Raw genomic sequence first — 142958 nt, 5'->3', positions numbered from 1 at the left:
TACTGAGAGCTCTCCATGGACCAGGCACTACCACTGTATTCCCTCAGGGGGCCGGCAGGCTGCACACCATGATATTTCAAGAAATGTTTGTTCCCTGGTGGTCTAGTGGTTAGGATTCGGCGCTCTCTCAATAAATGTTTGTTGACTGGACCTAATGGCACCCCTGCCTTCCGGAGCTTATGCTACCCTGAGAATCAAGTCCACAACTAACTCTGATTCTGCTAAGTCTGTGATGGGGACTGAGTCTGTGCTTGCCAAGCAGGTGGGCGGAAGAGAAACACGGAAGGACTCGGCTTTCATGAGTACCTACAGTGAGCCAGGAGCCTTCCACACCCTGGCTCTTTTTAGCTCCTAGCAGTCCTATGAGGAAGATGTGTTTTTTTCCCCATTTTATGACTGAGGAACTGGGCCCGGAGGCCCCGGCAAGGGAAGGAAATCTGAGTGCATCTCTGCCCTACCACTAGCTCCACTTTGGGGATCAAATATGTGGTGCCTTTTCTAGTTTAATTGTAAATCCCTCCTCCAGCAAATCCTACATTCCACCAAACACAGCCCCCACTTCAAGGCTGAATTTTTTTTTCTTAATAAATTTATTTATTTATTTTGGCTGCGTTGGGTCTTCGTTGCTGCGCGCGGGCTTTCTCTAGTCGCGGCGGGCAGGGGCTACCCTTCGTTGCGGTGCGCAGGCTTCTCATCGCGGTGTTTCTCTTGTTGCGGAGCACGGGCTCTAGGTGCGCGGGCTTCAGTAGTTGTGGCACGCGAGCTCAGTAGTTGTGGCTCGCGGGCTCTAGAGCGCAGGCTCAGTAGTTGTGGCGCATAGGCTTAGCTGCTCCGCGGCATGTGGGATCTTCCCAGACCAGGGCTCGAACCCGTGTCCCGTGCACTGGCAGGTGGATTCTTAACCACCGCGCCACCAGGGAAGTCACCTTGGTCGCTCCCCCCTGCACCCACCCCCCCCACATAACCTAAAACCAGAACACACACAGTGGGAAAGCAATGCATGCAGCTGAACCAGATTTACAACCAAGGGTGATATGAAAAATATTTGCCAGCCGGCAGAGCATGGACACCGACCAGTCAGAAAGGTAAGAACCAACAGGGCATCATCTCTGTCTGTCATTTCCAAAGAACTTCAAGCTTTTGCTCAGCCCCTCCTGACCTGATCTCTACTTCAGAATGAGAAAGAGGCTGAGAGGCGGTCAGCCTCTGGGGAGGCTCGGAGCGGGGGGCCTGGCTGTGAACTTGGGGAGACCAGGTCCAATGAGGCTGCACCTGATGCCTCCTTCTCTTGTCTTCTCTGCCCTAGATCAGCCCTGTCCAGGCCATAGGAGCATCTGGGAAGGGAGGAGGAGAATCTGGGAATCAAATAATCAGAGCGGACATGTAACATGCTCTGGGGGCTGAAACTTGACATGCACCATCTCATTTAATCCAAACCACCGTCTCGGGGGGGGGCACCATGCTTATCCCCATTTTGCAGATGGGAAAGTGAGGCTCAAGAAGATGAGATGATTACCCCCAAGACTTCCCAGCTCATATGGCCAGGGGAGGAATTCAAGCAGTGGGACACCCAGGACTCACGGCCATCAAGATGGCCCACTCCCCCTCCCTGGCTTTGGAGTGGACCAAGAGGGAGCCTGGGCGTAGGTGACAGGTGGAGCCCTTTTGGACAGGAGGAATTTTGGAGCTGGGGTGCCAGGCCTGCGCCATTCCCCCCAATAGTCTCACTTGCGGGAGCTGAGCCTGCAAGAACCATTTGGAAAAGAGGCTCCTCTGCACTGGCAGGGCGTCCTGTGCCAGCTCCTCTGTGAGCCCGGCTTTGCCACCAGCATGGCGAGGCAGTCTGCGACACCAAGGAGGCATCATTGAACTCTTAGCTTTTATCTATAAAATAAATAATATTTACATCACAGGCTCATTGGCAGGACGTGACACGGCACTTGCCTGTTCTGTAGCAGGCAATCACACTAGTCGCCTCGTTCCTCTGGCTCCTGCCCTGTACATGGGCACCAGGCTGGGCATGGAGGGGGTGGGAGGATGGGTGGGCTTCTGCCACAGCTGAGGTCTCCTCTTTAGCTCACCTGGCCCATTAGGGCAGGAGTCTTGGCCAAGCACACTGCGAGGTCCATCGGCCAGAAGTTGGGCCAAGTAAGTAGCAGCCTGGACCACACCACAGCCAGCCTAGGGTGCTTGCCCTTGGGGATTGCAATGCAGTGCTCCTCAGCCCCCTCCCACACACACCCCTCGCCCCCCCCAGCCGTGACTGGCACACCCAGGATGAGGGCCGAGACAACGACAATAAGGCCACGTCCTCTGTGCGATTCTGTGGGGCTCACTGCACACCTTAGCTCTCATTTCACAAGCTGAGTATTTTCAGGGCCATTTCACAGAGAGGACAACTGAGGTCCAGAGAGGCTAACTACTTTGTCCCAAGTTGTACACCGGGCGGTGGCCAAGCTGAGGCCCAGCCCCAGAGGTGCGGCTCCCCTCGCTGCCCCTCTCATGCTGATGCATGAGTGACAGCGCTCGGCGCCCGCAGACACAGCTCCGCAGTCACGGGACAAAGTCTGGGCATCAGGGCACTGGCCAGGAGGGCAGTGCTGGGTCAGCATGGAAAGAGGAGAAATGGAGGGCTTCCGGAGAGAGGAGGACGACCAACTCCCAGGCCTTAAAGGTCCCCCGGAAAGACCCCAGCTTCACGGGAGCCCCTGCCCTGGGAACTCCTCATCCAGGGCCCCAAGCAGGAGTCCCTCCCAGGCTTTGGGTCCCAAGTTACCTGATCAGAGTGACACCCGCTTCGGTGCCGCCTTCCGTGGGAGGGCAGGAGGGAGTCAGGAACGCCCAACTTAACCAACTCCGTGTGCCCGGGGGCCTGGGCCTGTGCAGAGTGGGCACCAGAGAGTGTGCCCCCCATGCCCCGCCCCCACCCCCTGCCTGTCTGCGGAGTGAACGGGGAGAGACGAGGGAAGGGGGACAAGGTGAGGGGGCAGGAGGCAGCCACAGAGAAAAAGAATTGAGAGCCCAGCTTTTAAGTTTCTTCTTGGGGGCCCCGAAACTTGATCTGAGGGTCGGGGTGCCACCCCATGCTCCCACTCTCCGATTTCACAGCCTCCGGGCCATTTTCTGTCCCTGGGATCTTGCAGCCTCTGTCAGGTGAGGAGAGAGGAAGGAAGGCTGGCTGGAAATGAGGCTGTTTTCCTACCTCTGGAGCCTCCTCCCTCTTTGATCTCGGCGGGAGGAGAAAGGCAAAGTCAGCAGAATCCACCCCACTCACCCACCTGGGGCCCAGACACCCCTTCCCCGCCCCACTGTTACCAAGCTGGAAAGCACCGGAAAAATCGTGGCAAGGATGCCGTTCGCTGGGAGGCAGTAAAAGTCAGCTCCCAGACCAGGGCCAAGCATAGGCAATCTCCAAAACTGCTTCTTCCCCGAGGCTGCGCTTGGGTGGGTAGGGGGTAGGGCGGGGGCAGAAGGGAACTGATCGTTCAGCAGAACCTCGTGGTGGGAGTCACTACCCCCATTTTACAGATGGAAACACTAAGGCTCCAAGAGATTGCAGCTGAGGAACACTGTGCTTGGGATCTGAGCTTAAACTTGTATTCCTTCCAAGTCTGCCAACCCAGCTGGGGGTGGGTGCAAGGTGTTCTGTGTCACTACTTTCCAAGTTACCCTACTGCTTGTTCTGGGCCACCTAGGAGGACCGCTCTTTGCCCAGGAGGCCTGAGTGGATCTGCTGGACCACCTCTGAGATTTCCTGGAGAGTCCAGGAAAGAGTCCCATCTCAGTTCTTGTGAGAGCTCTCACCCAAAGTGACTCTCTTCACCGCAGGGAATTCAACGCCCATGGGCTGAACAGAACTTCACGGGTCAGCCCCTCCCAGGCTTTGTCACATGGGAGAGAACTCAGGGCCCATGGTCACTGACAGGTGGCTGCAAAGTGACCATCCATGAGTGTATCATCAGTCCTGACGATACACTCCGTGAAGGACGGGCAAGATGAAAAGTGCCAGGAAATGGATGCCAGATTCAGGAGACCTGGCTGGTAAACGGCTGTCTTTGCAGCCATGCAAGGGATTCATGCTGGCTTTTGGGGAGGTGTGATTGGAGTTCGGGGCTGGAGAAGTTCTCCCTGGAGGCTTCCTACCAGCTCCAGGCCCCATCACAACCCTTTCAGACCTGTCTCTCTGAGGAACTGGGGAGATAGGAGGCTTCATATCACCTGTATCCTCATTGAGAAGGTATCCTTCACACTAACCCAAGTTAGCTGGAACTCCTGATGAATTTACATATCTGTGTGTTTGCTCTTGGTTGGGTCTCCAGCCCAGTCTGCCGTGGAAGCTCACAAACGATTCTACCTGTATGTTTGTGAGCCCCCTACCTACAGACCCAACCTGGGGAAAACACAAAATCCTTTCTGCCAACAGTCTGCCTCTCTGGGGGCAGAGATCATCCTCTAGCCACAGAGCTCCATTAGCGGACAGTTGCAGCCAGACCCCAGGTAGGAAGGGGCCTGAGCCGGAAGCCAGGGAGGGGAGAGGCGGACAGGGGGTGGCGGCCTGATCCACCCCAGCTGTTCAAACATCCAGGCCCCCTTCCCTCTTCCTTCCAGAGTCCTCGGTCAGCACTCAGACCTGGCTCACGGCCACCCTGGGTCCCTGCAGTAAACACCTTGCAGAGATTTCCTCCCACAGATATGAGGCTTCTCTCTAAACCTCGGAGGCCAGAAGGCCATGAGCTCTGGGGGATCCACCAGGGCTGGGTGGCCGCCCCAGAGAAGAGAACAAAGGACCCTGCTGAGCTCAGCGGTGGGCACAGGAAAGAGCGGGGGAGGAGGTAAGTGACCACAGGCCTTGGCTGCACCCAGGTCTCCTTGCCTTGTGCCCCTTCACCCGTGTGACATCCACGTGACACACAGGTCCCACCATTAGCAACGTATCCATTCCAGCGCATGGAATTCCTCTCCAGCCACCCTTTGCTACAGCCAACACCAGCCCCTGTGTGTCTCTCTCCCCGTGTTCCCACCTCTAGCCATTGGCCACACTGTCCTCTCCTTCTGTCTCTTCTCTGAGTATCTAAATTCTGTCTACTTTCAAGGCCCCTGATAAAGTGCTTCCAGGTAGAAAGCATCTCTCTCCATCCTCTGGCCTCACGGTGCCTTGACTTTTGTGACACTGGTCATTTTCTGCCGTATATGATAGCTATTTGGGTAAAGGTCACGTCTGCCTTCCTGCAGCTCTTGAGGCCAAGTGTGAGCTGAGTCCTGCCATGTGGTGCCCAAAGGGTGCTTAATCCAGTGCCTTGGACGCAAGCAAGAGGAACTGACATTTACTAATCTAGTAACTTTGCCCTTGCTAGTACTTCTTACTTATCTCAGTAATCCCCACACAAACATGGCGAGGCAGGCACTGCCGTCCACATTTTACAGATGTGGTAACTCTCATAAACACTGTTGTTTTTTATTATTTACATTTTCCAGTAGTATTGGGACATACAAGCAGGATGGATTCTTTTCTGTGTTGATTTTGTATCTGGCAGCCTTGCTAAGTTCTCTTGCTAAGCCTAATACTACATCCATGAATTCTTTTGGGTTGTCCATGAAAAAAATCACTTCATTTGCAAGTAGTTATTATTATTTTTTCTTTCCAATATTTATATCCTTTAATCTTAAAAAACTTAACTTTATCTTATCTGTCTTACCATGCTGCCTGGGACTTCCAATACAATACTGACCAGAAGCAGCATTAGTAGGCAACTTTGTCTTACGTCTGATTTTAAAGGGAATGTTTTCAATCACTCCTCATGCTTTATGATGTTTGCACTAGGGTTTCTGTAGATACTACTTATTGGGCTAAAGAAATATTTCTTCTCTTTCTAGGTTTCTAAGAGTTTTTGTCATGAGGAGATATTGAAATTTATTGAAATTTTTCCGCATCTGTTGAGATTATTATATAGCATCTGTCCTTTGACTTGTCTGATGTGGTAAATTACATTAATCTATTTTCCAAAGTCAAACCAACTTTGCATTCCTGGGGTAAATTGACCATGTCAGGATGTGTTTTCATTTTTATTCATTAGAATATTCAGTTTGCTAACATCCAGAGCTTTATCTCTATGTTCACAAGTGAAGTAGTTTCCTTTTCCATCATGTTGTGTCTGGCTCTGGTATCAAGGTTTAACTTGTCTTATAAAAATGAGCTGGGGATTACCTTCATTTTTCTGACCTCTGGAATATTTTGTGTAAGATTAGAATTATCTGAAACTTGACTGTTTGGTAGAACTTGCCTATAAAGCTGCGTGAGCCTGGTGTTTTCCATTTGGAAAGTCTGGAACTTCAGATTCCATTTCTTCTGTGGTTCTAGAACTATTTAGATGGCGGGGGGCGGGGGGTGGCATATGCACAATTTTCGAGACACTATTTTACCTTGTATTTCTTCTGGTTCCAATTTTTAAAGTTTTATTTTTCTAAGAATTCATTCATGTCACATAATTTTAAAAATGTATTTAAAGAAAGTTCATAATATCTTCTGATAATTTTGGCAGTTTAATTGAGCTATAACTGACATGAATTAACTTTACATATACAAAGCATAAAATCTGATGAGTTTTGACAGAGGTATACACTTGTGAAACCATCACTGCTTTCAAGATAGTGAACACATCTCTTATCACCCCAAAATTTCCTCATGCCCCTTGGTAATTCCTTCCTGCCCCCTCCCCGACCTTCCATCCAGGTAACTACTGATCTGCCTTATGTCACTATACATTTGTTTTCATTTCCTAGAATTTTATAAAATAGAATCATACAATACATACTCTATTTTGTTTGACTTCTTCACTCACTAGAATTATTTTGAGGTCTCCCTAAATTGCTATGTATATCAATAGTTCATTCATTTTTATTACTCAGGAATATTCCACTGTATGGATATATCACAATTTGTTTATCCTTTTCCCTTTCAATGGACATGTGGGTTGTTTCTAATTTTGGTGACTAGAAATAAAGCTGCCATGAACATTGGTGTACAAATCTCTGAATGAAACACATGATGGAGCTGGAATGGCTGGGATGTATGGTTGGTATATGTTTAACTTTTCAGCAAACTGCCAAACTGTTTTCCAAAGTGGTTGTACCATTTTACATTCCCATCAGCAGTGTGTGAGTTCTTAACATATCCTCACTGACACTTGGTATGGTCAGTCTTTTTCATTTTAGACATTATAATAGTGTACATTGATATCTCATTGTGGTTTTAATTTGCATTTCTCTGTTTGGCTAATGATGTGGAGCACATTTTCATGTGCTTATTTGACATCTGTATTGTATATCTTCCTTGGCAAAGTATCTGTTCAAATTTTTTGCTCATTTCTGTTTTTTATTTGTTGACTTTTAAAAGTTCATTATGTATCCTGGACTTGACTTTTCATTCTGTTAACAAAGTCATTTGAAGAGCGAAAGTTCTTATTTTTGAGGAAGTCTAGTTTCTCCATTTTTTCTTTAATGGCTCAAGGTCACAAAGATCTTCTCTTACATCTTCTTTCAGAAGTTTTATAACTTTAGATTTTACATTTAGGCCTATTATTTATCTTGAGTTCATTTTTGTATATTGTGTGAGGTATGGATCAAAGTTAATTTTTAAAATACAGACATCCAATTGTTCAGCACCATGTCTTGACAAGACTACTGTTATTACTTTGCTAAATTAACACTTGTTAAGTAGAGCACAGGGCATGGGATGGTGAGTCTCAGTTCAACATGAGACCACAAAAGACATCAAAATAGAGAAATATATTACTCACAGGTCCAGAGGAAGCACATGGCATACCTCAAGGGGCCACAGGGGGAGGTCAAGGCATAGTGCAGACAGAGAGAGTGATAGGACCTAGGGCAACAACACTTTATTAGGATCCGTGGGTGGAGTGCTTTGGGGTTCCCCAGCCAATCCCAATCCTAAAGCCAGATTGGTGAATTCAAACCAAAAGAGCAAGTTTTTGGTAAACTCTATGGGGTCTCATCTAAGGGGTGCAAAAGGGGAAGGCCTGGGATGTGGGGGAGACTTGATCACAAGGGCTTTTTGTCATATCAGAACTTATACTTGCTTCTGACTCTTCAAGCTTCTATCTAGGTCATGCACTTGCATGAGGAAGCTGGTATTATTTTAAGGCCGCTGCAGGCCACTTGGCCAAACAAAACAGATGTCGTGGCTTCAATACATGGAATAGCCTAGCTAATCTCTCAAAAACTATCTTTTCTCCACTGAATTACCTTTGTACCTTTGTCCAAAATCATTTAATCGTATACACATGAGTCTAGTTACAGACTGTTAGTTCCATCAAACTATTTGTCTATTTTTGATGCTAGTACCACACTGTTTTGATTACTATAGCTTTATACTAAGTCCTGAAGTGAGGTGGTATAAGTCTTCCAACTCTGTTCTTCTTTATCAAAATTGTTTTAGCTGATTCTAGGTCCTTCACGTGGCCAAATGAATTTTAGAATGAGTTTGTCAGTGTCTGAATCTGTAGATTGATCTGAGGAGAATTGACATATTAACAGCACTGAGCCTTCCAATCCATGAGCACAGTATGTCTCTCCATTTTTTTTAGCCTTCTTTAACCTCTCTCAGCAATGTTTGGTAGTTTTCAGCATACGGGTTTTTCACATCTTTCCTCAGATTTATCTCTAAGTTTTTCATATTTTTGATATGATTATAAGTGATATTTTTTGCTTCATTTTCCTATTGTGACCAGTATATTGAAATACAATTAATTTTTGTATATTGATCTTACATCCCATCACCTTTATCAATTCACTTATTAGTTATTGCAATATTTTTGCTATTCCAGGGGATTAGTTGCATAGATCATCATGTCACTTGAAAATAAAGGCAGTTTTACTTCTTCCTTTCAAATCAGAATCCCTTTTATTTCTTTTTCTTGCCACATGCACTGGCCAGAACCTCCAGTACAATGTTGAATTGAAGTGGTGACAGGGGACATCCTTGCCTTCTTCCTGATCTTGGGGGAAAAACACTCAGTCTTTCATCATTAAGTATGATGTTAGTTGTAGGGTTTTATAGTTACCCTTTTTTATGTTGAGGAAGTTCCCTTCTATTTTATTCTATTGCTGAGAGTTTTTATAAGGAATGGATATTGGATTTGACAAGTGCTTTTATTTCTTCCATTCAGATGATCAAATGGCTTTTCTTTTTTTAGTCCCTTAATAGGGTGATTTATATTGATTGATTTTTGAATGTTAAGCCAACCTTACATTTTTGTAATAAAACCACACTTGGTTGTGATGCATTATCAATTTAATGGCTATTATTAAAAAGTCAGGTAATAATAAGTGTTGGAGAGGATGTGGAGAAATTGGAACCCTGACACTTTGCTAACGTGGTGCAGCCATTTTGGAAAAATCTGTAAGTTCCTCAAAAGGTCAAACATAGAGTTTTACCATATGACCCAGCAATTCCAGTCCAAGAAAACAGATGTCTACACAAAAGCTTATACATGAATGTTCAAGGCATCTTCATTCATAATAGCCAAAAAGTAGAAACAACCCAAATGTCCTTTGGCTGATGAATGGCTGGGTAAAATGTCTATCAGACAATGGGATATTATTTGTCAACAAAAAGGAAGGAAGTACTGAGATATGCTACAACCTGGGTGAACCTTAGAAAGATTATGCTAAGTGAAAGAAGCCAGTCACGAAGCAGCACATAGTGTGTGATTCCATTTATGTGAAATGTCCAGAACAGGGAAATCTATAGAGACAGAAAGTTGAACGTAGTGGCTACGTAGGGCTGGGGATTTCGAGAGAAATGGGGAGTGACTGCTAATGGGCATGGGGTATTTTTCAGGGGTGATGAAAATGTTCTAAAATTGATGGTTGCACAACCCTGTGAACATACTAAAAACCACTGAATTGCAAACTTTAAATCAGTGAATTGTGTGGTATATGAATTATGCCTTAATAAAGCTACTATTTAAAAGAAGAAAGGCAGAAGCATACAAGCAAACATAGGCTCAAAGATTAAAAAATAACTAGCTTAGAGCTGGAATTTAACTTTTAATTGAGTCTAAAATTTTGTCTTTTAATGAGAACATTTACTCCATTTGTATTGATTGTGATTACTGTTTAATGGGTTTATTCCCACCATTTTATTTTGTGCTTTTATTTGCACAGCTTTTCCTGTTTCTTTTCTTTTATGCTTCACTTTGAATTAAATAGGTTTGGCCCTCACTGAAGAACACATTAACAGGAGAAAAACAAACAGGAGGGACAAAAAGTAATGTTATCCGCCAATGCCCCCAGATCCAGCCCCCAGAAAAGTCAATCTGGTTTTTATGTGTTTTGTTTTTTTGTTTAATTTGTTTTCCTATTTCTTTATTTTATTTATTTCTTTATTTATTTGGCTGCATTGGGTCTTCATTGCTGAGCGTGGGCTTTCTCTAGTTGCAGCAAGTGGGGGCTATTCTTTGCTGCAGTGCGCGGGCTTCCCACTGCGGTGGCTTCCCTTGTTGTGGAGCAGGGGCTCTAGGTGCACAGGCTCAGTAGTTGTGGTGCACGGGCTTAGTTGCTCCGCGGCATGTGGGATCTTCCCAGACCAGGGCATGAACCCGTGTCCCCTGCACTGGCAGGCAGAGTCTTAACCACTGCGCCATCAGGGAAGCCCCAGTCAATCTGTTCTGAGGTGAGCTTTATCTTCTCTATGGCACTCTGCCCGTAGGGCCAGCTGCTCTGTGATCTGCTTATATGCCCAGTAATAACACGAGGTCCAGATTTCCATGCATATTGAGTTCCATTCCCTCCCCACTAGTTCAACAGTTTTATTTTCTTTATCAATTGTTACCTTTAATATTTTCACATTCTTACGTAGCATAACAAAGCTAAGTTCTACCTCGTTATATTAGACTCCCTTCAATTAGACATCATTTGCTTTGTATGATACAGTCATTGGGTTTAGAATTTAACCACACATTTACCATCATCTTTACTCACCATTCTTTCTTGCATCTCAGTCCTTTCAACTCTGAGATATTTTCTTTTCTGCCTAGAGTACATTTTTTAAAAACTGCTTCATTGAGCTACAATTCATATACCATATAATTCATTCATTTAAATTGTACAATTCAATGATTTTTTAACATATTCACAGAGTTGTGTAAACACCACCACAGTCAACTGTTGAACACTTTCATCACCCCAGTAGGAAACTCCGTAACCTTAACCATTTGTAGTCATTCCACATTTCCCCCCAAATCCCCCAGCCCTAGGAAACAACTAAACTATTTTCTATTTCTGTAGATTTGCCTATTCTGACATTTCACATAAATGGAATCATACAGTACATGTTTTTTTTTTGTGACTGGCTTCTTTCACTTAGCATAATCTTTTCAAATTTATCACGTTGTAGCATGTATTAGTACTTCATTCCTTTTTATTGCCAAATAATGTTCCATTGTATGACTATACCACATTTTATTTATCTATTCATCAGCCAGAGGACATACGGGTTGTTTCCACTTTTTTATTGAGTTGTTTCCAATAATGCTGCTATGAACATTTGTGTATAATTTTTTTGTGTGGATGTATGTTTTCATTTCTCTTGGGTATATATCTAGGAGTGGAATTGCTGGCTCATATGGTAACTCCATGTTTAATATTTTGAGGAATTGCCAAATTGTTTTCCCAAGTGACTACACCATTTTACATTCCCATCAGCAATGTATGAGGGTTCTAATTTCCCCCAGTCCTCACCAATGCTTGACATTTTCTTTCCTTCTGCGTATAAAGTGGTATCTCATTGTAGTTTTGGATTGCAGTTCTGTGATGACATTACATTAAGCATGTACTTCTGTTTTCATGCACTTGTTGGCCATTTGTATGTATTCTTTGGAGAAATGTCTATTTAACTCTTGTGCCTATGTTTCACCTGGGTTATTTGTCAGGTTATTTGTTTTTTTACTATTTAGTTGTAAAAGTTCTTTATATATTCTAGTTAGTTCTTTATCAGATATATGATTTGCAAATATATTCTCCCATTCTCTGTTTGTCTTTTCATTTTCTTGTTGGTGTCCTTTGAAACATGAAAGTTTTAAATTTTGATTAAGTCTAATTTATCTATTTTTTCTTTTGTTGCTTGTGCTTTTGGTATTGTATCCAAGAAGGATCTAAGATTTACATCAAGGTCACTAATATTTACACCTATGTTTTCTTCTAAGAGTTTTATAGTTTTAGCTCTTACATTTTGGTTTATGATCTATTCTAAGTTAGTTTTCATGTGTGATGTAAAGAAGGGTCCAACTTCATTATTTTGTACAGGGATATCCAGTTGTCCTCGTACCATTTGTTGAAAAGACTATTCTTTCCCCATGGAATTGTCTTGGCACACTTTGCCATAAATATACTAGTTTATTCTTGGATTCTCAGTTCTGTTCCATTGATCTCTATGTCTATCCTTATGCCAGTACCACACTGTCTTGATTACTACAGCTTTGTAATAGGTTTTAAATTCAGGAAATGTGAGTCCTCCACTTTGTTCTTTTTCAAGTTTTAGCTATTCTTGATCTCTTGAATTTCCATGTGAATTTTAGGATCAGCTCAGCATTTTTTTTTTTTTTTTTTTTTGGAAACAGCCAGCTGGGATTTTGAAAGAGGTTGCCTTGAACTTGTAAATTAATTTGCAGTGTATTGCCATCTCAACAATACTAAATCTCCCAATCCATGAACAGGAGATCGCTTCCCATTTACATTGTTCTTCTTGATTTATTTCACTAGTGTCCAGCAGGTGAAAGCTGGCATTGATATTGATTTACATCCCAGATTTCCTGAATCGAAAATCATTTTTGGCCTCTGCTAGTTTTTGTTTTATAATATTTTATCTGGCTTGTTTTAGTTGATGTATTTAGGAGGGAATGTCAGAGTAGCTCACTCTTCATATGACTTGAAGAGCCCAAGCATTTTACATATATAAACTCACTTAATATTCTTAACAACCCTGTATATAGGTACTATTATTATCTCCTTTTACAGAAAAGAAAACTGAGGTGTAGGGAAGTTAATTAATGTGTCGACCATTGCACAGCTAGCAGTGCGGAAACGGAGATTTTAGCCCAGGGACTCTGGCTCCAGATCCATGCACTCAGCCACTGTGTTCCAGCTGCCTCTAAGTGCAAGGGAGGACGAAACCAGTGGCAGCATCCAGACGGAAAAGCTCAAATGGAAATTACTTGAGTCATCCTGAAGCTCACCTATACTGGCTGCCATTAGGTGACATGTTCTTTGGTAATAGCCACAATTAAACCCTCAATCCAAACTTCTCAATGATCCAGAGTTGATCAGGTTCATGGACGCTGATTCACACCTACCACCTCCCAAAGGATGATATATAAATCAGAATGCCAGCTGGTAACGTACATAATCACAACTGCCTGTGTGTCACCTTCCCACTAGGAAAGCCAAGGCTCCAGACGTTAGCATGGGGAAAGGGGAGCTAGATGTGTGATTTGAGTGTGCACTAGTTCCCAAAGTATACTCTGAAAGTCACCCCTTCTACAAGATTAGTGTTATGGATGTCAGAGGAGTTTGACAAATACCAAAGGAGAAGGGAAAAAGGTAAAGCCATTTTTTTTACTGAAGTATAGGTGATTTACAATGTTGTGCTGTTTTTTAATACCAGAGCTCATTCGTTCATTCATTTACCACTCAAAAATATTAACTGAGCATCTACTGTATGCCTGGCTCTGTACTAGACACTGGGGACACAGCGAAGAAGAGCAAAGCAGACAGAAATCCTTGCCGTCATGAAGCTGCCAGTCTAGCGAAGTACAGACGACAAACCTATATGCTAAACGATCCATAGCACAGTGTCAGGTGGTGTTTTGTGCTATGAAGGAAAACGAAGCTGGGTGAGGACAGCAGAGCATAACGTGGGGTGGGGGACTATCTAATTAGGGTGGCCAGGGAAGGCATCCGAAGAGGGGACATGAGCTGAACCCTGAGTGAACGGAGGAACTTTATCTTCAGTTTATATTTGTCTCCATCGTGTGAGCTTTTTACTGTAACCATGTGTTATTTTTATAACAGAAACTTAAAGTGTTCACCATGAAAAGCTAAGGTGAGGTTGGGTAGATGGGGGGAGATGGGGAAGGTTTTTTGCCTTGCTTGCCGAATTTACTCAACCACATACCCTCACTACCATTATTTTACTGGTGGTGGTGGTGGCGGTGGCATGTGTGGGTGTGTATCTGATGAAGCACCTTGCAGGACTAGCATCCTGGGGGACACAGCTGAGAGGTGCTGGCTGGTTGGCACCTGCTGGGGCAGCCTGGGGGATCTCCTCCCTGGAGAACTCCAGGGGCAGCCAGAGGATGCGACGTGGGAGAGCGATCTCCCAGCGGGAGGGACGGGGAGGCTCTCCCCTCTCCCTGCCAAGCCAGCCGCCCTCTGCATTCGAATTCTGGGTCCCAGGTGGCAGGGGGTGGGGATTAAGAGCCTCACTGTGTTTCAAGGTCATTCCTGAATAAAACCTCCATCCAGGTATTTGCTCGGGAGTCACAATCCCCTTGATGGGAAGGATGAAGAGCCAGTGCTGGTATTGTAGCCTTGGCTCCCATTGAGGAGCAGGAGCTCCTGCAACCAGAGCGGGTCCGGTGCCGGGAATTTGCACACGTGGCCGTGCCTCACACTGGGGACGGCTGCTGTGGTGCCAGGAGGTGGGTGTTGAAAGCATGGGTGGGAGGTCCTTGTCCCCCAGATGGCCATGACAGCAAAGGACCAGACATTTAACTTTGAAATGGACCTTGCGGACTTAGGAATAAACATCCCACTGGCAACCAAGATGGCCCAAAGTTCCCTTTCCCCCGGGCAGGACCTTGATGGACATGACCTCATTTAAGCCTCACAATCTTCCTGCGAGGCAAGTCTGATGACTATCCCCGTTTTAGAGATGAGGCTTAAGGAGATAAAGTTACTTGTCCAGGGCCGCCCAGCTGGTGAGTGTAGGAGCCTGAGTGTGTATTTGTATCTGATGGCTCTGCCTTCAGGACCATGACTGCTCCAGCCAGACAGAGAAGCCTCCAGCTCAGAGGGGAGACAAGGCAGCCTGAGCACGCTGAGCCCAGGGCTGAGGACCCAGGGGACAGCTCCCTCCCCCACCTACCCAGGATGTGTTATACTCTCAGGGGCAGCCAAGGGTGAAGGGTAAGCTGGCTGGGGTGGGGTGGGACTCGGGAGGGTGACGTCACCGCCCTCTCAGTAATGCTTTGGCAGACCTGAAGCTCCCACCTTGGGAGGGAGGGGGGAGGAGGGACAGCACTGGGGCCAGCGGCCAAGAGGCTGTCAAGCTGGTGATCGGGAATGGGGACCCTGCCATGAGCACCCAGGACCAGGCCTCCTGGGCAGGGGGTCTCCGGGAAAGGAGAATTCCCAGAGTCTTGGGAGGGGACTCCAGAAGGGAGTGTCCACATCGGATTGAGTGTGGAGTGATGGTCTGTCTGTCTGGCAAGGCTGGCAGCCAGACATCCCCTGATCGATGCTCTACTATCTGATGGCCTGACCATTTCATTCTCTGCACTGTGTGATGGGCTATCTGATTTATGTGACTGACACTTGAAGATGGCGGCAGGGATGGGCTGAATCTCTGTCTACTTTTATGAAGCCTTGGGCTAGCCTCTCACAGGTGCCAGATGCCATCCTTTCTGAGTGCTCAGGGTCAGGTGGAATGCAGGGAGGAAGTTAACATCCAAGGGTGGCCAGGAGCCAGAGGAACGGAGGTGAATCCGACAAAGGGCCTGCCCACAAGCAGTTCGCATTCTGGGAGGGGAGACAAATTCATACCCATGAGGACAGAAGCAAGTGAGCACTTGGGACAAGCTGGACTCATGGGGCGGACGTGGGAAGCAGCTTTACTCTTGTCTCCTGATGTCTCTTTACAATCTCTTCATGGGAGCAAGTTCTTCCCCCATGCCTGGACGAAAACTCAGGCAGTTCCTCTAGTTTTCTGTCTTCCGTTAGGGGACAAAAATTCTTAGGTCACTTTAAGTTGCAAACATGAAGTCAAGCGAACAATTCAAAGCATCTGGTCCCAGGTAAGAGTCACACCTTTGAACTTGGTTTAGATTTAATACTCCTGCCCTTGCTGTCCCCCGCTGTCTGCGAGCTGGAGAGGGGCGTTAGACCCTCCTTCACCCCTGCATGGGCCCTTGCTCCTCTGCCCTCTTCCCTCATCTTGTTTTTGAGTTTCAGAGGCTGCCAGAGCCTAGAGAGGAAGAGGCAGAAGTCGAGGGAAGGAAAGGTTTTATTTCACTGGTCCCTTTCTGAGCTGGATTCTGCTCATGGGGCCCTGCAGAGGGTAGGACTGACTCTGAGGGTCCTCAGGCCCTGTTTCCACCTCTCACGACGTGGGCATGTGCCTTCTCCATGTGGCAGCTCCCCAGTCAACCTCAGGCTCTCCAGGGCCACACAGACTCTCTGTTTATTGTTTCTCGAATTTACTAGACCACATAATGGTGATGATGATGATGATGATGATGGTGGTGATGTTCCGTGTCTTGTAAAACACCTCAGCAGACCAGGCCCGTGTGTGGACCACAGAAAACACACGTGTGTCCTGGACAAGCTCTGGGGTCCTGGGCCATTCTGCTCATCCCTAGCAGGTAGCAGCCGTTTTCTGGCCCTTTTAGATTCCCCTGGTGGGAGCCAACTACGTCTGGGCCACTATGTGCCAACCTACTGGAGACACACGTGACCATCTTCGTATGGTCCCCTGGGAAGCCTCTCACCATGCCAGAAGGAAGGGTGAGTAGTTCCACCTCTCCCCGCTTCACAGGGGTCGGAAATTCAAGCACCCCCAGATCTCCCTCTAAAGAAGTCCTTTTGACAAAATCTCTCTCCTCCTCTCTAGCCACCTGACCCATTTACACCCTCAACATGGCACGTCGAAAACCTGTTTTCTGCCCAAGTTCCTGTTCATCATGACCCCTTATCTGTTCCCAGTCATGCCCCTCCTCCAGGTTCCCAAGCTTGTAAATGTTCCTTCATCATATTCAGTTGCCCAAGCTGGAACCTGGGAACCTTCTCTGACCCTTCCTCTCTAACCCCAATCGGCCCCCTTGCTCTGGGGACTCACCCATCTTGGAGTGACCAAGGCTTCCCGTTTGCCTGGGACTTTCCAGGTTTTAGCATTGACAATCCCACATCCCAGAGAATCCCTCAGTCCCAGGCAGACCAGGATGGTTGGTCACCCTCTTCCATCTCCCCTGCTCCAAATGGTCCAGACTGCCGACACCTCTTATTCGGACTACTGGTCTCCCTGACCCTAATCAAGCCCTTCCAACCTGCTTTCCACACAGCAACCAGAGTTATTCTTCAAGGTACAAATGGGATCATGGCTCCCTCCTCTGACACCCTCCCAAATCCTCAATCACTTGGTCCTCACTCACCTCTCCTCCCTCCTCTCTCTCCTCTCCCTAGCTCTGTACCTTCTGCCCCAACCGTGGGGCCTGGAAATTTCCATCGCTAAGAAGAGACTCAAGTGATCGTTAAATCAGGCAAGTATGGGGCACTACTCAAAGGATCGTTGCCTGAGTTCTTTTCTGCATCACCCTATTTCATTCTGGCATGGAAATTACATTATATCCATTCATTCAACAAATATGCATCAAATGCCTGTCTGTGCCAGGCATTGTGTTCCAAGCTGGGGGCACGGCAAAGAACAAGCCAGAAGCCCCCTGCCCTCCAAGAACTTAGAGTTCAACAGAAGATACAAACTTTAACCAGCAATTCCAATTTACTGTCACCAGAGCTCCAATGGGGAAACAGTGCCCGTATCCGGCACTGAGAGTCTGCTCCTTGTTGGGCAGCAGTTCTATGCCTGCACATGTGCTAACTCACTCAGTCCTTCCAGCAACCCTTTGAGGTGGGACTATTATTAAGCTCATTTTTCAGAGGAAGAAACAGAAGGTTAACCCACTCACTGAGGGTCACACAGCTCGGGAGGGCAGGGTCTGGATTTGAACCCGTGGCCCATGTGTGGGCAGCCAGGAGGCCGTGCTATCTAGCCTTGGGAGGAGAGGGCCGTGGGCGAGCAGAGCAAGGCCACCAATGTCATTAGGGGGTGTGGTCAGGGAAGCTCCCTGAAGGCTGACCTGAAGGAGGAGCAGGGCTCGACAGGAGACCAGAGGGAGATTGTTTCAGGCGAAGCGGACTCGTTTCTGAGCGCGCTAGCACAACAGAGGAATTCAGGGCGCTCAGGGAGTACAGGGTCAGCAACAGTCCAGAGCACCAGGCAAGTAAGCATGGGAGGGCCACCTGCCCAGCAGCTGATGAATCTGGCAGGGTGTCCACGCATTTGCAAATGGTACCTCCCCCAGAAGGGAGGCCAGCGGCCATGAGGCCGAGCCCCTGTGCTGGAAATTGGGGTGGCTCAGTTCAAATGCCCTGTGGCCACCCATTTGCCAGCTGTGTGACTCTGGGCAAGCTACTTAACCTCGTCAAGCCTCCTCAGTTTTCTCACCCGTAAATGGGGAGGATGCTAAGAATTTTTCGGTCTTAGGGTTGTTTGGAAAAATAACTAAGATACTGTGCGTGAAGTTCTGAGCACTTGCTAAACATTGGTTTTAGCTTCTGTGTGTATGTGGCTCTGAGCGCTCTCTGTCCAGTTTAAAGATGAAGAGATGGAGGACCAGAGAGACAGAGTGACTTGTCGACGGTCTCTCAGCCAGTGGGGGCCCCTAGTGCAGGGATCTTCCTGGCACCCAAGTTGAGCCAGGGGAAGAGAGCCACGTGTAGTTGTGGGGTATGAAGTCCCCGCCATCGCCGAGAAGACCCTCAGGGCTCCTAGCCTAGTATCTCTGTACCCTTCCTGCTCCTGCAGACACACCTGGGCCACGCGAAGGCTCCTTGCAGCTAGACTCTGATCGACCAGGGCAGCTAGGTGAGGCCTGCTGCCAGCCTGGAGGAGACAGCCTTGGTGGGAACAGGGTTCTGGCAAACTTTGAAGGCCTACGGCTAAGCCCCCAGCCTGGGAGTGTAATCACCCTGGGAGGAGGAGACAGCCTGGACCGTCCCTGAATTCCCTGTTTGTAAACAGTTCAGCCAGGAGGAACAGGGCACTGTGCCCGGTGCCTGGTGCTGGAAGATGGCTGCGGTCCAGCAGCTAAGCAGAGGGGAGGGGCTGGTGGGCGGGGGATGAAGGAGGGCTGGGATTTGTCAGCTGTGGACACAGGGGAGCAAGATGGAGGCTGTGGTTGTCTCTCCACCCCACCAGCACATGCTCCCTCCTTCCTGGCCTGCTACCGCTCACAGGGTTACCTGGGCCTGAGCATTGTGGCAGGGTGCCTGGCAGCTCTTGGAGTTAGGGAACATTTTCCAGCACCCCACTATGCTTTCTTTCTTGTCTCAGCCTCCCAGTCCCCTATCTGCCATACTCAGAGCCCAGGGTAAATTTCAAAAAAGTCTTTTTTAAAAAAGCCACAGCTATGGTGATAGAGTAAGAAGAGGACCATCCTGAACTCAGCCAAATCTGGAATAAAATCATGTCTCAGCCACTTACTAGTTAGGTGGCCTCAGGGTGGCCACTTTACTTCTCTGGAACCTCAGCTTTCCCATCTGTAAAGTGGGGATGACCTTAACTACCCCAGTGTTGCTGTAAGGATTACATATACTAAGTGAGGGCCTGCCACACAATAGGGGTCCAGGAAATGTCATGAGAAAAAGAATGCTATGGAAATAGGCACATGACAGACCCTCAATAAATATTTTCTGATTAAATAGGAGGTTGAATAAAAAAGAAATAAATGACCCCAACATCTGTACCTTTGTCTTTCTAAAACACATGGGAATTAGAGGTATTGGCTGGGGTGAGAGAGGAGCAGGGTGAGACATGGCATAATTCTGGGGGAATGGAAGGCTGAGAACATTCTTAATGATGTCAGCTCCTGTGTGCAGAATACATTATGGTCTCAAGGGCTACTGGCTTGCTCTGACACTGAGGTTCATCTAGGAAGGAGATTCAGAACAGAACTGAGTCCATGAAAACAGACTTTAGGTTCCAATCTTGCTTCTGCCACCGGCCGTTCAGGCAGGCTTGGATGAGGCCCATGTCTTCCCCGAGTCTCAGTTTTCTTGTCTGTAAAGCAAATATCTGAATACCAATGCTCAGAGTTGCTAGGAGGATTAAATGAGGTGATCTATGTCGGGAGCTTGGTACTGGGCCTGGTGTACAGTAGGCTCAACAAATGGTAGCCATCATTATTATTACCTAAGCTCATCACTGTATCAGTTAGCTATTGCCGTGTAATAACTACCCCCAAATTTAGGGGCCTAAAATAACCACCATTTAGTTAGCTCACGATTCTGTTTAGCACATTAACAATTTAGGTGGGCTCAGCTGGGTGATTCTTTGGCTCTCCTCTTGCGTCTGTGGCTGGCCAGAGGTGAGCTGGGCAGCTCTGCTTCCAAGGGGATGCTGGCTACCAGCTGGGGTTATGAGGTGACTGAGAGGATGCTTCTCATCCTCCAGCAGGCCAACCTGGGCTTCTTCACTGGGCAGTGGCAGGGTTTTGAGAGAGAGAGAGTGGCAGTGTACAAAACTTCTTGAGGCTTGGGCTCAGATCTGGCCTGCTGTCCCTTCCCCAACATCCCATTCACCATAGCAATTCTCAAGGCCAGTCAAGATTCGGGGGCAGGGCAGGGGGGGAGCTAGCTGCACGGTGATGGTGCAAAGGGCATTGACACAGGAAGGGGGAGAGCGTGACCATTTCTGGAAACAACTGACCACACAGTGCAGCCTATGAGGGGACCTCTGGGACAGGAACCAGGTCTCTTGATTCGCAGCGCAGTGACCCCACCTCAGCTACCTGCTCTGCCCTGCGACACCAGCAGCAAAGTCTGGTGCTTTCTCAGATGGCTCCACTGCTCCATGCCCCAGCCCCGGCCAGAGCCAGGTTGCCACCTTCAAATGCCTGCACCCTTAGGAGGTGGAGCCCAGGCTCTGCACAGGGCCAGCCGCATGCATCCCATTCATGGAGTCACGGGAACCTGATGACCTGCATCCCCCATGGAAACTCTACGGAGTCCCTGTCCCCTCAGTCCTCAGGGGAAGGAAATATACACAGCACACCTGGACATGCATGTGTCCTCTGTCCCTCCCCACAGGGCAGCCCCAGCTGTATGCTAAATAAACTCATTGAACTTATCTCTGACGAGGTGTTTTAGACCATCGTAAGCTACAGATAGCTCCTCCTGCCCACGTTGCCAGGACAGGAGGGCATGTCAGTTCCCCTTGGGGGTAGGTGGTACCTGGTTCTCATTTGCATTCACATTTTGATTGGTTCCTGTGCATCCTCTCGGGTCGGCCAGCCTCCTGGTAGAGTGGCAGCCCTGCAGTGCTCCAGGCAATGAGGATGTCAGGTCAGACGGGCAGTCTGGGGACAGGCTTCTTCCATCCTCTGTGCATTTACTGGCAGGCAGAGACAGTGTCTTGGTCATATGTCCCCGATAGGGGGCACATTTTCCAGTTTATGTTTGTATTTATGGCCTGTGCCCCACCCTAGACTGTAAGCTCCACCATATCAGGGATGATGGCGAACCCCGATTCCTTCCACAGAGCCTAGCACATAGTGGGTGCCCAACAGTTATTGCACAGATGGATGGATGAAAAGTTGGATTTAATTGCATTGAGCCTCCTCACAGAAGGCTTACCTCCTCTACTCTTTTTCTGAACCAGGGGTCTTTATTCCCATTGGCCTTGAGGCCTAGTAGAAAGAGCCATGAACACAGAGCCACAGGCCTGGGGGCCAATCCCAGCTCCTCAGCTTACCGTGTGACCGTGGACACAAGGTGGTCACGTGCAGTGGTACTGGTTGTCCACTGCCACCTCCAGGGGGAGCCATTTATTTAGACTACAATGTGAATGACTCCTCCTGGGTTCGTGCAGTGGGGCAGGCCTGCAGCAAGCGACTTAGGTTTTCCACGTCTCAGTTTCCACAACCATAGGGCGCGTCTACTGTGCTGGGGTGTGAAGGGTAAAGGTTGACACTGAGTACATGGCGGCTGCTGTGACGGTGATGTTGACTGGGAAGGAAGCAGGTGCCAGGGAGATGCGCCTGGTCCGCACACCTGCTGGCTGCCCGCCCTCTCTCCTCTTGCCTCCCCGCCTGCCCCGTCAAGTCACGCCTTGTCCTGCAGAGTTGGCCCAGCTCTTACTCCCAGCTCCGCCGCCGGCCGGGGTCCTGTTCACAGCATCCTTCTCACCCTCGCCCTCCCGACCTCCTCTCTGCGGCTTCCCGGGTGAGCCTGGCCCTGTCCTCTCATCCTAGCAGACCCCAGGACAGGGACACCTCCGGGCCCCCAAGACCCTGAGTCCCCCAGGGACCATCACCAAGAGGGCCGCTGTCCCCCTGGAAGCCCCAGAGTGGGCTCACCCAGGTGTGTGATGCAGGGCAGAGGCCAGACTGCTCCACTCCTGTCAGCTGCCATCAGCCCCTTCCCGCCCCCGCTCCCCCCGAACCCCGGAGGCTGCTGGGGCCTCTCCAGCTCCCACCTTGCATCCTTCCCTCGCGCCAGCCCCTCTGTACTTGCAGCTGTTCCTGCCGATGCCCCTACGCCCCCAGCATCCTGCAGGAAGCCCACTCTTGTTCCCAGAGGGCGCTGCTTGAGGCATCCGAGGTAACGTTAGTGAGCGAGCAGGGAGCTTGGCTCTGGGCCTGACGTTCCCCCAGCCCAGAAGGCAGGTGCTGGGGAAGTGACTTCAGAGGGGGCAGCTGGGGTGGGGGGCGCTCATAGCTCGCTGCCCTCTACCAGCCCCTCCTACCCGCTGCACCTTCCCCAGAAGCTGGGAGGCTCCGCCCCACCGGGCAGGGGTCTGGACACAGATTCCTTCCTGCTGGCAGCACCTCTTGGACCAACCAGCAGTTCCTGGGCCGGAGGCTGCAACCTGCCCGTTCCGGTCCAAGGAGGCCCACCCCAAGGGGATGAGGAATCCCACTGAGGCCAAGGACAGTCATGGGAATAGGCGGCACGGGAAGTAGCTCATTATGTACCTTACATCATTTGATTCCCACAATAACCCTGGGAGTTAGGAATTAGAGTCCCCATTTCACAGATGAGACTAAGAGAGGTGAAATCACTGGGCCCATCACCCCCCAAGACCAGGAGGTGTTTTGCTTTTATTTGGTTTCGGCTGGAAAGGGGGCTGCCAGGCGAATGGCTGACTCCTGTGAAGTGTGACTGGAGCGGAGGGGGCTGAGTGATGAGCCTTCCACCCCCTTTCCTGTTTGTTCCACTCGCTGTTCATTATTCTACTTCCTTCCACAGGATGCCAGAGGCCTTGGATGGGCCCCAGGGGTCCCAAGCAACACTCAGCAGGGACCGTGCTGTCAGCAGCTGGCGGTTGTGTGCATGCACATGTAGGTGTGTGCAGGTGAGTGTACAAGACTCCCTACATTCACCAGAACACAAGTGCCATGTAGGTGTCTTCACAGCCGTGTTCTCAAGAGCCTAGAACAGTGCCTGGCACGTAGCAGGTGGCCATTAAGTATTCATGGCATGAATAAATGAATGAATGAATGAGCCTTAGCCCACAGGTTCCAAAGACCCCGGGGAGCAGCGGGATATTCTCCCTGAGGCAGTGTGGTAACTTAGGTCTCTGTCCCTCTGCAGGGGAAGGAGGTGGTGGCAGTCCTGGCCCACAAGAAGGGCTGGTTGCTGGCCACTCCAGTGTCACGGTGACCCCCTTCACTGCTTCTTGGCCTGGGGGACTTGCTCACCTGGAAGACCCCAGGGCAGGGCCTGGAGGAGGCTCTGCCCTGAAACAGGCAGGATTGGGGTCGGCGGTGGGTTGCTCTGCCTGTCCTGGAATGTTCCAGGCTGGCAGACATTTGGCCTTTCCTGCCTACCACTGGCTGGCCACCCACAGCTTAGTCTGAGCAGAGAAGAGCTGGGAGTCTTCCCAGCCGGGAATGGACTGAGCTCAGGGGGTTTCAGGGCCCCTGTGTGTGTGTGTGTGTGTGTGTGTGTGTGTGTGTGTGTGCGCACGCACGCGCACACAGGGGTGACGTCCAGCAGTACTCACCCATACAGCCATGCCAGTTATTAAAACACTGAAATAGTTCTCTACTGGTGGATGACAATCCCCCCGGGCCAGCCCCTAGGTGGCCCTGCACCGCCCACCAATCCACACAGAAGGACCCTATTCCAGCTCAAGTCGGGCTTCCATTCCCATTGGTCAGTGTCCCTGCCACACAGCTCCAGCCTCCTGGACACTTCCTGGGCACTGCCATTGGCTCCCCCAAAACCCAGAGAGCAAGCTGGCGCCCACCTAGGCCTCCTGCCTGGCCCCAGGGGCTCAGCAGCCAGGCACCGTGGAACCCTTGGCCAGTCCTCAGAATGGCATGTGCCCTGGCCTGGACCTTGGTGGGAGAGACAGCGGCCCGGGGGTGGCCCCGCCCCACAGAAGGCTTGGCAGCAGCTCAGCTGGCCCGGCCGCCAGGGAGGGAGTTCAGAGGCTGGAAGCCCTAGGCCGCTGTGGACACGTGACCAGCTCTCGGGGCCAGCTGGGAATTAGAGAAGCCGGTCCACAGCACCTCCCTGCGGAATTTCACGGGCCTGGGGCAGAAGCGGGTGGAGAAACTCGGTCCTCCCAGGAGGTAGGAGTGAGCGGCCAGCAGGCTCAGGGCGATGGTGACCAGGTTTCACAACACAACCCTGGGGTCATGCCAGGAAATCTGGGGCAGAGGGAGGCTGTGGAGGCAGGAGGAGGTCCTTAGAGTCCGCTCCATGCTGTTCCAGGCCTGGTTCTGGCACTTTCCAGCTGCCAGGCCAGCACGTGCCTCAGGAGGTGGGCATGCCAGAGGAAGCCGGCTGCGGGATTTAGCCCACCCCCTAATCACTTATGACATCTTCTCTGTCTTCTCTAAAATATTTTCGGGCACAGTTTTGAACCCACTCCTACTCTCTGTGGCACAGGGCCCGTGAGGAGAGGCCAGGTAGAACCTTCTATACTCCCCCATCCCTCCCCTTCACCCACTCGAGAGGGAGGTAGCCAAGGTCCCATTTAGGTCAGAGGTCAGCAGGTGGCCGGGACAGGAGTTACCTCAGGTCTCGCTTACCCCCCACCTTCTTGAGACTCCCCGCCTCAGCCCGAGCCCCAGGCATCGGGGCCTGACCCGCCCAGATGTCACGCTGTGTTCTCAGCCAGCTAACATCTGCTGTGGCTCTTTGGGGAAGGGGCTCTGGGCTTCCTGGACCATCCTGGCTCCCCCATTCTTCCACCCAGGACGAGGAGGGTGGAGGAGAGTTGTGCATGGGGAAGAAAGGGGCCCGAGGTTTCCTTGTGCCCATCTGATTGCGAGCCCCACCCTGGTGTCGTCCCCAACTCCTGGGTCCTGATGGATCCTGAGAAAGCGCCCGGGCAGAGACCCCTGTCTGCAACACCCAACACCCTCACACCTACTTTTCCAGGTGTCCCACTAGGGGCCCCAGCCACAGGCGTCACTGAAGGGCAGGGAAGCGCTGCCGTCTGGCCACCTAGACTCTCCCGCCACTGCCTACAGGGACCCGGGCTCCTTAGCGCCCACCTCCTGCAGCCCCTCACTGTGCGTTTGCCATCAACAGGTTGTGCAAATCAAATAAACTTGTGTTTATTTCACCCAAGTCCATACTTCTTCATAAATTTATTTTTCTCTAAGTTTTTATATTTTATTAGATGTATTTCCTTTGTGGAATGAGGCAGATCATAAATAAGCTGGAACAGCTTCACTCAGAGCCCTCAGCCCTCTTGAGCTTGGTAAGAGCTCCAGGGAGAGTCCCTGACTGCGGTGAACAGCCCCTTGGAGTTTAAGGTTTTTTCAGCCCAGGGCTGTGCCCGGCACCTCCCACAGGCCAGAAAGCGGGTTTGCCCTGGATTTTAGCCGCAGAAAGCCTCTTGCAAGAAGTTAATTGGGTTCAGATCAAGAATTAGACTGTCTCTAAGGTGTACCCCCTCCCTCCTTCCTGTATAGACAAGAGCTATCTTTCCCAGGTCCACCCTCCAGCCCATCTCTCTTTGGGGAGCATCTGTAGCTACATCTTTTCAGAGCCTGAGAAACTAAAGCAACTTGATTCAGGAATTACCTTGGAGGGCTGCTAAAGATGCAGTTTCCTTCTCCCCAGCCCAGATCTGTTGAGCCCTGGAATCTGCACTTTCACCAACCCACCCGACTGAGAGACCCACAGGCCTGGAGCTGGTGAGGCACCTGGAGTGACCTGGCAACAACTCTGGGTTCCACCAGCTCCAAGGCTGGGGCAGCAGCGCCACCTGGTGGGTCCCGCTGAAACACCTCCACCACACTTCTCGCCCCACTTCAGGGAGACAAGTCCCCCACTGGCCCCTTCCTCTGCCTCCAGGGCCCCGGAGAAGTCGGAGATGGCAGAACAAGTGCCACCCTAGACTGGCCGTTCTGCCAGCCTTCCTTACCCACCACACATCCCCCCTCCCCACCCCAGGAAACCCTCCATCATACGTCCTAAAGCCGCCGTGATAGCAGAGCATCTGAACACCTCCTCTGGGCTTCGTGATGCCGGGCAGGGGGTGTGCTGGGGCTCACCCCTGTGCACAAGTAAGAGCTTCCTTTAAAGTCTCATCTTGCATCTTTAAAAACCTCCTGAATTCTGCACATCTTACTCCATCACATTTCTTTAATATGAAAATGTTTCCTTCCTTTGTGAAAAACAGATGCTCTAGAAAGAGGCGGAGTTTATTCTGTGGCTTCACTGATCCACCCCCGCGGCCAGCCCAGGGGCACCTGTACCCTGGTCTCGGAGGCCGGAACCTAGGGGTACCATCTACACCTGTTTGAACACACAAATCAAACCCCAGCCACGCCGGCAGCCAGGCAAATGGACAAGAGCCAGGCGTCACACTTCTCATGGTCCCAGCTTGAACAGGGGACCAGAGATGCCCCAAAAGGGCCCCCGGCCCTGGAGACAGCAGTGAGGCGCCCACAACTCTCTCCTGCAGACCCAGCCACTCTGTTAACATTACCTCTGCCCTTTGGTCCTCCCCCAACCCAGGGAAGCAGCATCCCCACCATGGCAGGCTGGATTGTTACAAATCCTCTTTAATAATCAGTCATCTCTGTTTTACAGAACTGTACACAGGGCCCCTCCCCACTCCCCTACAAGGCACAGCCTTACCCACCCATTCCCCGGGGGACAGAGGACAGGAAAAAGCATCCTCTAGCTTCTCTGGACAGCTCAGGGTCCTGGAGAATGCAGGGCCAGCTCTGCGCCACACCCGGAGGGTTCACCCCTCTGATTCCCTAAGCGGCCCAGGGCCAGTCCAGACCCTCTGGCCCAGGCAGCCCCGCTCCAGCCCAGCTCACCTAGGCACTGCTCCCACAGCACGGCCCAGACTGATCTGAGCTACCTGGGTGGGGCTGGCTCAGGCTGGGGAAGGGGTGCTGCTCCTCATGTCAGCTAAAGCCTCCCTCTCCCGCTACCTCAACGAAACTGTGAAAAGCGAGGACAGAAGCATCGCAGTGGAAACAAAGTTGACCCACGCAGTGGGCAGTCACCTGACAGCCCAGGGTGCCTTATCCACCCCACCCCCAAGTTTTTAATACACTTTCTCCCGTACAATGTACACAGCCCCCGAGGCAGGTAGAAGCCCAGCCCACCTGTGCAGGGAGCATTTTCTCAGAGTTGCTAAGACAACCCTGGTGGACAGTGAGTGGAGGAGCCACAGAAGAGCTGGGGCTTAAGGCTGGCGGCAGAGAAGCAAAGGAGAGGGGTCCAGGCCCCAGGACGCCCCCCACTTCCAGCCAGCACAGGACGGACAAGGGGTCTTGGCAGTGAGGTGGGAGGCAGGCCTGGAGGGGGAGCCAGTGAGACCCCTAGGAGCCCTGAGGTTGGGGGACAGGCAGGGAGGTGGGGACAGCGGCCGCTTCAGTACTTGGGGACCTTGCTGTAGTCTTCGGAATGGACGTGCCGGCACAAGAATATGGAGAGGAGCATCCCCAGGAGCTGTTGAGGGAGAGGGCGAGAGTCAGAGTCAGGCAGGGCTGCCCAGGTCCCCAGAGGCCCCAGAGCAGCATCCCGCTGTCCAGGTCAACACACGGGACTTGACCTGGATGAAGCTGATCCTCAACTAGAGCCTCGGGACCAGCCTGTGGTTCAGGCGGCAGAGGGGCCGGCGAGGGGCAGTGGTCAGGCCAGGCTAGCCGCAGGGCCTCTAGAAGCTGATGCGCCTCAACCCGCCCCTCCCCGCACCGGGCGTCTGCGGAGCAGGGACGATCTGGGAGGGCAGCATGGGGAGGGTTGGAGGGGATGGGACCCAGACCTCGATGACAGCAATGCCCACACACACGCCAAGGATGATGCCCAGGTTCTCCTGCAGCCAGGCCTGCACCTTCTCCATGCAGCCCTACAAGTGGACAACACAGCCACGTCACCCCACGATGGGCCGCTTCACCCCATCACTCAGAATCACCAGGAGGGGCCACCCCCAGCCTGGAGGGCCGGCGGAGAGGGGTCTGGGTGTTCCTTGAATGGATACATTGATGAAAACATAGATGAAGGTGCAAATGACAAGCAAACAAATGAATCAAAGGCAGGTACAGCTCAGTGAAGAAAGGTCGATGGAGCAACAGCCCCGGCGAGCCGGGGGGACTGAGGGTCTGAACCCACTGCGCCCCGAGCCCAGCCCTACCCGAAGGCCATGCACGCACCTCCTTGTACACAGGCCAGTCATCGGGGTTGTTGCTGCTCTGGGTCCCATTGCCAACGGGGGCCTCGCAGAAGCCCGTCTGCGGCAAAAGGCTGTTGTTGTCCTCCTTGCTCTTGTTCTCGCAGGAACAGGGGTAGGTGATGTTGATGCGACTCATGAGCTCGGCGTTTTCTGTCCAGTTGTAGAAGCTGACCCAGCCGCAGCACTGCACCTGGGCAGAGAAGGGGACAGGCTGTTCGAGCCCATCGCCCACTCAACTGGGGTCTCCCCGGACAGGAGCTCAGATCTGCCCCTTCTAGCTCCCCCCGACCCCGGTCTCAGCCAAACCACCAGGATTAGAGTTTAGGTTTCACTTTGGCATTTGTGAGCCACAAGGAATTTAAAGGGGCTCTCAGGATATACCGTAAACTATGAAAACAGTAGGAAACAAAATCAGCAAAAATATAAAGCAGAGCAGGAGGGATGGTCAAGTTGAAAGAAGATGGTCAGGGTATACGGGACGTGAGGAGGGCAGATGGCATACGGCTAAGAGTTTGGGGGCTGGAGTCAGGCTACCGGGTTCAAAGCCCATTTCTGCCACCTACCAGCTACTCAACTCTGATCAAAGTGCTGACCTCAACTTCCCCATCTGCAAAATGGAGGGAACAAAGGTTCCTAACTCTGTCTGTTATAAGGACTAAATGAGACGAGGCAAGCAAGGCATCCAGCCCAGGTTGGAGAGCACAGTAATTGCCCAGGTAAGGCCAGTTCCACTTTTAGGCTCTGAGAACATGCTGGAGCTGAGGTTTGGCTCTGAGCCTCCTGGTTGCCAGAGTGAAAGGGGAGACGCAGTACATCTGCCTTTTTAGAGGAGAAAATGCTCAGAAAGCCTTTCTGGGCTCCATGGGGCTCATGAAGAGGACCCCGAGAGGCTTCAGATCACATGTGGGCTTGAATTCCCGACAGGACTGGGACCTGAGGGATTAAGCCTGTGCCGGGAAATGCCCAGGAAGGCAGAGCAGAGTCGGGGGAGGGCACTTTCAATTTCTGGCCCTGCCCTGTGCACAGGCAAGCCGCTGCACTTCTCTGAGCCCCGGTTTCCTCACCGGAGAATGGGGTGATGACAGCCACTCTGCTAGGGCCCCCGGGAGGCTGAAGGGCTAGCATGGGAGAGCTGTGTGCCACCTTGCCCAGCACGAGGTCACTTCCCCACCTGCTTCCTTCCTATCTCGGCTGGGAAGTCCCTGACCAGCAGCCCGGTGGCCAGCAGGGGGCGTGCCAGGCACGCTCAGGCGTTCTCCGGCTCCAGACAGTTTCTAGTCTAGGATTTACTTTTTATGTTGCAGGTTCCTGGCTGCCTCCTCTCCAGCAAGAAAGGCTGGCACCTCAAACCTCTGAGGGGCACCCACAGGCCCTCCCACACCCGATCCAAATGAGGCAGCTCTCCTTGGTCCTTCGACTGTACCAGGCAGAGCCCCGCTCGCCAGGACCCCCCCGCACTGACGCCCCCGGTGCCCCAGTGGTTGTGCCTGATGATTAAACATCACCACCCACATGCCACATGGTAAGTGCCTCGGGCTTTATAAGCTCATCTCACGTGAGCATGGGTCAACAGTCCCATTTTATACATGAGGAAACTGAGGCTCAGAGAAGGCCTGGCCAGGAAGTAGCTGAGTTTTGTATTTCAGCCCTGGGAGCCTGACTCACCGTCTGTTTTCTTACCACCATCCCAAGCAGCATCTGACAGACATCAAATCACCTACAGGCCCTGCGTATTGCAGGAATCCCCAAGTCAGTCCACCACCTCCCATGACGGGGTGCTCATCACCTCCCCGGGGACCCGCCTCTGCCCCCAGGCTCCTTGAAGGGTGACACCTGTTCATCCTGGGACATCCCGCTCCCTCTAATCTTAGCAAAGGGTCTCAGCCACTGCAGATCAAACCAAAGGTGGCACGAAAAAAGTCTTCCTGTGCGCCTGGAGCCCTCCAGATGACACAGGCCCCCTGTGTCACCAAAACTCTGTGAAGCACGCAGGCCAGAAAGTGTCACCCTCCCTTCTTCACAGCTCAGATGATGGACATGCCCATGTTGCCGGGACAGAGACCCATCTATAGTCTCCACGCTCTCCTGGTGTCAGGCTTTCTGGTGCTGTCCTGTCCCCGCCCCTCACATCCCACAGGCCTCCCCAAAGGCAGCCGGCAGGCAGTGCCGGCAGGTCCTAAGTGATTGTTGTGTGCAGGGCCCTCTTGTGACAGAGGGGGAGGCTGCAGCCTGGAGAGGGCGGCTCCTGGCCAAGGGCACACAACATCTGCGACCACCAAAGGGGGGCAGTCAGGATCCCATCACTGAGGGCGCTTTGTGTGTGTGCTGATTGGTTCATCATCGAGGCAGGCTGGGAACCCAGTCAGTCAGTCAGTCAGTCAGTCAGTCAGTCAGTCGTCAGTTGTTTCATCCATCAGTCTGTCATTCATTCATTTAGATAATCAGTCAGTCATTCTGTCAGCCGGTTTGTCAGTCATTCTGTCAGTCAGTCTGCTTGTTGGTCAGCCAGCCAATCAGTCATTCTGTTAGTCAGTCATTCTATCAACCAGTCAGTCTGTTATTTTGTCAGTCAGTCAGTCAGTAAGTCAGTCAGTCAATCAGTCAGTCAGTCTCTCTCTTTTGCTTTAATTGAGGTGGAATACACACACACACCAAAGTGTACAAATTCAGCTTGATGAACTTTTCCACCCATATTGGCATAACCACCACCTGGATCAAGATTTGAATAGAACATTCCTTTCACCCCTGAAGGTTCCCACGGCTCCTCTCCAAAGGCAGCCTCCACTCAGACCTGCGTCAGCATCTCAGCTCTGGCACCCAGCTTCTTAACCTCCACGGGGAGCTGCCAGCACGCCCCAGTCCAGCTTGAGAGGAGAGGGTCGAGGGCTACCCCTGCTTCTGGCCACATGGGGAGTACTGTGAGCCCTGGAGCAGCCTCCAGGGTCCGGGGCCCCTGGGCGAGGAACTGCTGGGGGTGGCAGGAAGCGGCACTGCTCAGGAACCTGCCCCCAACAGATACACACTGACACTCAAACCGCTAACATCTTCTGTCTGTCAGGCACACCCAGGCCCACAGATGACCAGCCACAGACACACAGACGCACAGAGGCCAGTCTGCCATGTCCCCTCACCTGAGCTTGCACGTAGTCCCAGGCCTCCTGAAGGCTGTCCTCGTGACCATCCGTGTAGTTCTGGATGAGCTTGGTCACGATGCTGCCCATCTCCTGCTTCAGCTGCAGAGGGGAGAGTGAGGACCGAGGTCAGATTCCCTGAAACCCGCACCCCAGCTCTGGTCACAAGCGCTTAAGCTGCCTCTCCCCCACTCCCCCCAAACACTGGGGACACGCTCACAGCTCAAAAGCGTTTCGTCACCCATTCCAACCAACTTCCACTTTCCTGGTACTTCCTGGGTACCTCCTCCCCCAGTCACCATGCTAAGCCTAGTGTGGTCAGGGTCAACCACTCCCACCTGACCGTCTCCTCAGCACTCAGCAGCACATGACCCTTTAGATGGGAATCTGTCCACGTCACTGCTAAAACCCATCCAGGGGCCTCTCACCACGCTCTGGAGAAACACCACCGTCTTCTCAACAGCCCACAAGGCCCTACACCATCTGGCCCTGCTCTTCCCAGACCTCGTTTCCTCTGCTCGTCCTCCCTCTATTTCAGTTACACAGGTCTTGCTGTCTTTGTGCGAGGCATACTCCTGCCTCAGGGCCTTTGCACTTGCTGTCCCCTCCGCCTAGGATGCTCTTTCCCCAGATATGAATGTAGCTCACTCTTCCACTTTCTTTAGAGCTCTACTCAAATGGCACCTCCTCAGAAAGGCCTTCCTGGACCACCCAGAAAATGTCAGCCCTTCTCTATCTCCTCCAAGACCCTCCTTATCCTACAAGGGGAAGCATGATATATTTTTCTTCATAGTCTCGTCATTACCTGCTCCTCTGTTTCCAGGATTTATGGTCTCTCTCCCCCACTGGAACATCAGCTCTGTGGGGGCAGGGACTGGGTCTGACCCAGACTGACCAGAGTAAGTGTGTGGCGAGCACGGATAAGGAACGCGTGCGTAACCCCGCCACCTGCCCCGCACCAGGGCCCCACAAAGTTCGCCTGTGCTGGGACTCCAGGGACCCCATGGAGGAAGAGAGAAGCACCTGCTTTCCACTAACCCCACAGAGAAAACAGTCATTTACAGTGAAGGCAGGCGAGGGGTGCAGGGATCAAAGGGCTTCGGCCCCCAAGGCCTCTTACTGGGGCTCTGAATAGAGGATCTCACCACGGCAGCTTTTCAGGAACAAGTCAGCTGTGCAAGGGAGGCAAACCTGAAACCACCCTAAGAGCTGCGGACACGCTTCCCTCGGCCTAGAGGCTGGGCCCCACCTGCCGACTTTGCCCAGGGGCCTCCCCAGGTGCCCCAGCAGGGATAGGCTGGTCGTGGTCACCTGCTGTCCCTGCAGAACCCCGGGGCGAGGTGCCCGAGAGGGGTAGGGCCACCGAGGGGACAGCCCTGCAGCTGGTCCTCTGCTGCTGAGAAAGAGGAATTGGGGAGATGGGACGGGTGCCTCCAGGCGGGGGCCTTCAGAGCCTGGCTCAGAAGTCCGTGAACGGGGCTTCCACCAGCTCCTCACGAATGCAGCACTCAGAGAACCCACATCCTCCAGACCGACCTTGGAGCTGTGGGCCTGGCTCCCCACCCCCACTCCCTTCACCAACCCTGTGAGACCAGCCCCACCCTTTGGAACTGCTCTCTGCCCCTCTCCCTTTCCATAAAACTCTTAGCGAAGCATCAATACTTCTTTGATATCACTCACACGGAGCTCTACAATTTGCAAAGCTTGCCTGTCAGTAACTAATCACAACAGCAGTAGCAGCTAACTTTGATCAAATGCTTACTATTACCAGCACCATGCTAAGGACTTTTAATGCAGTATTTCACTTGAATCCTCTGAGCAGACCTATGGTCTAGGTACTGACCTCGTTCCCTCATTATGGAGATGCAGAAAACGAGGCCCAGAGAGGTTAATTAACTTGCCCAAGGACTCACAGCCAACATGTGAAGAGCTGGGGTTTGGACCCAGGCTTGTCTGATTCCGGAACTCAAGTTTTTACCCATTAAGCTCTATTGGCATTTAAACCACATGGCCGTACCTTGCAGCAGGTCAGAGCAGTTTTAAGGAGGGCCCAGAGAAGCTCTGTGGTTTGCCCATGTCACACAGCGGGGGCTGTCTGCCTGCATAATCTCAGTCTTTTTGCCCCGACTGTCTCTGCTCCACCTCCACTCCCCGGTGAGCAGATGATCCCTGAGCAGATGATCCCTGAGGCGTGGAAAGGAGGGGTTCCCCAGAGGCATGTGCATAGACAGCCATCTCCCCACATCCTCCCACCCACCCTCCCCCACCGACCTGGGCTCTATTTATACCCGGCATGGTTGCCACAGCAGCACAGACTTCCCTGTTTCAGGCCCCAGAAATGAGAAGGTCATGGAAGCTGGGTGGTTTCCACTGAGGCTGGGTGGTTTCCATGGAAACACCACATCCATCCTCCAGCCCAGAATGGGGCTGAGAGACACAACTGGGCCACGATGGGGACCATGGCTGCAGGGGCTGGTTCAGCTTGGAGCTGAAGCAAATGCCCAAGAGGCGGTGTCAGGAGCCCAGGGAAGTTACCCTGGCAACCAGGCCATTCCAGAAACAAGAAGGAGCAGGGAGGGAGAGTGAGAAGGCACTCACGATCTCACTTCATCCCTGCGGCGGCCTCTCTGTGGTTTCTGCCTGCCCCACAGCTACTCTCCCTTCTTGAAACAGCAGTTCCCTTGCTTAGCAGTAAGCACCCCTCAATCCCTCCATGTGGCTGGGAAGCCCTGCCCCCTTGCTGCCATGGGCAAAGACCCAGGCTGCCACTTAGTGCCTTACACACCCTGACCACAGCAAGCGGTCCAGGGATGGGCATGTGACCCGAGGTCACATACATGGGCCCTCTATTTCTGCTAATCTGGTGGGATGAGGACCTGAGCTGTTGGTGGCCACCCCAAGAGCCACTGGGGATAGTTGACCTGAGGAGGGACCCAACGGAAGAGAGCAGAGCCGAGGATGGAGAGGGACAGTCTTGGTGGCAGCCTTTAGAAACCTGGATCCAGCTGAGCCTGCAGCCAGATCTGGCCAGATCTGGGTTACTTTCACATGTAATAAAGAGTCTTGCCCAGGAATGGCCACATAATTTACAGCCCAGTGCAAAATGAAACTGCAGGACTCCTTATTTCAAAGTGATTACGAATTTCAAGACATCAAACCAAGCACAGGACCTTTCTAAGTGTGGGACACTGTGTGGCTGCTCAGGGTACACACCCAGGAAGCCAGTCCTGGTCCTGCCCAATACCATCCTCCCCACTTCCCAGAAGAGAAAACCAAGGCTCAGACAGTGAGAACAACTTCCCAAGATTAGACAGCCGGAAAGCAGATGAGATATGACCATAACCTGCCATATGCAGCTCTGGAACCCTGAGATTCTAATCATAGCAAGCCACCCACCATCTCCACCTGGCCTGAGATCCTGCCATCCTCTGGCATGACTCTCTTCCCCCCCAACCCCATGCTGTGCTTTTATGTCACCTTGTAGTGTGACTTTTCGCAGAGAGGTAGAATTAGAAGACACCTTTGAGTCCAACATATCATCCAAATGTAAGAGTCCTCCCCATACTTTTCCAGGCTCTGCTTAAATGCTCCCTGTGATGGGGAACTCAGTACCACACAAAATAGCACATTGCAGGTTGGGGAGGCTCTTGATACAAGCAATTCATTTTAAGTTGAGCCTAAATGACTTCTACCCATTAGTTTTTATCCTCCCTCTCCCTCCCAAGTCCCAGCTGGGACCACAGAAAACAAATCAAATTGTTCTCTCCCAGGACAAACATCATTCAGATATTTGAGACTCAACCACGTCTCCCTTTACCCCCTCCTCCCCAAGGTAAGTCTCCAGGCTCCTTTGATGGCTCTTTGGGATGGTGTTCAGCCCTCTCTCCATGCTCTAATGTGTCAAATTGCCTCTTACAATGAGGTGCCCCCGTGCAATGTAAGGGACCCACACCTTCCTGTCCCCTCCTCGGTTTCCCACAGAAGGTGTTGCCAATGCTTTGAGGCTTCATCCTGGGATCCTGGCAAGAAATGAGGGCCCTTTGCCGTGGTGAATGTGGAGGGGTGGCATGTTTACTTTTAGTGACCATCCAAGTCTTTTCTGAGAGTCCGGCTGCAATCTACATAACCAGCTACCCCAGATTTCAGCAGGAGGACCACGTCGTGTGCTCCCTGCCCCGCCCCCATAGGCTCCCTGAGGGTGGGGCCTGAGTCAGGTGTGGGAGCCAGGCACGCAGGTGCTTGAGAGTCTCTGCCCATTGCTCTCCACGTTCCTTTCCAGAAGGACAGCCTGGACTCCTTCTTCCCCCTTCCCATAAGGGAAGAGAAAGATCACCATCGCCTCCCCCTGTCCTGGCTCCAGCTGCCTCCCTATGGCAGTAGAAACCCACGCTAGTGGATCAGGAAGTTTCCATCGCAGGGAAACAGACATCTCAGATGTCTCACAGAGCGGCGCTGTCCTCAAGGAACACGTTTTACCACCTGTGCGCTCAGTCCTATGCGCATGGCTATTTGGCTACTTTGGGCTTCTTAGGTGGGAGAGGGAAGGAGGAGGGAGGGAATCACAGTTCTCCTGGCTGGCCACCCTCTCTGGGGAGCACACAGCAGTCCGGCCCAGCCAAGGTCACCACCCCCAACCCCCGGCTCCCACCCAGACTCTGCGAGCCCCTTCCCTCCACGCTCTCAGCCCTCAGACCTTCTGCACAAGCCCCTGATATAACCTTTCAGAGCCTCAGCGGTCTCACACGTGCAGGTCAGCAGTGCAGCCTGCGTCACCAAACCCAGCTCCCAGCACATGCTGGGAAACAGTTACAAGTTCACCTCCTTCCTCACTGACCTCCCACCCTTCACTGCCTGGAGAGAACAAGTCAGAATCTCAGAGTGTCAGAGCTGGGAATGGCCCAAGAGGTCACCTGAGGCTCAGAGAGGCTGGGTAACATGTCCAAGGTCACACAGCAAATAGCGGCAGAGCTCCCCCCCCCCCCAACCAAGAACACAGGGCCCTGAATCCCAGACCTGTCCTTTTCCCACTAAACGGGGGCTAGATAATGATCAGATGAGGAAACAGCCAGAGGAATCTTAACTCCACACCTAAATCCTGGTTCCCACAGCCCTTGCTAATACAAACATTAATACTGGTGACAACAGGAACAGCTGCCATTTACTGGGCCCTTACTAGGCATTAGCGAAGTTAGTAATGGTGACAGTAATAATAAACTCTTGCAACGATGCCAGCAAACATCTGCTCTGCACCAGGCGGACACTATGCCCTTCCCATCTGTCAATGCTCTCCATCCTTGCCACCACGCTATCAGGTGGCCTTTGGAGCCGGTGGGCTCTGGCACTGAGAAACGTTCAGATTTTAGGAAGGGCTGGGAGCTATGTGTCACACCCCCACAATCTCTCCCATTCATATTTCCCAAGGGGCACGTAAAGGGGGTAAACCATGGCCATCAACAAGCTCATTTCCATTCAGGTTCCATTTTGCCACCAAATGAGTTGCAAATGGTATTTTTGTTTTTCAAACTGTTTTTTGGACTTTGGAATCGCAGATAAGTGAGAGCAGACCTGTAGGATTACTGCCATTTGACAAAGGAGGAAACTGAGGCACAGAGAGGCTGAGTAACTTGCCGAGGGTGTCAGAGCAGGGCTCCAGCATGGGCAGTTTGGTTCTGGGGTCCAGGCGCTGGGCCACCACTCTATATTTTCTACAAGCCTTGCAGTCTGGGTTCCCTGCAACCCTGGCAGGGGTGGGGGCCAGCCAGGCCTATTCTCCTCCATTGACAGACACAGAACCCACGGCTTGGAAGGCCTGTGCTTTGCCCAAGGCACCCAGCCTCCCCTGTTGCTGCCCTGGGAACAGTGGCTGCTGGGAGGAAGGACAGATGGTCGCCCTGGAGACCACTTCAGGGAGAGCCCAGAGGCTCAGTCCCTCCCACCCGCCCAGGAGGCCTGGAGAGAGAAGGAAGATTGGACCCATCGCCTTCCAGAAAGCCTTTTTCCTTTAGGCTCACACAAGTCCCACCTCCCCAACTGGGCCTCATCTGCAGGAATAAACACCACCAGGGCATGTTTAGTCTTCCACTGGGATTTACAATGCGCGAGGAAAGAAAAAATAAATCATTCATTCCAACTCGGGTGATCGAGTGGCGCCAGAACTTCCCCAGCAAAGCCAGGAAATTTCCCCCTGCTTTCCAGAAAAGGAGGTGGGCCAAGGTGAGGCCAGCTGGGACTGGGGGCGGGAGGTGTGAGGTGTGGAGCCTGGGGGTTGCGGGGAAGCAGAGGAGGGGACGGTGAGGTACCACGACAGACACAGCCTGGACTGGAGTCAGGAGAGTTGATTCTCCAAACAAGCCCTGCTCTGGGGCGGGGGGGGCGCCTCTAAGGCATGGCTCTCTGTCAGCAGCCAGGCAGATTATACCAGCTCGAGGGGAGGAGCATAGAGTAGAGGAAGGCGTGGGCCTTGGGTCGGAGGGATGGAGATGGAAACCTCTGCTCTGATGCATCTGAGCTGTGTGTGACCATGGCCCAAAGTCACTGTTTCTCTGGGCCTCAGTTTCTTAAACTTGAAAATGCTCTCAAAACTAAAACATGCATCAAGTGACTAGCTCAGCTCCTGGGACACGGTTGGTGCTCATAGATGGGCACCGTCTTTATTACTGTGAGATGGGGAAACACAGGGGTGAAAAGGTGGACTGCCTGACACCACTGCCATGTTGACCAGCTTCTGATTCACAGGAACCTGCTCACTGGGGCCCACTTCTTAACCACTCTCTTTGTAATGTACCACTGACTGGGTCCCAGAGAAGCCCCAGGTGCCACAGGGTGGAAATGAAGACCTAATCCCATAGTCCTTGCACTGGAAAAGTAGTTTCCCTTCCCTAAACACTGGCTTTCTGTCTGGCACCAAGCGAACTTCCTTTCACCTACTAAACTGCTATTTCCCCTTTTGCCTTGGCTGCCAGGAAGCTCAGTGTTCAAGTTAGCTCTCAGCTGCTGTGAGTATGTTGTCCCCTAGCTTCAGGAACAATGGCCTTCTTCTGTCTCAGTGTGCATTCTGATCTTTCTGAGACTGATTTTAGTTGCTCTATGCCTATGTTGGAAGCCAGCTCCAATTCTCCTGGGAAACAGGCTGGGTGGATTATAAATAAGTAAAGCAGATTCAGGTAGGAACCACTACAATGAAAATTTCACCAGCATGAACACAGAAGCCAGGCTGCCAGGGTTCAAATCCTGGCTTTGCCACTTACTAGCTGTGTGACCTTTGGCCCAGTGACTTAACCTCTCTGTGCCTCAGCTTCCACATCTGAAAATGAGGGTATTCATACCCGTGACCTCAAAGGCTTGCTGTGAGGAACGAATAATTAAATGCAGTATACGCAAAGCATTTAGTGCCAGGCTTGTTCTAAATTCTTTTAAGTATTAGTTGTTGATGTTGCTGTAACGTTTTCTCAGCTTCCTTCCAAGAGAGATCTGTGGCAACTTGACCTTCAAGTGGTAAAATGTAGGAGATCACCTGGCCGCTGGTTCTGCCAGCCCAGTCAGTAGACAAGAACTGTAGCCCTGGAGGAAGGCAGGGTCCCAGCCTCAGCTGAGCCATGGGTGAACTCCGACTGGGCTCTCACCTGGCCGGGCCACTGACCACTGTGTGCCCTCACCCCTCACCTGCAGGATGAGGAGGTGAGGCTCAGGGAAAGAAGGAACGTAAAGGGGCTAACACTGCGCCCAGTATCTGGTGTGTGCCGAATAGGGATTAGGGATGAAGGGTTATCGTCACTACTACTGATGCTGTCGTTGTTATTCATCTCTCCGGGCAGCTGCTTCTCTGCCCGTCAACATAACACTTACACGGCAGAGCTGCTGGGAGGACGAGACAATGTGCGTAAAGCTTCTAGAAAATACCATGTGCACGGAGTAGGTGCTCCACAATGATAACTGTGACAGCCACAGTCGACTGGCAGGCCCAATAGCCATCGCCAGCTCCCTTCTCTCTTATGTCTCTGTCTTTAGAGCCTGAAGGCTGGATACTCATTTTCTCAGCCTCCCTTGAAGCTAGGGGTGTCTTAATAACCCAGACTGGGGGAGACTGTTGGGAGGCTTGCTTTTCTGATAAAAGGGGTGGCCATGGCTGGCACTACCCCACTCCCTTTCTTCAGGCCACAGCAGCACAGATGTTGTACCTGGTGCTGTGGCAGCCATCTCGTGGCCATGAGGTGAGTGGCAAGATGAAGGAAAGCCGTCGCAATAAGTATGCTGTACAGACAGCCAGAACCAGGGCCTCTGAGCTTCCAAACCTGACTTCTGGTTAAGTCAACAACAAATGTCCTTAGAGTTGAAGCCCCAGTATGTCTGATTTTTTACTCCTCAACGCTGAGTGTCTTCCCTCTGACACGGGAATAATGTTTTCATTGACGGCCTCCTCCCTGGGCCTCATCTGTAGATGAGGTGCCAAGAACTGTGCTAAGTGTTTTGCTGAGATAAAGATCATCTCACTGAATCATCACAGAAACCCCGAGAGTTAAATTTACTAATGTCCCCAGTTTACAGAAGATGAAACAGGCACAGAGAGGAAAGCAGCTTGCCCACGGCCACACAGCTAGAAAGTGGTGGGATCGAGCCAAGATTTGGGCCCAGCAGCGACTCCACCGACCTGTACTGTCCTCTCCTCTAATATTCTGCCATGTGACCACAGGGAGCTGGAGGCCTGGGAGGCTGACCTGGCACCTATGGGTTTCCGGTTCTTTTTTTTTTCGGCTGCAACGCATGGCTTGCGAGGTCCTAGTTCCCTGACCAGGGATTGAACCCGCACCCTTGGCCGTGAAAGTGTGGAGTCCTAACCACTGCACCGCCAGGAAATTCCCCACCTATGGGTTTCTCTGTGACAACTAAGAGGCCTCTTGTCCAGCCCCCAACCCCAGGCCAACCCTGCCCCCAACCCGGTGTGGCTGGTCCAGCCCAGGTCAGGGGGTGGGGACGAGGGGGTGCTTACCTTGCCCATGTTGAAGTAGAATAAGACCCCAGCAGTCACCTGGGCGATGAGGATCAGGAGGAGGAAGGCAAAGTACTGGGAACACAGAGCAGGCACAGAGTCAGCTGGGGGCTCCCACCAAGTCCCACGCGCCTCAGACGCCCTCACCCAGGCTGGGCCGGGGCAGTACTCAGGCCCCTCTGGGCGGGATGAGGCGGGCTGGGCGAGTGGTGGTGGAGGACCATACTCACCATCCCCAGCAGGCAGCGGACCTCATTGACAGCACCAATGCAGCCCAGGAAGCCCATGAGCATGGTGAAGCCCCCCACGCCGATGAAGACATAGGCCCCCGCCTTGAGCGAGGTGGACGAGGTCTCTGCGGGTGGACAAGGGCATCCGATTCAGCCTGCCTATCTCGCCCTTATTAAGTACAAAACCGGGGCAGGGCTGCTACCAAATCCCTGCCTTGGGGTCAGGGCACCGGGGTTAGCCATCCAGCCGGAAGCCTACTCCTTCACCAGCTTTGGAAGCCGCCTCCCCTAGATGTGCGCCCCACCCCCATCTATCCTATCCCCACCTCCCACCCGTCCCCGCTTTAGTTTTTCTCCTTAGCACTTACCAGGATTGAAAAGAATCTCGTTCTACTGGCCTATCTTGCTCATTGTCTGCTGCCTCCACAAGCCTGTGAGCTGCACGAAGGCAGGGACTCTGGTCCCTGCTGAAGCCCCTGCCCCCAGAACTGTGTCTGGCACAGCAAAGTGCTGTATGAATAACTGTTGAATTAACGAACCACAGTCTGGCAGGCTCCGCTGAGGCCACAGACGCTGAGGGCCTGCCTTCCTCCTTGTCCGTGAACAAATGCCGGCCTCCCTTGCCCACTCCCTATGCCTCAGGGGCTTCACATGTGCCGTCTCCCCTCTGCCAGAACTCTACCCGGTAGGGACCAGCACGGCCATCTCACAGATGAGAAAACTGAGGCTGAGAGAGGCACACCAGCACGGGCCAGAGCTGGGATTTGGAGATAGGCAAACCCCCAGCGCCACACTCTTTGCACTGAAGCACCGGGCACGTGTACTGGCACAGGCGTGACACTCATTCATGTGTTCAGCCCCCAAAGATTTACCAGGGGCCCACCGTATGCCAGGCGCTGTGCCGCCTGCTGGGGGTACAGCCGTCAGCCTGCCGAGGGCCCCACGCCATGAAGCTGGTGGGGTGAGGAGTGGATCTTCTGGTTGTGTGAAGGGTCGGGAAGCTACTGAAGCCGGCTGAGGTCAAGGACATGGGCAGGGAGGGGCCGGGGTGGTTGGGGAAGGCTGGTCTGAGCAGGTGACATGATCGCTCAGGTGAAAATGAAGAAGTCAGCCGAGTGAAGATCTGAGGAAAAGCATTCCAGGCAGTGGGAACAGCAGGTGCAAAGGCCTGAGGAAGGAGTAAGCGCGGCATGTTTGAAAAATAAAAAAAAGGTGAGAAAGAATGGATCAGTGTGAGTGAGAGAGGAGTCTGACAGGCGACACGCCTGAGGTGGAGAGACAGGGGCCTAAAGGCAATGACAGAGCCCCCGGGTAGGTGGAGGTCAGAAGTTTCGTCGGGCGAAACTTGACCAGCATTTCCCGAGAATCCCAATCGATCACACAGGGAGAAGCTCATGTCCTTCTCCAGCTCCCCGGTGTGGGATGTGTGGGGTCCCCTCTACCCTGAGGCTGTGACACGCTAGGAGGACCAGGGTGGACACGCCCCCTGGCAGGCAGGGCACTGTGGGCTCTCTCCCGACAGCCCAGGCACTCCCAGGAGGCTGGCGCGGCACTCTCAGGGTGTGGGGTGTTTCCAGAAAGGTGCAGAACATCCCGGAGAGCCTCAGCAGATCAGGAGGACATCTCAGGGATGCAGACTCCCGGGTCTGTCGGAGCCAGGCAGACTTTCCAGGAGACGGTCTGGAATCTGCATGTTGAATGTGCTTCCCTGATGACTCGGGCACAGCCAGGGCTGCCACAGTTGCCCGTCAATAGGCTGACTGACCACCATTTCCTGGGGGCACCTCAGAGGGGCTGAGATCCCCACCTCGACCACGGAGGGGGCGTTAGGGCCCGTAAGGAATAACGACAAAGTTGGAGTGTGGGTGGGTAGGAGAGTGTGATCCAGCTCCATCCACTGCCTGGGCACAGACAGAATGTTCTGGAGCTCAGGAAAAGCCCTGGCCAGACCACTCCACTCTCAGGCACCAGGGCAGGGAGGCCCCCGCTCAGGTCCTCACAGGAGCCCCCAGGAGCCGGACAGAGGCCCCGAGGGGGTGAGTGAGGGGGCTTCCTTTTTACTCCAGGCCCTCACCACCGTGGCTCTCAGCCATCAACAACAGCAGGGGAAGGCCATCAAAATTTGCTTTTCTTAAACTTCCTGGGTTTGGGTTCCAACAAGCCCTCCCAGCAAATACTCCCCCCATCAAAAAGCAAGTGGCACTGCCTGGAAATGCACTGTGTGCCAGCCCTGAAAAAGGCCCTTTATCCAAACCATCCTGCTGAATTTCTGCCGTGGCCCAATGAGGGTGGATCTGCACCCTGATCTGTCTGTAAGGGCCCAGAGGCCCAGAGCAGGCAAGAGGCCGCAGATGGGGCCCTAGGGGCAAGGCTGGAGGCTGAGACCCCCACTCGGGTCCTTCTCTTGGGAGGCCAGCCAAGCTGCGGTGTGGCGTCTCTCTTTTCTCAGAAAATTTCATCAATACCAGTCCCTGGCCTCCTGGGTCTCAGGCTGGCCCTGATCTGAGCAACCTGACTTAGGAAGGAGTGGGGTAGCCCACCCACTGTGTACCAAGACCAGCATCTTCCTGGTTTTATCGGGCCTCGGAGGTACCAGCGAGGTGGGGAGGAAGTGGCCCAAACTGAAAGTGACTGAGGAGCACGAGAAGAGGGTGTCACTTCATCCCAGCTTTGCTGCTAACAGGCTCTGACCCCGGGCAAGCCATTTTCTGGGCCTCTGTTTTTGGCTCCGTGAAATAAAACTAATTCCTACTTCTTAAAGATGTCCTAAGGTTCAGATGGTATTATAAACTAATTTAACAATCACTTATGTAGGGTTTACTACTTACTAGAAACTGTTCTAAACTCTCTTCACATATTAACTCGCCTCATTTCTCACGATAGCCTTATGCCATACTGTCTATTACTGTCTGCATTTCACAGATGAGGAGACATGGAGGGTCGAGTAACTTGCCCAGGATCACACAGCCAGTAGAGAGCAGAGCCAGGATGGGAACCGTGGCTGCCCAGGTCCACGGTTTGCGCTCTTAACCACTGTGCTTGCTTCCGCTCGTTACGGTGTGCACGCGTGGCGTGCTGCAGAGCCCTGTGGTACGGGGGACGGGGGCTCAGGAGCCACGCCCCCTGGTTCACGTCCCAGCTCCCTCACCCTCTAGCTGTGTGTGTCCCCTTGGACAAGTTCCTCCCCTTCCCTTCCATTTCCTCCATTGTAAAATGGGGTTAGTAATGCCTAGCCCCATGGACTCAGGGAGAGGATTCAGTTGGTAAGGGAAGAGCCGTGTCACGCAGGCCTGGCACACAATAGGCCCTGGGTTCCCAGTTCTGACCCTCACTTGCTGTGTGACTCTTAGCAAGTCTTTTTCCTCCCCTTCTCTGAGCCTCAGTTTACCCAAGGGTGTAGTGACCGGGCTAGCAGATTGGGGTTTTGGAACTCTGGCTGCCCGGGGAACCCCTGGGAAGATTCTTAAAAACCTCAGTGCTGATCTGGAGTCAGATCCCTTAGGGTGGGGCGAGGCCTTGGTATTTGTAAAAGCACTCGGGTGCATCCCGGGGGCCTCCAAAGCTTGGCCAGCTTGAGATTCTCAGCCCCGAACAGGGAGGAGCAGCAGGAGGTCCCCGGAGCCCCAGTCCGGGTGCAGAGGGCAAAAATGCAGTGGGTGGGCTGGGCCTTGAGACTTTGCTCCGAGATGCAATGCCCGCTGGGTGTGGGCCACAGCCCAGGAAGCGGGAGCCTGGGCCGAGCAGGGCCAAGGAGGATGTGTCACGTGGGGGGAGGGCGTGGGGCTGGAAACCTAAACCTTAGCCCCAGAATGGGGAGCAGGCCGTGCCCACCACCCTCCCGCCCCCCCCACCCCGCCCCGAGCAGGAGTCAGGACTGACAGCCCCAGACGGCAACGGAAGTGGCTGGAGGGCGGATCATCCTTGCTTCCCTTCGTGTGTGAGGGGAGGCCTAGCCCCCAGGGCCCCTCCATCACCCATCCTAGCCTGGTTCCGTTTCATTCAAATCAAGCAGCTGTCACCGGCCAGAGTCCAAACCTGCTGCCTCAGGCAGGGCAGCTGCTGGGAGGGGAAGTGAGCCAAGGTCGCACTTGCTGAGGGGAGTGGCATCTCTGTGCTCTGCCCTGCTTCCCTCCCTCCTCAGGACGTGTCCACTGGAGGCTAGCGCAGCAAGCCTGGCAGCCTTCCTGGAGGTGACTGTGAGTAGATCAGAACGGCCTCTCATCATCATCATCGGGCTTCTTTTCCTCCAGCTTCAAGAGTGAGACAAGGGGCTTCCCCTACCATGTGCAGCATTTAGGACCAAAGCTCTGGGGGTTCGAGTCCCACACCTATCACTCAGAGGCTGGGTGAACTTGAGCGAGGGACATTACTTCTCTGAGCCTCATTTCTTCATTTGTAAGGCAGGAAGTTCCTACTGCACAGGGCTGTTGTGAGATTAAGACAGTTTATCTACGCCAAATGCTTGGCCCCATGCCTGGCACATCATGACCACAAACGATAGACACTGGGCCCGGCACCTCCTCGTCAGCACACTTGCCTGACCCACCTGGTTGGTGCCAGGCACACAGTAGGCGCTTCACGCATACTTGACGATCTGCCATTCCTGGCCCTTTTTCTGAACTAGGAAGGGGAGGGGCTGTTGGCCATGTTTTGCTGAGCAGGCAAATGGAAGAACTGAGGATGTAAGAGGCTTTCTCAGGTCAGGGCAGAGGGAGGGGGCCAGGATGGAGAACAAGCCTCTCTCATCCCCCACCCAGTGTTCTCCAGACAACAGCAGCTTTGTTTGGGGAGGGAGAGAAAATTCCTTCTGGAAACCCCTGCAGAGAGGCCCAAGGCGGAGCGGTCAGCATGCAGGACCTAAGCAAGGCCCTGAGGGCAGCTAGAAAAGGGACCGGTGTTGAGGTTCAAGTACTCGTGGGAGCAGCCCTGCCTGCTGCCCCGGCCCCCTTTCAGAGGCAGCTGGGGCAGGCGGCGCAGAGGGGTCCTTACGCAGGACAGAGATGAAACTGCTCCTGTCGGCCAGGATCCACACCCCGAAGCCCAGGATCACCGCCCCCAGGACCTGGAAGGAGAAAGGGGCAGTTAGTGGGGGGCCGCTCCCAGCTGCCCCTGCAGCCTGGCCTGGGGGACACAGGGGAGCTGCCTCCATCCCTGTCCAGCCCAGGGATGTCAGGGTGGCCTCAGGCCCCGCACCTCAAGTCCAGCCAATTCCAGCAACCCAGACAGCAGGGCCACGAGTGCGGAGGCCCTCTTGCCTCCCCTCTCCCCTACCCTATGCCCACGCGTGGTCAACCTGAGCATACCGGCTCTGGGGGTGCAGCCTCCTGCCAGGGGTACCCTCCTACTTACCTTCTGGCCCTGCCCCAGCCTGGGGGCTGGGAGCTTCCCCAACAAGCCAGGCTCAGGGTGGGGAAACCCTCAAGGGACATGACCGTCAGAGCCCAACCCTTCTTCCAGATCTCTCGGCTCCAAGGCCATCTTCCGCAGGAGGCTTCCTGACCCCCAGGCAGACTAAGGGGCCTCTACTGTGTGGCAACCTCCGTGGGACCCTTCTTTAGTAGCCTTTCTTTAATAGCCTTTCCGTCTGGGTTTAACTCTGCTGCCTGTCTCTCTGGCTAGACTGTGAGCTCCCTGAGGGCAGGGCTGGGTTGCATGCAGCTCTGTGGGCCTGGGCACACCACGTGCTGAGGGCCCCGTGGATGAGTGAGTTCATGAACCAAACTGTGTAAAGGCAGGATTAGAAAAGCAAATGAATGGTGGTGGGGACGGGGTGGGGTGGCTGGCATAGGCCCAGGTATTCCCTGCCTCTCTTCCCTCCACCAGGGGGCAGACCCACAACTGGAGCCCACCTCCCCCAGCCAGGATCAGCCCAGCAAGATCCCATTAAGCCAGCCAAGGCTGGGGAAGGGCCTGCAGTCTGGGCAAAAGCACAGATTCCCTTGAGGGGATGGAGGTGGGGAAGCTTGCATCACCCCATAAGTTTGGCCTTTCCCTGGGGCCTGGCCTGGGTCTACCTGGGGGTAACCCACCTTCAGGGTCCCAGCATGTCACCACCCACCTTTACTACCAGCCCTGGGTCCCTGCCTCAGCCATCATCCCGTAAGCTCAGGTGCAAGCGCAGCAGCTACTGATAAAGCCCTCAGCCTGGGATGAGCCGCTCGGTCCCAGGGGTTTATCAGCCTTGCTCTATAGATCTTAAAAACCAGAGCTGGGATGCTGGGTAAGGTGAATGGGGCATTTGCCTCACATGTGAAAATTCAGGGGACACCAAAAACACTCAGGAACCAAGATAAATGAGTTTATAGCAATCATTTTTAAGAAATGAAAATTAATGGGGAAAAAAAATCCATCATGATGAACAAAATATCAAGCTTTTACATAAAGACAGGCTTGGTGTTCCTGATTTTTCCTTTTGAAAAGGAGCGGGGCCCCGATGTGATGCAGTGCCGTGCTGTTTCTGATCCCAAAGTGTGAGTGCCTCACTCGCCTCACCCTGGCCCAGGTTCCTTAAAGACGACAGCAGCTGACGACAAGGAAGAGGAAGGCACGAGGACCTCCCCGCATTTGTCCCCAGCAACTCACTTGTCCTCTCCTCTCTCCTTGTCAGATGGGCCCTGTTATTGTCCTCACTTGACAGATGGGGAAACTGAGGTCCTAACCTCACCCGAGGTCACCCAATTCACTCATCAGGGGCTCCAAGTCAGGTCTGACTATACAGCTACGCCAGATGGTGGCACATCAGCTGCAGGGATACTTCGGGTCTGTCCCGGGCCTTAGCCTAGAAAGCCAGTCCCTGGGGAGAGGAAGTGCCCACCCACATGTGGGGGCACCTCAGACCACACAGCTTGCTGGGAGGAAGGTGGGCTTTACAGGACCTGGCAGTTAGGTTCCCAAAGACTCCTGAACCCCTGCTCACCCCAGCCTCACACCTCACAGCACAGCTGGCCCGTGGTCTGCCCCTGCCACCTCAGACCCACGTGGCGGAGCCCCTGTCTGCTCACCTCCTGCGCTCACGGGGCAGGGCTGCAGGGAGAACAGTCCTCCCAAGTAGAGAATTCAAGACAGGGCAGAAAATTCCCTCCGGGCAAATATAATCCCAAAGAGAGTAAAATCCCAGACTGCCCGGCCAAGCTCTTCGGCTCGCCTCCTGGAACCCAGGGAGCGAAGTACCTGGCGCTGCCATTTCAGCTCCCCTGCACGTCTGATGACTGTGGCCTGAGCACCAGGTACGGCTGGATCAGCGCCAGGCCAAGGGTCAGCCAGAAACGAGGCCAGGGCAGAGGGCCGACCAGACTCGGGGAGGAACCCCGAAACCCCCTTTCTCTGTGAACCACGACTGGGGCCGCGGGACACACCCCACATTAACACCGCCCCCCAGACCCACCAGAATCTCCCGACAGGAGCCAGGAGTCTCACAGCCAGCGTCCTACCCCCAGAACGGCCACGGCAGCCATGGCCTCAGAGTCTCCTAGGATCTGAGAAAAGCTGACAACAGGGCAATTTTCTGGGGAGTTTGGGGTCCGGAGGGAGTGAAGGCGAGGATGTACATGTGTACCCGAGCGCATGCATGAGCACACACGGCAACCAGAGTGATTCTGCCAGACCACGAGTTCAATCATGTAACCGCCTCCCACTGTGCATGAAACAAAGACCCAGATCCTTCCTGGAAGGGCTACGCGGCCCAAGCCCCGGAGAGGCACGGTCTGGCCCACTCCCCCTGTGCTGGACTTCCGCTCCTGCCGCTGGGACCCCGCTCTCCCCAGCCTCACGCATAACTCCAGGCAGCTCTTGCTGACCACCCTGACAAGGTCAAGTGCCTTATTATCTGCTCTCTCTTAGGGGCCATATCCTTCATTCCCAGGACCTCCTACAACTGCAATTTTATCATCCATTTGAGTAAGCATTTGATCGAAGCCCATCACCCCCCAGAACATAAGCCCTGTGAGTGAAGAAGTCACGGCTCTTCTGCTGGTGAATGTCTAGCTGGCACCCAGGACGGGGTCTGAATACACAGGGGTGTCAAATACACATTTGGTGGATAAGTATTTGTGAATGAACACACACACACACACACATACACACACACACACACACACACACACACACACACAGTCTCCTCTCACTCTCTCCTTTCCCTCTCACCCTCCTGTAATAAAAGCTTCCCCTCTCCCCCACTACATCCCCTCCACCACCATCATGATAGGCCCCGTCCTGGGCCCCAGCACACAGGGAGTGAACACCTGCCCCCCAGGGCCCTGGAGTGGCTGGGAGGAGGCCAAGCGAGACCAGTCCCCAGAGCTCGGGTCCAAGGGAAGCTCTTCTAGGCTCCGGCTCCATAGGGGAGACTGGGAGAGGAAGGGACACCTTGGCCCCAAACCATCAACCCCTCTCCCTTTCTCCATGAAGTCTCTACCTCCCTCCCTCTCACTGCATGGGAGGAGAGGGGGTGTCTGTGCCCTTGAACCCCAAGCCCTGCCACCTCCTAGGCTATAGCCCAGACTCCTCCCTCCAGTCCCTAGAGCCCCAGGGACAGAACCACAGGGCTCCCACGCTCCCCACCCCACCCTGGCCAGCTGGCCCTTAAAGCTGGACTTCAGCCTGGGAGCCAAGTGCCTGCCAGGAAAGGCATGCCTGTGTGGGCAGCCGCTTTTCTCCAGAAGCCTGGCCCAGCTGGGAGGGACCTGACCTCCAAGCTGGGAAACCCAGGTGCCCAGGCCCGGCTGCCGTCAGTGGAGGGCCAGAGCTGCAGTGGGGCCCCAGCGCCGTCCTTGAGGGGGGAGCTGGGGCCGGAGCCAAGGTGGACGACCAGTAGGGCAAGCAACAACAGGGCTGTCCACGTGCATGTGCGTGTGTGTGTTTGTGTGTGTGTGTGCACGTGGGTGTACTTGTGTGTGCCAGGAACATACTTGTAAGTATCCATGTGTTGGGTTAAAGTTATGAGGGGGAGTTTAGATTCTTTATTTTCCAAACTTTCTATAATCCTATGTAACTTGTAATGTAAAACTTTTTTTTTTCTACGAGAAACTCATGTCTGTTGTAGAAAATTTGGAAACTGCACAGAAGCAAAAAGAATAAAACCCAAATTCCCAGGAATCCCAACACTAACATTCGGAGGTATTTTCTTCTCCTCTCAAAAATATTCATGTATGTGTACATTTTTAAAAATAAAATTGAATCATAATAAATATCCTATTAAAAAATCTGATGTTTTTAACAGTATAGGGTGAACCAACACCATGAGAGGCCACAGTCCCCAGCAGCACTCCTTTGAAGGTCTCTCCAGGCCACTCTCCCCACAGCCCCACCCCCATCACACACACTCACACACATGCACACTCATACACTCACACACACACTCGCTCACACCCCCACACCCATATACACTCACACATACACACACACACACTCACACATAACCTCACATATACTCACACACATATATCTCACACACACACACACACGCACACACACACACACTCATTCCATCATCTTGGCAACTCCAAGGCAGGAGTCTGCCTTGCCAAACCAGAGAGGAAAATTGGGGCCCCAGGAAAAGCAGCTCCAGATGTGCACAGAGCTTATAGCTGGGCGGCCCCGGGGCTCATGACCTGGTGAGGCCTGCCAGGATGGGTCTGGGGAAGGGCCACTGTGTCCTCACCCTGGCCCAGAGCCCAGCCTCCTCTTGCCCACCCTCTCGGAGCTCGAGGGACACCCCCCACTGTGTAGGCGGGAGTGTGATGGGGGCAGTTGAGACCCAGACCTGTAACAGGCAAATTCTTCAGAGCCAGCGGAGGAGGATGGGGAGTCGGGATAGGATGAGAAAGATCCCAGAGGCTCCCCCTACAACTTCCTGATGAGGAGTCAGGGGATGCCCCGGGGGTTCTCCTCTCCCCACGCCCACCTCCACCTCCGGCCCTGATAGCCCGGGTGCTGCGGCCTCGGCGCTCCAGGAGGGGGGAAGGCTGGGGGAGCCATCCAGTGCTTTGCCATCCAGCCAGCTGGGAACGCTGGGAATCTCCTCACCACTCCCACCTGCTTCCATGTCCAACAGTCTGGCCTCAGCCCCTTGACCCCAGCCACACCCCACCATCATCCCCAGGCTGGAGGGTCTTGGACTGGGACGTGCCCTGGAGGAGCATCTCTTTTGGAGGCATCTGGGTAGCATGGGTCATACTTACAAAGAAGAGCAAGTTGAAGAGGAAGAGGAAGTACTTGGTGACTTTGATACAGGCTGACCCCATCATGCTGGTCCAGGAGCTCCCTGGGGAGAAGGCAGGTTGGTCAGAGCAGGGCGGGACCTGGCTGGGGGCTGGGGGGAGGAGAGGGAATCGATGCTGGTGGGTACCCCAGACCCACCGGCCCCAAAGCATCCCAGCTCACCCTCCCAACAACCTCATGAGGTAGGTACTAAGGTCAGGTCCTGTTTCAGGGGACCTGATCTAAGCCCAGAGAGCTTAGATGACTGACCCAAAGCCATGCAGCAGGGTGTGGGTGGTAGGTGGCAGCTGGGGTCCGGGTCAGCCACTCCACCAGGGCTCAGCCTAGAGGAAAATTATGGAGGAGACCCTCAGGCTCCCTGAGGCCAGAAAACCCAGGAATGGCCACGGCCCTCAGGTCCCACGGGGCTAAGGGAGCCAGCACAGGCAGCTGGGGCCGAGACAGCTGGACTGGGGCAGCTGTGTGGGCAGAGCTGGGCTGGGGGGTGGGGAGAAGCAGGCCACTGAGTAGAGGGAACGGAGGGCCCAAGGCATGGGCTTTATCCCTTCTTCCTCCTGCAAGGGTGAACGGCAGTCCTAAGCCTTGTGACTCTCCCCTGTCCACACGGAGGTCCCCTCACCCTTCTCGTATCATTTTTGCCAAGTGGGAGCCCAGCTTCGACTTTATACCTCCAGTGACCGGGGTAGGGGAGTTAAGGGGGAGATTGGGGCACAGCATGAAGCAAAGCCTCCAACGAAGGAAAAGACTGCCTGGATAAGAGCACCCCGTCACAAGTGGCATGGAAGCAACATCTGACCGAAGACTTATGGGGGATTCAAGTGCTACGTGGGGAGATGAGACTGAACACTCATCCAGGCTCCAGGGTCCAAGGCCTGGGTCTGAGAAATGCGGGGACAGCAGTGACTCAGAACCAGGGAAGTCCGGCCTCGGCAACTCCACCTGGGGCTTCCCCCAGGCCCAGAGAGGGAGAAAACAAGGGCTTCCCCCCCGCCCCCCCGGGTCAGAAGATCCAGCGATCTGAGATCCTGAACCCAGGCCTGGCCCCAGGAAGGCCTGCTGGGGATGGTCCACAAGAAGGAGAGCTATTGTTTCCTCTCTCCCCTCCCAGCACAGCGCCTGACAACCACAGGCTCTTTGTAAACTGGCGTGGAGCGAAACAGCAAGAGAGGAAAGAGTCTCTCACCAAAGGAGGCCTGTTTTTCTTTCCTATCAGGGACCTGCTTGAGCCTCTCAGCCCCAAGCAGCTTATAGATAAATCATCATCTCCCCAGAAGAACTCCACCACAGCATTTGAGCGGGGTGCCCCAGGAGCGGGACGCTGGCTGCATTCTTGTGAAATTGGAGAAGTGTTGAAACAGTCCTTTGGCAACTGATGTCCGCCAGCAGCGTTGCACAGGCAAGGGAGTGTCTCCACTCTGCGGCCCCCACATCCTCCGCTCAGGCTGGGTGTCCAGAGCAGCCTTGCCGGGTGGCGGGTGCTCAGAAAGGGGCAGTTCTTAGGCAACAGTGAACACCTGGCCTCCCCATCAACAGCATCTGCTCTGGACAGCCACTGGCACGTGTCATCCCTTTAATCCTCATGACCTGCCCAGAAGGTGAGGAAGGTCTTCCTGTCCTGGGGAGCATGGGATGGGGGGACAGCCTCAGAGAGAGATGAGGTAACGTGCCCGAGAAACATAGCTCGTTAGGCAGTGGTAACTCCCGAGGTCAAGATCTGTGAAGGGCTGCCTTCCGGGGAGTGGCCACGGCTGTATAAAGGGGTCTCTGGGGATGGCTGGGATTCCATTGTCCGAGTAGGTGGTGAGCACCAAGGTCACTGCTCAAAGGAGCTCTGGTTTGTGGGCAAGGAGGCAGAGGCTGCTGGGCTGGTATCTCCCGATTCTCCGGGCAACCCCGCTGGCCTCTTGTCACTCACACAAATTGTACTAGGCGTAGGGCAAAGAAAGCCCTTCAGCATCCTACAAGCAAACTAAAGCTCAGAGGGGTGAAGGAGCTTGCCCAAGGTCACAGGTACATGGACCAGCAAGGACAGACCCAGTCCTCCTGGCCCCTTAGGCCGCCTCCTCCTCTCCAGGAGGCAGCTGGGTGGGTTCAGACACTAACACAGGGGCCAGGCAGCCCCATGACTGGCAGGTGGGTTGGCCAATCAGGGCAGGCCCAGAGACTACCTGGGAATCACCTGAGGGAAGAGAAGGGGCTGAGAATCAGAGCCTGGGGTGGGTGGCTCCAGGGCCTGTTTGCCAAGATGCAGGATACAAAGTGTTTCTGCCCCGCAAGTGTTGACATTCTCCGCTCACAGCAACAGGGAGCAGGAGATGAACATGTTCTCCATACTGGGCAGAAGATGGGCAGTTCCACGAAGGGCTGGGAGTCAGCTCAGTCTGGGGACGACGTATCCAGGTTGCCCCATGATGGGGGCTGGCATCAACCTCAGGGAGCCCATAACCACCACCAAGCCCCGAGGAGACCCCAAAGTCGGATTCAGAGGGCCTGGGGTTACGCTCTAGCTCCACCCGCCCACCCTGAGAGGCCTCAACCTCAGTCTCCTCATCCACAACAATAAGAATAAGGGTTGGTGTAGGGCAGGGATTAGCCAGTTGGGGCCTGTGGATCAAATCCAACCCACCGCCTCTATTCTGTACGGCTTGCAAGCTAAGAACAGATTTTTCATTTTTAAATAGTTGGGAAAAAATAAAAAGACTATTTTGTAACACGGAAAATAAATAAATAAGTTAAGTTGTATTGGCACCCAACTGTATTGTCCACAGCTGCTGTCACAGGCAACAGCAGAGTGGGCCGGTTATGACAAGAGACCACTGCCCCGCAAAGCCTAAAACATTTACTGCCTGGCCCTTTATGGAAGAAGTTTGCCAGCCCCTGGGGCAGGGGATCAGATGGTACACACACAAGTGTCTGTAAAAGGTGGCGAGGATCAGGACTTCCATTAGCTCGGGATCTTGGGGGAGAACGAGCTGGGTGGCAGGAATCGAACAGTCAGGAAAGAGAAGACACAGGATCCCTAGACAAGGGTTCGAATCCTAGCTCTGCCGACGCACAGCCGCAGAGCAAGCACTCACAGGGCCTCGTTTCCCAACTGAACCCTGTGTTATAAAGAAAAGTGAGATCACCGCCTGGCACAGTCAGGGCTGGATGAGCTGGAGCTGGGTAAGCGTCTTTATCGGCACTTGTGGAAGGAGTGAAGGGTGAGTGTTTCACTTGCTCATGAAATTAAACAAAGAGAGAGTCTCCCAATATTGTGCTTTACAGAAATACTAGAAGGTCTGCCCATGCTTTCCTGTGAGGATGTCTGGACAGCCACAAAACAAGGGAATGAGATGCAAGCACATCTTATTTGGAAAGTTCTGGAACAGTCACTGACAGCTCTGTGAGCAGTAGGAAGGAGGTGCTGATTTTATGTTATACTCTATAGCAGGTAAACTGACCATTTCTAAGCAACTCCAATTTAAATTGACCAAATATATAATTTTATGCCAAATCAGTTTATACAATGAAATTATTATACTACTAATATTTTGCTAACTCCTGCTCATCCTTTAATACACACCTCAGACATCCACCTCCTCCAGGACACCTCCTACTCCAGCCACCCTTGTCACCACCATCAGGGCCACACGCTCCCCACCAGCACACATGCTGGTTAGGAGCCCTCCCCCTCTGCTTCCTTCCAATGGCACTGGATACTAGAGCAGTTCCTGCGATGGGCTCTGGCATCAAACTGCCTGGGTTTGAGTGATGTTCTATCACATCCTAGCTGTGTGACCTTGGACAAGTGACTTAACCTCTCTGAACCTCAACTAACTCATCTGTGAGAAGAGGAAAATAAAACCTTTCTGGCAGATTTGCCCAGAAATTAGATTAGATAATGTGGGTAAAATGCCTGGCATGAAGTAGGTTTTCAATAAATGGAGGTTACTATTATAACTCATGATGCTGCACAGTAATTTTCTACTTACTTGCCCATCTCCCCCGTGGACTGTGATAGCTTGAGGGGAAAGACTATGTATTATTTACGAGGTCAAAGTAGGCTCCCAACAAATTTGCTGAATGAAAGACTAGATGAATGGATGGAGGAAGGGAGGGAGGGAGAGAAGGAGGGATGAGTACATGGATGAAGGGATAGATGGGTGATGAAGGGATGGGTGGATGGAGGGAGGGATGAGTGGACGGATGGTTGGGTGGAGAGATGGAGAGGTGAAGGGGAGGGGAAGGAACTTCCACATAGAACACCAGGACTTTCAAGTGCTCAGTCACCCAAAGGGAGTCTGAGATCCACTGCCCCTAAATCAGCTGAGACTCTCTTTTCAGCCTTCTGTCTTCACCCAAGGGGTGGGGTGGGGGATGTGTAGGCTGAGCACTCTGAGCCACCTCTGCGTGCCAGGACCCCCAAGCACGGCTCCCTCGCCTTCCCCGGAGCCCCTGGGGAAGAACCCCTTCTTTAAGAGAACCTCTTGTCTGTGTTGGGGCTCTGTGAGTTCACCCCTGCAGAGTAGGAGGTTGGTTTATCCTTCACTTGAGGTTGGGGGAGGAGCCCTCCAGCCTGACCCCAGAACCTGGGTGTCCCTGAATAGCCTTGGGGAAACCAAGTGGTGCGGTGGTGCAGCCCCTCTAGAGCCAGAGTCCAGAGGTTCGTGCTCGGCGCCTGCTCTGATGGGACGTGCTGTTTGAGACCCAGCACAGGTGACTGTCCCCGGACTGTCCCCGGACCTCCCCGCCCCCCGCCCCGGACCTGCCTCCTCAACGGTCAAACAGCAGGCTGGGACCAGAGCAGCAGCATTTTCCAGAGTAGTTCTTCAGAACACAAGTCCTAGAAGACATGCCCTTAAGAACAAGAGTCTTTGCTGTCACCAAGTTTGTGGAGCGCCAATTCTCCCCGGGAGTCACTGTACATTAGGCGCTTAGTGTCTCCAAGACACCTGGCAGTAAACACTGCTGACTTAAAACCATCTTTCACTCAACAGCCTAACATCACGTGGAATACATATTAGGCTCTTGAGGGTCCCTTGGGGGCCAGGGCTCCTGGACTCCACGCGCTGCAGGATTCAGAGGAGGCGAGGAGATGCACGGCCCTTCGACCCACCAGCTGGCTCAGACCCAGCACCTAAGAGCCATGCTCGGGTCTCTTCCTCATTCCCCTCATCCCACAGCCCAGATGCGTCTCCTCCAATCCACCACCTCTCCCGGCCCCATGCCTCACCTCCCCCCTGGGCCAGTGCAGCTCCCTGATTGGTCACAGGCTCCACTCCTGCCCTTGCCAAGCTGTTATGCACACTGCAGGGAGGGCTCTTTGAAAAATGCAAACTAGATCTTGGCACTCCCTTGCCTGCAACCCTCCAATGGTGATGTAGCTGACACTTTGCTATAAAATCCAGACTCTTATGTGGCCAGCGGGGCCCTGCCCCTCCTCGGTCCTCAGCACCTCCGTCCTCCCCATCCCACCTTCATCCCTAAGGCCGCTCTTTCTTGTTGTTCTGTACACCAGGCCCCTGCCCACCTGAGCGCCTTTGCCCTCACGGTTCCTCTGCCAGGAACACTCTTCCCCCAAAGCCCCTGGCTGGCTCCTTCCCTTCCTGTAAGTAGACTGAGCTACTCCTCCCGGAGGCCCTACCCGAACAACTGATCTATACAGCAGGCCTCAACTCTAGCTGCGCGTTAGAACCAAAATATGCCCATGCACAGCCGCCTGTCCTTGCCCTAGGCAAGTCATCAGACTCCTGGGTATGGGTGGCTTCCCTGACGACCCTAAGGAGGAACAGCTTTGACACCTGGGCCTGTCACATGACCCTGCTCATTGCAGTCATCCTACTGGTCCCCTGGGGTATCCGGAGCCCCCATTAGAATATGGTTCCTTCAGGGGAGGGGCTGCGTCTGCCTCATTTGCCCCGTACCCCAGAGCCTAGGACAGTGCCTAGCACGTGGTAACCCCTGGATGTGTATTTGCAGGAAGAAGGAACAGAAAGGGGAGTCTGGGGAGGTCAGGAAAGGTTTCTTAGAGGAGGTAAGAAAAAACAACTTTGATCCTGCAACTGGAGGTTTCTGGGCCTTAAAACTGACATCACTGGCTTGTGGGGAGGGGGTTGCTTCCTCCCAGGACTGGATTTTAATCACCTCTGGGTCAGAAAAGCCTGATAGAAGCCATGAACGCTCTCTCTATAAAGATGCATGAAGACAGGCAGGTACATGCTTTCATCCGGTTTCAGGGGGTCACTAACCCTGGAAAGCCAGGACTTACTTTCCCCATCTCCCAGTTGCTTTAGAGCAGTGGCCCCCAGCCTTGGCCATACATTAGAATTATCCGGAGAGCTCTAAACTGTGCTGGTGCCTGCCCCGCCAATCCCCTCCCCCAAGCCCCTGAGATCCTGATTTAATTGGCCTGGGGTGCAGCCTGGGCATTGGGGTTTTTTTTTAAGCTTCCCAGGGGATTCTCATGTATTGAGACCCAGCATGGCCTGGTCCCTCGGCTCTGAGTGGGAGGCAGGAAGGCCTGGGGTCCCTGGTGCAGCAGGTCCTGGCCGGGGAGAATCTCACATGAAGCTTCCTGTACCTCTGCTCCATCCTCCACTTCCGGAAGGCACATTTCTGGCATCATTCACCAGAGAGCAATATCCCGCTGTGCAGAAGACTTTTGAGATCATTGCATTTCTCAGAGGGGCCAGAGAAAGCAGGAGACCACAGGTCACAGAGCAAAATCAGGGTTGCGCACACAGTGGAGGACCTGCAGATTCCTGGTCCAGGCTTTTCTCTTTCCATCTGCTGTCCTGCCCCAGCTCACCGGGCCTTCCGCATAGAGATTTAAGGAGAACTGGACTCAGAGTCACACAGCAGCCCTTGGTTCCCACCCCTGGATCTGCTACATATGGGCCACGTAACCTACAGAGCTGCCTCCTTATCAGTGAATGGGGAGACTAAACCCACCCACCCCTCACAGGTGTGAAGGTGAACTGTAATCAGGCTAGCACATAGTAGGGCTCGATCCATGCTGGCACCCTGGCCCCCTCCTCCCACTCTCTCTGCCTGAAGATGCCAAATCTGCCACATCTTACCAGCTGTGCGGCTTTGGGCAATCAATTCACCCCTCTGCCTCAACTTTCCCACCGGTAAAATGGACTTAATAATGGGCTATGGTGAGGCTTACATGAGTTAGTATCCATAAAATGCCTGGCACCTAGTAAGTGTCAAGTAAAAGCCACCAATTATGATGATGATGATTATTATCCGGAAGTTGCTGATTTCCTGACCAACAGTCTGAAGCCCTCTGGGGGCCTAGATCCAGCCTCCAGATACATGCCTAGCCTGAAGGCTTCTGTGCCAGAGAGTAACTACTGCTGCTCTCAGGCAAGGGGGGTGGGGTGAAACAGGGCAGGGCTGGGCCACCTAAGGAAGGAGGCCTCTGCCCTCCACAAGGGCGGGGCCTCTGTCCCTGAGCCTCTGGGCTGTGCCTCAGGGGCCTGCCTGAGACCTGGACGTCCAGCCAGTTTGGTGAGTCAGACAACTGATCCGTGGGAGCTCAGTCAGCTTGGATAGAAAGTGGAGTGAGAAAGCCTGGCCTGGCTGTCTACTCTGGAAACCTGCCTGTCAGCAGACACTCCACCTGCAAGCTGGTTCTTGGCCACCCAGCTCTGCAGTTCTCTGGACTTTGTCCCGATTGCCCATGAAAAGAGACTGGTCACAGGTGGCTGTGTTTGTTTTCATGTGAGACAGGTGATGTGTTTCCTGAAACCCATGCTGACTCCAGGGGCTGGCTTTTTGACCTCCCTACTACCTTATTTTTCAATCTTGGGTCTTACCTTTTCCCCTTGTTGTTAAAACAGAAAAATAAAAATAAAAAGCTGTTACCCGGGACTTCCCTGGTGGCACAGTGGTTAAGAATCTGCCTGCCAATGCAAGGGACATGGGTTCGAGTCCTGGTCCGGGAAGATCCCACATGCCACGGAGCAACTAAGCCCGTGCGCCACAACTACTAAGCCTGCGTGCCACAACTACTGAAGCCTGTGCACCTAGGGCCCGTGCTCCGCAACAAGAGAAGCCACCGCGATAAGAAGCCCATGCACCACAACGAAGAGTAGCCCCTGCTCGCCGCAACTAGAGAAAGCCCGCGCGTGCAGCAATGAAAGACCCAACGCAACCAAACATAAAAAAAAAAAAAAAAAAAAGCTCTTACCCTGGCAACCAGAAAATCAGGAGGCCATAAAGCATGATTAGGATCTCACATTTCCTTCAAGACTTAGGTTTGAATCCCAGCTCTGCTTCCTCTTGTGTGACCTTAAGCAAGGGAGTTACTGAATCTCCCTGAGGCCAACGTCTCATCTCTAACATGGGGATACTAGCAGGAACCCCTGTCTCGTAGGGTTGTTGGAGGACTGAGATGGGGCGAATAAAGAGCTCTGGGGGCACTGTCAGCTGCTCACAACGCAAGTGAGCAAACCCCACCACCACCAACACCATGGCGTGGGACAAACACATCCAGATCAGACCTCCCCAGGAATCCCAGGATTTTAGAGCCCAAGGCCTCCTGTTTGTCTTACAGATGCCGAACCCAAGGAGCAATGAAGGACAGCCCCGTCACATGATCCCATGTGCCGGTGTGACAGGCTCCTGTTCTCCTGAGGACCTTAACAGCCTGAAGCTGGGACTGACCCCTGACATTTGGGGGAAGGAGGCCAGGGGTAGCAGAGGAATGCAGGCCACCAGCCACCCTGGCCAGACTATGGCAGTAGAGTGACAGCACTTTTTCATTTGTATAATGCCATTCCCACGGTCTCTCATTTAATCTCTGTAACAACCCCCTGAGATATTACTACCCTATTTAGCAGATGAAGAAACTGAGACTCAGGTTCAGTGACTTGCCTAAGGTCACACAAGTAAGTGGCTAAGCCCTGATTGAACTTTAGGTCTGACCTGAGACGAGAGCTCCTTTCTCTTCACCTGCTGCCAAAATGAATGAGGTCAATGGTGGAGCCCACCCGCCTCACCCTGCCACACCTCAGTCTGCTTGCCTCACACCCCATCTTACCCCAGCTCTGAGGCCTGACTCTTGGCTTCCGTCAGGAAGGAAAAGATCAGCCCCACCAATCTTGGCCACACTGTTCCTTCACTGGCTGCTGAGGCCAACAGATGTGGTCCTTCCTTGCTTTTCTCTGAAACCCAAGCAATGAGACCAGAGGGCTTTCAGCATAGAGAAGGGGCCACTCTGACAGAGGGTGCAGTTTTGGGGAGAGCAGACACTTTGAAACTTGCAGCTTCCCCACTTGGCCCAATGCAGCCAAAGATTCGAGCTGAGGTTGAGCCATAGTCTCTGACCTCTCCCTCTCCATGGCTCCCTTTCCTATTTTTTGCAGGCTGCTTGGTCCCCATGCAAACCCTGCTCCCTCCCAATCCCAGGTTCTAAGGCTTGCACACTCAGATTCACAGTGCTAGAAAAGCCTTTGACATCACCTACTTCAGTCTCCATTTATACGATGAAGAGACTGAGGCCCAGAGAGGACCACGAATCCCCACCCTTCTGGGGAGTGTATTTGTACAGGGCAAGGAGGGGACTGGTTAGAGACATCAGTACTTTCCAACATGTTTCACATCATGATACATGTAGAGAAGTACACATATTTGTTCAGCACCCTGATGTGGACAGACAACACTGAGCCTGGTCTGAGGTGACCCGCCCAGAGTTCTGTTCCCGGGGCTGAGGAGATAACCAGCCATTCGGGCACATCAGTTGGGAAGCCCTAAGTTAGAGGGATATTTAGGACTACATGAGAGGCTGCCCAGGAGCCCCACAGTCTAGGGGCCCTAACAAGAAGACCCAGATTGCCAGGTGGGCTCTCAGGGGTCAACTACCTTCTGAGGACCCCTCCCCAGCCCCGTGGTGGGAGGGAGAATAATGAACCAGTTCATAGTATGCACTTTGAATTGAGAGAGACCTAAATTCTAATCCCATTTCACAGAGCTGTGTAACCTTTGGCAAGCTGCCTACCCCCCTGAGCCTCAGTGTCCTTATCTGTAAAATGGGGATATCAAGGCTTGTCCAGGAAGATGGTGGAATCAGCTTGCCAAACCCTAGAAAGCAAGCATGACAGAGGCAGGAGTCTCTGGGAAGAGGTCGTGTTAGGCAAAGAGTCCCTTCCTTACATGGCAGGAGGAGGGTATGCATAAAGACTCTCCCTTAAGATGTGGGACACACAAAGATTCCTACAAACTGACCCTGGAAAGTTATCGACACCCAAGAACTTGAAATAGATGTCAGGCAGAGGGAGGACTGATGAAATGAATGTTAACGAAAGCATCCCCATGTGAGCGGTGCTTCACAGATCTTATCTTATTTAACCCCACATCCCCCTGCCATGTGGAGAGCATGGCTTCATCATCTCTGTTTTTTGTTTGTTTGTTTGTTTGTTTGTTTTTTTAACATCTTTATTGAAGTATAATTGCTTTATCATCTCTGTTTTACAAGCAGGGTGTCTGGGGCTCAGGAAGGTGGTGGCACTTGCTCCAGTCACATGGAGGACAGTGGCCGAGCTGAACTTTGTCCTCCAGACCCTCTGACTCTGGAGTCCAATGTCCTACCTGCTTTGTGATACTGCTCCTTACTGCCAAGCCTTCTCACGTGGGGTCACCCAGCATCAAAGCCCATAGAATCAGAGTACCCAGGAGTGGGGCCAGGTGTCTGCAGGTGTAACAAGCACACAGGGGTTGTGGAACTCTTACCCTACACCAGCCAGCTATGGCAGCGGTGGGTGCAGAGGGCCAGGCTGAACCACCAGGATGTGAGTGAACCCAGGCCTAACGCTCAGAGGCGACCTCAAGGGGGCAGCAAGCCTCCCCCCAGAACCGCTCATGGGTCAGAAGGCCTGAGGGGCTGCCCTCCCAGAGGGCTCCCAAGAGGCCATCTCTGCTCAGTTTCCGTCCTCAATCAATGCAGTTCTTTGACCCCCAACTCTGGCTGGGCCCGGAGCTGGACATAGGAAGTGGATGGATGAAACCCACCCCTGCCCTCAGGGAGTGCTCAGTCCGGAGAAGGCAGAGACAGGAAAGTAAGCAATTACACACCAGCATCATCATAAAGCAGCACGGTGATTCTACCCCGCCTCCAGCTCTTCCTCTGTGGGACAGGATGGGCTCTTTAGAACACAGCCCTCAGTATTGATAACAACAAAAGCTAATGTTTTTGCAGTTACTATTTGCCAGAGATTGTGCTAAGCGCTTCACATGGCTTACTTTATCCTTGCAATGACCCTATGAGGTAAGCACTGCTTTTAACCCCATTTCACAGTTGAAGAAACTGAGACTCAGGGTGAAGGGATTTGCCCATGGTTACACAGACCACAGGGCTGGGAGCTGAACCCCAAAACCTGACCCAGAGCCCCTGAGCATTACTGTCATGCTGCACTGCCTGCAGAAATGAAGTTATAAACAATAGGTAATTAAAATAACCTCACCAAGGCCCAACCTACATTAACTGGGTTTCACAGCCCAGCCTCCGGACCCAGCCAACTGAAGACACTCTGGGGAAGCACTAGGCATCAGGGACCAGCTCACACACCCATCCCAGGGCCTGGACAGCTGGGCGCAGGTGGCTAAGAAAGGGTTACCCTCTGGGTTAGGGCGGCGGAGATGGAGGCTGGGAGCTGGGTGTGGGGAGGCTGGGAGCTGGGTGTGGGCCCTCGGCAGGGTGGCAGGGTGATTAGGGAGAAGGAGGGGGGCTCTAATCAGGGACCTCACATGGCAGCAGTCACAGCACACACCCTCCAGACCCTGGGCTCAGGAAGGAAGAGATGGGGCCACTGAGATGCCACCTCCTCCAAGCAGCCTTCCCGGAGCATTCTCCTACACAGACGCTCATGGAGCACTATATGGCAGCCCCAATCATCTTGGCATGAGTAGTTAGGGTGGGCATCGGACGGATGTGGGTTCAAACCCTGGCTCTGTCTACCCATCACTGTCACTTAACTTTTCTGAGCCTCAGTTCCCTCATCTGTAAAATGGGCTAATACTTCCTACTTCCCAAGCTGTAGTTCTCAGCACCTTCCTAGGCTTAAGAGCTATTTTGGCTTTGGGGATATTTGATGAGAGAGAGACAGAGACAGAGAGGGAGGTGAGTGAGACACAGTAAAGGCAAAGTGCTGCACACACAGGTAGACACAGGTACGTTTTCTCTCATGGGTCCTGGGGGGAAAACACAGAAAAGATGCAGAGTGAGGAGGGCAAGGGCAGGTCTGTAACTCCAAGAATTTGGAGGTGCAGGGTAGGGGGTAGAGGGGGGTCTTCCACCTGAGACCCAGCTAGAGGCTGCTCGGCCAGGGGAGGAGGGGGCAGTGCAGGGCCTCTGGGCCCTCCCCGCTCTGTCCTTCAGTCCCTCCGCCTCACCAGTCTCTTCCCCTCTGTATCTGTCCCTCTCTCTGCTGGTGGCTTCCTCCAGCCTTCCCCTCTGCCCGTCTCTCCCTGTTTCTGAGACCAGCTCTCAGGTCTCTCCCTCTCACGTCCTGAGGGCCTCAGACCATCCAGAGCGTCCAGGGCACTCACTCCAGACACAGGGCCCGGACTCCAGCACAGCCAGCCCTCCCCGTGGCGGGCACCTGGCTCCAGGAAGGGGTGGCCCGGGGGCCCCACTTCCACAGTCAGCTGCAGGGGTCCAGGCCCTCCGGGGCTGGGAGGAAGGGCTGCACCTCCCACATGGCAGGTAGAGCCCAAGCCCCCAGTTCCCAGGCAGGGCGGCGGCCATTTAACCCACCCAGACACCTGGCAGTTGGGGCAGGAAAGCGGCTCACAGAGGAGACCAGCACAGCCTGTCAGGGATCCCCGTCCAGGGCTCCCTGGGCCTCTTGGGTCCTCGGGGATTGCTAGGGAGCAGGGCTGGGACGGCTCCAGCTCCCCTAGACTGGGCTCAGCCAGGGTGGCCTTGGGCCTCAACACCTGCTACACCCTCCAGAGATGCTCTGGCTTCAGAGGCATGGGAGACTGATGGGGGCATTGGTTGTGGGGCAGGTAAAAAGAGAGGCAGGGGAGAGTGAGAGGTGCAGAGGCAGAGATGAGGGGAGAGAGGCAGAGAATGGCAGGCAGAGATGAGGGGAGAGAGGCAGAGGCGGAGATGAGGGGAGAGAGGCAGAGGCAGAGATGAGGGGAGAGAGGCAGAGAATGGCAGGCGGAGATGAGGGGAGAGAGGCAGAGGCAGAGATGAGGGGAGAGAGGCAGAGGCAGAGATGAGGGGAGAGAGGCAGAGAATGGCAGGCGGAGATGAGGGGAGAGAGGCAGAGAATGGCAGGCGGAGATGAGGGGAGAGAGGCAGAGAATGGCAGGCGGAGGTGAGGGGAGAGAGGCAGAGAATGGCAGGCGGAGGTGAGGGGAGAGAGGCAGAGAATGGCAGGCAGAGAAGGACAGACAGATCCCAGGTGGAGGGAGCCTCCCGTGCAGACAGGGCTCCAGCCCACAGACCTCAGGCCCTCTCTCTGGTCTCCACGGGAAGCCCCGGGGGGGGCCTGAAGCAAAAGCTCACCTGGCGTGCAGGCCTTGCTGGCCCAGGCAGGACCCCATCCTGGGAGCCAGCCCAGCTCCACCCCGCAGCCCGCCCTGGGTGCTCACCACCCTCCCGCCCCAAGTCTTCCAACAATGGCCCATCCCCTCCCCAGACCATTCTTCTTAGCCTTGGCCTCCCCCAGATGCTGGGAATGCCAAGCGGTGCCCGGACAAACACACCCACCCACACACACGCACACACACACCCCTCTGGAGACTCCTGAGCAGGCTGGGTCTTTATCACCAGAAAGGTGCTGGAGCCACTCCCAGGCCCTAAGGGAGCTGAGGCAGGGCGAGGGACTTGACCTCAGCCCGCAGCGCCTAAGCCACAAGGAGCACCCAGGTCCCAAACAGCCCCATGGAATCCCCCCAACTCAAGCCCTGGGGAGGAAAGAGCAAAGCCCAGCCAGGTCCTCACTAACTCATTCCTCTCCCGTAAACCTCAGCTTCCCCCCCTCAGCAATGGGGATAGTCCCTATGCCAGCCCCAGAAGCAGGGATACTGCCCCCGCCACCCTGGAGACCTAGGACTCCGCCACCCTCGCCTCCTCTCAGCCCACTTCCCACTCCCAACTCCAGGGGCACGCCTACAGCAAAATTCAGCCAAGAATACAAGCACCCACTGAGGCCTGGGGTACGGGGCTGGGTAGAGAGGTCGTGAGTGCCCACTGTGGGCTTTGAAAAGTCCTTTCCCCTCTCTGGGATGACAACAATTCACTCCTACCTTATAGGGAGGAGACAGGCTTGAGGAATCAGAATGCTCTAGCACAATAAAGGGAAGTTCCAGGCCACAGAGAGTTGGGAGAAGGAGTGTGTGCAGACAGACAGACAGAAATGGAAAGGAAAGGGGCTTGGTGCTACCGGAAGGGGTCTGTGTCCCCAGTGAGCCCCAGGGGCCAGGGGTGGGGTTCCGAGAGTTCTCAGCACAGGGACCTTGAGTCAGGCAGGGCTTCAGGCCTGGGCCGGCTCCCTGCGCTGCACAGGAAGAAACGAGCCCAGACGGATGGTGACCCCGCACGCCAGGCCCAGAGCCAAGAGCACAGCAGCCTGGTGAGCCTCCAGGTGGCCAGAGGGAAAGGGGGCTGTCTGTGTCGCAGCAGGAAAGCGGACATGGAAATGAACTGACTGGCCGGACTCCAGGCTCCTGGGAGGGAGCACGCAGCACTTCAGGTCACCTGGATTCCCACCCCTACTCCTCCAGCTCTCCCAGGAAGCCCTGTGTGACCCTGAGAACACAGGTCAGAGGCGTATGCCCCCCCCCCCCCCCACAGACCTGGAAACTGAGGCCCAGGAGGTACTGTGCCCAGGGTCACAACGTGAGGCTGGCAGAGCCTGTTTGGAGCTAATTCTGTCCCTCTGCCCAATCCTTCCCCTGTTATCTGCCTAGAATACCTCCCAGCTAGAGAAGATAGAGTTCAGGCCTGACACCAATGCCCAACCAGACACGCATCCCAGGGGGTTGGGTGGGTGGAGGAGGAATGAAACCCAAGCTGACTGCAGGCAAGGGGAGGGATCTGCACTTCCCGAGCACCTCAAACCCACGAGATGTCAGCGGCAGGTGTTTTGCATATTGCATCTCACGCCAGCCTCACAGTGGCCGGTGAGGAAGATAGCTTTCTTATTTTTATGAAGAAGCCAGTGGTCAGAGAAGAGAAGTGGCTTGCTCAGGGTGGGGGAAAAGTATGAGTCACAGGTCTGAGGCTGACCCTGAGGGACTCAGCTGTCCCCAGCCCATGCAGACCCAGCGCCCTGAGCCCCGCCAGCCTGACAGACCCCCCAGGGCTTGGGCCCAAAGGAACCACAGTCCCTGCTCTCATGGCCACCCTGGTGAGTTATCTAACCCTGCTAGCCAGTTTACCCGTTGGACAGAACCCAAGACAGTTGAGTTGGCTTGGTCACAGGGAAGAAGGCGGCTAGAACTGGGTCTGGAGGGACAAGGAAGACGCAGATCAGGAGATAAGGGAAGAAGGCGGCTAGAACTGGGTCTGGAGGGACAAGGAAGACGCAGATCAGGAGATAAGGGAAGAGCTGAGGGCATTCAGGCAGAACCACAGGGCAGGGGCACCGAGGCCTGAGAGTCTGGAAAATTCTGTATTGTGTATCAGGAGGGCAGGCACAGTCCTCAGAGCAACCAGGAGCGGAGGTGGGAGGGGGACCTTGGCCAGAACCCCCTTCCCACCAGGGACCTCAGATGTCTGGGTCTGGGCAGGAACCGGTAACAGGGGCAGCCTGGACCACCCTATCTTCCTTCCCCACGGTTTCTGGCCCAGAGTGAGGATCTCCGGCCAGCCTTTCCTGGAGTCCTGGGCCCCTGGCACCCAAGAGCCACCACCCCACCTAAGAGCCCTGGGATCCCCAATCCTGAGCTGAGAATAGAAAGGAGCCCAGAGTTCTCCCTCCTTACTTAGGATGCAGCTTGGGGTGATGGACCAGGCTCAGGATGGGGAGCAAAGACAGCACAGGTTCAAGTCCTGGCTCTATCCCCTCCTTAGCTGTAGGATCCTGGGCATCTCACTCACAGCCTCTGTCGTGATCTGTAAAATGGGCTCAGTAATAATACCCTCCCTGCCTATTTCATAAGGTGCTGGGAGGCTTGCAGGAGTAAGTACGTGAGAAAATGTCCACTGCTAAAAGCTATAAAGCATAAGGTATCATTATGAGGTGAATGAAGCATGATTTGAACGGGGTCTCCTGGTGGCTGGGCCAGGGTCCTCCCACTGCAAGACCCTGAGTCCCAGGGGAGCCCTGCCCCTCGGGCTGACGCTCTTTGCATGGATGGTGGTGGAGCACAGGCTGAGTCTCCCACGTCCCAGCTCCTTCCATCCAGGATCCGCTGCCATGCCAGACCAGGGGGCCCAGCCTTGGAGATTGGAACTGAAAGCCCAGCTCTGCCTCCTTCAGCTGTGACGTTGGGCAAGTCATTTCAGCCCTGGGAGCCTCAGTTCCCTCATCTGTAAATGGGGGCTGATGATAACCTCTGCTGGGGGGAGGGTGCTGCTGGCAGGATGACCTGACGTCACTGCTGCAAAGTGCCCAGGGCCGGGCCTGGCACACATCAGATGCTCAACAGGTGAGGGTTCTCTCCCCTCCCTCTGCTGTGCCCGCCACACAGCGCCCAGGCTCAACCAGAGAAAGTTTCTAGCCTCCCGGAAAAGTGGCCCAGAACAATAAGTGGGAACATATACTGGCTGGAGAACACTGGATCTCGGAAGAAGATCACGTTGCTGAATGGTTAGTGAGGGTAAAAAGTAGAGGAAGACCCTGGCTCAGAGATCATGGGGAACCTGCCTTCCCAGCCCCCTCACTTGGAGTCCCCCAGGGCAGGCACAGGGGTCAGGGAAGGCACCTCTGCTCCTGCAGCACACCTGCATGAGGTAAGCCCAGAGAGTGCGTGTGTGTGTGTTGGGGTGGGGGTGGGGGAGTGAGATTCAGGAGGAGCAGGGAGAGGTGACAAGGCCAGGGGTCCTGTATTAGTGCTCCTGCCGGCTTTCAGAGCATCCTTGGATCTATGAGATCGCCTGTCAGAGCCTCAGTTTTCCTTTCTGTAAAATGGGGATGGTGGTAATCATCTTATCCTCTTGCACATGGCTATATAGCAGTGCATACCGGAGAAGGGGTGATGAAGTGGGGATAGGGGGAAGGTGAGTTCAGATCTCACACGAGCCTTTATTAAACAAGGCAAGGTTCCTACTGGCAGCAGCCCCAGGAGCTGAAATTCACTACACAGCCTCCCCTGCCCCAATCCACTACTCCATTGGTTCTCAAAGTGCGGTCCCACACCCAGAGCAGCGGCATCTCCTGGGAACATGTTAGCAACACACATTCCTAGGCTGCACCACAGACCAATGGAACCAGAAACTCTGGGGGTATGATCTGTGCTTTAACAAACCCTCCAGGAGACTCTGATGTATATCAGGGTTTGAGAACCACTGCGCCAGCCCATGACCCCCCAGCCCTACTCCAGAGAAACCTCCTCCTACCGACTCATCTCACTTTCCCTGGCTCCCAGAAGGCTGCTGGGGAGGAAGGAGTCACCATGGAGAGAGATCATTAAAGAGTAAAGATCCCATAATTAGTTAATGACACCTCAGGCTCCCGGAGAGGAGGAGGGTCCAAAGTCAGACTACAATGGAGGAGGAAAAGCTCCTCCATATCTGTCCTTCTCTTTCTGTCTGACTCCTGTGCACCCACACACGCCCCAAGAGCCTGCCCCCCTCCCTCCGTGAGCTTGCTAACCAGCACCGAGGGACAGACAGTGCCTCTCGCCCCAGGAGAGCTGGAGCTACATGTGCGGGTACACGCTGGTGCGTATCAGGGAAAGGGCTTTTCCCCAAGAATCTGGTCCTTGGACCTTGAGTTTAAAAACCATCTGACGAGACAGCCACTTTGAAGAATTCAGTCCGTGAAGATCATTAAAGTTGAAAACAAAACAGACGTATGGACCAGGTGGTCATTATAGCAATGTGGGTACTAATGAAAAATTCTAAACAGCCTAAGTGTGCAACAGCAGGGGAATGCTTAACTGGGTCAAGGCAGATCCACGTGGTATGACACTAGGGAGCCGGGAAACACGCTGTGGAAGAATATTGAATAACGTGGAAAAATCCTCCCTCTACAATGTTAACCTAAAAGTGGCAGCACAGGAAGTGGTTCATAGGGTATGATCCCAATCGTGTGTGTGTGTGTGTGTGTTTGTGTGAACACCAAACTGTTCACAGGACATCTCTGAGCGGTTATTTCCTCCTTTGCATCTGTTCTTCACCCTCCAACTTTTCCCACAAAACTATTTCTTCAATGGGCCTTTTTTTAAAGGGCCCATTCGTTCAGGTAGAGATGAAGGCTTTTTTAAAAAGTTGACAGAAATGCATTGGGATTGACATACACACACTACAATATATAAAATAGATAACTCATAGGAACCTACTGTATTGCACAGGGAACAGTGCTCAGTACTCTGTAATGACCAAAATGGGGAAAGAATCTAAAAAAGAGTGGGTATATGTATAACTGATTCACTTTGCTGTACATCAGAAACTAACACAACATTGTAAATCAACTATGCTCCAATAAAAATTAGTAAAATAAACAACAACAAAAAGTTGACAGAAATGTCTCTTTGCTACATCAGAATCACTGGCCTGAGGGTGGGGCAGGGCGCTACAAGGGAGGTCTGGTTACCCTCCCCCACACCCAGAGAGCCATCATACTCTACATGGTCCCCAAGTGGTCCCCAACGCATGATCAGGACCGACAAGTAGAAGGGAGAGTGGGTTTGTTCAAATTCTACACAATATTTTTAAAGAGTCAGATATGTCCAGACATGAAAGGTAGTGAGCTCTCCAAGCCTTGAGGTGTGCGAGCAAAGGCTGGATGTCGTCCATGGGATCGGATCGAGTAGGTAGGTTGACTCAGTGAACTATAATGCTGCCCACAAGACTACGATCTTGTGCATCTAGTCACAAGCCCCCAACTTTGCCCTCATACTAAGCCAAAAGCACCCAGGTTGAGGCTGGGCTCAGACAGTCTTATAAAGGACCAGGCCCATAGAGGTCTAAGGCCCTCCTGACCCCCAGATCTCTAAACAGCCCTGAAAAGCTCCTTCACTCCGGACCGGGGACCTCGGTCTTTGGGGAGGAGGATTCTGTCATTTCCTCAAAGGGGTGGAAGGCACAGCCTTGATTCATCACTATCACCCTCATCATCCTCTGGCTTGTATGGAAGCAGTATTACGTGCTGGGCCCACCACTAAGCATTTTACCCAGAGCCGTTATCTCATTTAACCCTCATCGAAATTGGTGAGAGAGGGGATCAGAGGGGCATTTGAGAGCCCCTGAATGACACAGCCTCCTGCCGCAGTTACTCCTCTGCTGTGAGTTCAGAGAGGTCAGAGGGTCAGGGAGGTGACTTGCCTACGTGACCGTCAGTGACCCAGGGCCTAGCTAGCCACCCACTCATTTGCAGTGGGATCTCAGACAAATCAATCATCCCCTACCCCCACTGAGTTTCTATTTCCTTTATAAATGAGGACGTCTCATCATGTCCCGTTGCAACAACATTCTAATATTCCGTATCCTAAGACAGTGGGTGGGAGAGTAATTTTCCAACTTCAGTAGTAGAATTACTCATTGCTATCATTATTGTTAGCAACGTCAAATTAACATTGAGTGTTTGCCTACCAGGCATCATTGGAAGCGCCCTGTAGTTACGAGGAGGAGGAGGAACACATATTCCTCTCTCCACTTGTTTCCCTGAGGAGGGACCTCTACGGGGAGAACACCTCAGGCCTCGCTCCACCCACTTCTTCACTTCAGGCCAGGACCCCAGCAGTGGGTTATCTGATTGGTTCATCTGGGAGACGTACTGGGCACGCTCAGCGGCTGCCCGCAGGCAGTGTTCATTCTGGGCTGCTCCTCCGCATAATACCAGCCCCTGCAGGGAGGCTGGCTCCTGCTCAGAGTTGCCTGTGACCGGACCGTAACTCTGCCAGTTCCAGGGCAGATGGTTAGCCAGCCCTCTGGGGACCGGATCTAAAGCCACGTTCTCGGGGCTTCCTTTGGAGCTCCATCTTTGTCAACTGTTCTTTTCACTTGGTTCCAAATTCAGAAGAAGAGGGCTTCCCTCGCAACTTAAACAAGTGTGAAGCTCCTTTAACCTTCACAGCACCCCTCTGAATTATGTATTATTATTATCCCCATTTTACACGTGAAGAAAGTAAGCCCGTCGGCGTCAAGGATTGTTGAAAAGCTTTCTAAACATCAGGCAGCACTTGGGGTGTGTCCACCACGATGGAAGCTAGATTATGCTCCCATTCAGAATCTGACTCTTGTCTCCCTCCAAAGACACTCCCTCAGTCTTGTGAGGCTTGACAAATTGACACATTCACTTCAAACCAACACCCCACCCCCTTTTGAAATAAATATGATTTATTAACAACAATAACTTCAATATGATCCCAAGTTCATATAATGCATTTTTGTTTAAATATATATAGTATGTTTTTTGATAGCTTTATTGTAAAAGTGTGTTCTTTCTTTCTTTCTTGAGCATAAAAATAATATGGGCTTACTGCAGAAGATTCAGAAAATGGGGAAAAGTAAAAAAAAAAAAAGTCTGTAATTTGATCTAGATAATCCCATTATGTGTTTATTTAAATGTTTCACCTACTTTTTAGCCTTGTTGAGTGCCATTGCAGGGGGCTGCCCTGTCGTTCTGTGTCTGCAGTACCTCTGTGACAGTGTGGGAACCTGCCCACCTACTGTGGCTGTCTCAGGGCAGGAGAACAGGCTGGGCACCCAGAAGTCCTTTCCCTGAATAAAACTCTGCAACTCCGCACTGTGATATCACATGTGCTTGTCTTACAAAAGCCAAGTGCAGCAAATGCAGGATAATCGCGTTTTGCAGCCCAAAAAGGGCTGCAACTTGCCCAAGGTCACATGGCAAGTAAAGGATGAGCTGGGCTCAGAACCCAGGTCTCCAAATTCCCAGACTCAAGCCATTCACCAAAGACTGCCCCCAAAGACTTAAATCCTGCTTCCTATTAATAATAGCAACACTATCCAAAACATCTGGTACATATAAAGCACTCACTATGTGCCAGGCACGTCTCACAAATGCTTCACATACATTCATTTGTATCATTTTCAAACGACCCTATGAAATAAGTATTATAACCAACTCCAGTTTAGATGCTGAAACTGATGCACAGAGGGGTTAAGACACTTGCCTAAGGCCTCACCCAGCAGGTAAAGAGCAGAGGCAGAAATGATCATCCTTGGGGTTTGATTCCAGAATCCACGACATTGCCTATGGTTCGTCCTCCACTCTCCTGGGCCAGGGCCAGCTGGACCCCAGGCAGGCTTCTGGAGCATTTCTGCCTGAGGAGTAAGCAAACTGGCCTAGGGGGTCACCCCCCTGGAGCAGCTCACTCTGCAACTTCACAGTGGAGCCAGGAGCCGAACCCAGGCTTCCTAATGCCCAGCTTCCGGCACTTTGTCCACTTTTCTGCATGGGTCCTATAAGCCTAGGTCCAGAATCTTCAGGAACTCCCACCCCAGATCACCTCTTGACACAGCAGGGAAAGTCAGGGGTGGGGCCCAAAGAAAGGCAGAAACTCCCACTTCCAGGAAAGAAGCCAGAGGGGAGAGTGGCGGGGCCTCCCAGAGCTGCCCACCTGGTGGTCTCCAGGGATAATGTCAGGGGTGGGCCTCCTGGAGGGCATCTTCCCACCCCCCAGCCCTGCGCCCACGCCTCACGGGGCAGGAGCACCTTCCACAAATAACTGCTGACTTAACGTACCTTTTCTGGCTGAGTCAGGGTTCATAAGGGCCAGAGTGGCTCCCACAAGGCTGGGGCTGGAGGAAGTTGGGCTCTTCCCCTCTCAGGAGGGGAAAGGCTGGGCCTCAGGAGGGAAGCCGGAGCCCGGGCTGAAGAAATCCCAGGCCAGCCACACCATTCCCACCTCCGCGGACCCTGGCTGCAGGCACAGGATGGGCAGGCCTGAAGGGCGAGGCAGGGGCATCCAGACCCTGCTTCCCGGCTCCGCCTTTGCCAAAAGGAGCCACCGAGGATCTGGCTCTGAACTGGGTCCTACTGGGCCACCCTGAGGAGAATCACTTATTCATTCAACTATCATTTCCTGAGTGCCCGCTGTGGGCCAGGCCTTGTACCAGGAGTCAGGACACAGAGATGGATGGGGCAGTCCCTGGCTGGGAGGGTTCACAGAGATACTCCATATGCCACCAAACAGCAGCAAAGAGGCAAGTACTCAGTGTAGGCAAGCGCAGAGGAAAGAGGGGAAGGGAAAGGAGGGGTTTTGGAGAAAGTCTGCCATTGACGTTCAGACCTACTTCCCCTCAGGAAGCTCAGTCACGGCGGGGAGACCCAGCCACCCCCAGGAAGAGCACCACGCAGGTGGAAATGACTGGTGTCTTGGAGCACGTACACACACGCTGGAGAGGCACAGAGGGCCCATACGGAAGGCTGGTGCTCTGGGGAATGTCTCTGGGGGCCTGAGAAGCAGCCTAGTATAAGCCTTGAAGACTGGCCAGATGCAGAAAATAAGGACAGCAGCAGCTCTCATTCATGGAGGACACACCATATGTAGGTAGAAAATTGCTAAGCGCTTCACATGCACTTTTTTGTTTTATCCTCACGTCACCCTATAAAGTAGTTACCATTATTATCCCCAATTTACAGATTCAGAAACTGAGGCCCAGAAAGGGTCAAATAGCTAGGAATGGCCAGGGCCAAGATTTTGCTCCAAGTCCAACTCTTCACCACCATGCTGTACCATCTCCCTAATCTGTGGACAGGCAGAAGGTAGACAAAGGTGCTTCAGGTGAGGGGTAGGCAAGGTTAGGAGGTGGAATTGTCCAGTTCCACTCTGTACTGAGACCCTGTGTTGTATGTGTGTGTGTGTATGTGTGGTGTGTGTGCACTCACATGTGCCCTACTTTACAAACGACAGAGTCCAGGTTACAGAACCCCCTGAGAGCCAAGTAAAGAATAGGCCATTAGCAGAGGAGGGAAGGAAAGCCCAGAGAGGAGAAGGAACTCGTGAAAGGTCACACAGCCTGTAAACAGAAGAGCTGGAACTAACTCTAAGAACCAGAAGACAGGCCTCTTCCCTCCCCTCAGCTGCTTCTCCATGTCAGCACAGAGTGAATCAGCTGCTGACAGGAAAACCACGGTGTAGGGGGAACCCCAGGGGTGAGTCAGGAACCAGACAGCCCCCAGACACCAGCGGGGCCGTCACAGAGGCCCTGGGCCTGTGGCTGGCCTCCTCACAGGCAGCATCAGGGGGCGAAGGGAAGAGGGAAGCAAGCGTAGCATGAAGCTCGGCCAATGTTTACCTCTAGGCTTCCCTCCTGTCTCCTCAGATCCAGGCTTAGAGGAGGGGAAGCCAGTGGGCAGGGCAGTTCCTGCTGAGATTAAACCAGACCCCCAACCCCGGCCCTGGCCTGTCACACACAGGGGCCCAGGCTCTTCCCTCTCGCCTGCCTCTCACAGAGCCAACTCCTGACTGTTTGATTCTTCCATGAAATCATAACCGCCCCCTGAGCTTCCCGTGGGGTGGAGGAAGTGGGTTTAAAGATTTGGAGCAGGGGGTCAAGGCTGAGCCAAAACCAGGGGGTGCCAGCTGGCCCCAGATGCTCTAAATCGAAAGGAATGCTCGGGGCTTGGGGCTGCTCTGCCCTGGGCCAGGAGGGGCTGTCTGGTCCTCAGGGTGAACAGGGGCTGCGTCCCCAGGGTTGGAGGGTAAGAAAAGGGGGTGAGGAGCTTCCAGGAAGTGGTTCAAAAGTCTGAGGCCACAAGAGAGAGGGGACTGCCCCACATTGCAGAAACTTCAGAGGAGCCCTGGAGGAACCAAAAATCCACCCCCTGCCGCATGTGGGAAATTTGTGCCCCCTCTGGCTAACCTCTCACCCTGGCCTTCCCTGGGCTGGGACTAGGAGGGGAGAGCTGCAGGCACTTCTTTCCAGCCGCCCTGCTCTCCCGCCCCCCCAGCCCCTGCTGACTGGCTCAAGTTCCCTCCACTCGGCCCAGAGGCCTCCCCTTCATGGGCAAACACAGAGCCTTCTTGGGCGTCTCCCTCTCTATCACTCTGTAGCACTTGTCACCCTCCCCAGTGCCTTTACCCACCCAATCCAGCCACCTTCCTGAGCACCTGCTATGCACCAGGATCTAGGCTCCATGGGAGATCAAAAGAAACAAAGGTCACCCACTGGGGCACTTGCTCCCTCCCTGACAACAGTGCCTTTCCTATCCCCCAGCTGCAGACATCCCCAAAGCCCCCCAGTCCCCTCCTTCCCCATCATCACAGCCATCGGTTCGTTATCCCTTGACCACTGGGTCTTGCACCCAGCGCATCTGGCAAGACTGTCTTTCCAAAAGCGCCACCCTGACTATGTCACTCCCCTGCTCAAAAACCTTCAGCGGCCCTCACTTTCTACAAATCAAATCCAAACATCTCACCTTGGCATTCAAGGTCCTCCACAAGCTGATCCAACTTACCATTCCCCCTTCGCATCCCTGCACAGTCCTAGCTCTTCAGCCAGACTGATCAATCTAGCAGTTTCCTAAAAATCCCCTGAACCCTCTGGTTCCCTTTCCCATCGGATCTGAACCCTGATCTTGGTGGTTGTAAAAGTACCGAAGCTGTGCTCACAGTGTCTGCTATATAGTATGTGGGCTACTTTCAAAAAAGGTTGAAAAAAAAAAAAATCCCCTGAACACACTGACCTCCTTGCCTTCCCCTAGGCATCCTCCTCTTCCCAAAACACTATATTTGCTGTGGCTACTGAAACCTTTGCAATCCTTAAGGCCCACCCAAAACTCCACTTCCTCCATGAAGCTTTCCTGAAGATCCCTCTGACCCTTCATCTATCTCCTATCAGAGTCCCGTTGTCTAAGTTCCTCACCAGACGGTAAGCAACTAAGGATGGGGTCAGTGTGTCATCGTCCGTCATTTATCACGTGGGGTAGAGGAGTGGTAGGAGGACTTTCCAGTAGATGTTTACTAAGCACTGTTTGAAATGAACATCTCCTCCTTGCCCCCCGCACAGGCAACACCTACTGACCCCTCTCCCTCCCCACCAGACCAAACTCTAACCTTAAGCCATTCAAATGCTTGGAGAGGGGAGTCTGGGGCCCCAAGATGATCCAAGCCCAACCAGGACTTGGGATCCCAGGCAGAAAGCCCTGTTCAAGTCTCACCACCTCCCTTTCTCCCGTGTCTCACCTCCCCTGAGCACCATCCTCCCACACGTACACACGCTGTTTCCTCCACATAGCACAGCCCTCAGTCAAACTCTGTCCCATAGTGCTTTCCAGCTGGTTCCACAGTGTAGGGCTCATCTCCCCAGGAGAGGCAGGGAGCCATCCACCTTCAGTGCCCAACCCTGATCAAACAGATAAAAGGTGCCCACACTGCCCCTCACCTCCACCCCGAGCCAAGCATCCAATGGAAGAGCCGGATTCTGGCCACCAGAGCAGTACAAACCCATGAGATCTCATCTGGCCTTGAGCTCTGGGTGTGAGTTATCCTCTCCAGCAGAGGCATGGTGGGGATGGGGACCTCACTGTCAGCAACTCAGAATGAGGGTAGAACCCAGAGGCTAGCTCACCTCTGTATCACCTAGCTCCAGCTAATATATAGTAGGTGCTAAGTAAACATTTGGGGGTTTATTTAACTGGACACCTAACAACTGCAAGCAATATTACTGAAAACTCAGCTACTCTTTGGTCCAGATGACACATTCCCCAACCCCAAAATGGACAAAGTGATGCTGGTGGCAGGTGGCAAGTTTTGGCTCTCACAAGGTCAAGAGGAGCTGCAGCCAGCCCTCCAAAAACAGTCTCATTCCCAGGCAGGAAGCCAGTCTATCACCTGCCCATCCACATCAGAGCAGCTGTCATACAATGAGGCCTCACTGGGTGCCTGGTGCCTTGCTAAGCACTATATACACATTATTCTATTAAGTCCTCACTACTACCATTGAGTACCATCACTACCCCCATTTAACAGATGAGGAAACTGAAGCTTGAAGTGGGAGTGGAATCCAAAGTTGGTCCCAAGTCCTCGACCACTGAACTAGGCTGCCCAACTATGGCCCTGGCACAGAGCACCTACCGCCACCAGGGACAGAAACGTCCAGCCCAAGGAAGGAACCCTGGGCATGCAGCAAGAGCCCCGGCTCTGGGCTTGACTCTGGCCCAATGTTTGCGGGGTTTTCCCTTGTCTTCCCCACTCACCCGGATAAGAACTTGTCCCCTAGTTTCCGCCAGGGGCCTCCCAAGCCAGCTCACTTGGAAAAGCCCTGGGAGGGGGATAAATGCCCTGCTGAGTTTCCCACCCCAAGTCTTACTGGGCTCTCAGAGTTGGGGGGAAGGGGAGGCTGAAACCTCCCTGACTTGGGCATCCATCCCAAGCCCCCGGCTCTGCCCCCGGTTCCCAGGCCTGTGGGTTCAAGTCCCACGCGAGGAACTAGTGTGACCTTTAAAGCAATTCGCTTCACCCTCGCAGAGAGTTCGCTTTGCTCAGTGTCACTCTGCAGGGAGACAAACTGTAGTCTGGGCGACGCAATCCGAACACCTGTTGAGTCCGCTCTCACCTGCCAGCCTCACCTTCCGGGGTTTCAGTGAGAAAGGGCAATAAGAACACGGAGTCCACCTAGTTCAACCTCTTCCTTTTACTGGAACCCGAGAGGTCCAGGGCAGGGTGGGGGGACGCGCCCGGGATCACACAGCCAGAGCACGGCGGAGCCGGAGAACTGGGGGTCAGGACTTGGGAACTTAAGCTCCTTCTCACCCACCAGCTGCCTTCGTGGCCCGACCTGTCACTTGTTGCGAGAAAGCTGCCCAAGCGGGCTCTGGAAGTGGGGACGAAAACTAACTTTGCTCGTGGTTGCCGGCAAGCCTCCCCCCACCCCCCCTTCTCACCTGCTGGCTCTGCCTTTTGCTCGGCGCTGCAAGCCTGGCGTCTCCCGCTCGCGCCCCACTCAGCGTCCGACTGCGCAGCCCTGGATTCAGTAGCTCGACCGTCCCCCTCTCGGCAGTCGTCGGGGAACGCAATGTCCTCGGCCAGGCCCCGCCCCGGAGGCCCCGCCCCCCAGACACGCCCCCTCGGCCTCCTGACTTAGGCCCGCCAGCCCCACCCCCAGGCCCTGCAGGAATGTTGACTGGCTTCCAGCCGGATCGGGCTCTGTCCGCTACGGCCTCCCTCCTCTAACCGGCCAGCCCCGCCCCCCCCCCCTCTAACCGGCCAGCCCCGCCCCGGGTCCTGCGGGGGATGGAGCTACGCCCCTCGCCCCGCCCCGCTACAGCCCAACTTCACCCTGTGGATGGGGCCCCTCCCTGGGCCTGCCTCCTCGGCCGGGTCCTCTGCGCCCCTCCAGGCCCCGGGCCCTGCCCGGATAAAGCCTTGTCTGGGTGGGCATGAGCCTCAGCCCTGCCGGGTGGGAAACCTCACTCTCAGCGCTTTCTAGCGGTCCCTCCCCTCCTCGGCCTTCCTCAGCCTTCCCACGCTCCTCCCGCGCCGCTGGCCACCTCCCTAGGCCCTCCCACCACCCCCGCCTCCGACTCCCTCTCCTCCGGGCTTATCCCCGCCCCCGGCCCTCCTAGCATGAGGCCTCTCCCCAGGAACGCCCCTTCCTCGCTTCACCTCCTCCCTAATCTTGCCCTGCCCTACCCTGGCAACCCTACCCGAGGCAGGCAGGCCTCCGGATACCCACGCTGGCATTCCGGGGCGGGTGTATCCGGGTGCAACCGGGGAACGGCGTGGGAGCGGTTTGCGTTCCAAGTCCGGGCCTCTACCAGGAGGTGGCTTGGGCCCAGGCACTTTTTGAAAATACTAACAGCTACCACTGATTGAACTTTCGCCAGGGACCAGGCTGTGTGCCAAGCTCTGGCTTGGAAAAGTACTTTAAAAGTACTGGCCGTTGAATTTGCACAACTCTATCCAGATGTTGCGCCCATTTTACCAATGAGCAACCTGAGGCTTAGAGAAGGGAAGTCACGGCCTCTGAGTCTCACAAGGGTGGTGAGCAGGACCCAGTCCCAGGCCGTGAATCACAAGGCTTGATGCTGCACCAGCTTGCCTGGACTGGCCCCTGGAGGAGTAGCCCGGACCAGCCGTCTGCTGAGGCAGTGCTAGCAGGCTGCCAGAGGTAAGGGAGGAGGCGTGGGTTGATGAGCTGGTGGGCAGGAGGGGCTGCTGGTCCATCCCTGAGAAGCTGGCTTTCTCCCTTGAGAAGAAGTGGCTCAGAATTAAGATGGGCCGCAAAAGATCTCCGGATGGCTGTGGTACCCCCACCTGCATCCCAGCCCTCCATACACCCAGACCCCAGGGACCAGCCTCAGGTCCCTGCGTTATGACCAGAGCCATTGAGCTGTGCAGCTGACAAAGCTCTTTCATTCCCATTATCTCACTGGCATCTCACAAGGACATCATTGTGGGGAAGGTATGATTATGCCGGTTTTGCATGGGTGGAGTAGGGTGGGGAGCTGGATCCCCGCCCAGCAAGGTGGTTCCCAAAGCACGGTCCTTGGACCAGCAGCATCTGGAAACTTGTTAGGAATGTGTGTTTGGGGGCCCCATCCCAGATCTACTGAGTAAGAAACTCTGGGGGATGAGCCTAGCAGTTTGCTTTAACAAGGCTTCATGGTGATTCTGAATCACACTTCAGTTTGACAACCACTGTTTAGCATAAAGGTGAAGAAGTCAGGGTGCTCTGAGAATCACACAGACCAGGTAGCCTCCTGGGAGCCTTGTGACCCAAGGCAAGGCAAGGAAGGTACTTAACCTCTCTAGACTGAGCCCTTCAAAGGGATATCATGATAATAAAAATAATACCAATCTTGAGGGTGGCTGTTGAGGATTAAATGTGGTAGCGCTCGTGAAGTGTTTGTCCGCTCTTGGACACCGTGCATGCTCAATAAATAAATGTTTTCTTTCCAGTAAAAAGTCTCTTTCATAGAATCTCCACATCAAGCCGGAGGAGCTTGGGGATGGGGCTGGGGAGTTCTTTAAGCCCAGAAGTGTCCCATACTGTTGTCCTTCCCACAGAAGGACACCATCTTTCCTGCAAGGGGCCAAGAGCCTAAAAAGCTCTGGACGGCGTTGATGCTACTGTTCCAGGGACCATACTTCGGGAACCACAGTGCTATTCTGTCTTGGCCTGGACTCCAGCTCCCCACCCTAACCAATCCATGCAAAATGGGCATAAAATACCTTCCTCTCCTACCTTGCTCCGGATCCCCTCCCCTCAAGCTGGGGGTGTTGGTGATGGTGATTGGCAGGTGGCAAAACAGCTGGATTCCATCAGCACCCCCCCCCCTTCCCCCAGGCAGGCATTAGATCACATGAGTCCCATCTGCCACCCCTTCCTGTCTCTGTCACTCCAGATTAGAGATGGAGGCAGCTGGGGCAACATGCAGGGCAGTCTACAGGCAGCTTCTGGAATCTCTGCCAGACTCTCCCACCATCCTCTGCAGCCCATAGAAGAGGGTGTCCTATAGGAGTCACAGCCTGGGGCACTGGTCCTGTTCCACAGAGCTACTCTGACATGTTGATAGCGAAAACTGAGGCCCACGTATATATCTAAACATTTAACAGACTGTAAAATAAAATATGTCTATTCTCCTGCCTTGAGAAATATTCTTTATAATGACCGAGAAGGCCATGTTGAAATTTAGAATTCTTGTACTCTTTGTAATTCTATGCAGGGACATGGTGGGTGTAGGGGTGAGTCAGCCGTGACCCCAGTCTTCAGCACACCCACCCTAATTCTCTTCCTAGCACCATCTGTGTCCTGTGTCACAAGTAGCCTAGGACTCAGGCCTGTGAACACCCCAGCCCACATGCCCAAACTCTGTCCACACACCTTGCCTATAGCTACCACTCAAGTCACACCTCTAGGGGTGCACACGGGGGCATGTTGTACCCTCAGACGGATGGACCTGGAGAAGTCGCTTGTGTAAGCGCTAAAACTGGGCTTGGGCCATTTAGGCAGAGATTTCTAGGTTTTTAGATACCTGAAGCATGATGGAGGAGGAAGGTGGGGTGCAGGCTTTGGGTGGACACAGGTGGCTTTCCTGCCAGGTCCGTGGGTGGCACTGCCATTCAGCTTTGTCTTCCCAGCACCCAGCATAATGCTGGGCACACAATGGGAGCTTAAGGGACAGTCAATGAATAGATGTGTGTCTCAGTTATTTACTGAAATGTCAAATTGGGTTGGTTTTTCAGCATTTCCTCTCTTCCAGCGGGAGTCAGCCTTCACCGTGACTTACCTCGGTCATTTTTCCAGGCAGAGAGCACAGCCACCTCTAGTGAGAGATTACTTCCATCTTTTGGGAAATTCTCCAGTCCATTCCAGAGGTGAAACCAGGAGTTTTGGAGGCAGGAAAAGGGGCAAGAAGAACCACTCTAAGGAGTTCCCTGGTGGCCTAGTGGTTAGGATTACAGGCTTTCACTGTTGTGGCCTGGGTTCAGTCGCTGGTCGGGGAACTGAGATCCCTCAAGCTACATGGCATGGCCAAAAAATATCAAATGGCCAACTTGGAGGTAGGGGAGATGGTGGTTATAAGACCTCAAAAGGGTATGGCCATGGGGTTCCCAGCCTCCCAAAGATTCTCCACCCCAAAGGTGGCAAAGCAGGAGATCTGAAGGTCTTTGTGGGCAAGAACATGGGTGTCAGGGTCTCATCCGTGCCTGGGCCTAGGAAAAGCCCCAAGACTCTTGTACAGCTCTGGGAGGAAAGAGGAGGAGAGGGATGGGGGAGAGTGGTGCATCTGTTTCCTATTGTTATGTAACAAACCACCCAGTCATTTATTTAGCCCATAAATCTGTCATTTGGGGTATGTTCAGTGGGGAAGGCTTATCTCTGCTCTAGGCAATATCAGCTGATTCAGCTGGAGGTTGAGGATGCATTTGCAAGATGGTGCACTCACTCAGCTGGCTAGCAAGTTGGTGCTGGCTGTCAGCTGGGAGCTCAGCTAGAGCTGGCGCCCAAGGCCTCAGTTCCTCTCCATGAGGCCTCTCGGCAGGCTGCTGGGGCCTCTTCACAGCAAGATGGCTGGGTTTCAGGAGCTAACAGAGAACAAGATAGAAGCATGTGGCGTTTTATGACCTAGCCTCAGAAATCATGTAGTATCACTTCCTTTGTATTCTATGAGCGGAGGCAATTACAAAAGCCCACCTGGTTCAAGGGGAGGGGACATAGTCTCCTTCTCTGGATGAGGGGTGGCAATGTTCTAGAAGCGCTTGCAGGGCAGAAGATACTGTTGCAGATATTCTAGTTGGTGGGAAACTCAATCAGGAAAACACAGTCTGTCCCAAGTGGGACCTCAGAATGACTGGAGTAGATATTCCACTGGTGGGAACTGAGAGTCTGAATTCAGCTGATTTAAAGAAAAAGGTGCCCAATATTTTCTTACACAACCATTTGTGCACAAATGAATCAGAAGTCTGGCAGCAGACACTTAGTCCTGAGTGTTTAGGTTATTTAGGATCATCCTTCAGAGAGTCCGCAGAACAGATTTAGCACCTCCCTCCCTTCGACCTGCATGGTTTCCTTAAAATTATAAACTTAAATAGCACCCATGGATCCTCATAACAACGACCCTAGGAGGTACATACTATTACAATGCCCATTTCCAAGATGTGGGAATGGAGGCATTGAGAAGGTAAGTAACCAGCTCAAGGTCATACAATTAGTAAGTGACAGAGGAAAGAGAAGTGATAGTTTATAGCCAACTTAGTTTTCGGTTGCAGAAATTGACCCTAACAGGAAAAGCCCAAGATGCATAGGACCTAGGTACCCAGATTCTGACCACCAACACTAAGCCATGTGGTCTGTTCCTAAAGGCTCACACTGCATCAAAGAGCACCCCGCAGGGCCTTGAAAAGACCCTGCTTCCTGCTTGAGAAGCAGAAAGAATGCTGGTCCCCGGAGAGCTGGGTTCTCTCCACGCTTGACATAAATCTGCTCCATACTCTGTCTTCTTGCTGGGTCTTGGGCCAGGAAGTGGTTAATAGCAATTTATCAAGCCTGAGTCTATTGCTAAGCACAGTAACTCCTGCATTTGAATGGGTTCAACAGGGCCAGGGCCTTTCTTCTCCAAAGAACTGGATGAGGATCTAAACTCTGAGCCCCTTATAGCTGGGTTGTAGCTGGGACAGGATCCAAGTTCCCACCAAAGAGACTGAGCCGTTGATTTTTTTCCATCTCAGCCATTTAACAAAGATCATTTAGACCCCTGCCCACCCTGCCCCCCGCTACATCCGAAGGTCCAGGGGTTAATCCCACGCAGCCCTGGCCTCAACGGGGCTTTCAGCACAGTGGGGAAGCTGACCCAGAAACCAGTGCAGTAGTGCCCCACAGTGTTACAATACCAAGAGCAACAGCAAAAATAATAACAGAGCCTCCATTTTTAAAGCAAACTCTTACCATGCTCCAGACAATTTAAAAATGACTTTGGGTATATTTAACTAATTTGATAACAAACATTTGTGTAGTGCTTTACATATTATGAAGCTTTTTGTTTTTTTTTAACAACTGTGGCACTTGGGTAACTTTGAAACTATTGAATGATCTCTCCCCATCCACAATTCCCTGTTATGCCTGTTGTTTTCCCCTTTCAGGCATCAGGTCAACCCCACGGCAGGAGTTGGGTACCCCAAGCAGTCATGAGCCCCCATGCCAATGTATGTTAGTTTATTTATTTATAATCGAGATGTATGCACTAATTTGCTACCATTTGGCATATTCCGAGCCATACACAAAAACAAAATTTGAAAAGACAAGATGAAAAGTTATTTAAAATAGTCAAGATATACAAAAATAAAAATCAACAAATATAAAGCAATCCTATCATTTTCTCCTTGAACCCCAGTAGATCCTGTTAGAGACCATTTCTTGTGACCTCTGTGCCCACAGGGAAGAGTTGTTGGAGCAGAAAAGCAGAAAACAGAAAAGGCTCCTCTGGACAACCCTGTTTTGGTGTCTCCAGATACCCCTAAGTCCCTGAGATGGATGGGGTGCTGCTACCAAAACGGGACTAGAAATGGCAGCTCTCACTCCTGCCATTGCGTGGAGCTGCGCAAAACCAGCATGAGATCCTCCCCTGAAACAGGCACAGGCTAAAAAGAACACTCCTGTGGCCCAAGGAGCCAGTGGTGTACACAGTCTCCTCATTGTAAGGTTGAGAACGCCAAGGCTCAGAGAGTTGAGTTGAAAAAGTTTTGCATTTGTCACGGGTATTTCAACATTGGGGGATTTCATAACATTTAGACATACAGCTTCTGATGAAAAAACAGAAAAACCCAAACACCCTGACGTGCATCCTGACAGGGCAAGAGCTGGTGGACCTGAGTGTGGTGTCCCTTTCATTTGTAACATGCACCCTCCAGCTGGCCCCAGTCCCCACCCCTCCCCATTGCCCACCCGACCTGCTTTCCTCATTTTTGTGACCTGCCTAGTCCCCATGGGCAACTGAGGTTGCAGTCCTGGGCTCAACAGGTGCTGGTTGAACTGGTGTTTGTACTGAAAGCTCTCTGAGTGGCAGCACTGCCACACAGACCTCTGCAGGAAAACACCACAGTCTTTTCTTCCCTTCTCTCCATGACCCTCCCTAAGAAAACTACGGTGTTAGCACAGTCCTCCTCTCTGAGAGATGGTTTATGTTCAAGTCCCTGCCCTGATAACTTTCTAGCCATGTGACCTTAAGCTTGCATCTTCACCTGTCTGGGTCTGTTTCCTCACCTGTTAAGCTGCAGGCAATGCACATACAACATTTGCTACATTAGGGTTATAAGACAGACTGGTTAGTTGTCTCCAAGTCATTTCTTTCCCTAACAGAAATGTAGAGATTAAAACAAACACACACCAAAACAAACACAAAAACAAAAAATTTCCACATGCTTCCCTCCGAAATGAGCATTTAGCGCCCTCTGGTGTCCATACCACCCAGTGCAGCCAATCAAGAGAAACCTGGAGAGACACCAGGAGAGGAAAGCCTGGAGGGACAGGGGAGGGTCCCCACCTCCCACCCCGGGCCTCAGGTCAATTCAGGCTCCCAGGAGCAGAGTGTAGGCTCCGCATGAGAGCCAGGCGAGGGCAGACATAGAATTAGGTCTCCTTAACAGGTTCCAACTGCAGATTCCCCACCCAGCCCAGACAAGGAACTTGGTGTGGGATTTACCAGCCAATGCTAGTTGGCCTGCAGTCCCCCTGGGTATCTGGAGGCCTCGAAGACCGATAACTCTTGTTTAATAATGGTAATGAAATAATATTAACTCTAGTAAGCATTGTAAGCATACGAAATAGAGTCTAGTTGTTCATGCAGAAAAATTTACTAAAAGGTACTTGCAAAGCCCCCTGAATTGTTGAGTGGGGGATTGGGGTTGGCTGGAGAGTCAGGCTCAAGCTCAGTGTCCAGAAATAAGACCTCAAACTACGCTGCAGCACCAGCCTAATAAGACAACTATCACTGTCACATCCTCCATCCGATGCCCCTCTACCCCAGGAAGTCAACTTTGCAAACCCCCGGGATCCCACCACCAGCAGGTTACGTCCATCATGACAGCAAAACACGGAACCTCCTCACAAAGCCTACTGCCTCTGAATCCAAGCCTTGCAGCCAAGTGTCAGACCCCAGGCACCGAGGCCACTGGCCTGCAGGCCGACTGCCAGCGAGGCTGGGAGTTAGCGTTCCGATGCCTGCTCTGGGAGGTTGAACTTGTAATGTGGGAATTTCCTCAGACATAGAAAGACTATTCCAAAGACGCAGGGCAGCTATGAATATGACAGATGTCCACCGCAACTCCTGCTGATGGAGGGTGTACCACATGCCAGGCACTGGGCATTATCTCATCTAATCCTCACTCTGACCCTCAGAGGCAGAAAAATTACCATCCCCATTTTGTGGAGAAGGCAGCTAAGGCTTGGTGAGTTTACATAATTTGAATAAGATCTCGTGGCCGGTGACTGGCAAAGCCAGGAGCAAGTCAGGGCTGCCTGACTCTAGACCCTAAAAGATATGCTATATTGTTTTCCTAAAGTGTCTCTTTTTCCCTAAAGTGACTCCTGTCCCATTTACTGAGAACGAGCCAAGGAGTCTAGAATGAGGGCCTAGAAGGGAATTCAAAGGTCGTTTAACCTAACTACTTCTCTAGTGCTACTCCTTAGCCCTGTATCAGTCAGCTTTTGTGAGATTATGCTGCAGTAACAAAGAACCCTGAAAATCTTGTCGACTTAGTAACAACCAAGTTTTAGTTCTCCTTGATGTTAAGTGGTTGCTGAAGATTGCCATGTGTCAGATGAGGCTCTGCTCCTTGTGTCTTTGTCATTCCTACATTCAAGATGAAAATTTGGCCCCTATTTGGGACATGCTGCTCTCATGGGAGAAGGAAAAAGAGCAATGGCCAAGCCACATGATGGCTCTCAAAGCATCTGCTCAGATGTGGCATCTGTCCCTTCTGCCCACATTCCATTGGTTAAAGCTCCACATCAGTGGGCAGAGACGTATCCTCCCTCAGGGAGGTGCCTCTAGTCATGTGACAATGTGCGGGGCTGTCTAATCTTCTTATAGGGATGGGGAGTGGATAATTGGGAACAAAAGTACACTCTACCACCAGCTCTCCTAGCACCCATAGCTGCATTCTAGGTGGCAGAGTTACCATATGAACCAGTTGCAAAGCAACCGAATGCAAAAAAATCGTGCTTAACACTAACTCTCATTTAATGATCATTCATTCCTTCATCCCATAAATGCTTGTTGAGTGTCTAGTGTGTACTGGGCAATATTCTAGCACTGAGAGGACAGCAGCAAACAGAACAGTCAAGGCCCTGCCTCTTGGAGCTTCTAACCTTCCAGTGAAGGACAGAAAATAATATATAATATGGCAGGTGGCAACAAGTGGATTGGAGATATTGAAGCAGGGTAGAGGGTAGGGAGTTTCTGGAAGAGAGAAGTTGTTTCATATAACAGATCAAGGAAGCCCATCTGAGGAGATAACATGTGAGCGGAGACCTGAATGAAGTGAGGGAGTGAGACTACCTAGAGGAAGAGCATCCCAGGCAGAGCAGGTACACGTGCAAAGGCCCTGAGGCTGAAGCTATATTGGAATAGGGTGTGTGAGGGGCAAGTAATAGGAAATGAGGCCGGAGAGGTGGCATGGCCAGATGATGGGAGGCCTTCCCAGCTTGGGCTTTTACTCAGAGGGAAGCACTTGAGCTGGGAAATGGCATGATCTGACTCATGTTTTAATAGGATCCCTCAGGCTGCTGGGTTGTAAACAGACCTTAGGGGGGCAAGGCTAGAAGAGGGGAGACCAAGGAGGAGGCTACTGCAATAATCCAGGCAGGAGATGTTGACCTGGACCAAGGTGGCCCAGCGAGCATTCAGAAGTACATTTATCGATTTACTTATATCCCCAGGAGCAGCCGGCAATCACGAGAGCAGACATTATCAACAAACGCAAAAAAGATGGAGGTCATGATATAAAGGAAAAGGGAAATTATATCTATAAAAAGCCCAGTTGAGAAAAGCTCTAACAAGTGAGCACAAAATCGAGCCACTGCAGTGTTGTAAATATGAAAATAATCTGGTTCAGTGCTCTTCAAAGCAAGCTTTGCTGTGATGTATATCTTCATATCTTTGTGGACGTGCGCGGAGTCCGCTAGGGTGGTTCCAGGGGCGGGGCTTCGGGCTCCACTACCACGTTCCTCGGGCAGCTCTGCGCTCAGCTGTTTTGTATATATAACAATAAGACTTCTTCTGAAGAAAGGGTGACACACACACACACACACACACTCAAAAGGACCTGAAAAAAAGATTTACCCAAAATTCACTCTCTGACTGAAGAACGAAATCCTACTCTAATGATTCTGCGGGAACATGGCGTAAAGACATTTACACCTCGTGTGCATCCGGTGCAAAGATTGTGTGAGCGGCGGCAGCATCTCAGCGGTTCTTCCCGGAGATCCACGTCCAGTGTCTACACTGTGTAATGGGCCATGAGCCGACACTGTCATCTTCCCCATGTTATGAAGTGTAAATGTTTTCGACGAAAGGGAAAAAGCCTGCGAAGAAAGAAGGTGAGTCCGGAGACCTGGAATATCTAATCTACTTAATAGAAAAGCTTTTGGCAATGGAGGAAATGAGCGGATGAGACGGTGCATTTGCCCATACGTGTGCCTCCAGCTACTATACATTTTTTTTTTCATGTGTAAGAAAGTAAAGATAATTATAAAGACGTTATTGGTTCTGGAATGCATTACCGCATTTCCTGAAGCGTGATGGGGTGCTTTTGAAAAACCTAGAGAAATGGTTGCGTGGCGGCCTGCAACCTTCATCCACCAAGGAGCCCGAGCTTCGCATCCACACAGCGTGCACCCTGAGGACAAACAGACCCGCTCATGAGTCCAGCAGAGGTTGAGTACTTAGGCAGTTGGTGTTTTCGCTGTTTCATGTTATGCAGAAATCCTTAGTCGATTATTATATATGTTTACATGATATTTGGGGAATCGGTTGGGGATTTTGAATGGGTTAGGAGTGCATTATTTGCATTATTATTTTTTGCCCTGAGAAAAAGAAGAATGTAGTCCCTCATGCAAAATTTCCAATCTGATACTTTAGGCATGGATGAGATTTTTATACTGAGGCACACTTCTATACGTAAAATTAAAGACCTGGTCGTAATGATATCTAATATTAATGAGTCTTCCCCATGTCCTGGGGCTGTGCTTAAGCCTTTTACATGCTGTAATTTATTTGACACTTAAAACAGGGCTATCGGTAAGATATGTTTATTATGATCAATGCTAGTTTACAAATGAGGAAAGAGAAGAGAGAAGCGGAGGAACTATCCCAAGGTCACAATTCCTGGCTTGGGTAGACAAACATTTGATTTTAACATTGTCCTTGTAGTAGACACATCTTCATATACACTTGTGTTCTAAGTTTCATCATAAATAAAAGAAGATATTAATAGAAGTAGAGGGACTAATCCCTAACTCACTCTATGAAGCCAGCATTACCTTAACACCAAAAACAAAGACATTACAAGAAAAGAAGACTACAGACCAATATCTCTCATGAACATAGATGCAAAAATTATCAACAAAATATCAGCAAATCAAAGCCAACAATGCATTCTGGTTTCCCACTATATCCTCAGCGTCTAGAACAATGGCTACACATAGCAGTGATTCTATAAATACTTTTGAACGAATTGATTGGCTCCTGAGGCAAACTAGAAACATATCCCACCCCCAACCTCCAAGTAAGTTAAAAACTAGGCTTGTGGCCGTATGTTCTCCATGGCGAAGACCAATCACTTTTTCACCTCTCCCCTCCTGCCCTCTGCTTCCGTGGCTGCTGGCCCAGTTCAGCCCCTTAACTCTGATCACAGTCTCCAGTCCTGAACCCCTTGGTCCTGTCGACTGAAGAAAGATGCACAACCTAAAAGTTGCAAGTTAGGTTTTATTCGGAGACCTTACTGAGGACTATAGCCTGGGAAAGAGCCTCTCGGCTAGCTCTGAGGAACTGTTCCCAAGAGGTAAGGGAGGAGCCAAGATATATAGGAGTTTTTTGCTGAAAAAAAAAAATGTAGTCAAATATTAAAAGATTACTGCTAATCATAAAAAACCAGACATCTCAAGTTAATGATTTTAGTGCTTTTCTATGTATGGGAAGATGCAAGAGTCTGAGTTCAATGAAATTATTCCTTAGATATGCATCTTAACTATCTCGGGCCAGTATCCTGTTTTTCTTCATCTTGAATTCCCCTCAGGGCACAGCACTGGGGGAGGCTGCAGTGGCTGGTGGCTTGATGGCAGGCAACATTCGTTGTTTACTGGAATGGCAGGCAGTATTTATTGTCCACAGCCCACCTTGGAGTAATCATTGCAACACGCAAATCTAATTGTTCCTCTTCTCTTCTTAAAATCTGTCAACATCTCCATGTCAGGTGTGCACTGATTTCCACACTGAGGTCAGCAGCTGTTGATGACCCCTTGGGTGTCCAGAGGAGGTGAGGGATGGGCTGAACAAGCATGACTCCTAAGCCACCCCCCCTTCCTTTCAGCCAGAGAAGCCTCACTTGTATAACCTGTACACAGAGGCAGTGTGACATTGAGATGAAGGGCAAGGCTTCTAGAGCCGTCCTGCCTGAGTTCAAATCCTGACTCTGCATCTCACAAGCTGTGTGACCCTGGCCAGGTTACTCAGCTTCTCTGATCACTCGTTTGCAAATGGAGTTAATATTCTTACCATGTACATGATATCACATGTTGCTAGTAATATACTTATTATCTGAAAATGGAGCTGATGACAGTGCCTGCCTCCTAATGTTGTTGGGAGGATTAAATGAGTTTGTTCAGGTAAAGCACTTAGGACAGTTCCTGGCCTGTAGTAAATGTCCAGTAGTGTTGGATATTACTGTAAATTACACTTCCGTATAGGATTTAGTTTGCCCTGATTAAGAGGAAAAAATGTGTGAAAATTTGGTTTTCATGCTTTCCATTGCAATTATTATTATATAACAATATTATATGCTTGAAGTTTCTTGAGGGAAACTTCTCTCCTGCTGGAGGTTTCTTGAGGGAAAAGATCACATTTGGCTTTGTGTCCCTAACACCTTGGACTATGCCTGGCACAGAGCAGGCCTTCTATACAGGCACACTGAGGGTCGGAGGAAAGGAGAGAGTGGAAGTGCCCTGGCATCTTCCCGGACTACTCCCAGAGCATTTAGCAGCATGTCATACTCATGAACTGCCACCAGGAGTCGCTCTTGTCTCTGAAATGGGGCCTTCTGGGCCTAGCCACTGTGGTCCAGGCTCATGCAAAGGCAAGTGACACCCGAAGATGCTGCTGGCCCAGTGGATGGGCAGGAGGGGAGTTGTTCAGCACCCAGGGGAAGACACTGGGAGAGGCGTGAAAAGCCTCACCATAGCAAGCCTCATGCACTGTAGAGTCCCGAGGCCTGGATTCTGGTCCCAGCTGGGAACACCAGGATAGTCCCTTCACCCCTCTAAGCCTCAGTTTCCTCATCTGCCAAGTGGGGGCAATAATGCTACATCTGGACATAGGTAGGTTAACAGGCCCTACTGGATAGTCGATAAGGATTTGATTTGCTTTCTTGTTTCCTTGCTTGTTTTTAGGTTTCCCCTGCATTTGCCAGGGAAGCCGGGGGCATTTGCAGACCTTCCCACCTTATCCCACCTCTCTGAGTGGAATGAAGTGAAAAATTTACCAGCCTGGAGTTCTGAGGAGGAAGGGACAAATAATGAAGAATAAATGAGATTGGGTTGCCCAAAGATGTCAGAAGAGCCAATGGCCTGGGTTCACCTCTGGGTGACTCTTCTGTGCCTGCATGAGTCCACCTGGGTAGACTAAAGGTCTTTCTTGAGAGGCAACCATGCTAGTGTTAAGGGGATAAGGGCAGTGGCGTGGATGCTCCTCTCTTACCTCTGTCCCCTCAGCCTTCTTTGCTGTGTGACTCAAGCCAGTCCCTTTCCCTCTCTGGGCCATTCTCTCTGTGAAATGGGATGGGCCTAGGTCAAGAGTTTGCAAGCTGATCTTTAGCAGTAGAAGCTGCTTCGAGCCACATCCCCTGTGGAAGAAGATAAAGCAACACCGTCAGGGTCTGGAGGGGCCAGGAGAGGAGATGTGAGCCCTCTGACCCCTCCCCTGCAGTCACCCTGAGCATCCCCTAAGGTCCCCTCCAAGTGCAGCTTGATGGCTCTGCAGGTCCTCCTGTCCCGGTCACCTCGCTGTCCTCCCACAGCCAGGCCTCCCCCACCCCTGAGACTTCTCATCCCCCCTGAACTTTCCCCACAGTCTCAGGCCTAGGGAATGTGAGGCTTGGAAAGGAGCCCCTGGAAGGGGGCCACCAGCTTCATCCGTCATTTTTTGTAGATGGGGGAAGTGATCGAGAAGTGAGTAGGGACTAGTCCAAGGTCACCAGGACCTGGGGACAGAGCTGGGGCTGGAAGCCAGGTCCCCGGACTCCCAGGTCTGACCGGATCTTCCCCACCAACCTGCACCCCACCTCTGCCCCTCACCCTAGAGCTTCTTCCAGGTCTGCTTGAGAGGGGCCGGATGTCTGTGGGTGCCAGGCCTGGTGTCGGGGCCACTGGGACGCCAGCCTGCCTCCGAAGGTCAACACCCTCGCCCTCCCCTCCCGGCGGCTAATCAACTCCAGGCCAGGCCTGGCCTGCCGCAGCTCCCTGGACGCTCCTGACTCCCCAGAGCTGGGGTGAGCCCAGCTTCCCGGGCCTGCTGAGGTCACGGCCCAGCCCCACCCCTGCCCTCACTGCTCCTCCTGGCCCATCTCTCGCCACATTGTGCCATCTTGAGGACATTTTAGGAGTTACCCACGCTCTGCAGGTTATTTGCTTACCATACCCACGGGGCCTGGTCTCCGAAGGGGCACAAAGCCCTGTAAGACCGGGCCCCGCCCTCGAGTTGCTCCCCAGGACATCTGTCCACAGAGCACAGGCAGGTCCATTCAAAACTTCTATCCACCCTCCCGGCAAATGGATGCCTGAGCGGACCCTGCAACCCATCTGCCCTGCCTCCAGCCCAGACACCAGACCGTCTCACCCAGACAGCTGCCGTTGCCGCCCTGCTTCCTGTAGTGTGCCATCCAGTCCATTCTCAGCCAGCATCCGGAGCCGTCTGTTGAAGAGGAAGATCCCATCCTGCCGAACTCCTTACCTGCCGAACTCCTTACCCAGGCTCACCCAGCACGCCCTGGCCCCTGCTCTCCTCACCCCCTTGTCAACTAGTCCTTCCCCACACAACTCGCCATGTTCCAGCTGCACTGGCCTTCTCTCTAGTGGGAGATTTGTACCTGCCCCAGGACCCTTGCACTGGCTGTTCCCACCACCTGGAGTACCCTTCCTCCAGAGAGTCACATCATCCAGGTGCCAGCTCAAATGTCCCTTCTCAGAGAGTCATCTTTAGGGACCCAAAGGTGGCCCTGCCACTCCCCAAAGCTCATGCCACCATGTCTTTTCCTAACAGCTCTTACCATCTAAAATCATTGTGCACTGTCTCTTGCCTCTCACCTCCCCATCAGCGTGTACACCCATGATGCAGAACTGTGTCTGCCTCCTTTTCCTGGCTCTGAACCTAGAACGGTTCTAGCCACTGAAGGAATCCGTGTTGCTTGATTGGATGAATGAATGTGTGCCTCTTGCATGGATGGCATTTTTCTCCACTTTGGGGCACATCAACCCAAAGACAGACCTGGAAAGCTCCAAGTAGCTTACAGGCTGGATGGTCCATTAAACTTGGTTCATCAGAATTAAAATACAGATTTCTGGGCCCCTCCCCCCTGAGATTCTGCTTCAGTAGGTTTGGAGTGGGGCCTTGAAATCTCTAGGGCTCCCCCACTCCACCCCTGCATGAGTCCTGAGTGATCCTGATGCTCTAGTAGTTTAATCTAGCTCAACTGCTCAGGTTTACAGATGGGGAAACTGAGGCCCAGAGAGGGGAGGGGCTGACAGAAGATCACACAGAGAGTCGGAGGTGGAGCCTGATTCATGAACAGCGTCAGCTCGGCAAGCCTGAGGCTCTCGAGCATTGAGCTGCGGGCAGTGGGAGGGGTCTGGGGTCCTTCTGCCTGGGGAGGCAGGATAGTGTGCCCCAGTCCAGGGCCAGGACTGGGGTGAGGCAAGCCAGGCGCCAGGGAGCAGAATGTAAGGAGGCACTTCTGTGTGTGTGTGTGTGTGTGTGTGTGTGTGTGTGTGTGTGTGTTTGAGTGCCTACCTTGCAAGGGCCTCCTTTAACTCTGCACCTTGCTTGTGTCACGCTGGTCCCAGCCCTGGACTCCCTTCCCCCTCCCCCAGCCCGAATCCTTCTGGAAAGAGGGCTTTGGGGGTAGCCTCCCTACTCTGATGGCTGCCCCTGGGGAGCTCAGGGCTTTGATTTCTTTCCAGCCCTGGCAGCCCCACTGAGCAAGGGCCTGGTGCCCAGCCATAACTGTGGGTTCGGCTCACCCTCAGAAACCCCGCACCTCGTACCCTTGAGCCTCTCTTCTCACCCAGGAGCCTCTGCAGTCGGGGAAAGTAACATATATCCTTCTGGGTTTGCTGCTAGGATTAGCCGAGGAAGGGCCTCCCTGGTCCAGGGCTATCCACGTTATCATCTGAGTGCTCGGCTTGGTGGCCTGGCCACAGGTCTCTGGGACAGAGAGCATCTCCAGATGCCTTGCTTGGAATGAGGAAGTCTGGGAGCAGGCTGTCCAGGGAGGTAGGAGATACAAAGTGCAGACCTAGAAATACGAGTTGGAAGGGAAGCCTGCTGGGCATCTATAGACCACCTCCTGAGCTTGATGTCCAGCCTGGAAACATGAAGAATAATGGACCATGTGAGCAGGAAAGAACCAGATTGCCCTGAGGTGAGCTCCCTGGGCAGTTGGGATGTGTGCCCTGGTGGGCCATCCCTGGAGTTCCAGAGGATGACTTTAAAAGGCTACAAAGACCCAACAGTACATATAGTATTGAGTCGCAGAACCAGAGAGCTGTTCGTTCTCTTTACTTCTTTTCCTCCTTCTGATGAAGCCCATGAGGAGGTCTCAGTTTGCTGCTCCTCCATCTTTAACACCCCTTCGATATTCCCAACTTCCCCAGCTAACAGCAGCCTCCCTGCTACCTTTCTGACCCTTCCCCCAGCTCGCTCGGCTACAAGGTTCCTCAGACACAGGGGAACACTCCTGCCTCAGGGCCTTTGTACTTGCTGTTCTCTCTAACCTGGATGCTCTTTTTTTAAAAAAATAAATTTATTTTATTATTTTATTTTATTTATTTATTGTTTCTGGCTGTGTTGGGTCTTCGTTGCTGCACGTGGGCTTTTCTCTGGTTGCAGCGAGTGGGGGCTACTCTTCATTGCGGTTTGCAGGCTTCTCACCGTGGTGGCTTCTCTTGTTGCAGAGCATGGGCTCTAAGCGTGCGGGCTTCAGTAGTTGTGGCACGTGGGCTCAGTAGTTGTGGCTCGTGGGCTCAGTAGTTGTGGCTCGTGGGCTCTAGAGTACAGGCTCAGTAGTTGTGGCGCAGGGGCATAGCTGCTCTGCAGCATGCGAATCTTCCCGGATCAGGGATCGAACCCGTGTCCCCTGCACTGGCAGGCAGATTATCAACCACTGCGCCACCAGGGAAGCCCTGTATGCTCTTTTCTTAAAGACCCACGTGGCTCTGCCTTCGCTCCCTTCAGAGCTTTGCTCAAATTCACGTTGAGACCCTCACTAACCCTCAGTAAGGTAGTGACCTGTCCTTCATCTGCTTTCTTTTCTTCCACAGCATGTGCCTCTACCATACTGCATTTATTTTACTTATTTCCTATTTCCCTCCACTAGGGCATGAGCTCCATGCAAGCAGGGACTTTATCTATTTCTTTTTAATTGCTTTATTCCAGCACCAGAATAGTGCCTGGCACATGGAAGGAGCTTCTGGAACAGTCGTCAGCTGAATAGGTAGGAGAGAGAGCGGGGCGTTGGGACCACAGCCCTTGGCAGGGAACAGTTTCCAGTGAGGCTAATAACACTATTTTCCCTTCATTGAATTTATTTTTCTGGTTACCTTTTTTTTCTTACGGCAAACGATACTGAGTTTTTCCATTTGCAGAAGTGATTTAAAATTCCCTTCTAAAATAAATTCACTTAATTAGAAAAAGTACATTTATTTCAAGAATAATATTCAGTTAATAGAGTTACAGGCGGTAGGCGGACGCGGCAAAAGCTGGGAAGGAGAGACAGGAGCGACCAAGGCTATGTGATTGCTGGAGTCCAGACCTCCCATTTGACAGATGGGGAAGCTGAGGCCCAGAGCCCGAGTTACTCATTCAAGGTCACAGAATGAGTTAATGGCAAGGTGAGCACTTACACCCTGGTCTTCTGCTTCCAGGTGTGCCTTTTCCTTCTAAATTCTCTGTTTCATCTGTCAGTGGACACTTAAGGGGAGGTGGGGCTGGGGGCAGCTTGTGCTGAAGATAATAGGACTGAGGACATTTTTTAAATGACTTTATCTCCATCACCAGAACAGTGCCTGGCAGGAGGCACATGTTAGATGCATGAATAGAAAAGAGACTAGAAGACCTTGAACCCCAAATCCTTCCCTGATGAGCACCCAGTGTTGCTGGGGAGAGGTACCAGGCCCAGGGCAGCAGAGGCAGGCTGTGGAGATCACCTGTTGACATAAATCTCTGCAGGTAGATGCCCCAGTACAGAGGAGCAGTGGGGATGCTGGTGCTGAAAATAGGGAGGGGGGTGCACCCTTTGGGATCTGGAGAGAGATGTGTGCTGCGTGGGGCAGCCTGGGTTGCAGGGAGCAGCGAAGAGCAGGATGTGGGTGATTCCTTCTTCCCGAGGACGCCCACAGCCGTGGGCTGTAGTGTGGAGATGAACGCTCAGGCCCTGCGTCGGACAGCTCTAGCTTGGAGCCTGGCCCCTGCCACTCACCAGCACCATCTTCTTTATCATCTTCATCTCCTTCCTCCTTCTCCAGAGGGCTGACACCAGGACTACATGAGAAAGTCCTCCTAGAGTGCTCACTGTAGCATCGGGTCCATAGATGGAGCTCAGAAAATGCTAATGCCTGATACTTTAGGGTAGGGGTCAGGTTCATTGATGGGTTAAGAGCACCAGGATGTCTGCTATGCACATTTCTTGGTAACAACTTTCTAAAGCTGTCCATTCCTATTTATTTGAGGAGAATCAGTGACGCTAAAAGGTCCTGCCCCTTTGGGGTTGGGGCTGGAGAAGTGAGAGGCTGGGAGGCTGAATCAGGAGGCTGGAGAGAGCTCAGGAGTAACAGGGTGGTGGAAAGAGTCTCAGGGGGCTCAAGCCCATTGCCATGACCACACAACTGAGTGGGGATTGGAGGCCAAGTGCGTGGGTCCCATACTCTATGTTCTGCCCCTAGCTCCTAGCAGCTTCCAGACTCAAGAATTGGAAATTCACTTGCGTTGGCCAAGTGAGATACGACAGGTCATCCTGGCATTGTAGCTGAGTTGGCCCTGAATGACTCAGGACAGAACCTGAGCCTCAGTTTATCCCTCTGCTGAATGGGGAGAAAGGTACTGCCTAGTCTGCCTCACTCAGCAACCTGAAAGTTGAATGAAATTGTTCTTATTTCCCTTTGATTCCTCCTCCAATTATTTTGATTATTCTGATTTCTTAGCTGCCTGGCTCAGCCTCTGGAGGCCCGGGGACACCTGAGGACAGAGCTGACACCCACTCCGGGCCTGAAGACTTGGGGAACGGGGTCTCAGAAGCCAGGCCTCGGGGCTCTGTGGAAGGGTGGGGACTCTTTCCCAGGGCCCTGCCTGAGAAGGATTTATGGTTTGGCCTGCAATGTGGTGAACTGCTAAATATGCAGATTATGGGTACAAATCCGGGGGTGGCAGGAAAGGCGGCCGGGTGGGGTGGGGGCGTGCTGGTGATCTGGCTGCTGGACCACGTGTGCGGCTGGGGCCTGGCCGCTCCAGATGGGGCTGCAGATGTGCCTGCGGGAGCGCTCCGGAGGGGCGCGGGCTGGTGGGGCTGCAGCATCGTGGCCTCACCCCACCTCCTGGCCCTCCACGGGCTTCCAGGCCAGACCAGCTGAGCTGCTGCCCCCGAGGCTGCAGCCACTGAAGCCCTCTGGGTGCTGGGTCCTTGAGCAGCTGGACAGTGGGAGAGGTGGGGGGGATGGCAAGAAGGAGCATGTTCACTGCTCAGATGGGAAAATCAAGGCACAGAGATGTGGGGTTATGTCCCCCAGGTCACACAGCACCTTGGTGACCAGATTTGAAACCAAAGGCAGGTCTCTTGACTCTTGGTCAGCACTGGGCATGACTGGGCAGCAAGAGGGGTGACTCAGCCCGTAGCAGCTCGGATCATATCCCAAACAACCCAGGGCACAAGGGGTGGTCACTGCTGTCACACACATGAGGAACAGGAGACACACTGCCCGAGGTGCCCAGCTGGAGGCAGTAGAGCTGGGTTTGTCCCAGGGCTGGGGAGGGAGGCTTCGGGGAGGAAGGGGCCTCAGTGAACACAGGATGGCTTCCTTAGATTAGCTGGAAGTTTCCTGGACAACAAAGCTGGGTTGCTGGAGGGCAGTGGAGTCAGGATGTAGCTGTATTTTAGGTGAAAGATGAGGAGCGTGAAGCTGGAGGGTCCTACAGTCCCAAAGGGGGTATGGGGAAGGGTGTCATCCCTCCCACCTTTTCCCATAGGGGAGACAAGGCACAGAGAGGGCCAGTCATTCCTTCAAGGGACACAGCATTTGGGTGGACTCATAGCAAACGGATTTGATGTCTTGGGTTCCTTCCCAGGGTGCCTGGGGTGAAAGAAAGCGGTGCTGAGTGCTGAGACCAGAACCTTCCCTTGTCCTTGGCTGAGGAGCCCAAGCGTCCCCTCCCTGCCCCCAGCCCAGGCCCCTCAGCCTGACCCACAGCTGGTCCTGAGGATAAGGCAGGTCAGGGGTGCCTGGGGTCCCACCCCATCCAGCCAATCGCCTCCTCCCCAGCAGGAGTACCAAACTATGGGAGCCCTACCCAGTGCAGAGGAGATGGTTCACTCTCCCCGGCTTCCTGTTTCTAGGTCCTGGACCCCCAGGCACTTGGCCTAAGATGGCAACGGGGAAGCAGGACATCAGAGACTCAAAGTGGCAGGCGTCAGGATGTACGGGCAAATCCATCAATAGGAAATGCGAAATGAAATCGAAAGTGCCGGGGCCCTGGGAAGCAGAGTCTGCTCAGGTGTCTGAGTCAACAAGATGTTCCGGGGACAGCTGGGGTTTTTCTCAGGGAAAAGTGGCACTGCCCAGAACATGACCAGTACAGGCAAAAGCGGACGCTCCCATCACGTACAACAAGGGCTGCCAGAGGGAGGGTGACTGCTGCAGGGCCTCTGCCCTGCCCCTCCCCCTGCCCCTCCCTCCTTCCCAGCAGGATTCTGACCTGAGGGCCTTCCTCTTCTCCACCTACTCATGGATCCCCACATTCTAGCTTGGAAGTTGTACAGGGCTTCTGGGGAGGTATTCTCAAGGATGGAATAAGCTAAGCATGAGCTGGGAGTCTGATGGACCCAGGTATGAATCTGAGTCTCTTTTGTTAGATGTGTGACCTTGGGCAAGTAACTTAACTTCTCTGAGCCTCATAGATTAAGGGTTGCTGTCTGCCTGGCCCATAGTAGGTGCACATTAAAATGACCATCCCCCTTCTTTTGTTTTCCCTTGAGAGGAAACTTCTGTTGCTCCACCCCTGCTATTGCCAACACCCCATAGGCTCCTTCTCCTCCAACTTACTTCTTCCTAAGTGATAACAGGACTGTAGGGAAGTGGATAAGTAGCAGCCTTAGCTACCAGGCCCTGTGCTGGGTGTTTCCATCACTGCTGGGGAACTGAAGCACAGAGAGGTGAGGTCACTTGCTCAAAGTCACCCAGCAACTGAGAGACCAAGGAGACAAAAGTCCAGATCTGTGGGAGCCCAAGGCTTTGCTTTTCCAGTCCGCCTTTCTGTCTGCCTCTTCTAATGAATCATAGACAGGCTTCAGACTCAAAAGATCAATAAGGTGGGGCGGTGGGGGACGACGTCGGGGCCATGGGGATGAGGGCACAGCCTGGTGGGGTCTGGAAAAGAGAAGAGGGCTTGAGGGCAGGGTTTGTCTCCACAGTTTTGCAGAGGGGAGGGCCTGCCCCATGCTGTTGGGTAACTCACAGGACTGGGGGGCCCAGGGGAGGGTCAGGCTGGGGCTGGGACTAAGAAGGCCAGGAGAGGGCCAGAGATGGGCCCAGACCTTGGGCACCCACTGGTCCTGCTCTTGCTCCTGGGAGTGCAGGGATTGCTCCTTTGCTTTCAGGGGAAGCTGAGTTATCAGAAGCATCTTCAGGCGAAGCTCCGGGCTTCAGAACGTTTGTCCCCACCCCTAGCCCCTACCCCCAAGCTAGCCACAAAAGGAGGGCTTTCATCCTGGGAAAGGAACATTTTTCCCCCATGTCGTTTTATTGAATTCAGCAGAGCCTTTTATTTCTAATTCAGGAAGTGTCCTGACAATAAAGACATCATCGATATATTAACTCACTTCAAAATTTCAAGCACATTCTGGAGAGAGATTTTCCAAATGGAAAACAACACTGCAATAAAGGGAACAGTGTGGTCCCGGCTGTCACTGCGTTTATGGTTGGGCTTTGAGCAGGGGAGGGAGTGTGAGGGGAGAAAACGAATAAAAACCCTAACAAACCAACCAGGAAAGGCAAACTCCCACCATCGCGTCAAGGCGTTCGTTCCAGAATCGGCCTCCGTGACTGGGCATTGCTTCACTTCACTTCCATCTGCTGTAGCAGAGAAATTACAAGAAGCAACAGCTATGTTTTAGTGCCCCTGGCCATGATATTAACGCTATTGACACCCTCCCAGGAAGACATTCAAGCTCATTCTCTAATTTCCAGTGGTCATGGGTGTCTGTGAAGTCTTTTATTGCACACAGAGGCCTGTGATAGGATTTATTTTCAGGGACTCTTTCAATTCAGGCCTCCCAGCACGCTCTGGAGCGGAGACGTCTCTCCCCACTTTAGAGGTGAGGAAAGCTGAGGCTTGTTCAATGTCACACAGCTAGAAGGCGACAGTCCGGGTGGTGTCCAAGTGCTCTGACCCAGACACCTCTGCTGAGAGGAAGACTTTGGTTCTTGGAGGGCAGTGGGGATGGAGGCCCTCCAGCCTGACACCCTACTTTACCTTCAGTGTCAAAGTTGAGCCAACTTCTCCTTAGTGGGAATTCACTCATTCATTCATTTATTCAACAGATACTTATGGAGAATCTTCTAGAAGCCAAGGCTTGTGCTAGTGCAGGGATGGAGTAATAAATAAAAACAGCAAACCCCAGACTCACTAATTTTCAGGGTCAGTCCCCTTTCTCCTGCCACCCCCTCCTCACTGAAGAAGGGGCAGCTTTGGCCCCTGATCTGCCTCAGATTTCTTCTCCACCCACCAGGAGCAGCCCCCAGTCGGGCGTGAGACCAAGGCTGGTGCCTCCCACTCCCTCCCCACAGCCCACCCCCGGCCTCTGCCCCAGACCCTTCTGGTTTCAGCTCTGCCTGGGACAGGCCAGGGGCAAGGGAGCCCCCGGGGAGCCGGGAGCAACAGCCATGAGGGGGTGGGGAAGGGAAGCGGGGCAAGCAGAGGTGTGTTTTGAAATCTGCTTCCTTTTGGCCACGCTTGAACTTCCAAGCAGCCGGGTTTGACTGACAGGCGTGGAAAGGGAGCCCCGGCTCCCCGTGGAGCCCGGGCAGAGATGGAGCGACTCCGAGGGGCTGGGGCTCCAGGGCCCTCTTCCTCCGCCCTTCCTCCCTGCTCTCTGCCGGGGAGAGCCTGGGGGCCTGGGTTCCGGCTCCCTGGGCCCAAAAAGGCCAGGGTGAGGGTGGAGGTCTTGGAGTCTGAGACAGGAAAATCCCAGGATCGCTGCAAGACTGAGCCCTTTCAAGCGTGTTTGCCAACAGCAGCCCCGTCAACAAGGGCAGGCAGCATTTACTGAGTGCCTACTGTTTATTCTCTACATATGCTTATTAAATGAGTTCATCTTTGTAAAAATCTTAGAATAGTGCCCAGTGCATATATGCATATATATAATCATATATATGCATTCCTAAATGAATAAAGAAGTTGAGGCTTGGCTCTGCCATTTGTCTGTTCAACTCAGATCTGTCCCCTGCTCTTTCTTTATCCTTTTCTGTGTCTTAGGGTTGATTCTGGCCAAACGACATCTCCCAGGCTCTCTTGCCAACCAGTTTCCTGTTATCCTTGGCCAATGGGAAGAGCCGGTTAGAGATTAGAGGGTGGGAGCCAGGGTTCTTCTCCCCCTCCCCACCCTGATCTTCTGCTGTCATCTTGGGCAGTGTCTGAGCCACCCCTGTGGTTTCAGGTCCTGGGGACAGGCCCTCCCTCTGTGTCCCAGCTTCTGGGGTCAGCCCCTGCCTAACTGTGGTTCCAGTGTCCTTCCCCGATCCTGGCTCCTGGGCTCTCGTGTCATCACTTACTCCTCGGTCCCTCTATTCCCAGGGATGTGGCAGCTTCCTGCTGCTACTTGCCCCTGAGTTGCCCTCTCATCCCATAAAGCCTTTCAGCTCTTCTAACCCCTTCAAACTGAGTTCCCTATATTAAATTCCTTCTGTTGAAATAACTGCAGTTCTGGTTTCCTGACCAGATCTAATAAAATCCCCAACTATGTGCCACGCTCAGGTGCACATATAAACTGCCTTCAAGAAGTTTATAATCTAGTAGGGAAGAAGGGTGTTCATCCAATCATCACATAAATACATATATAATTACAGACAGCAATCAGGGCTGTCAAGGACAGAGTCTATAAAGAAAGGTCTTATCAATGGGACCTGGATCTCACCTTGGGGTCAGGCTTCCCCGAGGAATGGACATGTTTTCCAGGCACTGCATGAGATGCTTTCCATACACCAGTTAACCTCATGGCAATACTGCAAGGTAAGGGTTATTATCCGCATTTCATGGATAAAGAGGGGAAGGTCCAGCAAGATACAATCTTCTACTGCAGCCACACAATCCTGGGGGACCTGGGCTGTGATGGGGACCCGGGGCCTGCCTAATCTTTGCCGGGCTCCATGCTGCCTACTGTCTGGAACTGAAATTTTGCAGAGGAAAGAATAGGCCTGGAGAAGGACAGTGACTTCCCCAGGGCCCCCAAACCAGGAGAAGCTGGATCACCTCGTTCCATAACAGATCCCAGGGCCACCTCTGCCCTGTGAACTTCTCCAGTCACTGCTCAGCTGCAGACTCAGCGCTTCCTCCCCTTCCCCCTCCCCCAGCTTCCCTCCAACCCCAAGGCTGAGGCAGCATCAGAAACCACAGTTCTGGGCCCAGTGCCAGAGCCTGCCCCTTCGGCGACCCCCTTCCCACTGTCCTGAGTTTCTGAAACTTGCTCTCTGTCTCAGGGGAAAGAAAGCTTCTGCAGCCCTCTTGAGGCCATGTGTATGTGAGTGAGTGTGTGTGTGTGTGCGCGCACGTGTGCTCACACTTACCTAGGGCACGTCTCCCCTGTGGTGGGAGGTGGGGGACGCTTCCAACCAACCCTCACTGTGAGTCAACACCCCTAAAAGTCATGCCGAGGTGTGGGCACGACCTCCTGCTGCAGGGGGCGTAGATAAGTGGGAGTGGGGGAATGTGGGGAGCTGGGGGTCCTGAGGGCTTTTCAGGGCAGAACAGCCCCTGCCACAGGCTCTGGGGTCACAGGGAGGGGCCCAGGGCTTTCTGGCTGGGAGACGGTGGGGACAGAGAGCTGGCCCAGGGAGAGCCGGAGAGGCAAGACTCCAGGACATCTGGGCTGGGGGAAGGTGCAAATTATTCATGCAGGAGGTAAAGGCCTGGCTCTGCGTGGCCCTGAGGTCTCTGACGGGAAGTTAAGGCCTCAGGGAACAGGGAGCTTGGCTGGGAAAGGGCTGGGGGAGGGAACCAGCCACAGAGAGAAGCTGGATGATGCCTCCTTGAGCAGATGGGGACACTGAGGCTGAGAGGTGGATGATATGTTCAAGGAAGAGACTGGAAATGACCTAACTTTCAGTACTTCTGATTCTCCGCCCCATCATTCCTATATCCATGCCAACCAGGAGCCACTTCTTTAAAATCCCAACCACCTTAGCCTAATTTTCTGTGGGAGGCGGGAGGTAGCACTGGGCTACAATAGCCAGCATTTATTAGACTTTATCATTGTATTTTATTTTATTTTATTTTGGGGCTGCACCGTGTGGCATGTGGGATTTTAGTTCCCCGACCAGGGATCGAACCCGTGCCCCCTGCCATGGAAGCGCGGAGTCTTAACCAGTGGACCGCTAGGAAAGTCCAGCCAGCATTTTTAAGCTCTCACTATGAGTCAGAATCTGTCTAAATAAACTCACAACTGTCATTCCATGTGTCTTCACAGTAACCCGACTAGGTAGATGCTATACTCATCCCCATTTTACGGATGAGGAAACTGAGGATAAGGAAGGTTAATACTTGCCCAAGATCACTCAAATAGGCAGTGGGAGATCCAGGATTTAATCCAAGGATCCAGAGCCCCTGCGGTGCCACCAAAGACTTGCAGGAAAATGTCCTCCTCCCCCCTGTGTGCCCTCACGGCAGCAGCCCATGACTGTCCTCTATGGGAACTTCAACAGGGGCCTTATCAGCTGTCTCAGGCATGCTGGGCTCTGCACACACTGCAGCTCCTTTGCCTTCATTCATTCATCCATTCATTCATTCCTCATCCTACAAGAATTTATTGAGCATCTACTACATGCCAGGTGCTGGAGATTGAGCACAAAATCATCACCATCTCCACTGTCGTGGTGTTTACATTCTAGCGGGAAAGATGGAAAATAAAGAAATATGTAACATAATACCAAATACTCATACTGCTAATAAATAATCAAGAAAGGGGATGGAGATTGACAGAGTGGTATTTTAGAAACAGGGGTCAGGGAAAGTCTCTCTGAGGAGGTGATACTGAAGCAGAGCTGTAGGGAAGTGATTTATCACAGCATAAATGAATTATTCTCTGAAAGTCTATCTAATGTCTGTCTTTCCCACCAGACTGTCGCTCCATGAAAATAAAACATTTGCCTGTCGTGTCCATCATGGTATCTCAATGCTTAGAACAGTGCCTCACACATAGTAGGTGCTCAACGAACAGTGCCTTGCACACAGTAGGTGAATGGGTGAATGAATGAATGAATGAGGCAGAAAATCTTTGCAGGCTCAAGTTCTAACTGCGCTCCTGCCCCAAAGAGGATGCAGACTTGTCAGTTTCCTCCTCAAAGCCTCCCTTCCCTCCCAAAAAGCGAGTGAACAGGGAGCTTGACTGATCCTTTGGGACAGGTGTTGAGAATCCCAACTCGTTAAACATCTGGGCCCAAAACAGATGATTAAGGCAAGCCAGCAAACAGCGAGGCTACGGGGACGTGGAGCGAGAAGAGGGAGAGCTGGAGATGGGACCAGCTTACAGTGCTCCGGCTTTTCTCCAGACAGCCCCGATGGGCCGTCATCCACACCCCTGTTAGAAGCAGGGCCCCCCGCCAGGGAGGCCAAGGTGATGGGAGAAGGCTGCTTCCTCACAGCTGTGTCGACTCTGGAGCTGCAGGGCTGGACAGGAAGGGGGATGGGAGGGCACCTCCACCCCCAGCACAGGGGGCTGTAAGTGCGCAGGAGGTCAGGGCCGTCTGGGAGTGTCCCGGGCTCAGGAGAGTCCAGGCTGGCTGGCGGTCAGGGGCTTTATTCTACCAAAGGGAAAGATCCCTTCCAGGTTGGGGGCTGTTAGCGAGGGCCTGGGCTTTGGGGAGGCTCTTCTGCTCCCCAGTGCAAGGGCCAAGAGTCCACCTCCAGAGTCTCAGCATCCCTCAGGTCGGCCCTCCTGAGCTGAGATTGGCCTGAGAGGGAGGAGGTGTGGGAATAGCTGAGGGGCTGTGGGGAGAGGGCAGGATGTCCACCTCAAAAGCGCTGGCCCAGCCACCTGCTAGCTGTGGCCCTGGCAGACGTGTCCCCTCTCTGGACCTCAGTTTTCTCACTCTGTAAAATGGGATGATCACAACAACACCGACCTCACAGGATTGCTATGGGGAATCAATAGGTGAAGCCACTTTATTGTGCAAATGCAAAGCGTAGGCACTGGGTGATGGACTCAAAGGAAAAAGAAAACTTGTTCCATGTTTGCTGATTTTTCCCCCCAAGCTGGCGCTTAGCTCAACAGGCCAGCACTTGTGTTTTGGAATCAGACTTTGAATCCTGTCTAATGATTCTCTGAGCCTCAGTTTCCGTGCCTGTAAAATGGATGAACACAGTAAATAGTAAAATAGAAAAACACAGCACAGCTTCTGGCACATGGGAAGATATAAACGGCAGTTTATATCACGGAGTAAATGTCAGGGCTCAAGATGAAGAAAGGTGGGCTCCCTGCCCTCAAGCTCATGGTCACTTGGGGACAGATACCAAATGATTGTGGGAGAGGTTAGTAAGGACAAGGAGGGGGCCTGGATGGAGCAGGGGTGCCAAAGCAAGCCTGCCAACAGCAGGTGGCACAGACGCCAAGGCTGCGAGGGCAGGTGGGACTTCTCCAGGGCGCCCGGCACTCCAGGCAGAGGGACCTGCGTGGGTAAAGGCAAGGAGGCTGGAAAAGCACAGAGGCGTAAATTGGCTGAGGACAGGGCACCCGGAGGCTCCCTACCAGAGGTCCCCAGGGCCAGCCAACATAAGGAGGGGAGCCAAACCCCACACCCCTCTGCGCATGACCCTGAGTCACCGCTGCCCCGCAGGGCCCGGCCTATTTTTCCCTGGATTGCGCAGGGCGGAAATCCAGCAGCGGCAGCCAGACTGACATCGAACCCTCCCACCACAGGCCTGGCCTCAGCCCCTCTCCAGGCCTCAACGAAGCCATAAATCCCCAGGCAGGGCGGTGGGAGGGGCAGGCCCCCGCACATGTCCCGGCGGCTGGACAGAGGCCGGCATCTCTGGCTGGCGGTGACTGAGCGCCCCGACACCCCATCACTCATCCCGCACGCCCAGCTGCCCCCACCTTGGCAGCAGCCCATCCATCTCAGCCGGACGCTTTCAAGTCCAGCCCCAGGCCTCTCTGCTTAGTGTTAAGATGAGCCTGGGCTCACGCGGACTGTTCTTATTTATCTTCAGGTTCATCCCCCAGCGGCCATCACTCTGCGGGGCAGCCCCAGTTTTCAGGACAGGCCTCCAGAATGCGGTCCTCCTCCGGCTTCCTTTCCAGTTCCCCACCTGGCAATGCACAGAGAAGGCTTGCTGCCCGAGGGCGATTCGTCTTAGTCACAGGCCGTTATAACTGGGCGTTTGGGCCTCTGCTATCTCTTGGCAGCCCTTTGAAGCATTAGTGTCTGTGCACTATACCGGGGGAAGCGGAGGCACAGAGTGGGGAGCTGCTCGGCTCAGGGGTCTCCTGGCTGCCTGGCTCTGCTGCGGGCACCGGTGGCCGATCTTTGGCCAAATCACGCAAGGCCTTGTGGGGCCTTTGCCTTGATGTCCTATAGGGCTGGGCACACCAATTCGTGTCCAGTGTCCTCTGCTAGACTGGGAAGTCCTCCAGGCGAGGCCCACGCTGCCCCAGATCTCCCACCCCAATCACAGGATTCTCGACCCAGGCACGGAAAGGAAACTTAGTGCTGGGTTTCAGAAGTGGGGTTCTGGAATCAGACAGGGCTGGAGCCCTGACTTTCCACATCCCAGCTCGTGACCTTGGGAGCTGGTAAGGTCTCCGAGTCTTAGTTCCTCCCGTGCAGACTGAGGACAAGTAATAGAACCTGTGAGGTAACACATGGAAACTTCCTGGAGCTATGCAGGGCATAGGAGGTGAGCTCAATGAAGGCCCATGACTGCGTTTCTTATCACCATCAGCCTCCCAGGGACTCTTGACCTGGGGTCCTCAGACAGGAAACGGAATAGGTATCATCCCATTATTCTGGCAGTTCCAAGGCCCTTACACCCCCAGCTTGGAGAATCCTGCCTGGACAGAGAATGTTCTCTCTTAGGGGTGATCAGAATTCCGACAGCCCAGTGTGGACACAGCAGTCATCTCAGAGGATGACCACAGGCATGTTGGAGGGATAGAAGGAGGGAGGAATAAATTAATTATTACTTTAAAACAAAGTTTGTTCAAGAGATAAGATCTTTCAAAACACAGGATAACAAAAGCTTGGAAAAAAGACCGCGAAGCTCTAATTTGGTCCAGCACCATCCCTACCCCCCCACCCCAGCTCTGGGCTTGATGCTGCTTTGATGACCCCTCCTGTCGGCCCCCTGAGGGTGGTCCCATTCTCCAGGTGAGGACACTGAGTTTTAGGGAGGTGACCTGACTTGCCCATTGTCACACTGGCGGAGGCCAGGCCAGGGCTCCACGTTGCAGAGGTAGAGGCCTTAGGGAGGAAGACACAGCACGGGCTTTGGAGTCAGGCAGACCTGGATCCCAGCCCGGGTCTGCCACCCACTGCTGTGAGATTGTGAGCAAACTTCATTTCCTCATCTGGAAAGAGGGTGTGAAACCACTTGAGGGAGTTAAAGACTAATTCTCTAGGTGATCTGAATCGTGGGCACATTTTCAGAGATGAGGCCTCACACTTCCTGACACCCATGGGTCTGGTGGCCAAGGTCCCCAGTTCCCACACCCTCCATCTGCAGCCCCCAAGGTCTGTTCCTGGAGCCAAGAGCCATGGCCTAGCTGCCAGGGTGAGGTGGAACTTCCCAAAACAGGGGCTCTTGTCTTCTGCTGCCACCCAGATATGGAGACCTCCTTGGTCACAGGTGATTGTGTCTTTGAGTGGTTGTAACCCCCTTTGACCTTAGGATGAGGAGGAGAGAAAGGGGGCGGAAGAGGACTGGAGAGTTCATCATTAGGCAACATAGACACCCAGGCCTCCGTTTCCACCCCTGTGAAATGGGTGAGCAGGAATGAGATTAGATGATCTCTTAGGACACTTCCAACTGAGGGCTGGGTGTGGACCTCCCCACTGCTGGGGCAGGAGGCAGCATCTCTGTGCCCCTTCCCCCCAGAGATTTGCAGCCCCCATGAAGTCAGAGCTGGGAGAGACTTGAGTGACCACCTCCTTTTACAAATGAACACAGAGAAGGAAAGGAACTCACCCAAAGCCACACAGGATGTACATGGCAAAGCCCAGGGAGCAACCCAGGTGTTCTGACCTCAGCCCAGGCCTCACCTGCTACACCACGCTGTGTGCAATAGAAAGATCCTGGTTGTTGAATGAATGAATGAATGAATGAGAGTTCAGTGAGAAGCCCCAACCTCTTCCCTCCATCCCTCCCTCCCTTCCTCTTCCCTTCCTTCATTCTTGCCTTTCTCTTCTCCTTTCTTTCCCTCCTTCCCTCCTCCACACTCCAAACGTCTGTTCTGGGCCAGGCCTTGTCCCAGATAGTGGGGCCTCCAAGCTGAGCCGACCACATCCCTGTCCTCTGATAGCTCTTAGACAAGTGGGCAAGAAAGATCCTCCTGGGAGCCTCTTGACCCTGACGGGCCCCCAGGAGTCCCTCTCTCCCCACACGCCACGCCCAGGATGTGAGGGGGTTAAAAAACACAGGGCAGAACAGGCCCACTCACGGCCGGTTCCCCGGCCGGCCAGCCAGGCCACCTCTGGGGGCTTGCTGTGTTTCTTTTCCTCCTCCTCCTCCTCTCTCCTTTTTTTTTTTTTTTTTTTCAAGAAACACATGTCATTCGCCATAACTCATGCGCTTATTATAATCATGACCAGATGGTTAATGGGATGTAATAAAACCACCGCTAACCTGGCCCTGCTCACAAATCTCTCCCCCTTGCCTCCACCCTGCGGCCAGCTCGCCTGCCCCTGAGCTACTTCAACACTTTTTCATGGCAAGATTGACCTGAAGAAAAGGGAGAAAAGGGGGAGTGAACTCTGTCATTCACTTTTTGTTCATTTGTTCATTCATTCGTCATTCATCTCTCACCCATTCACTTTTTATTGAATGCGTAGTGTATGCCAGGCACTGAAGATGCAACAGTGAAGGAGGACAGCCTCACCTCTGTCCTCCTTGGTCCTCTGGTAGGAAAGATAGATGTCTTGTAAACAGGTAATTAAGCCCTTAATTAATTACAGTTAATTACAGAGGGGATGGCCTTACAGGAAGGCCAAGCAAGACTGGATTGTCGCCTTCAAGAGCAGAACTGTGTCTATGTGATGCATCCATGTATACTGGGTCCCTAGGAGGTCCTTTATGAATATGTGTCCAGTGAATGAATGAATGAATGAATGAGCTGTAGATCAGAAAAGGCTTTCCTGAAGGACAGAAGTTGAGTTCTAAAATAATGTCTCCCAAATGGAGAGTCCAGTGGATTACATGAAGAAAAGAGTAGAAATTCTATTTATTTTTATTTCTCAATTTTAAAATAAGAAACTAACATTTTCTCTCATTATATATACAGATCGATGATACACTATGTGGTATATACATGAAATTCACAAATAGCTCTACATGCAGTGGGGTGTGCTCCGTGTTTTTACTGCTGGGGAGAGGCGTGTGATCAAGAGTTGGGAGACCCCTCGTCTTAGCTCAGGCTGTCCTCACGAAATACCATACACTGCATGGTTTAAACAACAGAAATTTATTTCTCTTCTTTCTAGAGGCTGGGAAGTCCAAGATCAAGGTGTTGGCCAATTAGTTTCCTGGTGAGGGCTCTCTTCCTGGCTTGCAGCTGGCTACCTTTTCCCTGTGTCCTCACACAGCTTGTGTGCACGTGGGTGGAGAGAGAGGCCCCTCTTTCTTCCTCTTCTTATAAGGCCACCTAGCCTATCAGACTAAGCTCCCATCCTATGACCTCACTGAACCTTAATTCCCTGCTAAAAGACTTATCTCCAAATGCAATCACAATTGGAGGTTAGGGCTTCAGCATATGAGTCTGGGGGGGCACACCTCTGCTCTAAAGGATGGACAGGTGAGGTCCCGGATGAAGGGTGAAGGTGCTGGGGGAAGGGGACCCACATTCTAGAAGCAGTGGCTGCTTCAAAAGCCCTGACATGGGGATGAGTTTGGGGACAAGAGGAATAAAATTCCCACCTTTCCATTCGCCATCCTTAGGAAAGTATTTCTTCCCTCTAGTCCCACTTCGTGCTGACGGGAACCTAGTACTTATTTAGATGCGCAAAACAACGTAGGAGGTAGAATCGGAGGATGATCTGAGATTCCAAGCCCACGGAGGTTTCTGGACAGCGGGATGGCTCAATGGAGGTGGTCATAATATAAAGATGTAGTGTGGATGTAATGTCACAGTGTGCGCTCCAGGCCAACACCTAGGGCGTAAAGCTTCGTTCTCTGCTGTCCTGATGCCAAGACTCCCTTATCCACTCTCCCTCTCCAGTCTCGCCCTGCCCCAGAGCAGGCCCCCACTGCACTGCTCCCAGCACCCACTCGGGCCCTCCCGAGGTCTATCCCACAGGAGACAGGATGCAGAGGGATCCTGTTAAAGCAGATGAGCATGCCACTCACAGGCTTAAACCCTCAGAGCTTCTGCCACACTCAGAATACGACCCAGTCCCTACCATGGCCCGTAGGCATGGACTGCGTGAGCTGCCTTCTGGCCACTTCTTCCAAATTCACTCCTATCTCACCTTCGGCTGCCACATGGGCCTTCTTGCACATGCTTGAACACACTGAACACTCCCACCCCAGGGCCTTTGCACTCGCTGCTACCTCTCCCTGGGTCACTCTCTCTCCTTCTAATCCCAGTGTCTCACTCCCTCACACTTCACTCTGGTCTCTACCCAAATGACATTGCTTCAAAGAGGTCTTCTGGGGCCACCCCATTCCTTATTCTTCTTTCTTTTTTAATAGCACTTATCACAATCTGACATATTATATATGTGTTTGTTTATTTGTAATAGTACCTCTCTCCCACGAAAATGTAAGCTCTAGGAGAACAGGAATGTGTGTCTGTTCCTTACTGCATTCTGAGGGCTTATAAAATTATCTGGTCCCCAGCAGGTACTTATGAAACATTTGTCAAATGACTGAATTAATAAGCAGATGAATAGAAAGCTTTTTTGCAACTTATCAAGCAGAAGGAGATGGAAGAGAAGGAAGGAGATGGACCACGAGAGACTAGGAGACCCTGGTAGGAAGTTTGGAGTTTGTACTAACTGAAATAGGGAGATACTGAAGAATCTAACATGATTTGGTTTATATTTTGTAAAGATAACTCCCCTACGTATGCTATGGCAGAATAAAAGGGGAGATTTTTTGACTATGGAATTGGGGGAAATTAGGGGCAATCTGATAAAATTATGGGGAAAGCAACACTTTCCGCCTCAGTCTCCGCATCCATCCTCTCTCCCTGTGCCCCCCAAAATCTCTCTAAGGTCCTTTTTTGGTTAAAAAAACCCAAAGGAATAAATATGGGGGTGGTAAAATCACTGACCACCACGTCCAGCCCTCCGTGAGTTTTCTATCTGTTCTCTGCGTGTCCTCCCCATTCCCGAGTGTGTGAGAAGAGGGTCCGGCGCTGATTTATGCTGCTGACAGAAAGTCTAATGAATTGAAGACATAAAAGCATAACAAGGTTCCCCCTGGGATAAATCCATTCTGCATTCGGGCCTTTGAGAGGGGCACGTGGCCGTGCTGGCAGCCCAGTGTCCGTGATGGATGTGGCTCTGGACGCCGCGCTCGGGGGCACCGAGGATCTCGTTGGGGGTGGTAATGGGAGGAGCTGACGGAGACTTAGGAGGCTCTAAAACATCCGAACCTTGTAGCAAAAGGAGCTTAAGGCAAATCCAAAACGGAGATTCCAAGCACGTGTGGGGTGCACGCGGGCTGATTTCACCGTACGGGGAAGGATGCGTGGAGAACCTGGGGCAGATGGAGGCGTGGAGTGAGGACCCAGGGACTTCGGTCCTAGCCTTGGGCCAAACTTTGTCCCTAAATGCAACCTTGGACAACCCCCTAGCAGGGCATGTATGTCCACCTGTAAAATAAGGCTTTAGATAAATCAGGGACCGAAAATGTCAGTGCTTATGGGAGGCCAGGACAGATTGTGCATAAATGGGAGAAGTGAGCTAGGTAGAAGCTGTAGGAAAAAGGAGAACATTTGCCCTGTTTTTAAGAAGTGGCCACCATTCAGCTCTAACCAATGGGATTATTGTCAGAGTTGGGTCCAGGAGGGAGGCAGTGGCAACTCTTCTGCTTATGAAAGAGAAGTCAGAAAGTCATCACTGTGGTGACTTTTTTTATTATTCATCTCAGCAAGCCAGTTAGACTGACTCCGGAGGCAAGGCCCCTACACGGTACTCTGGTGCCCTCAACAATACTCTGCACATTTTAGGGGCTCTACACTCTGAAGTGTCATCCCGTGCCTGGTGTGAAATGACTCTTGAATAACTGAATGCATAGGTGGGTGGATTGTGTGGCAGGAGAAGGAAGGACAAATGTAACCAGTTCAATATTTCAAGTATTTTCTTCAGTTGAAAGACCACTCTCCTTTTTCCTTTCTTTAACCATACTCCAGACAAAGGGAGAACAGATGTCCCCTTAGTCATACCACGGATGCCCCAGAATCAGCGAGACACCATCTGTGGCCAGCTCTATGTCTCCCACTGGGAAGGAGGGATTCCAGATGATTCCAAGGAGCTGGCCGCTCAGCCAACGGGTGGTGTCGTAGAGGAGAGATCGGGGTCTCTGCGTGTCAGGAGAGGGCGCGGCAGGAAGCCCAGCTCTGGGACACACACCAGGGGAGTGCTCGATGCTTGTGTGATGTGACACAGGCTCACGAGTGCAGAGGTTTTTCTCACCCCCACATCACGTCATTGAGTTTGTCAGAGATGGTCGGAATCCACCAAATATTCCAAGTGCTCCTTCCATCTCCCAGAATCCCTTGCAGCAGGGACCCCAGGACTCCCTGGGCTAGTAGACTCCGAATGGAGGCTCTGGGTGCCCCTGCCAGGCAGAGGCAGTGAGAGCCAGCGTCCCTTCCTCGTCTTTCTCTCCTCTGCCTCGGGACCTAGGCGTCCACCTGTTCCAGAGTCTGCAGCTAACACACAGCAGAGTTGATGAGAGCGAGAAATACAATGATAATGCCCCAAGCCGCTGAGCTGTGTGGGTCTATCAGTTACCATAGCACAGCCTGGTCTGTCCTAACTAGTAGCTGGATTCACATCTAAGCAAGTCTCTTGCATGTTTCAGAGATAGGCAAGAGCTCATAGTTTTATCAACACGAGAGTTCATTTTAAGGACTCTCAGTCTTCTGGTTCAGCCACCCCCTTTTCACAGATGGAGAAACTGAGGCAGGCTCCGAGAGGAGGAGCAACGGCACCAGTGAGGCACCAGGGTGGCGCCTGGGTGAGTCCTCAGCTGGGATCTCCTGGTCCGCAGCCCATCATGGCCACTCTGATCAAATCAAAGTTTCAATGAAATACACTCTAAAAGTTCAAAAGACTGGCTCCTCCAAAGAAGCCTAAAAAGACATTTTGTCTGTGGGGCAGGCTTCTGGTGTCCCAGATGCTGCTTGCCTCTGGGCAGCTCACTGTAAACCACCCTGGCTTCCTTCAACCCTTCAAAGACCCCTCTTTCCCCTTCCCCGGCCCATCACTGCCCCTCCCTCTCTCACCTTCTGGAATTCCGCCTGCTGGACATCTTGCGTGAGGTTTAAGCTCGTCGCTGACGCCCAGCGATGGGCTCCACCACATGTGTGTGGCTGGGAATCCAGCCCTTCGTGAAGCTATTAAGTTCCCTTCGAGAAGCCACAGGCTTTACCATGTAATGAGCAGCCTGTACAAGACGAGCCCCACCATTAACATGAACAGTCTCTCAACTCCCAGATGTCTGCGTGTCCCTCTTCAGGATCGAGAGGCATCAGCTGGTGCAGGGCTGGCTACAGGGATTGACGGAGTAGTTCAATGTATGTATTGAACCGTTTACTATACACCCTCCTTATGGACATGATACATTCCCCCCCCCCCCCCCCCCCCACCCAGGAGCGGATGTTCTGGCAGGAGAGCAGACATAAAACAATTAATTAATTGCAATTGTATTAAGTGCCATATGTGAGATATACAGGGCAATGTGGGAGCAAATAACATCATCTAGGATAGGGTGGTAGGAAGGCCCTCTATGATAGGATTTAATCAGGTGAGAAAGGAGATGGTGGAAGCACTCCTGGCAGCAGGATCTGCATGTGCAAAGGCCCTGTGACAGGAAGGAATTTGGAATGTTTGATGACTTGAAAGAAGGCTGATGTGACAGGAGGAGAGAGAATGACAGACAGTCAGATGGACAGAGGGAAGGAGGGAGGGAGGGAGAGAGAGGAGATGAAACAAGGGTAGATAAGAGCCTGGTCATCACAAGACCACATCATAGATCTGGGACTTTATTATTTTTATCCAGAAAGCCACTGAAGGACTTTAGACCGATGATGATGGCTGCTTTGTGGTGAACTGATGGTAGGGAAGCAGGAAGACCAATTTGGAGGCTACTGCAGTGGACCAGGGAAGAGATGGGCCTTTAATTAAGATGGTGACAGGCCAGATGGAAAGAAAAAGATAGATACGGGAATATTTGGGGGGGTCTAATGGGCAGGCCTTGGTGATATGTGTGATGTGGGTCTTTGCTGGAGGTGGGGGAATAGTTGTCAAATTTCTGTCTTGGGCAACTGACTGGAGGACAGTGGTGCCAATTCCTGAGATGGAGAAGTCCAGGTATATGGGGTAAGTGATCAGTTTAGCATTGGATGTGGCTTTGAGTGGTGGAACCAGGAGATGGGCTCTGATTGAGAACTCCCTACCTTATAGGCAGTGGTAGAGTTGTCAGGTGTCTACCTCTACCTATTCTCCCTTTCCTCTTTAGTATATAATATAACCCCTGATTCTTAGCTGGGCATGTAGCCACCTGGAATAAAGAGCCACTTCCCAGCATTCCTACTATCAAGATGTAAGCAGAAATGCTGTGTTCAACTACTGAGCAGTGCCCCAGTAGGCTACCTTCCTTTGTTTTTTCTTCCTCCTTCTGGATAACTGGAAAGTGGACTTGATGTCTGGAGCTCAAGCATCCATCTTGGATCACGAGGAGTAAGTCACATGCTGAGAATGTGGAATAGCAACATGGAAGGAGCTGGGGATGTGACACTGTGTAGTGTCACACCAGCCCCAAACTACATACTTCTGCCCTTCTTTGCCATGCACCTGACCTGGTCCTAGTTAATACTAGGAAATCTGACCCCTGACTATCAGATGGTCCTCACTTCCTACCCCTCTCCCTCTTACTCACTCCATGCCAGCTACAGTGGCTTTCCTGTTCCTGTAATGTTCCAAGCTTATTCCCACCTGGAGACTTTATACTCTCTGTCCTATCTTCCTGGAATGCTTTTCGTCTTCATCTTCCCATCTGGCTCTGCTCAAACTTCCCCTCTTCAGAGAGGGCATCCCCGACCGCCTTCCTAATGAGGTTCCTTCCCCTAAGATTTCTTCTAGCTAGCATCCTATTTCCTTTCTTGCACAGCATTTTTCACAGTCTGGGTATTTTGCTTGTGTGTGTGTTTACTTGGGATTTACTGCTTCTTCCCATGAGAATGGGTGCTTCATAAGAACAGGAACCCTGCTCTTTGTCTACCCAGCATCTCCCAAGACTAAGCAGAAACCAGCAAGGACTACGGGCTTCATACATAATTATTGACTAATTAACAAAAGAAACTAGAGCAAGTGCCTCATTTTACCAAGACTGTTGAGGCCAGAAAAGGAAATAAACTTGCCCAAGGTCACCGTTCAGGTCAAGGACAGTCCTGGAGTCCAGGCCTCTCAGCACCCAGTCCAAGGTGTGCCCCTCCCACACCTCAGCAGGGACAGGCAGACCCTTGGTGGAGGCACCACCATCCCCCCTCTGCCTCAGGGGCAGGGATTTCTGCATCCATGAACTTCCACCAGCCTGGCTGGGCTGGCCTGGCTCCTGCGACCCCGAGACACAGTCCCTAAAGGCCTTTTGTCCCCCTCCTCTAGCGCAGCATCGCCCTGAGGGGCCTGCGTGGGAAGAGGGCAGAGGGGAAAGAAGCCTGCTGGGGATGGGCCTTGGGCCACATCTGGAATTAAGAGCCAAAAACCCAGCTCAGTGCTGATAACGCTTTATTGACAGGAGATGAAAGTCGGGAGAGCTATCCCTCTCTGCGCGCCAGCTCGCATTGCTTTACGAGGTGTGATGCTCTCCAGTAACTTCAGCGGGCCCTCCCCTCCCCCTTTCCTGCTCCCAGCCCACATTAGAGCCTTTACAGGCAGGAGTCCCCGGTCTGCACTCCCACCCTTGGCCTTGGCGGGGAAGGCGGGGGAAGGGTGGTGTGCGAGACGGGTAACCCCACCTTGGAAAAGACTAAAGAGGCCCAGGAAAGTGATGGCTTGTTCCTGTCCCACAGGACCCGGAATTCAGGAGCTTCCCATTTCCAGCAGCCTCAACTGAGACAAACCTTAATTCTCCCATCATGTAACATATCACAGGTTCTGGGAATTAGGACATATTTGGGGGGTGGCATTTTCTGCTCAGAAAAGAGACCCTCCTGAGGGTGTGTGTGTGTGTTTGTGTGTGTGTGTGTGTGTAAAGAGAAGTGAACCTTCTAGCAGGAACAAACTCATAGTGTGAGGTAGAACAATAAGGCAGGTGTGTAAATAAATGTGACTTCTTTTTTTTCTGTGACAAACCTTCATTTCTCTCCAGAGCCCTCATTGTGCTGATGCAATAAAATTTGGTCACATCCAGGCGGATGCACCGACAGCAGTGAGTTTCTCAGGCTTTCTCTAGGCCAGCATGGGAGGCAGGCATTACTCCGTGGGGGGCCACTGCCCCATCCTTCATCCTTTGGAGGCAGTTCTCAGCTGCTGGCCCCTCAGGCTGGTGCCCGTGGAGGCAGCTCAGCCTCCTTTGGGCCCCTCCTTGCCAGCTCCTCAGAGCTCGGGGTTCTCCTCTGCTTTGGGTCCCTGCCTTTCTGTCATTTAGCCAACCTGAGTCCCACAGAAGCCGTGGGGAGGTGTCCCTGGACACCCACCCAGAGGCTCTTGCCACACTGTGGAACCACTCTCGCTCCAAGCCCTGCTTGCTTGGGGGACACTGGCACAGTCCCCTCGTGTGGTCATTGTCACTTCTTGTGGGACGAAGGGCTGTGCTCCAGGCTTGCCTGGACAACCTCCTGGGCCACAAGGCACCACCTCCTTGCGCCTGCCCATCTCCCAGCGTAACAGGGGCTGTTCTTCCCACCTTCTCCGGATTCTGCCCCAGCACTGGCAGAGCCCCCATTCCAATGCAAAGCCTCTGGCTACCTCCCCCAAACGCTGCCATTCCTGAAACAAACCCTCTTCCCAAATTGCTTAGCTTTTTACCTAAATTATAGAACGTTGGAAACTTTGGCCTTTCTCAGTTGCTTGTGACACCTCCCTGGGGACCACATCTAAAGGCTAGTTAAAGCTAAAAGGTACAGTATGCAGAGGTGAGAGGTGGGGAGTGTCAAAGGGTTAAGAAAGTTGTAGAAAAGCATATGAATTATGTGTCGCTTATCAGCCTGCCGTGATCCCAGCATGAGGGTCCACCATCGCTGAAGTCCAGTTCCCTTTTCTGTAAAATGGGTACAGGGAGGCTGCTATCTGCATCAGAAGATTGTTTGAGGGCTACATGGGACTGTATGTGAGGGTCTTAACCCAGAGGCCGGCACCCTCCACAGGCAGGATATCGGGCAGTAGCTGCTCTTTTCAGGTGGCAGGTAAGCTGTACTGGGGGACTTCCCATGAATAATATGCAATCTGCATTAGGAATGTTTAAAAGTCGTTTGTTTACAGTAGCTTCAAACTTTGCTCCAAGAATATTGATTTTGTAATCTTGCATATATTGCTTGTTTTTAAACTCAGAGCTGGTATAAAGTTGAAAACATGGGGCCCCATGTCCATTGGAAACATCTCCATCTTGACAAAGTCTCAGAGGTTACCCCAGCTGTTTCTCCCTCTCCCCAAGAGCAGCGACCGCTGACGATGCGGGGAGAGTCCACAGAGTGTGGCCTGTGGGTATGGGGATTTCACTCCTGCTTAAGCCACAGAGCAGAGGACACACAGGGTGTGTACAGTATCTATTGCGTGTGTGCTTGTGGGGAGCTTTTCATCTGGCTTTATATCTAGATGGACTTCTCATTTTAGAAAGGCTCCACGGAATCATACTGGATGAATTCAACCCAGTGCCTTGTAACCACACCTCCACAGAAACCCGCCCATTTTGCAGATGTGGACAGTCATGGGCCCAGCTTCTTGGAGGCACTGTAGCTCAGTGGCCAAAGATGTGAATTCTGGAGCCAGAGAGACCTGGGCTTAAATCCCTGCTCTGCCATTCCTCATGCTGGGTGATCTGGGCAAGTGACTTCATCAACCTCAGCCTAAGTCTCCCCCTCTAACAAATAAAGATACTAATAGCACCTATTGTTGAGACGACATCTACCTTACACTGTTGTCAGGAGAACTGAATGAGGTCATGTACAGATCCATTTTACAGACGGGTAAACTGAGGCCCACATCACTATCCCAGAGACTCATCTGAGGCTACACAAGTCCCTAGAGAAGAATTTGGGATAAGAGTCTGGGTCTTCACTTCAAAATGTGAAAATCCTTGGCAAACAAACCTCTCCTCTGAGAGGCTGTGAGCTAGGCACAGGCCCCTCACACTTCCATCAGCATCCTTCCCTCCCCTCCCCTTTCTCCAGCGTCATCCTCCTCCCTGTCCCAGGGATGTTATTGGTGTTCGTGTTTCCCTGGCTCTCTAGACAATGTGACCATGCAAAGACTTGGAAGAGAGGAGAGGGTACAGCAACTGAAAAGACCCTTAGCTGGAAGGAGCTTGGCATGTTCAAGACTGACATGGAGGGGGAATTCCCTGGTGGTCCAGTGGTTAGGACTTGGTGCTCTCCCTGCCAGTTCCCAAGGTTTGATCCCTGGTCAGGGAACTAAGATCCCACAAGCTGCGCGGCGCGGCCAAAAAAGCAAAAAACAAAAAAGACTGATACAGAGGCTGGTGTGAATGGTGTGTAGTGGCCCTGGGAGAAAAAGGAAGAGGGGACATTGGAGAACTCGGCACGACCAGGTCTCCCAGGGCCTTGCAGGCCATGGCGAGTGCAAGAGAATTACACAGTCCCAGTTAGAATTCTAAAATATCCACTTTCTGTGGAGTATAATGTGCATGTGGGTTGGGGAAAGAAGCAAGAGAGAAAGCAGAGACTCCAGTTCAGAGGTGTATTCATTTGTTAGGGCTGCCGCAACAAAGAACCACTGGCTGGGCAGCTTAAACTACAGAAATGTCTCGTCTCACAGTTCTGGAGGCTGGAAGTCTGAGATCAAGGCATTGGCAGGGTTGGTTCCTTCTGAGAGCTGGAAGGGAGAATCTATTCGTGCCCCTCCCCTAGCTTCTGATGGTTTGCTGACGATCTTTGGCATTCCTTAGCTTATAGAAGCATCTCCCTCATCTCGGCCTCCATCTTCACGTGGCATTCTCCCTGTGTGTACATCTGTGTCCCAATTTCCCCTTTTTATAAGGACACCAGTCATGTTGGATTAGTGGCGCATCCTACTCCAGTATGACCTCATCATAACAAATTACATCTATAAAGACCCTATTCCCCACTAAGGTCATATTCTGAGGTTTGGGGGTCTAGGACTTCAACATATGAATTCAAAATTTTTGAATTTTTCAATCCATACCAGGAGGCTAGTGCGATAGTCCAGGAGAGATAGAACACGTGGCCTGGACCAGGTGATGTCAGTGGAGGCGGAGAGAGCGGTCAGACAGAAGACATATTTTGAGAACAGCGCTGATGGGATCTGCTGATGGATTAGGTATGTGGGGGAAGTGGTGGTGGTGGGAGGGAGGACCCACTTGGACTTCAGATTCTGGCTTGAGGAGCCAGGGGGATGTCGGGTGGGGGCTGGGAAGTAGGCCTGGGGGCGAGAAGTCAAGAGCAAGGTTTTGCAGCCAGCTGTGGCAGACACATCTGGCGTTTGCCCTGGCTTACCTCTCGGGTCCACCTTGTCCTGGGCTGGAAGAAGCCAGCCCTAATGAGAGGCAGCTGTGGCCAGGCGGCCGGCTCACATTTGTTCTTCTTTCAGCATCAAAGGCCTGAGAAGAGGTTGTCCAGCCCTGAAAGCCATGACCATCCATCTTGGAGGCTACACGGCCAAGAAGCCAGGTCCCCGTGGCCAGCGCCTATTCTCTCCACGAGGAGGACCTTCTCCCCCTTTCCAGCACAATTTCCTGGCTGCGGCTTTGGAAACTTCCCCTCCACCCAACACCCTCCCACCTCCACCTAGGATTGGTTCATCCCTGCCCGAGATCAATCATATGAGATAAAAGGGAGCTGTGAAGGCAGAGAGGGAGAGGCTCATGGGACATATCTGACTCTCCCCAAAGTGGTCCCCAAATGCTTGAAATTCTACTTAATAACCAAGGAAGGGAGCCCTCATGCTCTGGCATCATCCTCCCTGTTTTAGGGCCTAGATCTGCCTCTTATCAGCATCTGTAAAGCAGAGGGAGAAATGATACCTACATCATAAGGTAATTATGAAACCTAAGTGCTTGTCACATGGTAAGTTCCTGTTATTATTACTATTGCCATTATTCTTGCTATTTGGGAGTAATCATTTTATATCAAAATTGTATATTTCAAATGTTCACCCTTACACACCAACAAAGGCTCAAACATTCTAGATAGATCTTCTACTTAAGGTAGATATTTAAGCACTTATAGTATGATAGAGCCTCAAAATTAGTAATAAAAATATTTATATCCAAGCCATGTGCTGATGTGGAAAGATCACCTACTGTAGAAGCAGGCCTGGAATTCTAATCTCAGCTCTGCTGTTTGCTAACTGTGTGAACCTGGGCAAGTTACTGCACCTCTCTGAGGCTCTAAATCAGGGACAGAATGATAATACTTGTGAGTATTAAAGATCATATATAAAGGATTCTGGCCCAGGACATGGCTTATAGTAAATATACAATAAATGATGAGTTTTGTGGTAGATGGTGTTAATACCTCTGCCCCCTCCCCACCTCCCCACCCTCTGCCTAATTCTTTACCCCATCCCAGGTCTTCACTCTCTGTTATGTACATTTTTAGTGTCATGCCTCTCTGACTGTGGCTTGGACATGTGACTGACTTTAACCAATGGAATGTTAGCTTATACAGTTGACCCTTGAACAACATGGGGTTTAGAGGCACCAACCCTCTCTGCAGTCAAAAATCCAAGTATAACTTAGGGTTGGCCCTTTGTATATACAGATCCCTCCTATCTGTGGATCCTCTATATCCGTGGTTCCACATCCACAGATTCAACCAACCACGGATCTTTAGTACTATAGTATTTGCTATTGAAAAAACTAGTGTATAAGTGGACGCTGTGCAGTTCAAACCTGTGTTGTTCAAGGGTCAACTGTACTTCAAGAAGCACCTTCATATAGGTCTGGGCATTCCTGCCGGAGGATGTGACACATGCAGCAGAGCTGGGTCAGCCCAGTCATCTCAGACGAGGCCAACCTAGATCAGCCAGAAGCCAGCCAACTCCAGGCATGTGCACAGACTCAGCCAAGTTAAAGCTGCCCAGACAACCCGCAGCTGGCAGCAGATGCATGAGCAAGTCCAGCTGAAGTCGGCCAAGCCCGCCCCAGATCAGTGGAACCCTACAGACTCTTGAGCCAAATACATGTTTATTGTTGTAGGGCATCCAAGTCTTTGTGGTTGTAAATCAGCATTATTGTGGCAACAGATAATAGATACAGATCTTAATATGCCATATTAGTGATGCTTGCTTATGAAATCGAGACTCCTTTAGATGGCTCTTCAGGCATTAAAACCCAAAGATATTGACATTTGTAATGAGAGTTCACCCCTGTCCTAATCCCCATAAGACTATTTAACTGTGAACCCATAAATCTCTAAATCTGAAATCTAATTTTTAAAAAGCTTCATTATTTTGTTTTGCTTTGTTCTGTTTGAGGTAAAGAGCCAAGAGCAGAAACATTAATGATGTTGGCCAGACAGACGAAGTGAGAGGAGAAAATAGGCCACGTCACTCTCTCTTTCTATGTCTTCTAACCCAAATCTTGTAGCCATCTTGGCTCCAGGATCATAAATTAGAGCCCTCTCTTCAGGACCTTCCCTGTTAATTATACAAATCTGATTCTAAGCATCTTAATATGATGGCTTTAGCCACCTCCTGGGCAATTGTTCATTGTTGTAACGGGAAATCTCCGTATGAGTCTGGCAATCCACTTAGCTCCCACCAGCCTAGGAAGGAAGGCCAGCACAGAACTTGTGAGTCTGGCTTGGCTTCAGGAGCGCTGGCCTTGAATCCCAACTCCCCTACTTTCCAGCTGTGCAGCCTTCAGCAAATCACAGAACTTCTATGTGAGGTTTTTACAGAGGCTCCTTCTCTGTGAAATGGACATAAACTTGGTTTAATAGGATTCAGGGGGATAAAGCAAGGGAAGAGTCAGCACATAGGAAGTGCTTAATGATTTGGATCTGTCATGATGGATATATTCATTTAGTCCAGGTACAACATTGAACCTGTGTGCCTCAAACTGTCACAACAGGGTCAGTCCTGGGACCTGAGGGCTATAACTGATGCACTGCCCCATCCTGCTATTTCCAGATTTGTTGAGGCTTTTCCCTGAGCCTCATGTCAATTTTATATCTTGGGTTAGATTTTCAGGATGATCAGATGGCTAAGTAATCATTGACAACTGGATCAGTTGTTAGTTGATACTAAAAATAGAGTAAATCCCAAGATCTTAGTGGTTTAACATGTTAGAAGCTTATTTCTCATCCATGTAAAGTCTAAATGGCAGTGGGATACCAGAGAGGTGTTAGCCCCGTGTTCTCAGGGACCCAGGTTGATGGAGGCTATGCCATCTTCATCTCCTAGGTTCAAAGGTCACACTGGGCAACAACATTCAGCCAGAGACATAAGAGGGAGGATGTGGAGGCCACCAGGAGAGATTCTGTGGACCCAGCCTGAAGGAACTCATCACGCTTTCCACAGTCCATCAGGCAGAACGAGTCATGTGACCACACACAGATGAGGGGGCTGGGAATTGTCGTCCTCGGCTGGACGGCTGTTTGCCAGTAATGACTCTATACTCTGGAAGATGAGCATAACTCTTGGTGGATAGACAACCGCCGCTGGCTATGTGCCTGGCTAGCACGCCCTGGTTATGTGCCTGGTCCCACGTGATACCCTTTACACCCATCATTCATGGATGCTCGTGGCAGCTCCATGGGGGAGGACCCTTAGTATCACCCTCATCTTCCAGCCGAGGAATGAGGCCCTGAGGGATGACCCCTTGCTGCAGCACTGCCTCTCAGAAGCAGCGGTTTCTCCTGTGTTCTAACTGTGCTGGCAAGGTGGCTGGGTTCGCATTTCTGAACTCTGGCTTGAAGGCTGACTGTTGGCACTGTCTTACCAACACAGCACTGCTGTCCTCTCAGGCTCTGCATTGCACACTCTCCATCACCACCTGTGCAGAGTATCCTGGTCTAATCTCCCTGCTCCGCATCACTGCCATTGCCAACCCTCAGCTCTCACCAAGCCATTAGCCTTTCTATGGCTCTAAGTTAACACGCCTTGTTCTGTTCTCTGTCCTAGCTAAGATCAGGTAGACCAGCTCCCTGGACTTCAAACCGCAGTGTATGAAAGAGCTATATAGGTAGGGTTTCATCCTTGGCTGTCTTATCAGTGTGGCTGCTGGGATTACCATTTGTGGTGGACGGTATGATGTACACCCCCCCCCCAAGTTGTCCACATCTTAATCCCCCGCAACTGTGAATATGTCATTTTACATAGCAAAGGGGAATTTGAAGATGTGGTTAACTTTAGGATTTTGAGAGGGGTGGATGGTCCTGGGTTATCAAGGTGGGCTCAGTATAATCACAAGCATCGTATAAGAGGAAGGCAAGAAGATCAGAGAGGAGATGTGACGATGGAAGCAGAGATTGAAATGATGTGCTTTGAAGACAGAGGAAGGGGGTTGTGCCTTCTTTGCTCTAACGTGGGTCCTTTGGTCAAATGCAATATTGTGTACGAACTGGGTGGGTGGACGAACACCTGTCTAGACCTTGAATACCGGTAGTATGGGCTAAAGCCTTGTGGACAGAAAAGACAAACTCATACCTTGAGTATGTGTCACTTTTAGTCAAGATAAATCTGCTCCTTCCTGGGTGGACAGAATCCAACACAGTCACTTGCCACTGAGAAGCTGTTTGTTCTCCTTAAGGGAAACTGCCATGTGGGAGGCTCAGCGTTGGTCCCACTCCTGGCACCAACTGTTCCAGCAGTGGCAATAGCTAGCTCAGCCTTGAGGACTGGGACCCCTCGCGTGCGTAGCCTCCATCCCAGCCACCATGCCTACTCCATTCAGTGTCAGCTGTACAGGCACTGGGGTGGCCGATATCTCTTTGGCTGACATCATCTGGCTGAGTCGTTCTGTCTGTTTAGTTGGTTAATGCCTCTTCTGAGGTGGACGCTCCCTTGCAGACATTAACATGCAATGGAAAAATCTTCACATTTTATGCCTGTTCCCTTAAATTCATCCACCCATTTCTTCCAAATTTTCTCTTTCCAGTTTCCTGAACAGCCAATCAAGCCATTCACCTCTGCCTATGAATCTATGCATATTCTAACCTCAGGCCAATTCTCTTTCTACACTAAGTGGATGACCAGGTCACTGCCCAAAACTCCACCCAGGGCTAGAATCTCCCGCCATCACTGTTTTTCAGGACTAACCCTGAATGGGGCTATGTGCGGTTAGCGTCCATTTGCTGCTTGCATCCACACGTCAAGCTAACCCATCTGTGAATTTCTTTTTAAATTGAAGTAGAGTTGATTTACAATGCTGTGCCAATCTCTGCTGTACAGCAAAGTGACTCAATTATACACATATAGACATTCTTTTTTTTTTTAATATTCTTTTGCATTATGGTTTATCCCAGGAGATTGGATATAGTTCCCTGTGCTATACAGTGGGACCTTGTTGTTTATCCATTCTAAATGTCATCTGTGAACGCTTCCCCTCCTCTATCAGTTATTTATAAGGACCCTGCATATGGACATCAGGTGAGTGGAACAGTGGCCGATGATGTGGGGAGTTGGGTTATTTGCCTGTCAGCTTATTTGTACCCTCTGGTCCTGTTGGGCCAAACTTATGGCTTTGCAGTGCTGTCTGAACTCAGCTAATGATGGACAGCTCTGGCTACCTGGAGGCTTGCTGTCCATGGTTGGGTACTCTATCAGTATCAGTACCAGTATCATCAGTATCATTCCAGGAGCTGTTTTTGAACGATGTATATTTTTCCACTGCAGATGGCATGAACTTGCTCCAGAACTTCAGAGGTCTACACTGAGAGTTTCCTACTGGGGCTCGCCATAAAACCTACATAGCATTTTTTCCCACCTTGGAGAGCTCCAGTACCATATAGTTTGTTGGGTCATATGGCCCAAGTAGCTGAACTTCTTACACTACAGTCTGGGTCTGTTGTAGACAGACCCTGCTCTGGTCTCCACTGAAAGCTGGCTGCTTCTCATGTATTTCGATGTATAGGTGGAACACATGTAAAATATGCTGCCTCTAGAACCCGAAGAGGTCTACCAGGATGCAATAATTTGCCCTTTACTTTAGACGGAATGTCCTGGTATGCTCTAGACCAGGACCAGATTGGACCCTTAAACTTCACTAATGTGGCTCCTGAATCTTCTAGGACTACCTCCCACTCCCTGGAGGAGTTATACTGAGGCTTCCAATGTATTTGCTACCTATTGTTCATCTAGTCTTGTTAACATGATGTCATCAACTTAGAAGACTAATGTGATGCTCTGCAGGCTATTCAGATGGTGCAGTTCCTTCAGATTATCTTATGACAGAGGGTGGAATAATTAACATAGCCCCAGGGGCAAGACAGTAAAGATATACTGTTGCTCCTTCCAAGTGAACGCAAACTGTTCCTGACCCTCCTGTCCGATAGGTGGAGAACAACACATTCACCAGATAAGTGGTCAGGTCATTTCCTAGAGCCCACACTAATCTGTTCTAGCAGAGAAACCACACCTGGCACAGTAGCTGCAATAGGGGCTACTAATTGGTTAAGTTTGCAGTAGTCTATGGTCATCCTTCAGGATCTGTCTGGCTTTTATAGGGGCCACACTGGTGAATTAAATGGAAAGGGGATGGGACCACCATCCATGCCTCCTTTAGAACTTTGAGTGCCACTAATTGCTGCCATTTCCCCTACACCCTCCGCCAACTCTGGGGTACAATATTTTTTTAATTTACTCTCTTGGTTGGGATGAGGGGGCCAATTTCAAAAGGTGACACTTGGATCTTCCTTCACATCCCAAGGAACCAATGTATTCTGCCAACTTCTAAGTGTAGACATTCCAGTGATAAATTTGGGAACAAGGCAAATGATCTGAGTAAGACCATAGACCCAGTGGGCCCACTGGAAGCTGGGGCTGGCTCCCATATGCACTCACTCTAACAGAAAGCCCATGATGATGCTTTGAGTCCCTGAGTATCAGAGTCAACTCATGCCCTGTGTCTGATAGTCCTCAAAATGTTTAGGAATACCTCTTTCCCCAGTGTTCAGTTACCCAAGTAAATGGCTATAGGTCCCTTTGGTGGAAGGGCTGGGGAAATCCTTATCATATACACTTGCCATGATGTCGCAGGCTCCTTCCTCCTGCAGACCCAGCCTCTTCTTCAGCCAATGGGTTTAGGTCTGAAAACGGACTCAGGATCAGAAACTGGTCAAGGGATCATGGCTTTTTATTGGGTGGCTGCTCTCAGACTCCTGATCGTTCATTCTTAAATTTAATTGTATAGATTAAGAAAAACTCTTGTTGGTTGCCCGTCCAACCCGAGGATGCCATTTTCTCTTAACCAACTCCGGTTGGCTCTATTCCTTCAGAATATAGTCCCTTTCCCCTCTTAGAAGGTCCAGCACATCCCTGCCTGAGTTATGTTGTGAATTAATCCTAATTATTCATCTGATGGTCAGGAGGGGAGGTAGGAGCACATTCTAAGGGAGGCATATATTGCCTGTAAGTCAGAGGCCTCTGCATTGCCATCAAGCAATGGCCAGAAGATTCAAGGTTATCTGGAGACAGAAGATTTTCAAGTGTATCAGTCCAGATATCCCCAGGTCTTATCTCAGGGTCCTACTCCTTCCTAAAGGTCTGACCTTTCATAGAAACTCCTTTCCTGGAGCTCTTCTACCCTAAAGAGTAGAAGTCCTGGACTCCATCCTCAGTTTTTCTTGTCTTCTGGCGTCAAGCGATTACAGTCACTTTTAAGCTGCCAAGAGGCCCTCTGGCTTTCACAATTAGCTTTTTTTTTTTTTTCATTTAAACAGCTTTTTTTTTTTTCATTTAAACTTTTTATTTTATATTGGAATATAGTTGATTAACAAGGTGGTGTTAGTTTCAGGTGTACAGCAAAGTGATTCAGTTATACACATACATGTATCTATTCTTTTTCAAATTCTTTTCCCATTTAGGTTGTTACATAATATTGAGCAGAGTTTCCTGTGCTATACAGTAGGTCCTTATTGGTTGTCCATTTTAAATATAGCAGTGTGTACATGTCAATCCCAAACTCCCTAAACATCCCTCCCCGCCACCCTTCCCCCAGTAACCATAAATTCATTCTCTAAGTCTGTGAGTCTGTTTCTGTTTTGTAAATAAGCTCACTTGTATCTTTTTTTTTTTTAGATCCCACATATAAGCTATATCATATGATATTTGTCTTTCTCTGACTTACTTCACCCAGTATTAGAGTCTCTAGTTCCATCCATGTTGCTGCAAATGGCATTATTTCATTCTTTTTAATGGCTGAATAATATTCCATTGTATATATGTACCACATCTTTATCCAGTCATCTGTCGATGGACATTCAGGTTGCTTCCATGTCTTCATTATTGTAAATAATGCTGGAAATGAAAATGAAAGCACAATGATCCAAAACCTATGGGATTCAGCAAAAGCAGTTCTAAGAGGGAAGTTTATAGCAATACAATCTTACCTCAGGAAAAAAGAAAAATCTCAAATAAACAACCTAACCTTACACCTAAAGCAACTAGAGGAAGAAGAACAAATAAAACCTAAAGTTAGTAGAAGGAAAGAAATCATAATGATCAGAGCAGAAATAACTGAAACAGAGATGAAGAAAACGATAACAAAGATCAATGAAACTGAAAGCTGGTTCTTTGAAAAGATAACAAAGTTGATACAGCTTTAGCCAGACTCCTCAAGAAAAAAATGGAAAGGACTCAAATCAATAAAATTAGAAATGAAAAAGGAGAAGTTACAACAGACACCACAGAAATACAAAGGATCATAAGAGAATACTACAAGCAACTGTATGCCGATAAAATGGACAACCTGGAATAAATCAACAAATTCTTAGAAAGGTACAATCTCCCAATACTGAACCAGGAAGAAATAGAAAATATGAATAGACCAATCACAAGTATTGAAATTGAAACTGTGATTTAAAAACTCCCAACAAACAAAAGTCTATGACGAGATGGCCTCACAAGCAAATTCTATCAAACATTTAGAGAAGAGCTAATAACTATCCTTCTGAAACTGTTCCAAAATATTGCAGAGGAAGGAAAACTCCTAAACTCATTCTATGAGGTCACCATCACCCTGATACAAAAACCAGACAAAGATATCACAAAAAAAGGAAATTACAGGCCAATATCATTGATGAACATAGACGCAAAAATCCTCAACAAAATACTAGCAATCCGAATCCAACAATAGATTAAAAGGATCACACACCATGATCAAGTGGGATTTATCCCAGGGAGGCGAGGATTTTTCAATATCCACAAATTAGTCAGCGTGATACACCACATCAGCAAACTGAAGAATAAAAACCATATGATCAACTCAATAGATGCAGAAAAAGATTTTGACAAAATTCAAGACCCATTTATGATAAAAACTCTCCAGAAAGAGGGCATAGAGGGAACATACTTCAACATAATAAAGGCCATATACGACAAACCTACAGCTAACATCATACTCAACGGTGAAAAGCTGAAAGCATTTCCTCTAAGATCAGGAAAAACACAAGGATGTCCACTCTCACCAATTTTATCCAACATAGTTTTGGAAGCCCTAGCTATGGCAATCAGAGAAGGAAAAACAATTAGCTTTTTTTTTTTTTAATAGATCTTTATTGGAGTATAATTGCTTCACAATACTGTGTTAGTTTCTGTTCTACAACAAAGTGAATCAGCCATATGCATACATATATACCCATATCCTCTCCCACCTGAGCCTCCCTCCCACCCTCCCTATCCCACTCCTCTAGGTGTTCACAAAGCACAGAGCTGACCTCCCTGTGCCATGCTGCTGCTTCCCACTAGCTGACTAGTTTACATTCAATAGTGTATATATGTCGATGCTACTCTCACTTCACCCCAGCTTCCCCCTCCCCACACCCCATGTCCTCAAATCCATTCTAAACTCCTTCAACCTTTCCTTGTCTATCTCCAAAGCATCTATTGCCCCTAGCAACAGTCACTCAATTCTACTGTCCTTAGAATTACTATTTCCCCCATACCTGTCACTCTTGTTACATTGTCCAAACCTTCTGTTCCTTTCTACTGCAAACCACCCCAGTTCACTACTAGTCAAAGACTAATAATTTCATTGCTACAGTGCTCTAGTGATGATCAGTGCTCCATGTGCCAACAGCGATGAGGCCCTCATTGCCAGCCGGGCAGCAGATAATCCAGCTCAAAAATCCCATTTTAAAATCTGCCTTCTTGGACCACTCATGGCACCAAATAGCACAGGTCAGGTTTCCTGGGAATCAGACTCTGAGACAGAGATTTGCTTGTGGGAGGTTTATTGGAAGATGTTCTCAGCATCAACATTGGCAAGGGAGTAAAGGAAGCATTTCTTGGGCACAAGGAGGAGTTAGGCTGCAACGCAGACGCAACAAAAGCCTCAGCCAATCCCACAGGGAGTTCTGGAGCTAGAGTTACCCCACATTGGGCTGAGAAGGTTAAGTCTTTATACACCTCCATTAACCAGTCATTGGATTCAGGCTATGACCTTGGGCAAGATGTTTCTTTTCAGCGGAGAGCAATCCCTGGGGTGGCTGGAGTGAGGGTGGTTCTCAGCTGTCAGCTGTCCGCTGCCCACCCTCTTAGTAGCTGAAGGAGGATCTGGGCAAAATACCACATCATCCACTACACCACAGTTTTTCTCACATGAAAACATGTGTAAGAACCACCAGAAAGACAGAGATTTATTCTCTGTATTTTGCACATTTAAAATGTTGATTGATATGGCCAAATTTCTCTCCAGAAAGCTTGAACCAATTTATACTTCTACCAGCAATGTATGAAAATGCCTATTTCCGAGCCTCTTAGCCAACTTTGAGTATCTGATCTTTGAAAACTGTCAATGTGGGGCACGGGGGTGGAGAATATATTTCATTGTTCTAATTTTTCATTTCTTTTATTATTAGAGAGGTTGGTCATCTTTCTGAATGTTGTTCAGGTTCTTTGCTTTTTTTACTCATTGATTTGTAGAAACTCTTTCTATCTTACAGATAGTAAACATACCTCTGTCATATTTTTTTCCTAAGCGAAGCTTGTCTTTCAACTTTATTTGCAATGTGTTTTACTGTAAAATCTGTAAAACCTCAAACTGTCTATCTTTTTCCATTATGGCTTCTGGGTCTCATTTGCCACTTATAAATAAAGGCTTTTCCTTATAAAATATTCTTCCATCGTTTTTTCTAATATTTTTATGGTTTGGGTTTTTACATTTAAATTTTATTCCATCTGGAATTTATTCTGGTGAGAGAAGTATGCATCTGTCTTTATTTTTTTTCCAAATGGCCAGCCAGTTGCCTACCTCATCTATTAAATAATATATTTCTCCCCTCTGATTAGAAGTGTCTCTTCTAGTGTACTAAGTTCTCATATTAAGTTGCACTTTCTAATCTACTCTATTGATGCCCTTATCTTTGATCCCATATCACAGCATCTATAGTATTCTATTTTTATAAAGTGTTTCAATATCTGCTAGTGCAACTTTTCCATCTTTTCTCATTTTTGCCCCAGATATTTATTTTCTCCTACTTATTCTTCCATGCTGTCAAGCTCCAAAGATAACCACATTGGAATTTAGGTTGAGATTGGGTTGGATTTTTCAATATGTTTTAGGAGAATTGACAGTTGTATAATTTTGAGGCCTTCTAGACAAGAAAAAGATACATATCTATTTACTCAAGTCCTCCTCTCTATACTTTTGGGGGTTATATATTTTTTTTTCGTATATATATATTTTTCATATGAACCTGCCAATTCTTACCAAATCTATTCCTAATATTTTATCTGTTGTTGTTAGTATTGTTGCTTTTGTGAATGAATTTTTTATTTCCACTATACTGGTTATTGTTGCTATATAACAAGGCTACTGATTTTTGTATATTTATTTTGTAACTATACATTATACCAAGCTTTTTTATTGTTTATCATTGTTTTCCATTAATTATCTTGGCCTTTCCAGAGAGATGAAAATAATCTTCTTGCTTCCCAGGTCTATGCTTCAGAATGATTATTCTCTAGGAAAACATTGGGGTGGTAGAAACTGGAGGCTCAGAGTGGGGTCTTAGCCCTAAATGGCCCATCATATTAAGTATGATTTCTTTTTTTTTTTTTTTTTTGATTTCTTTCTTCTAATCTATGTTAGGACTGAAAACTTCAAGGTTAGTAGACAAGAATCCAGAAGTTCTGCCTATTGAATTGGTGATGAGGTAGAATGAATCTTCAATTTTTGAGCTGTAATTTTGTCATGATTTACTTTAATATTATATTATGGGAAGCCAGTCTGTGTAGTTAAAGGATAATAATAAAAGCAAACACCAAAGCAGCACTAGCTGTGTGTGAAATACTCTTCTAAGCAATTTATATAAATTCTCTTATTTAATCTCCCTTTGAGGTGGGTACCCATTTTACAGGTGAAGAAACTGAGGCCCAGAAGGGCTGAGTGACTTTCCCACAGTCATTTAGCTTATAGTTTGTAGAGCCAAGATTTGAATCCAATGACTCTGGAGTCCATTGCCCGATAGTCACTGCAGTAACATGAGTTAACCCAGTAGAAATCTGCTCTTTATTCAGAGCTCCAGAATAACCTCTGAAACCCAAATCCAGGTTGACCACAGAGCTTGCCTTCTCTTTTTTGCATCTTCTTTGGCTCAGCCACCCCGGGGAGGTCAGGGATTCCCAGCTTTCCAGGCAGTCCCAGGATATCAGACCAGACAAGCACAGCCATTTGGGGAGGTTCCTAGTGTTGGGTGAGGAGATGAATTATATGGCAAAAACCAGATGCTGATTTGGTATGGCTGGGCCTTGGAAGATCTCAGTTTTTAAAATGCAAATTTTCCCTGGGTGGCTCTCTCATTTCATTACATTGTGGTCGATGGTTGGAGTTTTCTCCCTCTTTTGAAAATTGTTTCTAGTTTTTGGCCCTGACCTCTTCTTCTCCGGCCCATCAGTTGCACGATGGGGATGAAGTCTCCTTGCCTGTGCCAGCCTGTTCCTTGGTGGGGGTTCCAGGCCTCCAAGGTGACAAGGCTGAGCTATTCTCTCAGAAAAAACCCTACAGCAACTCTCAGCAGCCCTGGACCACCTTACCTTAAACCAGCTCAACCCCAGGTCAGCTGGCCAGTAGACATAGGCACAAAATGCTCCAGAAATCAGAGATGGCTTCAGAGAGGAGGTGACATTTGAGGCATTTCCAAATTAATTTTGTATGAACAGTATTGTTATTAATCCCTACATTTAACAAATATTTACCAAGCTTTTATTATGTGCTGGGGATAGAGTGATAAACCAGACTGAGGGGTCCTTGCCCTCCAGGAACTTACATTCTAGGCACTAACAAGTAAGCAAATAACTAAGATAATTTTAAATAGGTGGAAGTGCTGTAGATAAGATGATAAGATGAAGGGATAGAAAGTGAGGGGTGGGGAGGAATGACTTAAGACAGGTAGTCAGGAGAGGCTTCCCTGAGGAGGTGCAATTTAACTGGTACCTGAATGTTAAGAAGGATTCAGAGCTGTGGGGATCCCAGGGTCACTCCAGCCACTGTGTGGAGAATGGACCGTGGGGGGCAGGGGCAAACGGGAGGCCACGTGAGAAGCAGTAGAGTGAGCGAGGGGACGATGATGGAGAGTTGGAAGGAGAGAAAGGGGGGGAAATGCAAAGACGTGGCCAACGTGGGCAGATTCAGGAAGTGGCTCCACCCGCGCGTGGATCAGCCTTTGGGGGTAAAGGAAGTGTGCTATAAAGGTGACTCCTGGATTTGAGGCTTGAACACTGCTGGATACAGGGTGAGGCTGTTTTTCAAAGTGAGAAAAACAGAGGATGGAACAGGTTTTTGGTGGGAGGATATTTAAAACTCATGAATAGTTAATTGAACACAAAGTGCCTGCTGTTTGCTTATACTCGTTCCTTAATTTATCAATAGTACTGTGAACTAGATACTTTGCCATTTTCCAAATGAGAAAAGAGTCTTGGAGAGGGGAAGTGACCCTCAGCTCATAAAGGACACACCTGCCTGCTCTTAACCATTAGACTCAATAGTGACTTTAAAATTAAACTTTTATAAACACAGCTGACCCTTGAACAACATGGGCTCGAACTGCGCAGGTCCACTTATACTCAGATTTTTTTCAATAAATGTATAGTCAGCCCTCCGTATTTGTGGGTTTCACGTCCATGGATATGGAGGGACCATCCTTTCATTGTATTAGGCCATTTTGTATAAGGGACTTGAACATCCATGGATTTTGGTACAAGAGGGGGCTCCTGGAACCAATCCCCTGTGGATACGATAATAGAATTTTTAAAAATTGTTGTGGAAACATTTAAAAATTTTTTAACAACTTTTAATCACTTGGATAAATTATTTGGCATTTCTTTAAAAAGAAATAAATAATAATGTCTATATGGATGTCAAAATCCTCCAGTGAGGGATGGACATTAGACACTCTGGTCATTGGGCAAGTTGCCCAACAGGCACACAAACCCAGGCGAAGACATGGATTGTCCCTCAAGTGTAGGGATCCAGATTCTTAACATAGTGTCAAGGCCCTGCCTGGTCTGCCTCCCCCCTCTCTCCTCCATGAATTTCAGCCCATCCCCTATGACTTTCTGCTCATTTCTGTCCTCCTGCTGACCGGGACTTACGTTCACTTCCTGAAAAACTCCCTGCTCATCCAAACCTGGGATCCTCATCCTTCTGCCCTCTCCCTTGGTTACCTCCTACTGATATGACAGAACACAAGGCAAGCCTCACTTCCTCCAGGAAGTCTTCCCAGACTCCCATCTGGTTCTTTGTGTCAGGTCTCATAGAATCAAGCTCCTCTTCTCCTCAGCACCTTCCCTTAGTTTTAATTCTCATTCATCACTGTGATTTCTCACCACCTCCCCACTAGGAATGAAGGGACTGTGTCTGCTTTTGTTCACCGGGGAACCCCAGGTCTTAACTTGGAGCTGGCACTGAGTGGGAACTCAGTAATTGGCAAGTGAATGAATCATGTCTCTTGGCAACTTTGAACGGCTTTGCCTCTTGCCTGTGAGTCCTCAGGGGAGACTCCTGGCTGAGATGCAGCTCTGCCACAGCAATACCTGGCATTCCCCTGTGGAAGAACCATCCTGGTCTCCATATGGCCAGACCCTTGCTCCCAGGTCACCTGCTTTCCAGGCCACAGTGCTCCAGGGGGGGCCAACATGGCTGCCAGAACTAGGAGGGCAGGAGGGGGGACCCTAGGAGGGATGTTATGGGAAAGGGGAGTGGAAGGCCTCTTGTTGTGGTGTTACGGGGAGGGGTCCAGAGTCTCAGTGTGACAGCCAGTCAGTGAGCTCCCACCAGCTCAGCCCAGTTATCTGGAAATACCTCCCACCCAGGGGCTCCAGACCACCAGCAGCCCTGCCCTGTTGGGGGGTTGGGAGCGCAGTTTCCATTAGGGAAAATGATGACTTCAACAGAGACCTCCCCCATTCCCAGCCGGTAGACCTGTCTCCGGTCCCTTACAGGAAGGCTTCATTTTGAGGCCCAAGCCGAGGCTGAGTGGGGAGGCAAGCTGCACTGTCCAAATATATGTAAATGGAGCTGTTTTCGCAAGCAAAGCAGAACCAGATGCCACCTCCTCCAGTGGAGGCCAGACCTTGGCCCTGGGAGGCAGGCTGGAGGCTGGGAGGCCTAGCTGTAGAGTTGTAAGGTGGAGGCTGGCCAGGGGTTGCAGCGTGGGGTCCTGGAAAGCTGGTTTCATGTTAGAGAGGGAGGATATTTTTATGCTGCCTGGCTAGACGGTGAGCTAGAGAAGAGCAGGGCCTGCATCTCACTCGTATCTGGGTTGCCAGCACGTGCTAAAGCCAGGTATACCGTGGGACCCAGTCCATGTCTCCCAAAAGACTAGCTAGTCCCTGGGCCAGCTCTAGCTGTCACGTCAGTCAGACCTGGATTGGGCCATACCTAGTAGCTGCACAGCCTTAGCCAAATCACCTAACGGCTCTGTGCCTCAGTCGCCTCATCTGTGTAATGGGGATGATATAGTACCTGCCTCACAGGGTTGCCAGGGTGCCCAGGAGTCCACGTGGATAAATCTAGCCCTACACTTGGCCCAGAGTTGGCTCTATGGAAATGCTCACTCTTAGTAACCCCCAACCATCTGGGCGGGCTGGCAAGGAGCTGGGGGAAATCAGCAGAATGGGAGACACTGGTCCACACAAGTGGCAGCATGTGGACTCTGTGGATGGGGGAAATGGGGAGGTGACAGGGCAAAAGGCAGAGCCCCAGATGGCTGGTAGCCGCGGTTACAACAGGACACATACGTTTCAGAGGCTCAGTTTAGAGGGATGAAAAGATCAGGAGCCTAATAATTTTTAGATTCTTCTTTCCTATGAAGTTCCTTTAAAAATACAAGTAGGTGTGGGGTGGAGAGGAAAGAAGGACACCAGAGGGAGGCAGTGTGAGGCAGTAGTTAGCTATGGGCTCAGGGGTCAGGCTTCCGGGATCAAATCTCAGCTCTGCTGTGGTGCCACTTAGCCCGCCTCTCTGTGCCTTTTTTTTTTTTTTTTTCCTCATTTGTTAAATGGGGCTATTAGAGGTGCTGATGTCATAGGGCTATGGTAGGCATTTGATGGGTGAATACCTATCAATGCCCAGAGTGGTGCCAGGCCTTGTTGTAAATGTTTTTTTGTGTTTGCTTGAAAAGAGACAGTCTGGCAATTAAATGGAAAGTGTATGAGTTTGGTTCCAATATCTCAGTTCAAATCCAGTTTCCTCTGTTTCCCATCTATGTAATCTTGGATGAGTCACTGAGCCTCTCTGAATTTTGGGCACCTGTTTGGTAAAGTGGGAATAATAATGATGATGATGATGGTGGTGATGATGATGATGATGATGACGATGATGGTGATGACGATGTGAGGGGCTAGTAGCACTCAGCAGGTAGCTGTGTCACGAGATTACCATGAGCTGAGATGCTCCTGGAGTATGAAGTCTTAGCTCTCAAGAAAAACTGACCTCAAGGCTGGGTTTTCAACGATCCCATGATGGTTAACTGTATGTGTCAACCTGAGTGGGCCATAGTGCCCAGATATTTGGTCAAATGTTATTCTGGATGTTTCTGTGAGGGTGTTTTTAGATGAAATTAACATTTAAATCAGTGGGCTTTGAGTAAAGCAGATTGTCCTCCATAATGTGGGTGGGCCTTGTCCAAACAGTTGAAGTCCTGAATAGAACAAAAGACTGAATCCCCCGAGCAAGAGGAAATTCTGCCAGAAGATGGCCTTTGGATTTGAACTGTAACAAGGACTAGTCTTTGGGTCTCTAGCCTGCTGAGCAACCCTGCAGATTTTGGATTGGTCAGCCTCTGTAATCACATGAGCCCATTCTTTAAAATAAATGTCTCTAAATATGTGTATATATATGTATATACACACACACACACACACACATATATACACATATACATTATATGTATACACATTATAGATTATATGTGTACACACACATTATATGTAAACACACATTCTGTTGGCTCTGTTTCTCTGGAGAACCCTGACTAATATAAATCCTATGTTTATTGATAATGAAAAGCAAGCCCATGTAGCACCAACCACCTCATGGATGAAAAGTGGGAAAAGGGAAGTCCTCGGCAGGCTACTTTGGAATTGAACTGGAAGTATATCCTCAGGAAGTAGACCCTTGGGGCCCCAGGCCCTGGGCAAGCCCTGAGTGACCTGGGTCTGGTTACTCTGTGAAGCCACAGCAGATTCAGCAGAAGGAAAAAAAGCTCCTTCTTGGTGAAAATGTCAGGGTAGTGAGGTTGATGAGATGTCCTTATGGAGCCCAGACTGTTCTCTATAAGGACCCACCTTGGGGAGAAACCCTGTGAATGGAGAGAAGTCTGGGGTCCTAGCCTGAGTTCCCTTCCATATCCCTGGGCCTCAGTCTCAGGCCAAGGGAACTGGGTAGGAGCGGAAGCAGCTCCTGGAGAGCAACCCAAGCAGCAGGCTGGGAAGAAGTCCTGTGGGGGAACCATGATTTTAACTCGGGGGGTGTTCAAGTTAAAAAGCTACTTCAAGGCCTGCTGGGTGGGTCACTGAGAAAGGAGAGAAACTTCTCCAGGTTCAGGGATTCAAGAAGAACAAAGATTTTTTCCTGTGCCAACAAATTTAATTTTTTCTTCAAAAACATGTAAAAATTATTCAGGCACACTCCACTCTAATCTAACCATCTAATTTAAATTTTTGTATGTTGTCATTAAAAAATAACCTTGGTGTTTGCTTTTTCTTCTTACAAGCATGGTAAGTTTTTATTATAGCATGTTAAGAAAATTAATATAAGCGCGGGGGGAAGAAATTTGCCATGCATTAATTAGAGTAAGCCATCTGATGTTAATAAACAACTTCCAAATCTCAGCTGCTTAAAATAATAGATTGTTTTTGCTCATGCAAAAGTCCAATGACAGTATTTGATCCATGGCCTTTCTCTTGATGATTCTGGTAACCGGAATCCTCATATCTTATGGCTCCATCATCCTCTAGGGCCCTGAGTTCTTTGTCTCTAGCCAGTAGGTGGGAAAAAAGAGAGTAAAGACTGTGCAGCAGGGTTTATGGGTTAGGCTTGAAAATGGCAAGCGTTATATTCTGCTCACATTTCATTGGCCAGAATTCAGTCACATGGCCACATCTGACTGCAAGGGAAGCTGGGAAATGTAGTCTAACTGTGTGTCAAGAAGAAGAGAAATTGGGTCTGGTGAACATATCATCGTGTCTGCCATAACCCAAACTTCTGCACCCTGACAGAACCACTATTCACATTGTGAGGGACCTCCTTCCATTCTTTTTTGTATGTCATGAATATTTTGCATAATAAAGCATTTGGCTGGGTTTTTGTCTCCAGTTCTGGGACGCAACCTCTAAGGCCTTGGAATTTGCTGGGTAATAGGAGTGCATTATTATTCCTGGTGGGCCCCTGGGACCACACCTAATAGTTCATACTAACAGGGTGGCTCAGGATAGGGACTGGTCATGCCTGAAAGACCAATCCTATGATTAGAGGGTTAGGGCTTTGAGCTGCGTGATATCAGCCCAACATCTGGGGAAGGGAAGGGGCTGGAGATTGAGTTCAGTCAATCACACCTATGCAATGAAGCCTCAATAAAAACTCTGGACTCTGAAGCTCTGGCGAGGTTCCTGGTTGGCAGTACTCTTGGTCATACATCGATGCCAGGAGGGTAACACGGTCCTGAGGGTGATGGAAGCATTGTGTTTGGAACCCTCTCAGACTTAGCCCCATGCGTATCTGCTAATTTGTGTTCTTTTTGCTATAATAAAACAATAATCCTAATTATACTGCTTTTTTGAGTTCTGTCTTTCTAGCGAATTATGGAACCTGAGGGAGTCCATGGGGATCTCAGAGTCTGTAGCCAGCTGGTCTGAAGTGCAGGTAGCCCTTGTGTCTGAAGGGAGGGCAGTCTTGTGGAGGACCATGTTCTTAATCTGTAAAGTTTGACCCATCTCTGGGTTCCTATGGAAATAGATGTAGATTCATACATATACACTCATTGAAATGCATGTACTTGCAAAGATGGGATAGCTCTATAAATCCTATATAAAAGATTTTTCTTTCACTTGACTGTTGTTGCTGATATCTTTCCAAGGATTTGATCTGAGTTCCTGGTTAGTCCAGTAACTCAGCCAGAATTCTAAAATTCCACTTGTTTTCCCAAGTTTGGGATGGCCAAACTCAGCATCTCACCCTTATCTGGCTCCCAGGCCCACGCCTGGCCCTTGTCTCTGACATCATCCAGAAGCACCTCTGAAGGAGGACCAGGTTGGCTTAGCAGGGTTAAGTTTGGGCAGAGAGACCCAGGCCCATGGCAAACCCTCCAGAGCCTGGGATGGCAGGTGCCCCTGACTAGAGCTGCGGCACAGGGTTGGGTATTTGGAGCTGCCCCAGACAATATGGGTTGAAGCAATGGCCCCACCCAGGCTCCAGCCCACATGGACTTCTGGACTTGGCCAGCCCTGGAGCAAAGATCCAGCCTGGAGTCCCCAGTGCAGAGCTCCAGTTCCATCCAAGCTCCAGCCCTTCACCCACTGCTCATTGACAACAACCGGCTTCTTGGCACCTTCCTACAGGGATTGAGGCTAGGAAGAAGCAGAGTCTACATACCGTGCGTTAGGAGCCCTGGATGTGGCAAGGCTCTCCGGACGGGAGTGTGAGTACAAACCAGAATTAGACCACACCTTCTTTACCTTCTTAGGAGACAGAATGTCCTGGCAGAGAGCATATGTCTTAGAGTTAGCTTGGCACGGGTTTGAGTCCCAGCTCTGCCACGTCCCAATTCTGTGGCTTTAGGCAATTCAGTCACTTTATTGCTCTGAGCCTCGGTTTCCTCATCTGTAAAACAGGAATAACACTAATAGCTGTCTCACTGGGTTGGTGTAAACTCTGGAACAGTCTGAATCCTCAGATCTGGGCCCTGACAACCATGATTTGCCCAAACTTGGGTAGGCACAAGAGATCTATAGTCACCCAAGGTCACCCCACGCTCCCTCTGGGTCCCGAATGAGTGACGGCTCTGGGAAGCCGGCTGTGTTTGGCACGGTCGGTCCCCTGGCCCCCAGGCATCCACTGGGTCTGGGTACCACAGAGGCGGAGGCCTTGTCATCCCAGCAGGGGTTCACATTCTTCCCCCTTCTTGGCGTCTGGAAACTCATCTCTGCCTTTTCTTCTCTTTAGGAAACAACAACAACAAAGCCAGGCTCCTGTCCTGGGGGACAGCGCTGCCCCCACCCCACAGGAATGGCAGCGGGGAGGCCTTTTTCCACCCCTCCCCCTGGGCTAACCACAACTGTGCTGCCCCTGCCTTCCCTCCCTCCTCCTCCTCCGGCTGGCGGGCTGGCAGGGTGGAGGTCCCTGGGAAAACTCCCTGGAGGAGTCCGAGGAGCCAGCAGACGTTGCCCGGGGCCTTGGCAGGGGCCTGGACTCAGGATGCCCTGACGTGGTGTCTGGTGGCTCAGTGCTGGCCTGTGGTGACACTGCGCTGTGCAGGTGACACTTGTGATGCTCTGTATTCCCACAGGTGGGGCTGGGGAAGGGGAAGGATGGCCAGAGGGTTCAGTGCCCAGGGATGGGGATGGAGTGGTGGTGACAGCAGAGATGAGGTCCAGGGACGACGCTCCAGACTCAGAAGAGAACCAAACCCTCCTGCCTCTTCCCGGCTCTGCCTGCAAGAAGCTGCTAACCCACAAATGTCTCCCCCTACAAAGGCAGCCACAGGTCTCATCTGGGAACTGAAAGGCGCCATGGCCATCTGCTCCCGGCTTCCCACCCCGCGCCAGACAGCCTGTACAACCTCCTTATGAAACGCTCATCCGGCCTCACCTCGGACACTTTTTATTACTCAAAAAATGCACTTTCATGATAGCAAAGCTGAAAGACAGAGTTTTCAAAAAGAAAAAGAGTGATTATTCCAAACTCACTATTTAGAGAAAAATCACTCTTGACCTAGTATTGCGTTTCCTCCCAGACTTTTATATAAGATATAAAACAGGGCAAGTTAAAGTGTGGCCTGGGAACTGTTTGTTCCCGGTCCCTGAAGAGATAAGTGTGGAAAACAAGAGTAAGCATTTAGAAACTTCCATAGCAATTTGACACGGACACCACATTTTTATTTACCGTGTTTTACAAAAGTACTGACTTGCAACAGATTGAAAATTGCAGAGTGGTCCTTCAGCATAGCTAGTTTGAGAGGCACTAATATAGATATTTTGATAAAAATGGGTTCATATCCTGTTTTGTAACCCACTCCCCACCCCATCTTCATACTGTGTCTCCCTTACCACGTCACATTGTGTTTAGTGTCTGCTTGCTTCCACAGATGCTCTGCAGTTTTGTTACCAGACCTTAGAGCTGGACATCCAAATGGTCTTCAGTTTTCAGGATAATAAGCAATGCTTGGTGAATGTCCCTGTTCATACTCACATCTCTGTTCATTTGTGCCATTATTTCCTTCAGATAAAGTTTCAGAAATGGAATTACTGGAACAAAGGATGTATATCTTTTTTAAGACTTTAGACACTTGTTGCTAAAATGATGTAAAAAAAAAAAAAATCTGATCCATGTCATACCTTCACCAGTAAGTTAGGAGAGCTCAGTTTTTAAGGCAGGCTTCCTGTGGAGGACCCATCGTACGAAACAGCTACCTCTTCCAGTGAGAGATCTTTCAGATAAGATTTAGTCTCCTTGTCTCCAGCTCTTTCAGCCATTTCTCACAGGGATCCAAGAACAGCTTGGCTCAGAAGGGGCCTTAGAGATCCCCAGCCCAGGAGTTTCCAATTTGGGTTCCATGAGACACTGGTTCTTCAGGATGTTAATTGGTGCTCATAGACAATAGAATTTAGGATTGAATCATCTTGGGAATCAGTGAGTTAAACAAATCCAAGAAGATAGTCTCTGCTGCAGGACTTCTCAGAGAGTTAAATATATTAATGTGCATTATTTTTCACCAAGAAG

The 142958-nt window shown here is 51.5% G+C and overlaps 1 protein-coding gene across 2 annotated transcripts; it reads right to left on the bottom strand.

The window, feature by feature from the left end:
- Positions 1-27085: 27085 nt before the first annotated feature.
- CD82 (CD82 molecule) lies at positions 27086-78403 on the bottom strand. Of its 2 annotated transcripts, none has more exons than XM_059931431.1 (9): positions 78258-78403; positions 51255-51385; positions 46066-46138; positions 41077-41201; positions 40847-40921; positions 31861-31962; positions 28710-28919; positions 28322-28405; positions 27086-28005 (listed from the first exon to the last, which is right to left on the bottom strand). In XM_059931431.1, the coding sequence occupies exons 2-9, from the start codon at positions 51318-51320 to the stop codon at positions 27928-27930; spliced, it is 813 nt and encodes a 270-aa protein (XP_059787414.1). In that variant the 5' UTR covers positions 51321-51385; positions 78258-78403; the 3' UTR covers positions 27086-27927. The 2 variants fall into 2 exon arrangements, with proteins under 2 accessions (XP_059787414.1, XP_059787413.1); XM_059931430.1 differs by having other exon boundaries at positions 51255-51337; positions 78258-78402.
- Positions 78404-142958: the final 64555 nt, after the last annotated feature.

Source organism: Balaenoptera ricei, chromosome 8 (assembly GCF_028023285.1).
Source record: "Balaenoptera ricei isolate mBalRic1 chromosome 8, mBalRic1.hap2, whole genome shotgun sequence".
NCBI lineage: Eukaryota > Metazoa > Chordata > Mammalia > Artiodactyla > Balaenopteridae > Balaenoptera > Balaenoptera ricei.
The sequence above is the reverse complement of the archived record's forward strand: the minus strand, read 5'-3'. Positions and strand labels throughout refer to the sequence as shown.

Excerpts from the sequence above, each read along its gene's own strand:
- CD82 (XM_059931431.1), bottom strand. The coding sequence starts at position 51,320 with ATGATGGGGTCAGCCTGTATCAAAGTCACCAAGTACTTCCTCTTCCTC. Across the intron at positions 46,139-51,254 it reads TCTTCAACTTGCTCTTCTTT|GTCCTGGGGGCGGTGATCCT; the intron begins GTAAGTATGACC and ends TTCTCCTTCCAG. Across the intron at positions 41,202-46,065 it reads CAGTTTCATCTCTGTCCTGC|AGACCTCGTCCACCTCGCTC; the intron begins GTAAGGACCCCT and ends GTCCACCCGCAG.